The following is a 142,995-nucleotide window of genomic DNA, read 5'->3' as shown; positions in this document are numbered from 1 at the left end:
TTTTACTAGGAGGTGAGAATAAATGTTATGCATTAGTTTATGGTATTATAAATACTGAAAAAATGTTCAGTTGTGGAAGATTGTATGCAAAAATAGTACATGATAATTGAAACAATTCTTTTTGGAAAGATGTTGTTAAATGTTACATTAATTTTATAAACAATAACCAATTGATAGTATGGACAAATTCTGTAGTATGCCATTGTTTTTTTATTAATCAAAACTTTACAATAGATCATAAAACATGTGTTCTTTAAGGATTAGTATGTAAAGGGGATTATATTTGTCAGATATTGGACGCTAGCTGAACTTTAATAACAAAGCATGAATTTAATAAAAAAAACTGGCTTAATTACAAATTTCTTAAAATTAGAAGGGTTCATTAGAAGCAGAAAATACTTTGTAAAAGACAGAACAGAATTAATCAGTGACAATGCTATTCCCCACACCTTCCCTTGATACCATGTTATTTTAAACATATAGTACTATGTAAACAAGTTACTTCTATTATTTACAATATATTAACAACCAATGACAAAAAGCCTACCTCCCAAGCTGCATGGTGTAGTGGTGGTTTTTAGAGTGGATTCATCTATACAGTTGGATTTTTAAACTAACAAATGATTCTTATTTGAAATGTTTTCAAACGAGGCTTTTGCATAGAATTTTAGCTACAAATACTTCGTTGAAAAAAATGAATATTGTGACTGATGGAAAATGTTCTTTCTGAAACAAATGAATATTGTGACTGATGAAAAATGTTCTATCTGTAAAGGTGAGAGTGAAACACCGTTTCAATTGTTTTTGGAATATGATAAAAAAAATCATTTACAGCAGATATTACTGAACATGTCAAATCATTCAATGTAAACTTTGAGATAGATTGCAAAACTGATATATTGGGAAATCCCAATAAGATTTTTGAAAGTTATGACATATTTTGCCTAGAAATCCACGTAGGGCACAAAATGGGCGCAATTTAATTATGTAAAAGAAAACGTATTGTTCCAAATCTGAATGGGCTGAAAGAAAGCTTAAAATGAGACTTATAAATTGTTAAAAATACAAACATTTTGGAAAATAAACTGTCAAATTTTTGGTCCATGGTAAATTTACTATGTGAAATATAATTATAGTTATCAATTATTTGCTCATGATTAAATTTAAGATTGTTAAATATAAAAGTGGATTGGTCTACATTTGGCAACATATTTTCATTATATTATAAGCAGCTAAAATATTTTAAAACAATATAAAAAAACACCAAAAAACAATAAAACAAACAAACCCACTAGAAATATATCATTGGGATATTCTTTGCTAGAAGTAAATAAAATGCAAAGTAATTCAGAATGAACATTTAGATATTTAAATTTGTTGTTTTTAATTGTAAGCCAATTAACTTAAAAAGTACAAAATTATGTTGCAGTATTTGTATATTAAAATTGTTTTGTTAAATTGTATTGCAGTTACACAGGTAAATATGCACCACATGTTTGCTGTATGTTTGGTACCCCATATGTTTTCCATATGTAAAACATATGTGTTTCATGTGTTTTGTAAAATATGTGTTTAAGAACATGTGTTTTTCATATTTAAGATTAACATATGTAAACAGGACCATATGAAAAACATGTGTCAACAAACATATGTTAAACTCATGGTTATCACATGTTTTTCATATGAATAAGTTTTCATATGTTAAATATATGAGAACTTTCATGTGTTTTTCATAAGATAAATCTATGTATCATATATTCTGCAAGCTTTACACTTTTTACAGTCTCTATAAGTTTCTAAATGATTGTACATAAATTCTTAAAAGATCTTTGGTTCATGCATCATGTACAACTTATGGTTATGGAGAGAATTGTCTGCCATTCATTTGTATTCATGATTTTTTCTCCCTTTGTATAAGTTAGAGATTATTTAGTGAAATTTTAACAAGCAAGAACCCAAAATGAAGTGACCCGTAGGGAGTGATCATCATATCATAATAGCATAAAATCAGCTATTTTTCCTTATTTTGCCATGTTATAACGGGACAAAAACCATGTGTAAACATAGTCACGCGCTCTTGTTATACCCCGGTTTCACTTATGGGCAATACATACAGGGCCCAGTAAACAAACAAAAAAATGACGATTTGACCTGTTTGCCAAAGAGTCATGCGCTCTTGTTATATTGAAATTATTGATTCAAGGACCTCAATCGCATTAAATACGGCGAGCAGCACTCAAGTTACTTTGCCAGAAATACGGCGAATAGACATCGCTGCTAATCTTTGTTGTTGCCCTTTCTAAGAAACGGACAGTTGTCAATGTAAACAAATACCTGTCATTCAGTTTAACCCTCCGATTAACTTACAAAACAAGATAACACAACATGTTGTTTTATTGATGTTTATGTTGATTAATGCTCTTTATATTTCTTTAAAAGAATAATGTTTAGTGCCTGAGTTTTTTTTATAAACTTGTGTGCTTGAAAAAACCATAGGAACACTGGAACAGGACCGCATATTGCGGCGCATAAATCGGAATCGGTACCGGCTTTACATATTGTTTGTCCGACCTTTGAATATCTTTTCATATTATGCGAGCAGGTGGTCTTTAATTATCTAATCTCAATTTAATATAATCTGCTAATTTAAAAATCAGTCAAATTTACGGTATATCTTTTTTTATAATACGTAAAAAATTGACCAGTTTTAAAAGAGACAGATTGGGTTCAATTGATAATATATTTTTTGAGTCCATACACTCGGATAATACTAAAAGATATTTAGATGTAGCAGAGGCGTTTTTAAAAACCGTTACACGATCGAAAATATACGACGCAATCTGCGGTCCCGTTCTCGAGTTCCTATGGAAAAAACCCGATTCTGATGTCACTGATATTTTTTTGCTAGCGTCAATCTGAAATCATTCTAAAAATTTCTGAGGGTCATATTTTGTCTTGGGTAGAGGGTAGAGTAATGTAACATTGTTTTTAGTCTTGAGATAATATATCTCCAATGTCAAGCTTTATTAGATCAATTAAAATTCAAAATTCCGTTCGGTTCTGAGAATTTCCCAAGTTGTTGGCCCCGGAAAAATAAAACGCATACGTAAAATATGTAGAATTGGATAAATACTATCCAAGCACAAGGATTTAATGTAATTGTGTTTTGTATGAAATATACATCATGCATCTGAAAATTTTATGCTATAATAGCGTCAACGCACGTTTATTTCTTGATATAAAGTCTGCAGAGTCCCTCAGAACTATTGGAGCCCTTACCCTGCCGGGCTCGGGCACAAACCGTTCCTTGGGACTCTGCAGACGTTATAACACGGAAAAACGTGCGTTAGCCCTATATAAATATGATGCTCAAATTAAGATTTATCAATTTTGTAAGTTCCAAATGGTAACAACATTAAACAACATTTAGATCAATTCAGTTTTTATATTGAACCAGTGCACGGAAAAAATCAATCATAAACTGACATCAGTAGTATTTTTTAGTCAAACACTCTTTATGCATTTTCCATTATAAAACTCTGCTTGTGTTACAATGATGTTCTGTTAACAGGGTATAAAAGAAAAAAGGTATTAAAATGTTTTGAAGATAAACACCGTAGTGTAAGACTTATGGAAGGAATTTTCCGCCAGTTCTTTTTTTGCGTTGTCTGATTTAAATTGCGCGGTTGCTGTTGATTGCGTAATTATGAGTATGAAACAGATATTGATACGTGTATTGAAAATGTAAATACAGTTATTTATGATATATCCTTTCATTTTTAAGGTAAAACATTTACAGATAGACCTAAAAATGTGTTTCAATATCATCACCGTTGTTTGATGATAAATGTAAGAATGTAAAGAAGAGATACAGACAAAAAGGCATTTAAAATAATCGATCCGATATTAACCGAGTAGTTCTATTTGTTGTACAGTAGAAGTAGATTTAAGCGAATTAAAATAAATTAAAGGGATTTTATCATGTTGAAAAATATGATTATCCAAGGAAATCCAAGTAAATTTGAAAATATATTCAAATTTACAAAAAATAAAACCATGCCAGAGACAACATGTGTTGTCTCAGGGGAATTGGCCGACAATATCAACAATATGTCAAGCTTACATTAGTCGAGCTAACATTAAGCATGTTAAGATTATTTTGTGTTTCCTGGTGTTAAAACACGTGACGCAACCTTGTATATAGATGCATATAAAATGTTGTCATATTTATCATAACTCAAGAAAATAGTGTCATACCAATAAGCATGTCTGCGTACCAACTGTTTTAATATAATACGAAAGAGAATGTTAAAATACAAAAGAACATAAGAGACGATCTGGTGGATATGCTCTTTCATTATGACTATCGTAAACTATATTTGTAGTAGTATATACAAGCATTTTATGACACCATCGAAAGGTACGCATTTCAAGGCAATTTTACACTTGAAATCCGCCTTTCGTTTGCATTTTATCTTACTCCTAGCTCAGTTAATCTTCAACCTAATACAAATTAATAAAACTCATCTTTCCCATGACTTTAATGATATTGATAACAGTGATAATTTGTTAGGTCAACCAATTACTGTAAATGTTATTATAAATGCTGTAAAATTACTTAAAAGAGACAATGCTTTTGGTAACGATTTCTTTTTAAATGAATATTTCATTGAATCAATTGATATTATTTCATCCCATTTATGTGATATTTTTAATTGTATACTTGACAGTGGGCATTTTCCATATAGTTGGACAGAAGGGGTTATTATTCCTCTTAAAAAGGGGGATCAAAATAATGTAAATAACTACCGAGACATAACTTTAGTCAGTTGTTTAAAAAACTGCGCGTCTATTATCAATAAAGAATTACAAACTATTGTGAGGAAAACTTGCATACTGTCAGATGCACAGTTTGGGTTTAGGAAAGGAAAGCCACTTATTGATGCTTTATTTGTGTTATCTTCTATTTTTCAAAATTATGTCAACCATAACAAACGTTTATATTGCGTATTTGTTGATTTTAAAAAAGTTTTTGATGACGTGTATCGGAAAGCATTGTGTTTTGTATTTCATACTCTACGTATGAATGGTAAGTTATTGCGTATTGTTAGGGATATGTATCAAAAGGTTAAATCATATAAAAAGGTATGTAATAACTGTTCGGTTTTGTTTGAATATCCTGTAGGTTTGGTTTAAGACAAGTAAAGGTATTTTCTCCGGTTTTGTTTTCTCTTTGTATAGACGATTTTGAATTTTTTTACAACAATACGTCAATTGTGGATTAGAAAATAATGAAATGCTACTGATTTTAATGTTATTTGCAGATGATATGGCTATACTTGGAAATTCACCAGATGAAATATGTAAAACATGAAAAGTTTAAATTTATTATGTGAATATTGTGATAGATGTGGCCTTGAAGTTAACATTGATAAAACAAAAGTTATGGTTTTTAGAAAAAGAGGAGGGTTATTGCCTTTCGTGGAATTTTTTACAAAGGCCATAAGTTACATGTTGCAAATGAGTTTAACTTTTTAGGAACTGTTTTCAATTATACAGGTATCTAAATCTGTTAATGTAAACTTATTTATACCTATGTTTAAGCAGAGACTTATTGACACTTCTGTCCAGACCTTGCATGTTGATAAGGAAAACAATAATGTTTCAGATTTGTATACAAATATGATATGAAACACACTTTTACATATGAACTGTACTTAGACATTTTGCCAAGCAATTTTAGTTTTTTTAAATAGTTAAATCAGAAGGTATTCTCATCTTTTACTTAGGCAGGTTTGGAAATAATAGGTTACCTTTGAATGAACGTTATTAACATGAACGATTTGGAAGACGAATATCATTTTATTTATATTTGTTCATGTTATGATGAGCTTAGAACAACATATATTAAACCTAATACTACGTTAGAACTAACGTTCATAAGTGGTTAGATCTTTTAAATTCAACAAACAAGTTACTTTTGAAAAATCTAGCTTTGCATATTAAAATGCATTATCTCTTAGAACTACATTTCCTTACAATTAATTGTAGTTCATCCTCATTTGATAATTGATATGAAATGTAAATATGTAATTTCACCGTGACAATTATATATATTGGATATTGTAAATTGTATATATTGGTATATGTGATGGTGTACTTATTGTAAAAGTCGTGAATACAATTGTTGTTTTGTTCTGTTATTTTCTATTTGCATTCATTTTTTTTTGTATAAACTTAACGATGCCTCATCTATTACATAGCAGATAAAGGCAGATTTTCGGATGCACCTTAGAAGTTATTAATTTAGAAATAGCTCTCAATCAGGATACAGAATTCTGGATATAGAATTAATTTTTGCATCTCATTGCTCATTGAGGGCTAAATGAGGTTTTGCTTTTTGCAATTCTTTAGAGTCTACGACACGACAGAACGACAGATGTAAATGCAAAAAAAATGACTTAATTAATGTAATGTACCTTTACCTGTTTGTCTCGTCCTTTTTCTATTTAGTCCCGTGAATGCAAAAACCCAAAATCAGCTACCCATAACGAATCGAAAAAAAGTACAGAGGGCCTTTTGCTACATGACAACACATTTCACATGTTTATACTTATAGCATTGAATGATCAACAATATTATAATTATTACATAAAATTCTATGTTTACGCTGAATACGATTAATGATATAATAAAAAAGCCAGGCATTTAGTAAATATTTAGATATTGTGTCGAATGGCCCTATATAAAAAAAAACCTTCATTCAACAAAATAATCAGAAAATGAATGAAATAAAATAATAAGTAAACGCTTTTCTACAAGGGGCATATTTAAATAAGTGGCAACGGCAGCGCGTTTTTATAAATAAGTCAAAATAAGTCTGTTAAAATGATTAGTTGAGTCCTTCAAAACATTCACCATGGACCCCACACTTTTACAGCCTCAGAATCCTTTCCTTAAAGCATTTGTGAACTGTTCTTTGGGTATACTGTTTATACACTGGTAGAGAGCGCTTCCGGTGGCACTACTTCTTTAGAACTGGCGATTGCGAAAGCAAGATTTGGTGTATGATTTTAAAATGGAAAACACATTAACGTACTAAGGCCCGATATGTCACTTATCTCCTCCATGGTGTATATTGCATCTTCATCAACTACGTCTACGCTGATGTCTTTTTTGGAATAAGCGGAATTGGCCGCCCAGGCCGGTGATAATCATTATTATAAGTTCAACCTTCCTTAACCATGGACACCCGCCTGGTTTTTGTACGATATGGAAGGGCATTTTCACCATAAACCAAATCTTTATCCGTTTTTATTTCTGTCTCACATTTACCCAATAACCCATCAATGTTGCAATAAGCTCTTCTCAGCCATGTTTGCAACCAGTATACAAAAACATATGTATCTATAAACCTGCTAAAATTTAATTGCACTTTCTAACATTTTATTGCACTTGTAAAACAAGAGGGACATGATGACCCTGAGGTCGCTCACCTGTATATAGGCCTCCGAAGCGGGGCCAGTATAAACCCAGGGCTTTTATTTGAACAACTTGGAATTAAGACACCCATTAGAAGATGTTTCATGATGTTAAGTTTTTGCTATACACATATAAGGAAAAACAATGACCTTCTCCCCCACCCCCCCCCCCGGCAGAGTTAATTTTAACCCAAGGGCTTTTATTTGAACAAACTTGGTAGACACCCATAAGAAGATGTTTCATGCTAAACATCTAAGCTCTAGCTTCATTGGGTTTTTTAAAAGAAGATTTTTTAAGTTTTTACTTAACACATATAGTTAAACAAAATGACACCCCTGGGGTAGGGCCAGTTTTGACCCCAGGGCTTTTATTTGAACAAACTTTGTAGACACTTATTAGAAGATGTTTCATGCTTAATATCTAAACTCTAGCTATTTGGGATTTTTTCAAAGAAGGTTTATTAAGTTTTTGCTATACACGTATTAGGAAAATCAATGACCCCGGGGCGGGGCCAATTTCGACCCCACGGCTTTTATTTGAACAAACTTAGTAGACACCCATTAGAACATGTTTCATGCTAAATATCTTAGCTCTAGCTCTTTGAGTTCTTTAAGAGAAGATTTTTTTTAAGTTTTTACTATATGCATATAGGGAAAATCAATGACCCCCCTGGTGCGGGTCAATTTTGACCCCATGGCTTTTATTTGAATAAACTTGGTAGACACTCACTAGAAGATGTTTCATGCTTAATATCTTAGCTCTAGCTCTTTGCGTTCTTTTAAAGAAGATTTTTTTTAAGTTTTTACTATATGCATATAGGGAAAATAAATGACCCCCTGGGGCGGGGCCAATTTTGACCCGAGGGCTTTTATTTGAACAAACTTGGTAGACACTCATTAGAAGATGTTTCATGCCAAATATCTAAGCTCTAGCTGTTTGGGTTCTTTAAAACTTGGTAGACACTCACTAGAAGATGTTTCATGCTTAATATCTTAGCTCTAGCTCTTTGCGTTCTTTTAAAGAAGATTTTTTTTTTAAGTTTTTACTATATGCATATAGGGAAAATAAATGACCCCCTGGGGCGGGGCCAATTTTGACCCGAGGGCTTTTATTTGAATAAACTTGGTAGACACTCATTAGAAGATGTTTCATGCCAAATATCTAAGCTCTAGCTGTTTGGGTTCTTTAAAAGAAGATTTTTTAAGTTTTTACTATATGCATATAGGGAAAATAAATGACCCCCTGGGGCGGGGCCAATTTTGACCCCAGGGCTTTTATTTGAACAAACTTGGTAGACACTCATTAGAAAATGTTTTATGCCAAATATCTAAGCTCTAGCTCCTTGGGTTCTTTAAAAGAAGATGTTTAAAGTCTCTTTCTCTCGGTTGCCATGGCAACCATAGTTCTGCATGGAATTAAATTCTTTGAACAATTTTTAAAGATGACCACCAAAGGAACATTCCTGTGAAGTTTGGATGAAATTGGCTTAGTGGTTTATGAGGAGATGTCATTTGAAGCAAAAGTTTACGGACGGACGACGGACGGACGGACGGACGGACGGACGACGGACGGACGCTTGACGAAAAGCGATCACAAAAGCTCACCCTGTCACTTTGTGACAGGTGAGCTGAAAACGAATTATTATTTCGTAATTCCGAATTATTATTTCGTAAAAACGAATAAATAGTTCGTAAAAACGAATTAATAATTCGTAATTACGAATAAATATTTCGTAATTACGAAAAAATATTTCGTAAAAACGAATTAATATTTCATAATTACGAATTAATATTTCGTTATTACGAATTAATATTTCGTTATTACGAATAAATATTTCGTATAAACGCATTAATATTTCGTTAAAACTTATTAATATTTCGTAAAAATGATTTATTATTTCATAAAAAAGAATTAATATTTCGTCAATACGAATTAATATTTCGAAAAAAAAAACGAATTAACCTCCGGGAAAAAAATGCCGAAAATGTCACCTAATTAGGGGCTCCGTTTAATTTCTCTCAAGTTATCATATTTTATTGAACAGGTTTTTTGAATGAGAAGTCATTTTCAATCCAAAACATCCCTTTTTCCCCTTTTCCAAAAACATATACCAAACAGCTGGCAAAAGATCAAAATGTTTTAATTTCTGACACAATCAATCTTTTCTGGCATGTTTTTCTTTAAAATAAATAAATGACTAAAGTATTACTTTCTTTTATTATACGCATTAGTAAAACCCAAAGGAGCTGGCTTCCTGATTGTCACTTAAAATGTATTGTCTTTAAATTTATGTATTGGCACCATGCGATCATAAAAACGATAAATATAGAAAAACTTAATGTCATAGGTGTCAAGTCATTGAGCCGACACAAAAGAGGTCATTATGCATAATTTGATTCCGTTTAAGCACAGGATTTATTTAGTAAAAACGAATTAATATATCGTTTTTACGAATAAGAATTTCGCAATTACGAATTAAATATTTCGTAAAAACGAATAATTATTCGTAAAAAAGAAAAATTATTTCGTTTTTATTAAATATTATTTCGTAATTACGAAAAAGTATTTCGTAAAAACGAGTTATTATTTCGTTTTTTTACGTATTAATATTTCGTAATTACGAAATAATATTTCGTAAAAACGAACTAATATTTGATAATTACGAATAAATATTTTTGCAAATACGAATTAATATTTCGTCAAAACGAATAATAATGTCTCGGGAAAAAGTGTGGAAAGTATCACCTTAGGAGTTTCGTATAGACAAATATTTACCGCTTGAACTTTTTTTACTGCACATAAACAGAATGAAATGTTTCGGAACAAAATAATTTGATCTTAAGGGTTTTACCTTTTAAGAACGATTTTATGCATGCGCTCGATAGGAAATACACCAACATTTGTCATTTTTTTTCCCCAAATATAAAGCAAAATATGTGAACTGTGATCTTAAGTATCAAATATATGGCTTTATACCATTTAATTTTTCATTAAACATTTGCATTGACGCGTGTTACCTTTAAAAGTATTAATTGAGTACATTTATCGTAAAATATGAGCTCAAGAAATAAATAATACACCTCAAAGTATCTAGAATATTTTCAATAGTTAAAGTACTTTCTGTTTTAATTTTTGTTATTAATTTGAAAGTTCGAATATTCAGAGGAAAAACGTATTTGATTCATGGTATGTTAGAAATGCTGAATTAAAATCTGATCTTAATACGTTTAAATTTTACTATGTAAATAAAGGTAGGTCAATGGCAAATGTCAAATGGTGTTAGAAGTCAGAAAAGGTCTCCTCATTATAAGAAATAATTACAATTCAATAGTAAATCAAATTATTTACCTTGAAGAAAGATAGTAGTCCATATAAACAAAAAAGAAGCACACGTTTGAAGTGACATTTTAAACAAAGGCATTTCAGTTACTCGTCTTGTTATATTCACAAAGTAATGTGTGTAGCGTAAACAAGGAAGTTTTAATTTGTTCGTAAGTGAGAAAGTCGTTCTTCACCCGTCAGTAATCTATGAAAAGAACAATTCAACCCATTACCCGTTGTATGCATGTGTACGGTTAATAAATATTTATCGTATACGTTCTGTTGAGTATACCATGCATAAGTACTGTTCTCTACGAAAGACCGGTAGGGACATTTGAACTTCATGAATTCTGGCTTTCATCTTCATTAATATTATATTTCAACTTCGCAAGTTCGTGAAGTTGAAATCGTGAATTCATGAAGTTGAAATCGTTAATCTATTAAGTTTAAATTGTGTATTGACGGAGTTGAATCCTTAAAGTTTAAACTGTAAATTCATGACGTTGAAATCGCGAATAATTGAAGTTGAAATCGTAAATTACTGAAAATGAAATCGTGTATTCATTTAGTTGAAATGTTGTATTCGTTAAAATCGTGAAGTTGAATTTGTGAATTCCTGAATTCCGATTGTTGAATATTTGTGAATTCATTAAGATGAAATCGAAGATTCATGAAGTTGAAATAGCCCTACGGTTCTTCAGTAGTTCTCAAATAAAACAGTATTAGCAATGTTCACAAATATAATGAGTAAAAGAACTGTTCACAAATAATAACTTTATAGTACTGTTAAAAAATTCTGTAGATGTACTGTTCACAAATATATACTGTATACATACTGTTCTCAAACATTGCAGTCTATGTACGCGGTCATCAATCAATTACAATATATGTACTGTTCACAATTAGTTCTTGTACTAGGGAACATATAAGCAGAATCAAAATTATGAAATTAAGTAATACTATTGCCATTGGCGCGGACAGCTCTGATGATTTAATATGCAAAAAGCCCGCGACGCTCTTAGATAGCATGTTAGTTATCAAATGCAAAATTAATTGCAAAAAACTCCAAACTCCTTACAGTGATTTGATTGGCTACGCACTATGAAAGCTTAAAATCAGAGCATGAAGACTCCAATAGAGATTGTAAAGGTAATAAAACACACCAGAGAAAGATCTAAAACAATATGTCAAAACGTCGGTGCAGTAACTGAAAGATTACGATAAAGAAGCCTATAGGATTTTCTTTAGGAAAACTGTGCGTCACACGTTACGTCAATTCAATATGCTTCAGCATAGGATCAAAGCAATATTGTTTGTAGTCTGTCTTAGATTGCCAGTATTACCATCGGGTAAATGTATATTCCCAGTATTAAAACATTTTATTTTCAATTTCATAATCACTTTGTTTTTAAATTAAATTTTTTCCAAATTTTGAATCGGTTTGACTGAACTTGAGAGATAATGGACAGAGCTGCAATAATCATGCCAAAGCGAAACAACAGTTTGCGTCTTTTGAAATGCCAACGATTATAATTGTATTTGTTTGCATCTATTAATTTAAATAACTTCTTTTAGCGTCTAGGTGAATTGATAATTGCTTGCAGATACTTTTGTATATTTTACATATAAAATAACAATACAACAAACAATATATAAAAGCGTTATGTATACAAAAACAATAAAACAAACAATTTATAAGATTTAAGATGTAGAATAACAATAACACAACCAAATGTATGCAATATTGGAAAAAGGGAGAACTGACACAATTAGGACGTATACTATTGTCCATGTTAATCGATACTTATATCTCATTGTCACTGGATAGATAATATTAATAAAATAATTTTGACTTCATATGGAGTGGTCCATATAGAATAAAATAGCATTGTTATTAAAGATTTTACAGTAGTTGGTTTGAAAATTCATATATGAATTGTTTTAAAACTGACTTGAGTTAGAAGACTTTTACTAGGAGGTGAGAATAATTGTTATGCATAAGCTAATGTTATTATACATACTGAAAAAATGTTCAATCGTGGAAGATTGTATGCGGAAATAGTACATGATAACTGAAACAATCATTTTTGGAAAGATGTTGTTAAATGTAACATTGATTTTATAAACAATTTCCCAATTGATAGTATAGCCAAATTCTGTAGTATGCCATTGTTTTATAATCACAACTTATAGATCATAGACAAGTGTTCTTTAAGGATTGGTATGTAAAAGGGATTTGATTTGTCAGATATATATTGGACGCTAGCTGAAATTTTATAACAGATCATGAATTTGATAGAAAAACTGGCTTAAATACAAATTTCTTACAATTAAAAGGTTCATGAATTTGATAGAAAAACTGGCTTAAATACAAATTTCTTACAATTAAAAGGCTCATTAGAAGCATAAAATACTATGTAAAAGACAGAACAGAATTAATCAGTGACAAATCGATTCCCCACACCTTCCCTTGATACCATGTTAATTTAAACCTATATTACTATGTAAACACCCATTACAAAAAGCCTACATCCCAAGCTGCATGGTGTAGTGTTTTAAGAAAGGTCCTTTGGAGTGTCGACATCTATACAGTTAGATTTATAAGCTAACAAATGATACTTATTTGAAATGTTTTCAAACTCGGCTTTTGCATAGAATTTTAGCTACAAATACTTTGTTAAAAACAAAAGAATATTGTGACTGATGAAAAATGTTCTTTCTGTAAAGATGAGAGTGAAACACCATTTCACTTGTTTTTGGGAATATGATAAAATAAAATTATTTACTGTAACAGCAGATATTACTGAACATGTCAAATCATTCAATGTAAACTTTGAGATAGATTGGAAAACTGTTAGTTTTGGAAATCCCAAGAAAATTTTTGAAAGTTATAACATATTTTGCCAAAAGATATATTTATTCATGCAAAAGAAAATATATTGTTCCAAATCTCAATGGGCTGAAAGGAAGCTTAAAATAAGACTTATCAATTGTTAAAAATACAAACATTTTGGAAATAAACTGTCAAATTGGTTCATGGTAAAGTTACTATGTGAAAAATAATTATAATTATCAATTATTTGCATATGATTAAATTTACGATTGTTAAAAGCGGATTGGTCTATATTTGGCACATTTTTTTTATTATATTGTAAGCAGCTCAAATATTTAAAAACAATAAAAAAAAACAATAAAATAAAAACCAAAATCCCACTAGAAATGTATCATTTGGATATTCTTAGCTAGAAGTAAATAAAATGCAAAGTGATTCAGAATGAACATTTAAATATGTTGTTTTTAATTGTAAGCCAATTCACTTAAAAAGTACAAAATGATATTGCAGTATTTGTATATTAAAATTGTTTTGTTTAATTGTATTGCAGTTACTACTTGTATCTGAATTGTACATTATATTGATGTTACATGTATATGACATGTATTTGTAATAATACAAAATAATAATGAGATAAAAAGATATATAATGAAACAACCAATTTTAGAAAAAATTACAATAAAAGCAACACAATTTTAAAGATTTTAGATATAAAATATCAATAAAACAACGTTTAACAATATTAAAGATATTTAAGAGATTGAAAAATAACAATTTAACTTAAAACATCTATAAAAGATTCGAGGTAATAATTAATTGTTACTGTCGAATCGCTATTGTCCTTGCTACATTTGATTCAACTGTTACACTATTATTTTCTTTGTATCAAATATTTTCAATGCCAAATGATCCAACCTCATTTCGAAGGTATAAAATTATGTTTACGGTACACAAAATTTAATCCGAATATTGAACATTTATTGTTTGAATAAAAATTATTAACATTAAGAAATTCAAGCGCCTGCAGCAAAGCTTAACATACCAGAGTTTATTTATACGCAAAATGAATGCATAAAACGCAAACATACTTTTAGACATATTACATGCAATCGATTAATTTAATTGAATCCGAATCCATTTGATCATCAAAAATTATATCAAAACAAAATAGATACTCAATTATTGAATGATATTTCGACAACATTAAAGTTTGAATTTGTCATAGTATTACACAACAATCGTTTAATTTTTCTTCATGATATGACTGTACGTGTCTCTTCCATTGAACTGGCTCTTTATATTTCTTGTATCAACATTATTGTATTCACCTTCAACATTGTTAAGAACACCGTATACGTTGTCGGTTTTGCCTATCTTAACTGGTCTGCTACCCGTAAGATTATACGTGTTTTCCGTCGAATCTTCTACATGCGTATGGTGCTGAGCTTTCAATTTCGTGACGACTTTCTCAGTAGTATCGTACGTATTTCCAGATTCATTGCTCCCAGTTTTTTCATTAGAGATTAGCGTATTATAGACATTGCTTGTTTCTATTTTTGTCCTATTTTCAATATCATCATCGGTATCAGATTCCCATGTATGTTTTTCAAGGATAAAATATGTGTGTCCGCTAATGCCATTATCAGTTCCTTCATTATCAGAGCAAGGTTCTGATGGGAGTCCTAAATCATCAATTTGATCATAAGGAGAACCTAAAGACATTTCGTAGGCATTTTTATCATTTTTAGAGCTGGGATGTAATTCCGTGGAAATATATGCAGAACATTCAGATTCGGCTTGTCTGAAACATTTAGTTTGAATTTTTCCACTGTAAAAAAAAGAAGAAAGTCCTTTCAAATTACCAATTACAATTAAAATAAATATTGCTTATTTTGCTTGTTTTAACAAACATGTTAAATCGGTAATGTCAATTTGAAAAGAAATGCAGAAAAATTCATTCATAAGTTATAGTTAATATCAATACTTAAGATTTTTAGCCTGCAATTTCAACGACTGACAATACATTAAATTACAAATTGGAGTTCAGACACGTTTTCGTTAAGGGTAATAATAAATAAATCGGCCTGTCCACATGGAATAAAGAAATAAACATGATCTAAAAAGGACGTTTAAGAATATATTAGTTTATAAAAAAAGTATGCTCTGTATTAATGTCTATGTTAATAATTAATACATAATACCGTCTTTTCAAGGTCACAATTATAACAACGGCTGTGACGACAATAATGACAGCAGTAACCGACAGCCCCACAGACACTCCAACGTCGGAGTCTGAAAAAATGTACATTTGATAAAAATGAAAACAATTTTTCGTGGCAAGCTGTTATTTTAGGGTAATGGAAGAAACTTTGATAACACTACAATAACATAGTTGCAGCATCTCTATAACTTATATCAATTTCCGACAGTAAATTTCGTAATTGAATATTTTTCTCTATTTTTTTTCGATTGACCTCTCCATCTGTTCGATGCATTATCTCCATGAAAACTATAGCAGATGTGTTTTCAATGTCAACTATAAAGATATAAATTCGTTGCTTGTTTTCAGTCAGAAGACTTTTTGCGGCAAGAGTATTTTTAACAAGTAATAAAAACTTAATATATATTTGGCTTATGACTCTGTGTTACTGGAGTGCGTGCTTGCGTGGGCACTTATGTGTACGTGAGAGTGTGTATGTGTGGGTCAAGGGTAAATGGGCTTGTTCAATGATTACCAACACGTCTTGTTCTTTTTCGTTTTTGTTTTTGTTCTTATAGTTTAAATATTTATCTTTCTAAATACATTTTTGCGGTACATTTTAATTCTCAGTGCATGTCACTTGTAGAAGCTGCCGCTGACTTCAATGCCAAGTCTCACATTGTCGACTAATGGTTATTTTACGGAAAAGTAAGTGTTATTTATAACAATTTATCCACTTTCATAATTTTGGTAAGTTCTTTCCGATTATTTTCTCGTTAAAGGCATACTAATTTCCTTTTTCTGCTGCTAATCAGTCAAACTGGGCGTTATATTTACTATTTTTGCTGTGTTTAAGAAAACGACACATTCCCTATTTACTAATCTGAAACAAATAATGTAATCAATATTATTCAGAAATTAGAAATGTAATTGTCTATGGTGGTGAAAGAGTACGAACAAATATTATGTTGTAAGGTTGTGCTTGATATAAAACTAAAACTTACTTTGAATCGTGTGTTTCGATTGTTGTGGAATGCTCTCGTCAGTTGTAGACTCCGCTGATAATGAACTTCCGGTTAAAACAGACTCCTGGTTCGATGTCGTTGTTGGTGATGATATACCTGCCATGGATGTTGTTTTATCATTTGTTTGTCCTGGTACATCAGCTTATATACAATTATGTTGCAATTAGTTATTTCATAACAAAACAAAATAAGTACAACTCATGTAACGATTTTGCTTCGGACAAAAAATATGATTATATCTCTAAATGCAACTTAACAATAAAAAAAAACGCAGCTTTAATGAACATTAATATCATGATAATGATAAATAATAGTGTAAAATAAAGACACAAAGTAAGCATATGATAAAAGTGCATGTATAAAAGAAATCAGCGTTAGTGTTATAGCAGTTTGCTTCAGGACTCTTGCTAATTTTCAGGACTATTTTAAAAATGTATTTAAAGTAAAGCATTGAGAAGTGAACAAATAAAGTAATTTGTTAACGACAGTAACAATCCATGAAAGAATTAAAATATGCAAAAAGTAATCCTGACTGCGTTAGTCACGCAGTAGAAATACGTTGGATATTGCAAAATAAATATCCCTTACTGCGTTAGTCGCATTAGAAATACGGTGAATATTGCAAAATAAGTCTTTAATCGTAGTTACATAACTTGTCGTGACTCGTTTCCTCGTTAAATGTTGATTTTGATTTTTTGAAATATTTTGTCTCATCTGAAGGCATGTAACCTTAACAGTTAAGGTGTTTTTTTATTTCAATTTAAATGTTTATTGATTAAGAATTCATAATAATGTGAAATAAATCATACATTTTCTTGGCATAGAATTTTTCTTTTTCGGACAAAAACAGTGATTCGTCTTAATGCAGACAAACATTTTACATGTTTTTTCAATATGCACAATACAAATTCTTAATCTCTATCGCTAGCTCAATGTATATTAAAATATCAAGGGCTGAATGGAAAAGTTTGTTGACTTCAAACATTTCGCCCCTCACCGCTGTGGGTTCGAATCCCGACAGGGACTTCGGGTTATTTCATGTGAGGAAGCTATCCAGCTAGCTTACGGAACGTCGGTGGTTCTACTCAGGTGCCCGTTCGTGCCTGAAATTATGCACGAAAGGGCACGTGAAGTCTTCATCCAGCAATAAAGCTGGAACGTCGTCAAATGACCTATAATGTGTCGGTGTGACGTAAATCAAACGAACAAACAAGCATTAAAATATCAAATTTAAAATAAATAGAATAACATATTATTATTAAGTAGTTACAAAAAATGAAATATATATATATATATTTAACTCAGAAACAACACAGAAACTGAACTATGATATTTAAGCATTTCTGTTTTTTTTTTTTTTCAGATAAACTATTTTTTAAACAACCAATCATAGTCCTTGCATATATTTTTGTTTTCTAAAATATACCTACTTGTGGTGAAAAGGGCTTGTTTAGCCGCTTTTCCGTCTGGAGTAAAATACAGACTTATGTATCCATATTGTCTCTTTAAATAACCGTATGCCACGTTCCTTGAACTATTGAACTCTGTCAAGTAAAAAATACTACAGTTGATATTTTTCAGAAAAGTTACTTAACATAAAATTTAATATGATCAATAAAAATGAATGTTTTACAGTCTAAAGCAGAGTACATTTTCAACACTCATTTTATCGAAAAACCCATGCTTTAAAGTTGTTTTTATAAATAAATTGTGTTGTTGTTGTTGTTGTTTAAACTCACACCTAAGTTATGTTTTATCTAAGCCAATGAGTGATTATCAATAAATAATACTATTCGCGAATGAATGAATGTAAAACTGCACAGAACATGTAATGAAGTCCAAAGTTTACATAATAGTAATACAATAGATGCAGCTAATACATATTAATCATATTTTCTAAATCACTATTATTCATATAAGTCATTATAATTATGGTTTTGTAATGTTTCAGACATAAACCATAACTATAAAATGGTATTTAATTGATTGTGGTTTATTTTATATATACACTGAATAGTTTATCTAACTGCGACAAAGTATAAAAACGTTAATCTTACAATGTTTTAATGAAAATACAAACCAACCATTATACTCATAAATTACTATGCTTCGTATAAGATGTGTCCACGCTAAGCTTGTTGCAAGGCTATACAGTTGATATGATTCATTCATTACATCTTCGTATGTGATTGGATTACAATTCTTTGAAAAACATCGTTTTATGTACTCAGCCCATCGTCTTCTGCTAGCTTTTATGAATCTGCCATCTAAGCATCAATACAAATTTAAACGCATATGAAAAGTGTTAATATTAACTTGCGTTGATAATCTCAAAATATATTGTCAGGAAACTTTGTTTTGTTATTTTTTCATTGCTTTTAATCAGTCATATACGAATAGATGATTGTGTGTTTATTTTAAAACTATAACTTACCTTGAAGTGAATTATCATGAAATTGTCTTTACTTAAAATACTCGCCTTTTGTTTTGCAAACACTATTATAAGATCGACTACAATTTTGCCAAACACCAGCTCTGTTGTTATTATCAAACGCAAAACATTTCCCACCACTTTTAACATCAGATCCAAACATATCTGAAAACAAAAATAGTTTCAAGGATTGCCTCAAAGGATAGGGAATCAGAATTTCGGCCACTATCTATCCTTGTGTAATCGAGAAAGGCTAAACTGGGTTATAATAATTGCTGTCTATGCATATCTTAGCTCCAACAGGCTATGTGGTTTTCACCACTGGTGAAACTCAAGTTTGTAACAGCAAAGGTTACCCAAAATAATCTTTCCTGTTTTGGTGCAATAAATCCTAAATTTTGTTGGCGCATCATAAAACCAAGTAAACAAACTCTTAGTCGATAAAGAGTTATGGAAGACAGGTTCAATGATATTTTCATTAAAAATGACTTACTGGTTGGATATTCTGTCTTATACGTGGTCAACGGAATATATGTCACTGGAATTTCTCAGATTTAAAAACATAAGGAAGAACCTGCCTTGACAATTCGTAACAATTTTAAGCATCAACTTGATATATACTTTTTTCATATGTGACAAACTGCTAACTGAAACAATGTATTATCAAAGTAAATTCTCATTGAGATTCATCAAAATTGATTTAGCTTTAAATATTTAAACTGAATTTCTCAAATTGATACTAGTGTGATACCTTTTATCTTGAATTAATGGTTTGTAGTCTGACAAAATTAAGTCAAGAATTAAGGTCACTTTATTTGAAATATTTCCTATAATTATAACGATATACCTTGTATTCATCTCCAGTATTAACACACTGAAATTCCTCATGCTTTTCTTAGATTAAGCATTTTTTCAAACTGTTAATAGAAATTGCAATCAAACCTTACTAAATTAAAATTCAATTGCTATTGTAAAAATCAACATTTGTGATATTATATTTTTGAAGTCGTTTATATAGACTGGACTAAATTTGTTGTGCAAAAGAAATTGTCTTAGGTTAACATTGAACACAGGGACGAACGCAGCGATTATCTGTGTGTCTGAAAAAAATCATAGACCTTAATTTCTTGATATTGTCATATTTAGCAGAAGGTCAAAGCGACTATTCATTACAATCCATTTGTTAAAGACATCATAACTAGTCAGCCATAATTTAAAACAATATAACGACAGAATGTTCTATTTTCATGTAATGATATTATTCATGTCAATATATCGTCCCTGATTGATTAATTTGCTGGGAAACATATGGCGACGTTCCAATTTATGATGTCCTTTTTTTTGTTTATGTGTATTTAAATTCGCGGAAGCAAATTTTCGCGGAAAGGTCCATTTTGGGGGTATTCGCGCTATTTTGAATTCGCGGAGGTGACTGCCGAAAATCATAAATTCGCGTACACCCATCATGATAAAAAATGAGGGATATTACTCTTACATGATTAGGCAATGGTTTTCGTAAGCAGCCCTCTTTCATTTTACATACTTTTTACTGTAATCATTGTAGAACTTCACAGTTATTTTCAACACCTGGTGTCAAACAATACGCTATTGTACAGAACAAAAACATTCAATTTGTCTAGCGGACAGATTATGGCAAACAAAAGAATATCCGTAAACGTGCGTGATTTTTTCACAGTTTTAAACAGCACTGAATGAGACCATAATCTTTTCACCGATTTTGTTAAAATGTTTACTGAGTAATTGTGTTTTGTTTTCCATGTTATAATCAGTTAAAATCGTTAATCGTTTGTGTTGTTTGTATTGTTTGTTAAGAAAACCAAAATATAATCTGATCAGATGTCAAGACGTTTATGGCTCAGACTATGAAATAAATAGCGTGATGCAATGGTAATGTTTAAACATGTATATACTCATACACGAATCCGATAATCGTATCAGTCAAACAATAACACACTAACAAACTGATTTATATACAGATACAGAGCTAGCTGAATGTTACATGTACAGTTTATACAACAGTAAAATCACTCTTTGAAAGCGCCACGGATACCATACTTATGGCAGCCGTGAACACATTGATATACATTGTTCTATAGATGCGCGAAAATATGTCTTTTAAGAAATTATTGGTGTAAAATATTCGCACTGAACATGAATTCGCGGTCGAATGTCACCGCGAAGTCATACTTTATATATGTTTTCACATCTTTTTAAAAACAAATTACAGTCTGCTTTCTAGAGAACGCTCATCAATCATGCTTTTATAACCTTAGGCCCAACCTTTTGCATATTTACATTAATAATTGCAATTGTAATGTTTAATGTATAATTGTGTGTTACTGTAACATTTTATGTATGTATATATAAACAATAAAACTTAAATTAAATTAAACTGTACACCGTAGCTGATAGAGGATGATCTCGGGTGCTCCACTTAGAATAAATTTAGCAACCGAGCAGAAACACCGACGTTCCGTAAGCTAGCAAGAAAGCTTGTAATTATTCAAAGTTCATGGCGGAATTTGAAACAACAGCGATTTGAAGCAAGTGGATTAAAATAAATATCTAAACCACTTGACTACAGACGCCATTATCATCCATAAAGTACCAATACAATGTCCCAAAAGATACAATTAACAAACATGCCTTTCATCTCGTATATAGACATCACTTTAGAACCATCCCCAGCTATCCAGTCCGAGATTTGTATGTTACAACCAGTCTGGAGAATGTTAGTTCTAGGTAAAATACCCAGGCAATAGCACTGTTAAAATAAATATTAAATTCTAACAATAGAGAAATATAGATAATAAATAATTGTAATAATACGAGGTTTATTTACATTCAAAAATTGAAGTTAACGCATTTTTTGTGTTAACTTGCTTGTTGTTACACATGAAGTTAGTAAATTGAGCTCTATGTAAAATAAAAGAAATACACATTTTAAGAATGAGTCTGTTATGTGGAGCTTTGCAATTTCTCTTACACGTTGTTTTTCAAAAATAATTTTAAACTACCGTTTTATTCCATGTGCTTGTTTCTTAAAAAAATTACTTAACATTGAGGTTGGAATAAAAATTACAAATTATGGATATTATATATGTATTTTACATGGAATTTTAGTAAAATGACGTGGTTTCTATTTCGTCTAGTATACTATAAATTACATAATTTCCAAAAGGATAACCTTTTGATTTACCTTGCTTTGGCCTAATCCAATATAATTATGTCCCTTTCTCATTAATTTGCACAGTGTAAAACATACTCCCGGGGAATTTCTCTGTATTGAAGACAGCGTTATAGGATCATGGTCGGCTACAGGCGCACAACCTTGAAATAGATTCATATATACAATTTTATGTACTTGTACTACTCCACGTTCGAACTGTCCTTAAAATAGCTCTCACATACCTGGTTTACTTTGAATCATTTTTCAAACAAAAAGGCGACAAGGACTAGTACTATTTCTACTGAAAGACAAAATAAACTTTTCATTTCACGTGCAACTTTAATCAGTTATCCATAACACTTCTCACAGAGGTCATAAATATGTTTAATGCAATAAAATTCAAAGTCGTTTCCAATCAGGAAAAAAATGAAAAAACTCGTATTTCTATTGTTTTGTTCGGTGGTAACTTTGGAAAGAGAAAACATTATTCTCTACTTTAATTTAAGAAAATTAATACTGACGCAAATGAAAATTAAGTACTTACCGACATATGCAAATGCAGTATTCATTTGAAAATATCCAACCCAAATTTCTTTTCTGTCTTCTAGTAGGGCATGATACTCATCTAAAGAAAATACGTCTGGGATGGCAAATGTATGCGTTTTAGCAGCTTCTAACCAAGAGATCTGTTTATCTGATAGAACATATCCTGAGGTACCTGCTACCGCATAATTAATTATCAAGAACATGAAAGTGTGAATATGATTTTAAAAAAAATCAAGGCAATGGCGATAAAACATTTCTTTAACTTCTAATCGGGAGATAAGAATGCTTATTTGCTAATTCTAAAATAGGGCTAGGAATAGCACTTAAAATTGATATTCATTTTGATTCTAAGCATATTTATGTATTGTCGTTTTCACATTTTTCAGCTTTTAAGTGACCGAGTTGATGTATGTAAAAATGTTATCTTTTTAGGCATTTGGACCTCAGTGGAATGCTTCTAAGGGTTTTGGATCTGACGGGACTTAAATTAATGTATTGAAATATTTGTGCCATTTGATGTAGATCTTTAACAATAACTAGTATACACAATTTCAGATCATTAGCTCACTCCATTTATCCTGAATAATTATTCTTATGGTGAAAAATGACCCAAAATTGAATAGCGTTGCAACGCTTTTCACTGAACTTTTCAATTAATTTCTTTGGATATTTCTTTATTATCTTTTATCAAAAAATGTAATTAAATCATACTTTTATATTCGGCATAAAAGGACAAGTCAATTGCAAAAACATTTACCAGCTCAATATCATATGTACATTTGACAAAGAAATATTAAAATACATGAAATGCTATTCAAAATTAAAATATATTGAAAAGTATAGGATGGTGACACATTGTTCCGAGAGATTAACAAAATTTTATGACTACCATCCAGTTGCTATGTATATTTTTTTTTTAAATGAATGCATATTACACAACGTATCTTGAATATTGGTCAAATTCAAACTATATCAATTTATTTAAAAATTGGCTAGCCTATTTCCACAGAAATGCAATGCAGATTCAAAAGTTTAAAATGGCTACAGATATCTGACAAAAAATCCGCCACTTCCTTACGATCTTGTTCACGCATTTAATCCATTTGTAGTGCGATTCAACTAAATTATAAAAGAAAATGGTTATAATTTCTGTGCAAAATACTTATTGTTGCATAAAATACTCAATTACTTTCAAGTCTACAATAACAACTAAATATTATCAAATAACAATTGCAGTATTTTTTTTAATTCTTGTGAAATTAAAATAGACAACCCGTGATAGCTTTTAAACATATATGATTAAATAGCGATACATATCTTAAAAATCGTTAAATCTTGATTTTCAATATAAGAATAGATTTCAACATCTGAAAACAAAGATCAAATAGACAGGTATACGGAATGAAGCCCTTTATATCTCCATTCATACAATATCACCAAACAAAAACCACTGGAATGTCACTACACTTCTAATGCATAAATCCCTGACCTGCCTTGTAACAATTAGCGTACTTATAAGTTCAATATGGAATATAGAAAATAAACCTTTTAAAGCAATTTTCCTCATAGGATTTTAAATGATTTACTATAAAAGAAATAATTATACTTTATTTAAGTCAAACATATGAAATGTAAACTTGATTAAGAGTATAGCTCAATTTATTTAAATACATGAACTTAAAACTCACTTTTTTATCTGTATTTACAATTGAATTGAATTTGATTGAACTTTATTACCTTGTTGCAACATATTCCATATGATAAAAATGTAAGGAATTAATTTTAACGACATTTTTAAATACTAATCACTTTGAAGTTAAGATTTCTTCCTTGTTACATGGTTAAACAAAGATTATCTGCATAAATAATATTAACACGGAAGTTTTGAATACATATCGATACACCGACGAAATGAAATACATTCAGAATTTTATCTTACTTATGTCAAGTGTTTTCAGTGTTATTGATTTAAAGAAGTTGAGTTTATGAAACACACCATGTTATAGTTTTACTTACCTACAAAATTGTTTTATTTAAGTAACAACCATTTAGTATCCTTGAGGTTTGTTGCAGGACCTTATTTTCTTTCCCTTTCTCCAACGTATCTGGGTTTTCGATTATGTTATTATTGAAATATATCCAACGTTTCTGGGTTTTCGATTATGTTATTATTGAAATATAATAACTGTTTAAATTGAGACAAAATCATGCCAAGACCAACAAGTAGAAATGCATAGTTTCGATAAATGATTCCCTCTTTTCATTCTGCTTTATTAGGGCTTAACACGAACGAATTTGCCACACAGTTTTTATTTATAAAGTAAAGTACGTTATCAACTGTCCTTTACATATATTTTATAAGATAATTTCTCATACAAATAGACACTGGACTGACATTCTACTACATGTTCTTCTGCTGTTTACTTAATCTTATGATGACAATGACATCTTATCGGACAGAGCAAAAAGCCTAATGACCTTAATCTAAACCCGTGTGTTTAATGCACTTGCAAAACCTAATTTTGCGAAAAATATGCAAATTTTGCATGCTTAGTAGCGGGTGTGGGTATTACCGAACGTGCGTGTATTTCCGAACACATTTTTTTTTCACCATAACCTTCTAAATGTTCTTCTTATAAGGCAGTGACATCAGAAACATGATGTCACTTCCTTTCCCGACATATCTGTAATATTGCCAACGTGATACTTGACAAAGCAAAGATTTCCAAGACTAAAATACTACTACGCTTGACAATTATGTACTCCGTTACAAATATTCTAATTTTAGATACTTGACGTCATAAGGTTATCTGGTCACGTGATTTTGATAAGTTACATGTTTCTTGTTATTTGTGAAACTAATACTTGTACTGTGATATGGAAAATAACTCAATATGTCACTTAGATATTTATTTACTGAGTTATTTGCATGTTCGGAATTACAAGCAGTTAAATTTTGTCATGTGTGTATTACCGAACGCAATGCTTACACTGATTAAAACAACACAGTTATTATTATTATAGCGTTATAAATTTATCTAAATACAAAATAAATAATTTCATACATCTAAATAAATAAAATAAATTAATTAAGCAATTATCAATCAATTGATTAAAATAAATAAATAAATAAATTAATTAATTAATTAATTAATTAATTAATTAATTAATTAATTAATTAATTAATTAATGCTTTCATTCAACCAATCAAAAAGATATATAGAAAGATAAATAAATGAATAAGTAAATATAAAAATAGAATAACAAATGAATAGATAAACAAATAAATAGCTCTAGAGAAAGAAAAAAATGATCAGACAGACATAGACAATTTCTTTTTATGAATGAGCAGGGAGAAAAACGCAAAACGAGAACGTAATTGAGCAGAATTAAAATGCTTGACCATGTAGCTGAATTAGATCGTTTAAACTCTGTTAGTTGAAACCAAGCATCAAAAAAGGATGGGATTCCATAGTCCACCCCTCACAATACTGTCCCGGTCATAAGTTGGCCAGTTCTAACTAAAGTCTGAGGATAGACGTATTGTAGAATTGGTCATGCACGTCATGTCTCAATTATCGGCTCTGGAGGCACAAGACTAGAGCTTGCACACACTTGAACTTGAAAATACTTAATGGTGAAAGTCCCTGAACAGCTTTCGTGAAAATAAATCTAGCAGATCTTGGCTGGAGGGTTACTTTCGCCGCAACCCTGAACTGACTCTTCGTACAACCATTCAGCTTGGAAAAGAGAAAGGGGGAGAGAGAGAGAGAGATCGATCGATTGTTTCCCAGAAAAGGTTAAAAGATTAAAAGGTTGTTTTCTGAGTTCAAACACTACCTTAGGGAGGAGTTAAAAGATACAGATTTACGTAGATTTCACATTACCTGAGTATCTGACAAGTACCTCTTTTGAGTACAAATATTGTTAAGATCACATGGTCAGCTGTTATTGAATGAAATTAATTTGTCTTCAAATTATTTAATATTTACACATTTGAACACGTAATATAACATGTTATCTATGTCTCTGGTAATACATTGTTCAATAGTGAATACTTGCGAATCATTAATGCTTACATCAATAGTGAAATGATTTGTTTTTAATTTATCTATATTTCAGGTGAAGATTAACGTTTTTTTTTAAAAGTTGGCAGTGTTCGGAAAATACACGCATGTGTGTTCGGTATTACACGCATATGGTCGCTAATTAGAAGTAAGTCAGGTCTAATATATGAAATGTCATAACTCTTTAGATAATGTGCGTAGATAGTGTTTCTTGCATGTAATGTAAAGAAAACTCATATTTTTCGTCCCAAATGTCAATTTGAAAATCGTGATTACTGCGTGTATTACCGAATACTACTTATTTCACCTTAAGTGTTCGGTAATACCCACACCCGCTCGTACACGTTGAACAATGAGTATAATTACTTATAAACCATATTTACTATTCATGCGGTTCTTAATGCCTCTAGTAGGGTAAAACACTTAATATATATATGGTGTTAAGAACATCAAAGGATAACCCTTCGTAACAACGTCCGCATTTTACAAAATCATTTATCCTGTAAACAAATGAAATATATCTGCAACACAAATACGCCAAATACAAATGTAGACTTACTTTTAAATTACCTGTATTTTTAAATGCCGGTGTTTCTACACACATAGACGGATACTTATTCGTTCACATTCCTAAGTTATTGCCCTTGCCCTCAACTTTATCAATAAAAATGATTTCTTTTTACTTGAAAGTGACGCATCATTTTTATCTCCACCTACTTTGTTTATCGTTGTTATCTGTTCGGCTTTTAACCAATCCTTCATATAGATAGTGTATTTTTGTTTTTGATTAATGTAAAGCCCGTTTTTCTTCCGCATATTCACGTTTTCATGTTTTCTTTATCTATATACACAGTACCTTATTTGTAAGATGTATTAATACTTTTATTAGTCAACAAATCGTTACATTAATAACTTCAAAGAGAAATTTAATGTATTTACATTAATTTTTCTTTTCCATGTAAATCCTATCTTGTGAATGAAATATGTTTGCTTTATGTTATTTTTGTCTCTCATATTATCTTAATATTTTGGGAAGATATCTAAATCTGTTTTTGTCAAGGAAATGGATAATATGAATTAATGTGTAACATTTTGGTAATATTACTTTCAAGTCATGTTGTGGATTTGTTGTAGTCCATGCTACGAATTACTTGTTTCATGATAGAACGTTCATTTTGACCGAAAGACACATGCACAAAACTATTGATTAATTGTAAAAATTTACTTCAAATATTTTGTTCAAGAACATTTTTATCTAGTACGGCGCAGTTCTCATGTGTTAAATAACAAAAATGCTTTATTACATTTTTATCGAGAATCAATCATTTGATTTTTGAAAAACAAGACTTTTACCGGTTTTTTAACATTCGATAAGGATATTTCATTTTAAGATTTCATAAGATTTCATAAGATTTCATATGATATCTACATCTACTTGATATTCCCGAGCAATCAAAATATCTTTTTTAAGACGTTTAGTCGAAAATTGCAACGTTTTACTTCTATTTCGAATTCCTCTATTTTTCATATGTATTTTTATTGAATGACTTCAAACTTAAATAAGCATTTGCATTTGATTTCATTCTTACAATCATCAAACTTGTGATAATTCATGACAAAAGTTTCATGATGGTGGATATTCATAGCGAATATCTTGGTCATTTTAGTGTTACTCAACAAGTTTTTAAATACCTAGTAATGTAACAATTTTGAAAAGCTGCGTGTAGATAAAAAATCTATTTGTTATACGTGAATCCCCTTGACTCACTGTATCTGGAGTATAAATCACTTTAATTTTTATTTTGTTTAATCAAACGGAAAAGACCAAGGTCTTATGTGTTTCAAATGTCTTGCAATGTCGGTTTATGTTGGATCTTTCTTATGATAGTTTCGACTGATAACGGTATAATTTTTTCATGATTTAATTATTTTAATCATTCAAACCTTAATTTTGTGATAATATCGTTTTTGTTGTTGTTTTTTTCTTACCCTGTGTGTATGTGTGTTGTTTTTGTTGTAGTTGTTGTTGTTGTTTTTGTTGTTGTTGTTTTTTGTAATAAAAAAAAAAAAAAAAAAAACGTAAACAAGAACTCCAGCGTACTAAGCTGTAAAAGGAAAATCAGTTTATTAGCCTAGTTACAGTTTAATATGTAGGAAATAAATAATGCTTTAATATGTATAGGAGATGGAAATGCATTTGACATATTTCCTATGTTGCAAAAGTATTTGTTAAACGGTAAACGTTTTATTGATATCGGGTCCTTTATTTGAATTATCATTTTTAAGGAAACAGACATGAGGGAATCATAAAACTCAAAAAAGTATTTAGATTGAAATGTATATCAAATGTATTTCAAAGCGCAGAGATTGTTATAAACATAAATTATTTTTTTTTTGTAATAGCGTTTTAAGTTAAATGTGAATTATTTTTATTTTACAGTCTTAGGTAATTATGTCCTTTCAAGACAAGAGGTTACATGGAATGGTGCAAAGAGTAAAGGCAACTTTGCTACTCCCAACATCAATATTATTAATTCATCGTATACTGTAGACATATCAAATAACTTCAAAAATAAAGAAGCGTATGTTGGTTATTATTCGAAGGAAACAGCGTTTGCGTACATTGGTAAGAAATTATAATAATTCGAAATTAATTATAATTTGAAAGGATTTATTGCAAAATGTAAACTTATTTTATGTCATTAATCTACTGATGTAGGTAGACCTCATTTGTCCATCAGGGGCACGAACAGGCACCAGAGTAGAACAGCCCACGTTTTTATCCGGTAAAGTTGTTTTGATTTTTTATGAAATAACTACGGCCATCCAAACTTAAACAATTAATAAAAACCTATAACATTTAATTAGTAAAAGGCATAAAAGGGCAACTGGTGAAAGTCCTGCATTACATGTTATATACTGATATTTCAGGATGTTGGTCGATCAAGAATGTGAATTCAAAAGCTTTGTTTTCTCTGTCGAACAACAACCCGGGCATTTGCTTCTCAGTGTGCAAAAAATACAATCAAAATTATATTGGCTTACACGGAGGCAAGGTAAATGTTTCAATTAAAGACAAAATACAGAAATACATCTATATGTAAATAGTATATTAAAGATCCTGTAACATATTTTTTATGGTTTTATATAAAAAAATATGATGCTCAAATTAAGGTTTATCAATATTGTAAGTTCCAAAAGGCATTATTTTTAAAGATAATACCGAATTTAGTATTTAATATGTAAATAAAGGGAGAGAATTCGAAATTTGTTTTCTATAAATTTTAAGTCAAATTTTCCAATAAGAAATGAATGCATATAATTCAATGATTACATTCAATATGTACAAATATTTGTAGTACGTATTTTACATATTCTTCGATGTTTGATAATTGTTGTATTAGCATATTTATATACAAATATAATTTCTTGTAAGAGTGTTGAACAACCTCAGTTACAAAACATACAATGAGTAAAAAAAGATATGTTTTATGAAATTTTGGTTACCCTTAACCATTAAAATTCATTATGCCCCCCCCCCCATAAAATGGCCAGGGCATATAGTGTTACCCTGTTCTGTCATCATCAGTTTTTGGTTGTTTGCATGGTTTTATTTTAGAAATATTTTGTTCCATTTATTAACAGATATTTGTATGATCATTAGAATAAAATGCAGTTAAATTACACTGATTTTCGTGTTATACACTACAATCCATTAGCATATCTTGAAATGTTTCCATGGAATATATATATATTATAATATATATATATATATATATATATATATATATGGTCTCAACCATAACTTGGTGGTTTTGTTAACGTAATATTAACTAAACAAAAGTTTGAAGGAGTTATATTTCAAAAGGTATGCAAACAAGAGATGTTGGTAGGACAGCATGCACAACTATATGCTTAATGCTTGACAATAAAAGAGCCTTGGTAATTTAGAATATTCTAAGTTCACGAAAGGGCCAATTTTTTTTAAACCAATTCTACAGATATAAGCATTGGAGAGAGTCCTAGTATGCTCGCAAAGAAATGTATAAAATTTCAACTTATTTCAAAGCCAGATGTAAATGGAATACGAAATGATCTTGAATTCATAGGCAAACTTCAACATATGCTTGCATGATCGGGAACAAGTGTGCAAAGTTTCAATGCCATATGTCAAAGGACTTTGAATATATTTGAGGTTGTACACGCCGACGCTCTGGTGACTAGGATAATTCTACTTATTCTTATCGGATAGTCGAGTAAAAATGAGACTTCTGCTGTGAAAGTACGAATGGCATCCGCTTGTAACAATGGACTGCTCTACAATCAAGAACTGTATTATACATAATGCGCCCCAAGCAGTGCTTTCAGCGCTTTGATTCTTATCGGAAAGAAAATGTTTGTTACAGACAAACCTATATCAACTTGTGTCATGGACCTTTAAAGGCTGGCGACACATATTGGCAATTCTATGAGAATAAGAATGGGATCAGATACCGGATTGAGTGCTACCGGAATGTTATCAGATGAGTAATCTCATTATGACATGACTCGCTTTTTATTCCCTTTTGAAGGTATCATTATCGGATAATGATCTGTGATGTTAGCTGTATGCTTTACTAATCTATTTTACCTTGATTGTAAAATAGCAATGAATGTACCAAAACACAATTAAATTTGTATTAAATATATAGCTTTGAATTTAAAGACAGCAGTAAAAAAAGAAAATGTATGCAAAATACATTTTTATTCAATGTTGCAATTTAACATTCAAGCATAAAGTAATTCAAACAGCCATTTAAAATAGTTTACTGTCACGTCTTTGAATTGCAACTTAAGATAGCCAAACTAGCAACACTAACAAATAATAGCGAACTCTCACACAAAATGCATAGGTCATTGCACAAACCAAGATGTGCATTACGTATGTTTAATTACTGGTATCATTTAAACACGCATGATTCATATAAGATCGTAAGCATATAATGAAAATTAGTGTAGGACAAAGCCCCCCCCCCTCGGACGAAAGCCCCCCCCCCCTTCTGAAAATGACAAGGTTGACAAAGCCCCCCCATGAAATTTACACATAGGACAAAAGCCCCCCCCCCCATCAAAAATACAGGTAGGACAAAAGAACCCCCCACCCAGTCCAGCAAACAATAGCCTCCCTAAGGTTTATAGATCAGACTGAAAACTATCTTTTTTCACACGCCCAGTGTTATAGGAAACTTGGGTTATACTTAAAATTAATCTAGACAAGAATGCATCTTCCACTTTTATTTTCTTGATAAGCGTCGATAAATGATTCTCTGAAAATATTCATTTACATTTGTACTGTACAATATATAATAAACATAAAAACATTCATATCATAAATGAATTATATAAGAATTACACAACAAAACAAATTAGAACTTTAGTACCTTTATATTTAAATCTTAATGTAAATTATCTTTTAAAACAATTGCATTTGACTTATCTCAATACATCAAGTTCCGGAATTAAACTGATGAGATTGTCAATAACAATGTTTTATGGACAGGGGGGGGGGGGGGTGGCTTTTTTCTTACCTGTATTTTTGATGGGGGGCTTTTGTCCTATGTGTAAATTTCATGGGGGGGGGGGCTCTTGTCCACCTTGTCATTTTCAGATGGGTGGGGCTTTCGTCCGGGGTGGGGCTTTTGTCCGTATCCTAATGAAAATATTAACACACACAAAATATAGGTAGTTGCAAATGTGCCATAAGGCATTTTCAATCAATGTTATAATTAAAACACGCATCCAGGAGAGAGCATCGTTGGACATTTGTGAACAATGGATACCGAGCCTATCGATACCGGGATTTTTGAAGAGAGTAGCTAAGCTGACGAAGATGATGATTTACTTTGTTTTGATTTGTCATTTCTCAATGTGTGTAATAAAGTTTGACGTTTATGCAGTAAACTCGACTGCAATATCAGAAATACCTTAATTAAAGGTGTTATGAAGCCCCTTTATGACACGTGTCGCACGTGTTGCCAATTCATGGACGTACATGTGTCAGTGTTGGAATGGTCCCTTCATTCAATTCTTTGATTGCATTAAAGAGTACAATGTGTATAGCAACATTTATTTTACATAATTACAAGTTTTTATAGAATCTTCTTTGTAATGAAAGTATTATGTGTTTAGCAATATAGCTGTTACCTAATTTTACGATGAATTTTATATGATTAAAGTGTCTTTTTTATTATTGACAAAATATGTTTTTTTTTTAAGTTATTGCCTAGTCCTATGTTTTGGACATACTTAAAAATAAAGATATTATGTTGCAAACAAATATAACATTGCATGATTTACACCATTATTCATTTCTGATGTATTTGTATTCCTTCCTGTTTAGGTAATGCTTTGTGTATCGACGAGGACAAGGAATGTTGTAAAGTAATTTTTCATAACTTTCCATTTTTTAATGGACAGGTGCCACAGGGTTGTTGGTTATAATAAGAAACATCAATAAACCCTTTGATTAGTTTATGTTTTATAACATGCTTATTCATGGGTCAGTACAAATGATTACTTTAAGGCCCGATTACGTTTCATTTAGGTATATATATTGTTTATATAAGAATTGGATATGTATTAAACAGGCAATGAAATTGTCACAACTGAAAGTGTTAACTTTCAAATGCACTGGACAAATAAACAGATACACAGGAAATTGACCCCATGCTGTGAGACAAGTGCAATAAGCAAGGAAATATCTTGCCGCTCATGTCTGAAGTAAGCATATAACAACGACAATGACAATAGATTTTTTATTTTATTCAGCATTAAACATTGTACAAGTGTTTGTAGCAAGAAATGATGAAAGAAAATTCAAATACACATCCCATATATACAAATGGTGAGCATTAGTGCAAAGGCAATAGTAAGTCCTCTTTCTTCCTTAACATTATAAATGAAATGCATGTTTTCAGTAAGCATTCAAATATTTCTGGTATACAAAAAAGCGATGAATACAGCAACAGATTGTATGAGGCTAATGAACTGTTTTTCTCTTTTAATTTGCTAAGTATGTATTTTGCCAAATTCAATGAAGTGCATATTGAGTATGCATTGAAGTATTTTTTGGTACAAGTAAACAAATGAAATAAGTAAATAAACTGTATTTATGTAAGACAATTGAACAATGCCAAAGTCAATGAAATGCTTCTTCAATAAGCATTAATTTTTGGTAAAATAGCAAACTTTATAAGATTTAGCCTAGGAAGAAATTATAATGTTTATGATGTTTCTCTTTAAGTTAGCCAAGTATTTATTCTGCCAAACTCAATAAAACACTTCATCAAGCTTGATGAAATAAATCTTCTGTAAGCATTGCATTATTTTTGGTTCAATAGTTAACTGTATAGATTATAAATGAAAAGTGTTCTAAAACTCAATACATAATATACTTTTTCAATAGGCATTGAGATACTACTGATAAAAGAATTGTTAAATACAATGGCAAACTGTGTAAGACTATTGAACAGATTTTCTCTTTAAAATAGCGAAATATAAATGCTCTGCCAAATTTTAATGAACAGTGTTTCTCTTTAAGTAGGCAAAGTACCCATACTCTGCCAAATTATATCTTTAAGTTAGCAAAGTACACTTATTCTGAAAATGCTATCTTTAAGTTAGCCAAGTACACATATTCTGACAAACTCTATCTTTAAGTTAGCAAAGTACACATATTGTGACAAATTCAGTTCAGTACATCTTCAGTAATCATTAATATATTTCTGTTACAAAAATGGTAAATACAAAAACAAACCGTGTACGACTAATGAACAGTATTACTCTTTAAGTCAGCGAAATATATATATATATATATATATATATATATATATATATATATATATATATATATATATATATATATATATATATATATATATATATATATATATATATATATATATATGTATATATATATAAAAATTTAATTGTACAGACTTTATACTTGTTTGACATTAACTTTTCAAACTTATTAAGTGTTGGCCAGTTTAGAATATTTTTCCCTTAATTCTCTATATGCTTCATATATATGTTTCTACAACGTTCATCAGGCAACAACGGCATTTGCGTTCAGACTGTGGTATATTATAATATCTCCCCGTTTCGACCGGATGTTAATTCAAATAAATTATTTTTATTCAAATATCACATTAAAAATCAAAAGTCAGTTATTATCAAATAATAATGTACTGTTTTCAAGATTAACAATCTGTTAAAATTGTAAATATTAAGGGGACTGTCAACATATTAATACATGTTAAACATACTATTCGTCGTTCAATTAAACTATTGTATTTGTGTAACATTGTCAAAGATTCAAAATTCAAACACATTCATTGCATATAAAGCATATACTATTAGGTGAAAGAGAACATTTATAAACATATGCATGCATAAATACTAATATCCAAAGCGATGGTTGATTGTTGGGGACATTGATACCGGGCCTATCGATACCAGAATTTCTTAAAGGAAAATAATAATGTTAGTTTCGGCATAACTAACCCTTTATCAGATTTTGCTCAAAATATTATTTTCGCGAAAATTATCTTATTTTAGCCAGAAACACCCTTAAATTATCTACCTTAAAACTTACCATATTTTCAGATTTGTATCAAAATTTTATTTTCATCAAAAATAACCTTATTTCCGTATCTTAGTCAAAATGCTATTTTCGCAAATATAACCCTATTTTTGTATTTTAGTCATACCCCGCGCATATGCGGAAGAAGGATTATGGTACAGTACGGGTATTCCAAATATTATGCAATATCTATTCATAGAAAAGTGATAACGGGTTAACTAGTTACGTAATTAGTTAACCTCTTAATTTACTAGTTAGTTAAGAGGTTAACTAGTTGTGAAAATACGTAACTAGCTAACCTCTTAACCCATTACGCGATATACACACATTTTAACGCCTTTTCATCCCCCCCCCCTTTTGTTGTCTCTAATGGTGAAAAAATGCCTTATTTAGGTCCCCAACACTTGTTTTTGTTTGAGAAATGTTGTTTAAAAAAGTGACCAATTTTTTTCGGCGCGGCCCCCAAGCAAAAGATACATCAGGGGGTTGCCAGAAGAGGAATGTGTCCCCTTCTGTTTGGGGGTTTGAAAGGGGGCGGAGTCCCCCTCATCGCCAAGAAAATTTTGGACTTGTGAGAGGCTATAAATGACCCCAGATTGATCATAAGGTAACGTGTAACCAACGCTGAAAAGCATTTGACTCTATCTCAATCCATTGAGAAGTTGCAGCACTTTGAAATCAATTTTGATAGAAAAAAGCAATGCAAAATAGTAATTTTTGGCAATTTTGAGATGTCTCCTCGTTGCCATGGTAAAAGAAAATTTAAGCCTGAGCATGTTGTTTCAAGGACAATGATCCATTCAACATTTGTGCCAAGTTTGATTAGTGTTAAAGCAGTTTTTATAGTATTATAACAGTTATAACTTGTAACGGGAGACTTTTCAATGAAAACAGCCATTTTTCACAAAAGGCTCATGAAGTAATGGGTTAAATAACTAGTTAATTAATAGGTTAACTAGTTAGGTATGAACGTAACTAGTTAACCTCTTAACAAACTAGTTAATTAAGAGGTTAACTAGTTAGGAATTTACGTAACTGGTTCATCTATTAATTAACTAGTAAATTAAGAGGTTTACTAGTTACGTAACTAGTTAACCTCTTCATATTTAGCTGAAAATATAATAAATTAATGGCAGTTGCAGACACTAACATGCATTTATTTCCCGTTATGATATTTTATTTATTGAAAAAATTAAAATTAACTAGTTACGTAACTAGTTAACCTGATAACTAACTAGTTAATTAAGAGGTTAACTAGTTACATATTTGCTCATTTTCTTAAACTAAGTGTTGAGGTTTTGTGCTAACAACACTGATAATGAATAATATAACTTTCCACTATCGTGCATTTCAAACAAAAGCAAGACCAATGCCAATAGAAATGCATCATGTAATATTCTGTCACGAAACTCAATGAAAATGCAGCCACATCTAAGATAAAGAGAAATAAACATGCAAGAAGCGTTCATTCTAGGTTTGGCAGATTAAAGTATTCTATGTTATACATCTTTTTAAACATTTTGAAGACTGTCTGGTGAGACATCAAAATACACGTGATGACTTTTGGGCAACGTTAACATTGAAAAAGATACCAGAGTTTAAAAATGAAAACATATTGGGTTAAAATAGATTCTTTACGATTTCAAAAACTTAAAGAATAAATTTTGTGAAAAATAAAAATGTGACTTTGTAAAAACATTTTGTTAACAGACTTTGTCTTAAAGCTAACAAAAACATGCATAAGGGAAATACGGACTGGGAGGTCGACATGATCCTTAACAAGTTTATCTCATGTAGATTTTATATCCCTGTTCACTACGTCCACAACGTACATAACCTATGATATAATACTTAATTGAAAGCTTTCATATACAAAGTGCCATAAGTATGTTGTTTTGCTCTTTTACATAGCTAGTAATTGTAATAATGACTTTCAATGTTAGCATCGGTGTTGGATGCCTCTGCATGTGTTTCTAATTCAGAATACGTATGCTCGTTATTTCCATGAATGGCATTATAATCAGTGTAGGTCGTTGATGGAAGTTCTATCCCACTAACTTGACCCTGATTTAATCCTAAAGAAGCGTAGTCATGTTGATCAACTTGGTGAATTTCTGGTATGGCATAATCTGAAGAATCAGATTGAACATTTCTGAAACATGTGGTTGGAATTTTGCCACTGAAAAGGAAAAAATCCTTCCATTATGTCTTTAGATTGAGTATGTATCACAAGTTTGTCAGCTTTTAATTTTGTTTTTAATTTTAAACTTAACTGGTTAGTTCATGTTTACATTCATTAAAATAGTGTTTTTCATTAATAACCGTTTCGGTATAATAGTAAAAACAAGTCTTCATATGTCATCACATAGACACATACAATTTACAAAGGTATTATCAACATTTTCACTTTAGAATAAATGACAATTGTCTTTAATATATTTGCTAAACATGTAAAATAGGCATGTATACATAGAAATACAATACCGTCTCTTTAATACGACGAATACCACAACTAGCACAACGACAGTGACAGCAATAGACGAAACACCTACAGGAACGATTATAGAGGAGCCTGAAAACACAATTTACTACGGATGAACTAGACTTATATTCAGTTTAGTCGATAAAATGAAGTTGTATCTTGGATCAGTTTACACTTTACATTTTATTCAAGTTTCTTAACTTAAACACAAATCAGTGTTTGTTTTTTCAAATGATGTCAGCCTTTAATAAACAACCTTTTTGCTGATATAAATTAAAGTAAAAAGTACAATGACATTTTTGAAAACTTCTGATGGCCATAATTTGAGAATTTCTCAATAGCATTTTTCATTCTTTGAATGTTTTGCTTATCTTCAAAATTATATTATGTTTTAAGTCTTATATTTATATCATATATCATACATATTGTCCATAATAACACTATCTTTACCTATTTCATGTTTTTTATCTATTTTTTGTTTGTTTAAATTATTTTCTTGATTTCTTTGTCAAACAACCGTAATATTTGCTATAATTATATGTTAATAATCATTGCACATGATATACAATTCATAATAAAATCTGTATTGGAACCGAATGTTAATACGCGGACTAATACTCTCACTTTCAAATGTAACTTTACTTTGGCTCATCTGTGATTCCTTAACATGAATGCTCGTAGTCTCTGATGAAAATAAACCTATAGTTGAACTTAATTCCACCTGAGCTGTAGTTTCCGATGCTGATGATATACGAGATATGGATGTTGATAATTCTTTGACATCACCTAAATTCCAATTATATCACAATATTGACTTCATATCATTTCAAACAAAATAAGAAATTCTAAAACAATGATGTCGTTTTATAAAAGTGTTTTATTTGAAAATAGCTTAATGTTCCAAAAATGGGTGTGTAGATTTTAGCAGCATGCCTTCAGATTCATGCTAATTTTCATGAAAATTTTGAAAAGGTATTTAAAAGTAAAATATTGATAAGTGAACAAAGAAAGTAATTAACACAGTGCAAACTGCACTTACAATCCACGTAAATTACTGCCTTTCACAGTCACAAGAATTTATTTATGCTTTTCCAATGCAATCAATGCCGTTACGTAGAACTCGTACTCCGATTTGTGTTGTTTATTAGTAGCCTAAGAAATAAAAGACGCGAATACTTATCTCCCAATCACATTACGTTATATATCGTCACCGTTTGTTTCCATTTAAATTTCTAACAACTGCATACCAGTACTACAGCCATTTTGATAGCTGTTATTTTTGGTAACATTGAAAGTGTATTTTGTATTATTTAATTTGATGTCGTTTCAAATTATGTCTGACGATAAATTTATTAATCGGCGGGTGGTGAATAGATGCGATATATGGTATGTTTATAAGGTTTCAATATTTCCGTAAACGAATTGTTTCTTTGAATTTAACAATGTTTACAGAAAGAAACAAAAATAAAGAAAAAAAGTAAATGAAACATTTACCTATGGGCGGACTGGAATCAATAACCAGCAAGATAAACGCCTTTGCATACTGCTATTAGAAACTAGCAATAATTTCAGTTTGAAGAATATGATGATTACCTAGAGGATCGAGGGTGTAAATTTGCGATATAATATAAAAGTAATAAGCATAATACTTGACAGTTGACAGTTTTAAACGACACGACAAAATGTCCACATCGACATGCAATACAGAGAAAAATAAGACAAGGCATGGCAAACAGAAAGTCCATAGTACAATATTGGCAGCACGAAGTACGATGGGAGAGGACGACCGTACAATGGTGACAATTACAGAGTACAATGATGACAGAATGACAGTAGGATGGTGATGCGAGTCAATACGATTATGGCAATACGATTATGACAGTGCGACAGTTCAAAGGTTACAATACGACAGTAAGGTGGACTATCACCATCGTACTTTCATGTTTCGCCTTCGTACTCTCGCATTGTCTTATCTTACTTTCGCGCTTCGCCATCGTGCTAGTGTACTGTCAACATTGTTCTGTCATGCTTCGCGCTTTTCGATTTCAGAGAAAACGCAGCGTCCCTAGCGAACGGCATTTCAAAGACAATCAGTGAGTCATATATATACTTTTAGATTGTTTGAACATTAGTTCCCTTAAAAATGATGCTCTCTTTCAGACACAAACTAATGTTTAAATTTGGTTATCTTTTATCTATTTTATCAATTAAAACCAAAAATCTGTCAGAAAATCTACGGTGATTTAAAGAGAAATAAATGTAACAAAGCCCCATTGTCTTTATTGTTCCCTATACCATGTAGTATTGGACGACACATTAACATTCAATGCACTGTTATTATACATTGTTGTAGTAGATGATTGTATAAATGTATCAGTGAACGTGCTTCAACCTTTAATAATGAATAAAAATGAACATTTCTTAAAACGGCCATGTGGTATATACTTTGTAACTCATTTATCTGAACAGTGTATACTTTTTTCTCAAAAGTTATCTACCATTTATTTTATTCAAATAAAAGTGTACTTTGTCTTGTTGATACAGAGTTGGATGAAGTAATAGTTGATCTTGTACTTGTTGTCTCTCTCTGACCTAAAATAATATTAATGTATATGTAAAGGTCCTTCGATATACGCTTTAACAGGTTCATTAAAAAGCTGTTTACGATATAACTTCTTCCTATAGAAAATGTAGATTACAAATAAAAATATTGAATTGTCGTTACAGTTAATCCAATTATTTCCCATATTTTCTCCAGACAATATGTTCTTTATGTACTTAGTGTTGTGTACCTTCTAAATAATTTTGTTTACATTTAAGTCATGGTAAAATATAAGTTACCTATACATGTATATATATAACTGGAGTTAGAACAGCATTTGACAGATGATTTGTCAAACGTTTTATAGAGGCATTTTAACAAGTGTTGTGCACAAAGAAATACCATTGCCGTGCGGTTAAATCCATCCAATTGCAATGTTTTTTAATTCCTTTTTTTCTGATAGGACGGAATACATCGGCGATGTACAAGTGCAAATCATTCGGAGAGAGGAAGATGTACACTGTTAATAAACCTGCAATTAAGAGTTATCCAAAAAAAAAAGAGAACGTTTTCGAAAACTGCAAAATTAACAATGTTGCAAGGTTTAATCGATTATATTTTTCGATAGCAGCGGTAAATACAGACACCCATGAAAGTTCTTGAACAACAAAAACTCTCAAAAGACTTTAGAAATACTAACCATCTATACATAAAGCTTTGTATTGAGTGTCGTCAGATGTGAATTTCAGAACTACACCAGATTTTGTTCCACTCACATAACAAAATCGACAATTTGGCAGACGGTAATCATATTCTGTTGAAATACATTATTCTGTCTTATACAAAGACATTTTGGTTGCCACTGTTCTATTAATAAGTGGATTAAGATTATATCTGATGAAAGTTAATAAATAAATAAAAATGTAAACACAAACAATTTAATCCATTTATAATTCAGATACAAGATATGTCGATGTTAAATGTATACTGCCCAACACTGATAATGGAACGCAATATTGTAAGATAAAACTTAAGTGTAAAACAACTTAGTTGTGACAAAACTGTTTAGTATATATACACATATAAAGATAAAATTGGTATTTTGAAATATAACCAAAATTGACCGTACTTTGAAAAAACTGTATTCAGCTTTAATTGATAAAAGCTGACTTTACATTCAACATGTTTGTAAAATTTCAATTCTCCAAATACCTTTGTATTCATGAATGACGTCACTGCAAATGATGCTTGTCCATACCGGACTAGTAAATTCCAAGTTTGTTGCCCGAAGCTCATTGTATGTAAGTGAATGGCTTGATCTGTTAAAACAAATTGCTGCGCTTTCCTTCCATGCGTGAATTTTTTCATTGTGTCGCCCAATATTTTCTAAAATTATAAGTATCTTATTTGAATACTATTTTATGAGATATTGGGTTTTATTTTATGCTTATAAACGAAATATTGAGAATATGGATTAAATAAAATGTATATTTCCATCTTCCTATTTTCAGTGCATTTAAAATTGTTTCCGTATTTTTACTGGTGTTTTCGCGGAATACTTTCAGTTAATAAAATTAAAAGAGAAGTCTTTGGAAGTGAAATGTCTATAAATACAGCCCAGCAGGCACACCAACGTTGAAACAACATTGAATTATGGTCAGATTTTAACGTTGAAATAACGTTGGATTTATATTCGGATTTGAAAGTTTAAACAACGTTGATATTTCAATGTCATTTCAACGTTAAAAACCCATCATATTTTATTTCTAAGATATAAAGCAGAGTAACAGAGTTTGAAAAAAAAATCAAGACAATATTAAATACTTAAGATATTTTATTTCAAAAATACAGTTCAAGCGCATCTTAAATTCAAACGATGTAACAATTAAGCTACAATCTGTTCAAATCTACTTCTTTATCTAGATCTTTCTGGGTATGTATTACGTGTTTCATGGTGGCATTTGAATACTTGTTTGGCTGTCTGTTACTGTTTCTGCAAATATAAAATAAGAAATTAGTAGTGATTTGTTTTTATCTTTAAGTGCTTATCTCTAAGATTTACATCATAAAACAGCATAGAAAATGAGATATAGCTAAAGTTTCATATTGACAGCAAATTATGTCCATAAATCAACAAAGTATTTATAAAAAAAGAAGCTATTTAAAAGTCTCACCTATGATTGGTAAGCAAATCTGCTCCCAATCAGTTACGGGCAGCATTAGCTGCATTTTTCCAATAAATATTTTAGGCTCCAGCTAAGACCATTTTATGCAGCATCCTGAAAACAACAAATATGTTTTTTTTATATTAATGATATAACTGTTTCAAAAGCATACTGAAATAATATATTATAAAGACAAGATTAACATCCAGTAGTTGAAATATTTATACTTATAGATCTTTATTAAATTTAAGAATTTAATTAAACAAACCTAGCTGACAGCTCTTTCCGTGTTGAATGCATGGTAAACAGGCTACAGCTCCAAAATTCTCAATTCCAGCCAGGATCAGGATCTGGAATGTAAAATAGATTTATTACTACCTATAAATTCACGAATTGTAACTTCGGCATCAATAACTTTGCGTAAGCGTAAGGCCTACCAATTAGGTCGCGAAAACGTGTCAAATCAAATCAATCATGTGTTTACATCGCTCATTTCTTTCATAGTGTAAATCAAAGTAGACTTTTAAGAATAAGTAACTACATATTGAAAAAGAATCTGCAAACTAAAGTAAAACACTACGGTAATACCTTAGAAATCAAAATTAATCATCGACTTCTGTATCTGTTCAAATTTCAAAACAGCGCCACCATTTGCAAGAACGATAATCATTGACACCAAAGTATCCGCATCAAAAACTTCCCCTGATCAGCGTTATTTTATAAACGGGGTTTTAATCAATATAATAAATAGAGAACAAGTAAATAATTATATAAAAAGAAATTTATATTTAAAGCATTAACGGAAAGCGCAATATTATTTCCAAATCTAGAGTTTAAGCTCACCTGACCACGAAGTGGTCAAGGTGAGGTATAGTGATGGGGCTGTGTCCGGAGTCCGTCGTCGTGCGTCGTCAACAATTGGGTTGTTAACAGTCTAGCAGTCACAGTTTTGATTGAATCATCATCAAACTTTGTCAGAATGTTTGTCTCAATGAAATACAGATCGAGTTCGAAGATGGGTTACCTCGGGTCAAAAACTAGGTCAAAGGAGCTAAAAAGAGAAAAAGCTTGTTAACACTCTAGAGGCGGCAGTTATCATCCAAATATTTTGGAAATTAGTCAGGAAGATTGTTTTAATGATATCTAAGTCAAGTCCCGAAGTTGGGTCATCTCCGGTCAAAAACTAGGTCACAGGAGCTAAAAAAATAGAAAAAGCTTGTTAACACTCTTAACAATTGGGTTTTGTTAACAGTCTAGCAGTCACAGTTTTGATTGGATCATCATTCAAACTTTGTCAGAATGTTTGTCTTCAATGAAATACAGATCGAGTTCGAAGAAGGGTTATCTCGGGTCAAAAACTTTGGTCAAGGAGCTAAAAATAGAAAAAAGCTTGTTAACACTCTAGAGGCTGCAGTTTTCATCCAAATATTCTGGAAATTTTGTTCAGGAAAGGTTTTAATGATACTAGGTCATGTTTCAAAGATGGGCCATCTCCGGTCAAAAACTAAGGTCACAGGAGTAAAAATTAGAAAAGCTTGTAACACTCTAGTGGCTGCAGTTTTCATCCAAATATTCGGAAGGTTGTTCCTGATATATCTAAGTCAAGTTCAAGATGGTGTCATCTCCGGTCAAAAACTAGGTCACAAGAGCTAAAAATGAAAAAGCTTGTTAACACTCTAGTGGCCACAGTTTTCATCAAATATTCTGGAAATTTTGTCAGGAAAGTTGTTTGATGATTTCTAGGTCAAGTTTCAAGGATAGGTCATTCTTCCGGTCAAAGACTACGGTCACAAGAGCTAAAAATAGGAAAACTTTGTAAACACTCTAGTGGCTGCAGTTTTCATCTAAATATTCTGGAAATTTGTCAAGAATGGTTGTTTTGATGATATCTAAGTCAAGTTTGAAAGATGGGTCATGTCCGGTCAAAAACTAAACTAGGTCACAGGAGCTAAAAATAGAAAAAGCTTGTTAAACACTCTAGGGGCTGCAGTTTCATCCAAATATTTGGAAATTTGTCAGGAAGGTTGTTTTTGATGATTTCTAGGTCAAGTTCGAAGATGGGATATCTCCGGTCCGAAAACTAGTCACAGGAGCTAAAAAATAGAAAAAGGTTGTTAACACTCTAGTGGCTGCAGTTTTGATTTAAAGATATTCTGGAAATTTTTGTCAGGAAGGGTTGTTTTGATGATTTCTAGGTCAAGTTTGAAGATGGGTCATGTCTGGTCAAAAAACTAGGTCACAGGAGCTAAAAATAGAAAAAGCTTGTTAACACTCTAATGGTTGCAGTTTTCATTCCCAACATTCTGGAAATTTTTTCAGGAAGTTGTTTTTGATGATTTCTAGTCAAGTTCAAAGATGGGTCATCTCAGGTCAAAAACTAGGTCACAGGAGCTAAAAAATAAGAAGCTTGTTAACACTCTAGAGGCTGCAGTTTTCATCTAAATATTCTGGAAATTTGTCAAGAATGTTGTTTTGATGATATCTAAGTAAAGTTTGAAGATTGGTCATCTTCGGTCAAAAACTAGGTCACAGGGGCTAAAAATAGAAAAAGCTTGTTAACACTCTAGTGGCTGCAGTATTGATTCAAATATTCTGGAAATTTGTCAGGAAGGTTGTTTTGATGATTTCTGGGTAAAGTTCGAAGATGGGTCATCTCATGTCAAAAACTAGGTCACAGGAACTAAAAATAGAAAAAGCTTGTTTACACTATAGTGGCTGCAGTTTTGATCCAAATTTCTTGGAAATTGGTCAGGAAGGTTGTTTTGATGATTTCTAGGTCAAGTTTTAATATGGGTCGTGTCCGGTAAAAAATAAGGTCACATTGCCCAAATATGAAAAAATCTTTATAACACACTAGATGTTTGACTCAGTTGTCATCAAACTTGGCCATGATGCTTGTTTAAGACATTGCTTGGATGCGGTTGTGTCAGGTGAGCGATCAAGGGCCATCATGGCCCTCTTGTTTTGTAAGTGCTAATTCAAAACATATTTTAATATCCGCAAAATAATGGTTACGTAATTTTCCTGACAAAAATCATTTGCAGACCAATTAAATAATAAAATAATTACACAGAATAAGTGGTATAAAAGTTTGAATAATGATTAAACTAAAAGTGAACCTTCAACCATAAACAACGTTTAATCAACGTTGAATATACATTGGCAATATATCAGCATGGTCGTTCATAGTTGAATTTTGGTTGAACAACGTCACCACCATATTTCAACGTTGTTTCAACGTTGAAACAACGTTGAGTGCCTGCTGGGCAGAATATATTTTCATCTTTTGGTATGAAAAATTTCATATTTGTACAATTTGTTGAACAAAAATCCGGTATTTATAAGAAAAAACCTTCTAATATCTACTTATCCGTGTGATAAAATCCATATTTACCACTTTATATCACCCAGAGGTCTGCCGTACGTATATTTAAGAAATAATATATCCCAAAACAGTGATTTTATCGCTCAATAAAATCACTGTTTGGAGTTAGGATGCGAGGAATTATATCACGAGGGCGTATCCCGACACATCAAAACGACAAACAGTAATAAAAGCAAAACAATCACCGATTTTGATATATTATTTCGATTCTAACACGACATCAACAAATAAATGCTGCCGTACCTGATATTAATCTAAATTGCGCCTGATTCTGTACTTATTTTCAGCGCGTCACATTTTTAGTAATTAAGTAACGTGTATAATGATTACGTCACATGTCTAAATATAGAATGTCAAACTGTGATTTTATTGCATTATAACACACACTTTCGGTTCTACTATGTTCAATGGGGAAATTCGGGTCGTATTGGAATAATAAATACATTATTGAGTGTTGTTCTAAATGACATATTTCTAGACTTATTTATTATTTTTCTCTAAACTGTTAATAATAAGTCCGCTATGATAACTACAATCTTGAAACACTTTAGGTTGCACAGCGTTCACAAAACCAGTAAACGTCTTTTTCGCGTGCTAGAACGAAAACACTCGACGATTGCTCTTAATAAACAATAAAGCATAAAATAAAACTGATTTTTTTTTCGAAAATATGCACACATCGAAGAGAGTTAATATCCACATTTTCACTCGCACTTAGAACTCGTGTAAATTTTGCAATTTTCTCAAATTCCAGTGTACAATAATACTTTTTTAGGGGAAATAAACAAAAACCCTTTCAATATTACAACACTAGTCCAGCTTTTAAATCAAAGATTTACTATAATAATTATTATATATTATGAACACTTTTAATATTCACCATATTATTCTTAATTTATCTGGAGATATTCATCCGAATCCTGGTCCATCATCAACAAATTCATCAACTGCATCATTGTCCACTACGTCGTCTATGTCTTTGGATCTAGTAAATCTAATGTCGTCAACTTCATGTTTATCTGTACTACAATATAATGTCCAAAGCCTGCTTGGCAAAATAGAAATTCTAACCACTGAATTTAGTATGTTCGATGTTCTTGCGTTTTCAGAAACGTGGCTAAATCCCAGCGTTTCAAATTCTGATATATCTATATTTTCATTCTCCAGAAAGAAATGACAGGATAGGTGACAGTCATGGTGGGGTTTCTGTATACATTAAGAATTCACTATTTTACAAACGGCGGTGGGATCTCGAACCTAGAAATATAGAATGTGTATGGGTTGAAATTTTTATTATTCTCAATCTAAACGTATTCTGTTTGGTACTTTTTATCGACCTCCCAATGCAGATGCACATTATACAACTCTTATCGAACACTCTCTTAACTTGGCAGAAGAAAACAAATATAACAGATATAATTGTAACTGGAGACTTTAACTTTAATCCATCTAATCCGACATTATCACGCAAACTTCTTTCAATTTGTCAACAATTTCACCTTGAACAACTCATTAACGAACCTACACATTTTACCGAGTCGTCAGCATCTGTTTTTAGATCTCTTTCTTGTTTCTTGCAGTCACCGAGTAATAACATCAGGTGTTGGGGAATCAGTTTTGGACCAAAACATTCGCTTCCACTGCCCTATTTTTGCTCTTTTTTCCTTTTCTAAACCTAAATCAGGATCTTTCAAGCGTTTTATATGGTTATATGATCGCGGCAACTACCACACTCTGAAAACAAAGTATTATGCAAACTGACTGGGATCAATATACAAACACCGACATAGATGAACACGCAACTTTAGTAAGCAACAAAAATTCTCGAAATTTCAAAGCAGTACATTCCTACAAGAACAATAATAGTAAAACCGACTGATGCAGTATGGATAACGACACAAATCAAAACAGCTTATTCGTAAACGCAAAAAACTTTATCACAGAGCCAAACAAACCCAAAATCCTTTGCACTGGCACTCATTCAAAAAATTACGTAATAAAGTCATCTCACTTATTCACACGGCCAAACGTAACCACATCCAGAAACTAGCAGACTCTCTTACATCAGACAACACATCGCAGAGAGAGACTGGTGGAGACTCATTAAATCATTCATATCACCGACTGAAAAGCAAACAATTCCGGCACTCTCTCACCCCAGTTACTCAAACACTTTCATATGATAACAAATCAAAATCCGACTTCTTAAACAACTATTTTAGCAACCAGTCCTCTCTTGAAAACTGTAATAAAGAAAGTTCCTGGCGATTTTTTCGAACAGTCTGTGAACACTCTCACTTCAATTAGTATTACAACTCAAGATGTTGAAGATGCTATCAAAACTTTAAATACCAATAAAGCTTCTGGGCCCGATGAAATAAGTAATCGTATCTTTGTTCGAAACCTCGTCCGTAATCAAATATCCACTCTGCTCTCTTTTTAATCATTCACTCCTAACTTGTAAGATTCCCAAACTTGGAAAGATGCCAACATTTGCCCAATTTTTAAGAAAGGAGATCCATCGTTACCCAGCAATTATCGTCCTATATCACTATTGTGTTGTATGGAAAAAGTTTTTGAACGCATTTTGTTTAAGTATATCTTTAACTTTCTTCATGATAATGATTTTATATCGCCCCTTCAATCTGGTTTCAAACCTGGCGACTCAACTGTGAATCAACTAACCTTTCTTTACAACTCTTTCTGTAAGGCTCTTGATGAAGGTCTTGAGATCCGGATTGTCTTTTTCGACATCAGCAAAGGCCTTTGATAAAGTGTGCACAAGGGTCTCCTGCTTAAACTAAAATGTGCCGGTATTCAGGGACCCCTCCTAGACTGGTTTTCGTATTATCTTTTCAAATAGACGCCAATCTTGTTTGTCCTTCCTGGAGTCAAATCTGATTGGTCTGTAATAAACGCAGGAGTTCCTCAAGGCTCGATTCTGGGTCCGCTTCTTTTTTTAGTTTTATATCAATAGATATTGTTGTTGACTTAAGGTCCTCTGTAAATCTTTTTTGCCGACGATACCAGTTTGTATTTGATCGTTGATCATCCAGTTACTACGGCTGACATTCTTCAATCTGACATAAACAAGATTTTTTCATGGGCTGACAAATGGCTAGTCAAGTTTAATCCTTTCCAAATCTGAAACCATGTTAATCACACGTAAAACATCACAACAGTTCCATCCACCCCTCCTAATGCAAAACCAGACCATATCTTCAGTGACATCTCACAAACATTTAGGCTTACACTTTTCTGACGATGGTTCCTGGCATATTCACATTAATCATGTTAAGGAGATGGCGTGGAAACGTATACATATAATGCGCAAATTAAAATTTCAACTTGATCGAAAATCTTTAGAAATAATCTACTTATCCTACATCAGGCCAATTCTAGAATATGCCGATGTTGTTTACATCAATTTGTACTCAATATGAAAAAGCTGAACTAGATAAAATCCAACATGAAGCTTCTAGAATTGTATCTGGTGCTACTAAACTTGTGTTCTCTTCATGAGCTTCAACGAGAGGTCCCGTGGGAACCTCTGGACAGCAGAAGAAGGAAACATAAATTGATTCTTCTTTATAAGATTGAAAAATGGACTCTCACCTGTCTACCTATCAACTATTGTCCTCCGTCTGTAGGGTGAAACCACACGTTATAATTTAAGAAATTCGAACGATATACAAGGCATTCACACAAGAACATCTTTATACTATAACGCTTTTCTTCCTTCAGCTCTCAGAGAATGAATGAACTTACAATTGATGTACAAAATGCACCCACATTATCTGCTTTTAAGTGTCTTTTGAATAGAAACATAACAAAATGTCCAAAATTTTTCTATACAGGTGTTCGAAAATGGCAAATATATCATGCACGTCTCGAACAGAGTGCAGTTCTTTAAACTACCATCTATACAGAAAAATTGTTAACTCACCTTTATGTCAATGTGGATTGTAGAAACTAACCATCATTTTTTCTTTGAATGCAAACAATACAGTAATATCAGACACAGCCTTTTCCAAACTCTTTCAGCCTACTGTAATGTCACTCTTCACACACTACTTAACGGCGATATAAACTTAAGTGACGATATCAATATCAGCATATTTCAGGCAGTTCAAATGTTTATCCGAGACAGCAAACGATTTTTCATAGTCTATGATACATTGCTCCTCAAATTTACTCACCGAATAGATCCTCCTCTTTTCTTCTACTTATGAAATTAAGTTTCTTTGTGTATCTTAAATTATGAAATTCTAAACTTTATACAGTTATAAACAGACAATTATTGCGTCTAATCTATTAAGTCCCTATTCATATATCTTTCAGATAGAAACTTCTACTCAACTCGCCCCTTTTTGTTTCTAGGTCGCTAATTTGACTTAGTGACGACAGTAACGTATCTTCTACATTTTTTGTAATCAATTACTTTTTACCTAAACTTCAATATTTCAAACATTTTCAAAACCCGTCATATTTATAGTAACTAATCTTATGTCAGGAAAAGGCCTTTATAAGCATTTTATGCTTTCGGATCTGATCCTTTTTCAGCATTGTATTGTATTATTTCACCATTGTATGTAAATCTTGTATGTGTAAAATGTTCGAAATAAAATATGTTTAAACTAACACTTTTAAAATCAAAATGAAAGTCAAATTTATGTATTCTCGGTGATTTATAATTTGGCCAGCGTACTTGACTATATATAAATGTATATATGTCAACATCAAATATTAAGCATAAATGTATGCGAAAAAAACTTTTTTGATATATGCATTAACATGTTTTTTTTACTTTTTTGTATACATTATGGTTTACCATTTTCACAATAGCGATAGTAGTATTGTCCGCAGGAGGTCCATTTGTACAACTTAGATAACTGATTTCTATTTACTCGCTGAGTTTGGAATGTCATACACTTTGATTCGTCGGCGCCTTCAGGGTGATTTTTAACCACTGTTTATGTATACGAAACATAGATTTTGTTATTTTAAACATTCATGTAAACGGTTCATATAATTGACATTCAAACCGACATAATATCTAAACCTTTATCAGACAGGCTTCAACGCAAACGCAACAAATAATATATCAACTTGTGCTTTTTTTATAGGGCTTTATATGTTTTACTAATGTTTAAATAATTTTGTTGAAAAAGTCGTTTTAGAACATAATTTGATACAACGTACTTATATGCGTACACTAAAATACAATGGTTTTAAAAAGACGAAGTCAAAATCGTGAATTTGTGAAGTTGAAATCGAAAATTTATGAAGCTGAAAACAGGAATTCATGAAGTTGAAATGTCCCCACCGGTCTTTCGTATCTTTGATATTTGATTCTTAGTTACATGTTAAACTGTATAGTCTGTTTCAAAATATATCAACACAGTTAAAATATCTATAAAAGTCTTCAAGTAAGAAAGGTGAAATAAGATAGACACACAAACGAATTCTAATCATTGACACATTTTATATTTTATGAAACAGTTGTTTGATTGTTATTCAGGATAAAAGAATGAAATAATAATGACAGAAATAAATATGGACTACGACTGTAAATCATTTCAACTCTAGGACACAATTTTCAAGCAATGAAATTTGCAAAATCTGCCTAATGGATATACTAAATATTGAAACTATCGAATTCAGTTTTTTTTTTGTAAATAAAAATGTATGCAGCCACACTTATGATTTTATAAAATAAACAATTTGTAAATACGTACCATCTTTATTTACTTTGTAGATTGACACGCAATCAACGACAAAAGAGTATGGTAAACTTTTGTCGTAACCTATCTCATCCTCGCAATAACACTTAAAAACAAAATATCATCAGAAAATTTGTTAACTCATTTGGTATAAAGACAGCGTGAGGCTAGGTTTGTTTATGCCCCTTTCATTGACGGTAGTTGTGAATACATGCTACCTATCACCGGAAACGAATCTAAGTATCTTAATTTAGTATTGTTTATATAAATGTCAATGTCTTGGCTGTTTTGGTTTATAAGCAGGTGAATTTATTTATCAAATTCTATGCGTCAAGTCTATTCACTTTTAACCCATTGTTTCAGGAACTTTTGCTATAAATCTTGATGTGTATACTGTTAAAAAAATCGAAGGAACATCTAAATTTCTATATGATTGCATCATAATGTTTTTAGGAATTATATTTCCAATGATTTATTGCCTATTTTTCAACACATACATAAAAAATAGGGGTGATCAGTCAAACGATCTTCTTTAGGTATACCCAAAGGTGTCAGATCTTTTGTTGGGAATTAAAATTTCGATATAATATTTATAATTATAAATAATTTTCTTTACAAAGGACAAATCAGTTTGTTTTATTAATTTGGAGTCTTCTTGAAATGGACGTATCAGAATCGCATATTTGTAGCATATAAAGAATAATATTACTAAATGGTTTTAGTCTATGGTATGATATGACCTACTGTTTGTGATCTGATGCCAAATATTGGCTTCTTCCCACAGGCTGAATAACATATTCCCTGGTCCATTGATGGTAACGTTTTCTTCGCCCTTAACTCTACGAATGGTATGCAAGCTGAAATATTTTAATACACTTTGTTGGAAATCAAATGGAATTTTAAAAAAGATGAAATAACTGTACTTAAATATACTATTTAATGTTATGAAAAGCCAAGATGAAAATTATTTTCTGTTAATTAAGTGTATAATCATTTATTACAATCATTGATCTAATAAGCTATCAGAACACGTAGCCTATAATGATGAATTTAAATTCGTTGCTGCTTAAATGTGAATCTATTACCTCCTGCAGCATTGAACGGAGTTAACAAAGATTACATTATACATTATTGTAATCATATCATTTTTGCAAAACCAGTTTTCATTACCTATGTATTCGAATCCTATGAAAGCTTTGAAGTATCCAATCCAATGCTCCTGTGATATATCAACTGTGAGAGTTACTTTCAGCTCACCCAAATAATTTTCGTAAGGCGGTGTGGCTAGATCACAGGTCTTCGTTGATTTCAACCATGATGACGAGTTATTGGTGCTGTACATCTTTTCAGCTGAAATTATTATTCAGTTATAAAACGATTCAAAACGCTTATTGATTTTATGACATACGTCTGTTAATTAAGTAAGTTATAACTAAAAAAACGAGATAGGCAGAAAAATACTAAGCATATGTAGACCTAACTTAGTGATCTTCCGGTGATCCCCCCTGTAACTACCAGTGACCCGACCCCCGTGCCATACAAAGGAATTTGAAAATCACAATGGTAAAGGAAATTCGCCTCCAATAAATAAATGATAATAATAATGCAAGTTTCTATTATTATTATTTTTTATCTTTCTGCTGGATACATTCTTTTTACTTCGCCTTTTGCATAAAACGGAATGTCTTTTACTTTAAATAAAACAAATAAATGTCATTGTACCTTTAACTATATTTGGCCCCAGATTAAATTTCTTTTAATTATAAAATAACGTAAGATTTTGTTTTAAATAAACAATTTTGTTTATAAAAACATGTTGTGTAAGGATAAACCGACCTATTTAAAGTCTTACACTTAAAGTAACAATGTGAAACTATGATAAGTGGTGATCGTCTGGAATGATGACTGCAGATTCGCTTTAATCGATAAGAGGCGCAGTATAAATTACACCCCACTGACTGTAATAGAAAATACTGGTTAATAATCCAATGACCCCAGCGAGAAAGCATGTGATATTACCATCAGACTTAGCAATTATTATAGCGTTTTCCAAATTTAGATGCATGAACCACAAAATGCCTGTTGAAATAAGTAGATTTTTTAATTTGGATAAAGGTCTTAAGGCCCAGTTACACAGACGGTCGGTCCCCAATCGGTCATTTAATTTTAAATTTACTCGCTGTTATGATCGGTTGTCATGCGTGATTTTATTTCGGGTTTTCTGTGTAAACGGCCATCGGTGACAGAAAGCAAACTCAAACGGGAATGGGTCGATGAATAAATGCTGAAATACTTTTGGTTTTCATCGTTTGTAAATCGGAGCTTAATCGGGCGTAACGCTGATTAATCGGTGTTTGATAGCTAGTCATCAGTGGTTAAACACTTTCCGTCAGATATGGCCGGTGATTCATATTTGATTATCTTTGTCCAATCGGCGATATCGGTGATTAAGAGCTTGCACATCTCGTGATATAGGTTGCCGTCGGTAATTTTTAAAATATTTTCACCGATCGAGAATTTTAAACGTGTTTAAAAATCCCAATCGGTAATTTTTCACCGACGAAACTTATCTTTCCCCAATAACAGTTCATAGGTGGAAAACAGGTGACCAATAGGTGATGTCGGTGATAAATACGTTGTCATCGGTTCACTCCATAATTTGGCTAAAATAAACTACCGATCAATCACCGATGGCTCTGTGTAACTGGGGTGTTAGAGTTTGTTTTTAATGTTCTGATAATCTGTCCGATGATGAAATTTCATTATTTATTAAGTGGTTCCGATTTTCAATGCATGAGGAAGGCATACTAAGACAACTCGTATTTTCATAGACCTAACATTGTAAATTTAAAAAAAAAATGAATAGTGAAAGTCAAAATGTTTTACTCAATCTAGAAGTCTTCTGTCAGAAAATTATTCTTGTTCCTAATAACACATTATGACCTCATTCTTCGATTCTAAATTGTTCAAGCTTGTATTATTTTTTATTATTTTTATCTTTTGTATGTACATATGTTTATAGCAGTGCCATGGTTTCATTTCACTAGATGTCAATTTACTTTGTTTTGTAATATTTTGTTATATGTTATACTGTTGTTTTTTATCATGCCCAATTTGGCCTTCAGTACTCAATAAAAACTTAAATCTTGATATTTAACAACACTCTGAAATAATTTGCCCAATAAAACGGAAGTGCCTTGTTAAGATAAAAGTTCTTCGTTTGCTAATAATATGCCGATATGTGTTCCGACAAGAAGATTTTGTTTGAATACTGAAATAACAAATGTTGTGTAAATAGATAATTGATATACTCCTATTTTAATCGTTATTCGTTATTCGCAATTTAATACAATTATTCATATAAAAGTTGAAACACACAAGGTCAGATGTAAATGTTGCATCTTTTTTGTTTAAATAACGCTGGTGTTATTTCGACGAAAAATAATGCTACGTCATAAGTTTGACTTATCATATATGATGAAATTTACCGTTGTGTACTGCAACAGAATTCACTTATCTCTCTTGAGGAAGAATAGTTTTATTTTGCGCAAGTGCAATAAAGTAAGAAGAGATGGTCTGGGTTCAGCTAAAAACATAATTTAATCAATTAACATTTGAAGTACATTATATGTGAATGTTATATATGAGATATCCTATTTTCTCAGCACTTAAGTGAAGTAGTCATTAGAACGACCTTCCTCTCAAATTATAATCATTTAAACATCTCAAGTGTATGGGAATTTTAGCAATAAACAAACGTAATGTTTTGCATTAAGACCACTTAAAAGTATGATTTCAACCCACACAATGATTACCATTATTTATAATGTAGAAAAATAACATTTTACTTTCGTTAAGTTTGATGTCGCACCAACGCTATTAAGGTTATATCTTTACTGGTGGAGGAAGACATCAGGTGTCGCTCTGTGCATCTTTTTCAGGCACAAACGGACACCTGGGTAGAACCACCAGCATTATGTTAGCTGCTGGATATTTTCCTAACATAACAGTATCCAAACACTCGTGTGATTCGAACCCGCAGTAGCGAGGGGCATGTTATTTGAAGTCAGCGGCATTAATCTCTCGACCTGCTCCACTCTTCTTTACCTTTCCTCATATAACAAAATGAATAGAATAGGTAAAAGAACAAACAAATCATGCGCCTCCCTACAACAAACAAAAGAACACCCAAACTACAACAACCGCATTATCATATCAATAAAGAACATGGAAGCTTTTTTATTATAAAATTTCTTGTTTCCTTACTCAGTCGTTTTAAATCACGTAATTTTGATTGATTTACTGCCTATATAAATTCGAACAGTACAATATAAACTATAATGCACTCAGGTTTAGTACTTAACAATTGCTGAATAGGTATCATCTATCGAAAAGTCTTATTCTTTATCTTAAATATCCTTATTAATGCTTTAGTTTTCGTGTTTCTATAACTAACTAAATTCAGATTAATTATTGATAAAGTAAAAAAACTATTAATTACCTTGTACAAAAGATATCCCTATAAATATTAAATAAACACAAACAAGTGGAGACATTTTCAACAAACACATCCTATTACAATGTAAACAAGAAGATAAATAGAATCACAGCAAAGATAAAGGGGGAAGTTAGAGAAGAAACATTTCCTTAGTAACATCTCTACTTATTTGGTATGTTTAATTTTATATTATCAATAAATGTGTATCTGGTTTAAACTTTGACCAATGACCTGGGAATGTTAAAGATCCTGTATGTTATACTTGAGGTTGTAAACCACACTTAAATGAAAGTTTATATATGTATATAATTATGCTTATAAAACAATTTTCAAACATCGAAGAATATGTAAAATATGTACTGCAAATATTTGTGCACATTATATGTAATCATTAAATATATGCATTCATTTCTTATTGAAAAATTTGACTTAACCTTGATAGAAAAAAAAATCTAATTAACTCCCTTTGTTTACATGACGTGTTTATTTCGGTAATATCTTTATAAATAATGCTTTTTTGGACTTACCATATTATAAATCTAAATTTGAGCATCATATTTATTATATAAAACCATAAAAAATTGTGTTACAGGATCTATACGTTATCAACGCGATGCTTAAAAGCACATTATCTCCAGAAAGGATTTTAATTATTTTTCAAAAGATTCGTGTCTCAAGTTCTGTTATTCTTTCAAAAATTTATTTTCTGGCCTATTACCTTAATCCCCTTTCACTTCTGTTGCTTTTGGCTTTAGTACAATTATAGTAGTTTAGTGTTTTTATGGAAGTCAAAATATTATCTTGTTAATATTTAGCTACTTAAAATAATCTCACCTTTTCCAACTCTCTTACGCTCTAGAACCATTATTTAAACGTCATAATACATGTAATACTCAAATAATACTCAAATAAGCCATTTTTGAAGAATCTGTAAGTTTCTGAGGCATAATCTGCCTTTAAGATCTTGTTTAAGTTTAGAAAATATGGACGTCTGTAACAGGATGAAAACTTTAATATGTCACATGTTTCTCACTTTAAATAAGGCGAACTCCATACATATATACTTAAACTCCATACATATCTCCTAATGTATCTTTATCTTAAACCATATCTCTATCATAAAACCTACATTAACCACATTTTATTAGTATGCGAAAAATACACCAAAATAGAAACTTATTGCTGTTTATTTAAGTATGTTTAACTTGAAAAGAAATTACAAAATTTCCCTTTATTTTGAGGTATACATCAAAATGATTCAAATAATCGTAAATCTTTCAAACGTCAAAAAATGTTTAAAAACCTTACAGATTTATATACTTTATTTAGTATAAATCATAAGTGTAATATTTGAATGAAATTCAACTCAGTGAATTAATAATCATTATAATAAAGATAATACTGGTTCGGTCAACTTGCTTAAAATCAATCTCTAGGAAAACATCTTAATTCATTTTCAGCCCATTCTTCTTTTCTTACACTTTGTTTTAGGCACTGAAATCTATAGGAATAACTCATTGAAACGTATGAGTAGACTACGTGATTTTTTTAGAAAAGGTTATTACTATGTGAAATTTCTTTTCCCTTATGTTAATTGAATGCGATTTTTCTTAGAAATTAGCTAAATCTTGATTATGTGCTTTGATTGTACTCACATTTTGTTTGTTACTCACATTAGATGGATATAGACCGACATCTTCATAAAATAATCATTTTGTCACATTGCCCTAAAAGAATGCTACATTTTGCACTGGCGAATAAGCCTGTATATAATAATCGGACGGAACAACACGGTTTTAATTGCTTTTAGGGGATGTGCTTATTCCACGTGTTTCTAGCATTTGTATCCCCTTTTAAAATGTTAATTATTCGAAACATTTTATTTATTTTGTAAGAAAGAACAATGTCAGATGTCACTTTAATTTAGAAAAAATGTTTATTTCATGATACATAATATTTTATTGACTAGCTAGATCCCTATGTTCCGTTGGTTTCTAGTAAGAGACGATTAGTTTAAGCGACATGCTCGCTGATGTCGTTTTTCAGTGTCGAGATTAATTTCACTTTTCTCGAATAGGAAATGTAAAAAATAGACAAAAGTTTGACCATTTCCTCTGTCTGTAAATATTTGGGTATATATTAACTGATAATGTGGTTTTGGGGTCTTGCCAAAGATAACATTTCGCTAAAAATACAATTTTCTCCGTAATTATATTGTTTGTTTTGTACTTGTTTTGAAAATTCTAATTCAATAATAAAAGAAAGGCAAACATTTTTAAAGAAGAAATGGTTTTTAAAAATATATTACATTTTACATTTAGATATGGTCATACATTCATTTACACAGTATAACGATAAAATAAGAGTTAAACAGAACTAAAGAGCACGTTCAAATGAAACCGAAAACAACTTTACAACATTCATTTTTTTACCTGAAAGCCTATGTTAAAATATCTAAAATTTTAAACTGAAAATTAAAAAAGTTATAGAAATATTTCTTTGGTATATTTTGTAATCTCCTTCATGTTATATTTAACATGTACATATATAACATGCTTGTAATGCCATCATGGGCATATTGCCTAATGGAATAAAAGTACTAAAAAAAAGAAATAAAAACTATAATAAGAAAAAGAAGAACTGAAATGCGAATATTAAAGGAACTCCACTTAGGTTTATAAGCCTAAATAGTGGCTAAAACATAATATTTTAGTAGTTAAACATGAGCATTTTAAACAGAAATATAAATAAAATATAACTGAAAAAAACACAAGAAATACATTAAAAATCATATGTTTGTGCTATTCTCAGTCCGATTTGAGTGAAAAGCGTTTAAACGCTTTTCAATTTTGGGTCATTTTTCACTATTATAATAATTATTCTGGGAAAACGGAGCGAGCTAATGGTCTGAAATTTTGCACATACGTTGTTAGTATAGATCTACATCAACTGGAGTAATAATCTCAAAAAATTATTTCGAGTCCCGTCATGTCAAAAAATCTCAGTGAAGTCCCTTTAAGATACATACTTTTGACATAATATACAAAAAGGAAAAATCAGAATGAAAAATCAAACTATACCGTCTCTTTAGAAGTAGAACAGCTATTACGGCAATAACGACAATCAGAAAGATTGCAATCGAAATGCCAACTGGAACTCCGATATCAGAAGCTGTAAAAATGAAATCAATCATTATATTCAAACAAGTTTAATACTTTTAAACAGTATTAAGCATATAAATTTGTCTAGCACGAAATGGAATCAGAATATATCATACAACGACAGTTCTTAAACTAAATATTTTTAACTGCTTTTGGAAAGGCAAACGTGAATTTTAATGTCTAGATAATTGTTTACAGAATGTAGGATGCTTGTAACTATAAAAAGATGGGATAAATGTGAAACAAAGTGTTATAAAAGTAATGTAAACAAAGCAGTATCTTGACGTGCATACAAAATATTAAGTAAGTACAACTGTACTACTCGTAGTTGCCAAAACGCCAGAGATGAAAAGATGGTAAAAGGCAACTGGATAAAGAGCAAATTGTTTTGAAACTATAATGTCCATAGTTTGTATTTTTTTCAAACTTGGACAACCATCTAGGTTGAAACATGAACAAATTGTAAGCTAATATGATGGTTTTCTCATTTGAGTGCAATCCTATTCGTGGGATTCGAAGACATTCTTGTGAGAAAAAAATGTATAATTATATGAATTGCATTTAACTTTATGTTGAATGTATTTGTCCAAAGACAATGTACATAGTCGATTTGCCAACACATTTGAAATTTGTTCTTTGACAGATAAAGAATATCAATATGTTATCAATTTCTATTATACAAACAACCCATACATCTCCTTGGCATGCTTATAATTGAATTTGTGGGCTTAAAACTTGGTGATGAGATTAATTTACTATTGCCTGAAATCATTTTTGTAGCAATAAAGGTGTATTTACCTGACTCCGTTGTGTTTCCACTTGTTGTTCCACTAGTGGTTGGTTTTCTTTCTTAAATTTAAAAAAAATGAAATTACCATTGTGTATTTTTCTTTTTCATTGTCATTTATTATTGATGCAATAATGAAAGTATTTAAAACATCAACATTCACATTTAACAATCTTTTCTGTAAGCTATATCTTATGAAATATTTTAATAAATTTTATCCATAATTTATGGTTGATTGTGAGTTGTAACATAGAATTTCTCAATTATTAAACACACATGAATATTGTACGTAAACAGCATAAAATGGTCAGCAACAAAATATTATTCTGCTATTGCAAGTAGGATTTAATCCGTACAATTTTCAATTGTTGTTATTTACCACCTTTCATTAAGAAGAAAACTCTAGTAGTTTACACCAGACACCTTTTACATAATATCTATTTTTTATGAATCATACATAAAGCTTTCTGTCTTCAATTGTAATTATATTCTGATTATAATTTGTGTATTATATATGTATACACACTTTGTAAGAAGGGTTAAAAGTTTAGTCTTTGACAAAGAAAAGTGTACAATTCACCTGTCTAGATTATACCTGAAGTATTAAAAGTAAAGTAACGATATGAGATAGACAGTGAAGTAAGGCACTATACATGTGATCAGTAACAATTTAGTGTTATTCACACCTAAAGTTGATATATTTCACAATGCCACGTTATCAGGAGCAGAGAGAAATCAAGCAATAGGAATGCTGCTGGGTGGGGCATCTGTTGTTGGCATCGGTTGCGCGCACAACAGCCCCCTATTAGAGCGCGACGCCCATATACAGGCGGCATTCTCACTTTACGCCATCGTCAGGCCCGTATTAGTTGGGCACTTGCGCACCGCCACTGGCGGCGACGTGACTGGAATACTGTCATGTTTTCAGTTTTCAGTCTCGTTACAATCTCAGTCATGCCGACAGCCGTTTAAGAATTTACCGTCGAAAGGGCGAAAGGTTTGCACCTGTCTATGTTAGACAGCATGGTCGTTTCGATGGTGGAAGCGTCATAGTATTGGGCGGGATAATGGATGGACAAAAGACCCGGCTTATTGTTATACACGGCAACTTAAACGCACAGAAATACATCAACGAATTTGTGAATACCGAGGCATTGATAGCGGAATGGAACAATCTTCAAAATAACCTTGTTCAACATTTCGTCAATTCTATGCGTCGACGCATTGAGGCACTACTTAGAGCCAGAGGTGGACACTAGCTAAAATGTTCAGACCTGTTATTCGTACAATATACGTTATATTATTATTCACAAGCGTGCTTCCCTATTTCCAAACAATATTTCGCTAAAAGATATACTATGCTCATCCTTGTGTAAAATATTTTAATAACAAAAAAATATTGTTATCTATGAAATTCTTACTTGATATATCTTATTTAAATAAAAGAGAGAATAACGTTTGTATTGGAAGCCGCGTTCCATATAACAGGTCAAGTAAAGTTCGTCTATTGTTAATAAAACTGCCAGTAATTTTCATGTCACTATAAATTAATTTTGTGAAGTGAACACCTTAAGTGTGTAAAGTTTAAAACATAACATATCCACTTTATGTGGAGTAAAAACAGGTTTATTTCATATTTTAAAAAAGCCTGTGCAGCAATTATCAGTATCTTCTTTTACCAAATTTGAGCATATCTAATATGATAAGAATCCATTAAAATCAATTTATTGAATTTTTTTATGACTTCATTACATTTATAATGTTCAATGAATTACCAGTTTCACAAAGTATATGTTTCTGCTCAGTGTCATCGTCAATGTCTAATTTCAAAACTGTACGGTGATGTTTCTCTTCAAGATAACCAAACTTTTTTGATGAGTGTGTTATTGGTGCATCTGATATAAAAACATTTGAATACCTCTTATTGTGTTTTACATCATAAAGGCATATATTGACATACATTCGTTATTCTATAATGATCCAATCTTTATATTTTTATGATATTATTCAAAGCAATATGTTAATTGTCAAGACAACGAAGAAGTGAATCTCAAGCATTTCAAATGACACGATTAGATGCGATAGTGAATTTCTTTTTCTGCGACCGTAGGAGGCTTGATCAAATATCAAAGGGCGGATATCACACTTATTCAAACTGATTATAAGACAGCAGGAATGCTTTTCTTCATAAAATGCTGCTTACATTTTCAATATTAGATGCAAATTTCTACATCAATCTTGATACAAAAATATTAAAATATTATATGAATATTTATATAGATTATAATAGACTGAAAATAGTGAATTTGTATCCAAAAGGTTATTGAAGTTTTTTATGGATGTATGTAGTTTCTTAATGGTTCTTCTACCATAGTCCTACAGAGTATATATTGCGTTCGTTACAGTAACATTTGTTGGTATGTAATTACGCAACATGTTCCTGTGTTATGAACGACTTTAAACTAAGTCTTTGTAAACATTTTAGATTCTAGCTTATGACTTAAGATAATGATGCACAGTGTGTGCGATTTCACCGATGTTATACAACTATCTTAGAACTGAAAGTGAAAACAATAATTTTACCTTCAATACTGTAGATCACGTCGCTTTTAATAACTCCGGCCCATGATGACGTTGACAAATTATATTTTTTCAACTGCTCTATAGATGGTGGTAACATATGAAGTTCGAAACATATGTTCATAGATTCCCTCCAGCCCTTTTCTTGAATTTCATCTTCATCGTTAAGTGCGTTTTGAACAGTGTCATCTAACATAAAATAAAATAAATATATAATTAAGACGTCAAAGATGTTACATACATATACATATACAGGTGAAACACAAGTCATTTTGTAACAAGGCAAATATTGCATACATTTGCATGCGTTTTGTTATTATATACTGACCAAATTTAAATATTACTTTATCTCATTAACACCGAAATGATTGCAGAAAGAGTATAACGAAAAACAAAATGCCCGTTCAAAGTTCTATAATCTCATTTGTCTAATCAATCTTAAAGAAGCTAACACTAACTGAATGTTTTATTTTCTTTATAACTTATGAAAATTTGCAAACCCTTTGAATTAAAACAAGAGGGCCATGATGGCCCCGAAGTCGCTCACCTGTATATAGGCCCCTGGAGCGGGGCCAGTTTAAACCCCAAGGCTTTTATTTGAACACATTTGGTAGACACCAATTAGAAAATATTTCATGCTTAACATCTAAGGTCTAGCTAGTCAAGTTTTTTTCTTTACACATATAGTTAAAAACATTGACACACCTAGGGCAGGGCCAGTTTTGACCCAAGGGCTTTTATTTGAACAATCTTTGTAGACACTTACTAGAAAATGTTTCATGCTTAAAATCTAAACTCTAGCTTTTCGGGTTTTTTTAAAGAAGACTTTTAAGTTATTGCTATACACATATAAGGAAAATCAATGTAAGCCCGGGCGGGGCCAATTTTGACCCCAGGGATTTTATTTGAACAAACTTGGTAGACATCCATTAGAACATGTTTCATGCCAAATATCTAAGCTCTGGCTCTTTGGGTTTTTTTAGAAGAAGATTTTTTAAGTTTTTACTATATGCATAATGGGAAAATCAATGACCCTCTGTGGCCGGGCCAATTTTGAGCCCAGGGCTTTTATTTGAACAAACTTGGTTGACATCAATTAGAACATGTTTCATGCCAAATATCTAAGCTCTAGCTCTTTGGTTTTTTTAGAAGAAGATTTTTTAAGTTTTTACTATATGCATATAGGGAAAATCAATGACCCCCTGGGGTGGGGCCAATTTTGACCCCGGGGCTTTTATTTGAACAAACTTGGTAGACATCCATTAGAACATGTTTCATGCCAAATATCTAAGCTCTAGCTCTTTGGGTTTTTTAGTAGACGATTTTTTAAGTTTTTACTATATGCATATAGGGAAAATCAATGACCCCCTGGGACGGGGGCCAATTTTGACCCCAGGGCTTTTATTTGAACAAACTTGATTGACACCGATTAGAAAATGTTTCATGCTAAATATCTTAGCTCTAGCTTTTTGGGTTCTTTGAAAGATTTTTTTTTTAAAGTTTTTACTATATGCATATAGGGAAAATCAATGACCCCCTGGGGCGGGGGCCAATATTGACCCCAGGGCTTTTATTTGAACAAACTTGGTAGACACCGATTAGAAGATGTTTCATGCTTAATATCTTAGCTCTAGCTTTTTGGGTTCTTTAAAAGATTTTTTTTTAAAGTTTTTACTATATGCATATAGGGAAAATCAATGACCCCCTGGGGCGGGGCCAATTTTGACCCTAGGGCTTTTATTTGAACAAACTTGGTAGACATCCATTAGAAAATGTTTCATGCCAAATATCTAAGCTCTAGCTCTTTGGGTTTTTTAAAAGAAGATTTTTTAAGTTTTTACTATATGCATATAGGGAAAATCAATGACCCCCCTGGGGCGGGGCCAATTTTGACCCCAGGGCTTTTATTTGAACAATCTTGGTAGACACCCATTAGAAGATTTTTCATGCTTAATATCTTAGCTCTAGCTCTTTGGGTTCTTTAAAAGAAGATTTTTTAAGTTTTTTCTATATGCATATAAGGAAAATCAATGAACCCCTGGGGCGGGGACAATTTTGAACCCAGGGATTTTATTTGAACAATCTTGGTAGACACTCACTAGAAGATGTTTCATGCCAAATATCTAAGCTCTAGCTCTTTGGTTTTTTAGCTAACCTGAGCACGAAGTGCTCAAAGGTGAGCTTTTGTCATCACTCTGCGTGCGTCGTGCGTCGTGCGTCCTTCAAAAAATGGCGTCAAACTTTTCAAACAACATCTCCTCCTAAACCACATGGCCAATTGCAACCAAACTTTACAGAAATGATTCTTAGGTGGACCCCTTTCAAAGTTGTTCAAAAATTTAAATTCCATTTAAAACTCTGGTTGCCATGGCAACCAATAAGAAAAACTTAAAAAATCTTCTTCTAAAAAACCCTAAGAGCTAGAGCTTAGATATTTGGCATTTAAAATCTTCTAATGAGTGTCTACCAAGTTTGTTCAAATCAAAGCCCTGGGGTCAAAATTGGCCCCGCCCCAGGGGGGTCATTGCTTTTCCCTATATGCATATAGTAAAAACTTAAAAATCTTCTTTTAAAGAACCCAAAGAGCTAGAGCTAAGATATTTAGCATGAAACATGTTCTAATGGGTGTCTACCAAGTTTGTTCAAATAAAAGCCCTGGGGGTCAAAATTGGCCCCGCCCCAGGGGGTCATTGATTTTCCTTATATGTGTATAGCAAAAACTTAAAAATCTTCTTAAAAAAACCCAAATAGCTAGAGTTTAGATATTAAGCATGAAACATCTTCTAGTGAGTGTCTACCAAGTTTGTTCAAATAAAAGACATGGGGTCAAAATTGGCTCCGCCCAGGGGGTCTTTGATTTTCCCTATATGCATATAGTAAAAACTTAAAAATCTTCTTTTAAAGAACGCAAAGAGCTAAAGCTAAGATATATAGCATGAAACATCTTCTAATGAGTGTCTACCAAGTTTGTTCAAATAAAAACCCTAGGGTCAAAATTGGCCCCGCCCAAGGGGGTCATTGATTTTCCTAATATGCATATAGTAAAAACTTAAAAAATCTTCTTTTAAAAAACTCAAAGAGCTAGAGCTAAGATATTTAGCATGAAACATGTTCTGATGGGTGTCTACCAAGTTTGTTCAAATAAAAGCCCTGGGGTCAAAATTGGCCCCGCCCCAGGGGGTCATTGATTTTCCTTATATGTGTATAGCAAAAACTTAAAAAATCTTTTTTGAAAAAACCCATATAGCTGGAATTTAGATATTGAGCATGAAACATCTTCTAGTGAGTGTCTACAAAGTGTGTTCAAATAAAAGCCCTGGGGTCAAAATTGGCCCCGCCCCAGGGGTCATTGATTTTCCTTATATGACTGTGTATAGCAAAAACTTAAAAATCTTCTTTGAAAAAACCCAGATAGCTAGAGTTTAGATATAAAGCATGAAACATCTTCTAGTAAATGTCTACCAAGCTTGTTCAAATAAAAGCCCTAGGGTCAAAATTGGCCCCGCCCCAGGGTGTCTTTGATTTTCCCTATATGCATATAGTTAAAACTTAAAAATCTTCTTTTAAAGAACCAAAAGAACTAGAGCTAAGATATTGAGCATGAAACATCTTCTAATGAGTGTCTACAAAGTTTGTTCAAATAAAAGCCCTAGGGTCAAAATTGGCCCAACCCCAGGGGGTCATTTTTTTCCCTATGTGCATATAGTAAAAACTTAAAAAATCTTCTTTTAAAGAACTTAAAGAGCTAGAGCTTAGATATTTAGCATGAAACATGTTCTCATGGGGTGTCTACCAAGTTTTTTCAAATAAAAGCCCTGGGGTCAAAATTGGCCCGCCCCGGGGGTCAATCATTAGCTCGACTTTTTTTTAGATATATACATATTATATAATTATATACATATATATTTAATATTTATATACATACATATACAACCAAGTTTGCTCAAATAAAAGCCCTGGGGTTTAAACTGGCCCTGCTCCGGGGGCCTATTTACATGTGAGCGACTTTGGGCCAACATGGCCCTCTTGTTTAGAAGAAGATGTTTAACGTTTTTTTTCTTTTGGTTGCCATGGCAACCAGAGTTCTGCATGGTATGGAATTCTTTGAACAACTTTGTTAAGGCTGCACACAAGGAACATCCCTGTGAAGTTTCATTATGATCTGCCTTATGGTTTCAGAGGAGATGTCGTTTGAAAAGTGTGAACGGACAACGGACGACGTACGACTGACGACGGACGACAGACGACGGATGAAGAGTGATCGTAATAGCTCACCCTGAGCATATGGTCAGGTGAGCTAAAAAGCTCTCAATTTGTGTTAGCCTGCAACATTTTCCATTTTACCGTTTTGTGCGTTTTAATGCGTTTTTGTTTATTCTATTATAATAATAATATAATAATAAATACCACATTTATATAGCGCCCTTTTCATTAAAATGTTCAAAGGCGCTTTACATCAATCATATATGTCTAAAACAATATAAATGAACAGGATTATGAACATTAAAAATATTTTGCATTAACTAATTAAAAGTATCAATTATGGAATTATTTTTACATATTAATACAATATAACTTAAAGATCCTTAAAACTCACTTTACAATATTATTGTCATACATTAAAATTGTCTTCAATATATAAATGTGTAAGAAATAATGTGCCTTTTAACATAAACTCATAAATAAATATTAAAAGCTACTTTAAATGCATATATTGATGATTTTCATTGTTTTGTTGTCATACTTTACAACAGAAAATATATGAACGATTGATAAAAGAATGAATACAGCGACATCAGACTAAAAGAATATTGAACCTAACGAACCTGGATAGCATGAGTACTGCTACACCAAGGTCCAGTACCGAGGGAGTCAGATACCTCCCCACAGCGCATGCAGACCCCCAGGATGACATCACTACTATCACCACAGGAGGAAAGGGCCACGCCCCACACCTTAACACTAAATATTCTTGAAATCTGACCCCTCTGCATTCACGAGCCATATATTATATAACACATGTAAATTATTATGATAAATCAATGTTAGTTTTTTTTTTTTTTTTTTTTTTTTTAAAAAAAAAAAATATTCTGTGCTTAAAAATGCTAGCAATGGATTTATAATAATAGATAAGATCTTGCTAAATCATCGTTATAAAACAATAGAAATACTAAATTGATTTAAAAATTGTTTGTTTTTAAAAAAAAAAAATTTTAATAAAACTAATATTCAAATAACAGATACTTCGTATTCACTGTTTATAAAATTCATTCATAACAGTCACTGATTATTTTCCATAAGCTAAATTGAAGTAGTGTGTTTTAAGATGTTTTTTGAAACTTTCTACTGTGTTACAGTTTTTTAGATGACTTGGTAGTGAATTCCATAGCTTAGGAGCTGATGCCGAAAAACTCCTTTCACCAAATTTCAGTTTAGTTTTTGGTTGCACTAATCGTACAGGTGCATTTGAAGAGCGCAGATTTCGGGAAGTGGAATAAACTTGAATCATTTCCTGCATATATGATGGAGATTGTTGTTTCAGTGACTTGAAAGTATGTAATAAGATCTTGTAATTCACTCTATATTCGATTGGCAGCCAATGAAGATCTTTCATCACTGGTGTAATATGATCTTTCCTAGATGTACGTTTAATCACACGGGCTGAAGTATTTTGAACAAGTTGAAGTTTTTTCATGGTTTGTTGAGGTATACCATATAGAAGAGCATTGCAATAATCCAGTCTTGATGTCACGAGAGAGTTAACGAGTGTTTTTGTAGCTTCTTCGTTGATATATTTTCGAATACGTCCTATCTTACTTATTTGGGCATACGAAGATCTGCACAGGAGCTAACATGATGTTCCATATTAACCCTTGAATCAAGGAATGCACCCAAATTCCTTACACTTGATGACTGTTTGATTTCAGCTTGGTCCACATTGACAGTTATATTTTTCACTGAGTCTGTATTGCTACCCGACGAAAAGACTATAAGTTCTGTTTTGTCTGAATTCAGTTTGAGAATGTTGCTGTTCATCCAGAATGTTATTTCTTTTAAGCAGTTTGAGACAGAATCAAGTACAAGTTCAGTTTTGGTGTTGTCCAACGGTTTGAAAGAAATGTATATTTGAGAATCGTCAGCATAGAAGTGACATTGCAGACCATGTTTTCGACAAATTTCGCCGACAGGTTTTGTGAAAAGTATGTAAAATTTTGGTCCTAATACAGAGCCCTGAGGGACACTGTATGTCATATGCACAGGGTCAGATAGTTCTCCATCAATACAAACAGTCTGATAGCGACCACTGAGATAAGATCTACACCAAGCGAGCACTTTTCCAGTAAAACCAAAGTCACATTCGAGTCGATTAAGAAGAGTGTTGTGGTCAATCGTGTCAAAGGCAGCAGATAAATCGAGCATTACTAATATTGTAACTTCGCCTTTGTCAAGAGATTGGAGAATGTCATTTTGCACTTTGATAAGTGCAGTTTCTGTGGAATGAAATTTCCTGTATGCAGATTGATTTGGTTCATGTAGATTGTTAGTGTTGAGAAACATATCAAACTGACAGTCAGCCGCAGATTCTAGAAGTTTTGAGTCATATGTTTCATTAGCAACTGGTCTAAAGTTTTTCATAATTTCTTGATCCAAATTGTCTTTCTTTAATAGTGGTCTGATTATCGAAGTCTTATTGCGTGGAGGTACGTCGGCGGTGTAAAATGATAAGTTGAACATGTGCGTTAGATATGGTGATACTTCAAGTTTGCATTCTTTTAGGAGCCAAGTCGGTATCGGATCTAGTTCACATGATTTAGTAGATGACTTTGATATGAGCTTAAGAACTTGCTCTTCTGTAATAACTTCAAATTCACTGAATGTTTCTTTAGGCTTTTGTATTTGAGTTGAATTAGATTCATTTGTTATATTACATTCATTTTTAGATGCTATGTCAGATCTGATTTTTTCAATTTTGTTTTCAAAGAAATCGCTAAAATCTTGAGCTAGTTCTTTAGCAGAAGTGTGTGATGGGAGCTTAAATTCAGGTTTGTTTCCGAGGAGATGATTTGTTACTTTGAAAATTTGTTTTTGATCATTACCACACGATTTTATTTTGTCTTTGTAATATGTTTCGCGAGATCTTTCAATTACATCATTTACAACTAAGCACTGACTTCTGTATATTTCATGATCTACAGTTAATTTTGATTCCTGCCATTTTCTTTCAAGTTTACGTTTAATGTGTTTCTCATCATGTATTTCTTGATTGAACCACGGGCATTGGGGTCTGAGAACAATTGTTTTTGTTTTCTCAGGTGCATGTTTGTCTAACAAAGATGAAAGGACAGTGTGATATTTCTCTGATGCTTCTGCCATGCTGTCTGGTTTAGGACCAAAAAGTTCAGATGATCTAATATCTGCTTTGAAATCTTCAATGTTTATATCACGAGATTTTCTGTATGTGACTGTTTTACGAATAGGTGGTGGTTTCGAAACATTAACTTTCATTAGGATAGCAAAATGGTCACGTGTTACTTTTCCGTTTGAAGTTTTAAATCCAGGATCAGTTATTTTAATATCAGATACTACATTTTCATTTTCTCTTGTTATGACTACATCTAAAATGTGTCCAGCTACATGTGTCGGTTCATTGACTAACTGTTTTAATCCAAATGTGTTCAGGATGGATAAGAAATTCTGCGCATCACGATTATCAAGTTTATCAATGTGAAAGTTTGTATCTCCTAGAAACACTGTGGTTTTGTCAGTTTCAGCATATTTCGACAGAAAATCAGGAAACTCATTGTTCAAGAATTTTGAAGTACTTAGGCCATTCGTTTTGGATGGAGGAGGTCTATATATTACAACAAGGCGGGTTGAAAAGTCACGAACACTAATGATACAGTCCATGAATTCGAATTGTTCAAAGTCTCCATCTTTACTTGACGAGTCAATTTTGATTTTTATTGAGGTCTTGTGAAGAATGGCAACACCACCACCTTCTCTCTTTAATCTAGGAACATGAGAGATTTTATAACCGTCAGGCACAAGTTCACTAAGACACACTTTGTCTACTTTACTCCCAAGCCAGGTCTCTGTTATAACCAACATGTCAAGGTCATTGGAAATAATAAAGTCATAGATGGCTAACGTTTTGTTTTTAACTGATCTGCAGTTTATCAAACATATTGACATATATTTTGAACCACTGACTGTAGTGTTAGAAATTGGTTTAACTTGAATCAAATTTTCCTTAATCAACTTTCTCCTGGTTTTATGTTCGACCCCCTGTAATTTACTGTTTGATTCAACTGTAGGTATAATTTGATTAAGTGTTTTCAGATTATTCAGGTGAATGCCTTGATTTGTATCCCATTCTCTTCTTTTATTATTTTGTCCACCTTTAGAATTTCTATATTGAAAAAGATTATAATCCTTTAAAGTTTGAATGGTATCATTACTTAATCCATGTTGCCTTCGGGGTGGTTTTGCTAGTTTTAACAATTGATCTCTATTGTATCGTATAAAGCACATTGTTGTCTATTTTATATCCAGGTTTAAAATTTATATCACCATACATGTATATTTACAAAATATTGTCTTCTAACTATATATATATCCAATTGTTTGATATCAGAATCCAATTAGGAAATGAAATATCCAAGGATTATTCACACACAATATTTCTAATATACTAATAAGACACTATGCAATTTTCCAGCAAAATCTACTTATTCGTTAAAGCACAATAAATTAAATTTAAGGAGCACAAATTTTCGCAGCCTTACACTTAGGCGCATACAAACATATATATTAACTGAAAACCGATTGCATTTCTGTTCTGTTTAATAACATTGTATACGTACTAAAATAGTAAAAAGAAGAAAGAGACTCAATCGAAATGTTAGGGGTGTGACAGATGTTTCATTTACCATTGTTTCTTATTATGTTTATCAGACTGACACAAACATCCAAGCCTGCAATTTACATTTTTTACCATCATTGCTTTCGATTGATCTCCCATATAAAGATTTCTAATCAGGTATTGACATATGATGAAGATAAAATTGGCTTTCATTCTGACTTTCCCGCGCCAATAAGCTAGACTCAATAAATATCTGACACTTTCTGAGCTACGTCAATGAATTAAAAAATCATTTGTTATCAGGTTTATAATATTGTTTAAACTAGCTTTCAAAGTATATTGAAAACAGAATTGCATGCCTAATTTAGGCCAGGGACCATAAAAAGAGTAAAATGCAGATAAGTCATATGAACAGCATACATGTTATTGTTTTATCATTATATGTTTTATCTTTATAAAGAGCATAAAGGACGAAACAAAATAAAACGTTTGCGTTGACATCTAATCATTATCATATTGTCAGACGGATCACTTTAAAAAGTTAATGTAATATGAATTTATTTTTATTTATACCCATGAATTGTCATTTGCTGATAAGTAGCACAAAAACGTTATAAGTTTCATAAGGCTTTTTTTCTGGTCCTTCTGCATAATTGATTCAAGCATAGAAAGTGTCAAAAAAAAGAGACGGCGCTAGGTGGCGGAAGGGATGCTTTACTTTTACTTTTCATTATCCCCTTACCGGGCTCGGGCACTAACCGTTCCTCGGGACTCTGCAGACGATGTAGCACGGAAAAACGTGTGTAAACCCTGGGGTTAGGAAATGCGCACTTATTTTAAATAAAGGTAGGAAGTTTAATTTTTTTAATACATAATTACATGTATATAGCGTATGATTTTGTCTTTAAATGTGTGGTCTTAGTATAAAGCTTATAGATGAAAATATAAAATGCTTTCGTACGTACTTGATGCACAAATGACAGTTTGATCCTTATCGCACTCCGACCAACTTTGTTTCGGGCCATCATCATTTACTTCAGAGCGAAGACACTCTCCGCTTCCAGTTGAGATAAGTCCTTAAGGGATTTTAATAAAATTACTATATAAGAAACGTTGAAAGAATCTATATTAACGATGAACACGTCTGATAATGCTAAGCATGTTTCAGCTGCAGGTCGTTTGAAGTTGAAATTAGTTACAATCATAATGGAAAGTATTTTGTTGTGACTGATACACCCATTTGTGAATAAAGGTGGGAAATAAAATTTGTTTACCACATAAGCTTGTACATATCAATAAAAATGTAAAATGAATTACTATACTATTTTTTATTTACTGTCACTAATATTACATACCAATGTCTTCATTTATTTCAATATTTGCCAATCTGATCACACCAAAGGACTTCAGTAATCTGAGATGAACTCAACACTAAATTAAACTCATGATATATTTATAAATTACTTTATCCTTGGAATCTCACCAGATGATTCGATACTGTAAATTGACATATATCCTTTTCCCCCACAAGCAATATGATCGTGATCTTTACATCCTTTGTCACATTTTGTGTTGTAAATCTTTGATTGATCATAATCATTCAAACAGTAGCACTAAAAATGCACAAAGCATAAACATATTGTAAAACAGCAAGTAAAACCCATTGAATGTAAACTTCATTTACGAATTTTAACTCGTTTGCGACATTAAAATAGTGTACTTGATTTGATTGTTTTGCAAGCGCTGTTTGGCGCTACATTGTGACGTCACGTAAACAACACTTTAAACGTCTGTAGAGCGTTAACGACTGAATTAAAGATATTGGTGTTCGGATTAATTTTCTTAGTTAGACAATTTTCCTTCATTCTAGATAGTTTTCACAACAAAATTCGACAAAAAATTGTTTGTATTTATCAGATTGTTCAAACAAAATGGCGCCCCCAATGTGAAAATACACAGGGAGATAATAAGAATGGCGAGTGCATTGTTGTAGAATAATGCACGCTTCGGGCCTTCTTTGCTTATATAGAAAAGTTTCCGATAGTGTTAGAATATACAATAACATTACAATTGAATTGCCTTAATAAACATGCAGTTCCATAAACATGTTACATGTATTTTTCATGTTTATACTAGTATTCAGTTATTTTCATACCTTCTTCTGGCTAATGCCTGTGAAGCCTTTCTCCATGCAAGCTGAATAACACAAGCCTGGAGTGTTGTGGTCAAATTCTGCTGTTACAGTCATATGTTCCACTTTCAAACACCCTGAGATTTAAAACATATCTGTCCGATAATCAATTATAATAAATAAATGAAAATTGATGATAAACGTGCGAAAGTTTCATCATGCAAAATTTAAGATCATAAATATCTGGATGACCGAATTAAAATAACTTGTATCAGTATAGTACTAAAATGTCATGTTAAACTGACAAAGTGCGTTTTGAAGAGTGACTCATATGTTTAAATTGTTGAGAACTTGATGAAATAAGTATGGAATAATCAGGCGAATGAAAGTTCCTTACTTATAATTGTTTGTTTAGTTTTATAATTGTTTATACTTTAGCGACAGAAGGGTGCAAAATAGGCCAGCTTGTTGAATATTGACAGCGGATGTTTTCTCCTTTTGTAATAATATTGTTAGTGATCTCCCTGATTTTGTCTTGTTGGAATCGAAATAATATCGGTTTCAGTGGTATGTATCGGCTTTTGTTTTCTGATGCGAAAATATTAACAACTCAGACCTACGGCCTTCGTGGCCAATTCTTATGCATCAAAACAAACTCCAACCCGGTGTTAAAAACCCCACTGGAACCGATATTATTTCTTAAATAAATCGGAACTTATACTGACCAATATAATGGAAATATGCAGCCGCTAGATAATATCCAACCCACACATCGTTGTTCAATAAATTATAATCAACAGTTACTAGTAATTCCTCGTTTCTTCCTTTGAATTTGATTTTAGGCGTTTCCATCGTACAATTGTTTATGGCTGTAGTCCATGTTGTCTTATAGTCACTTACAAATGTTGCACCTGTGATAGTTTATGAACATTATTTACTGAAACTTTTCATATAGAGTACTTCTTTTATATACCATAATGCTTTCCAAATATGACATAATTAATTTCCACATATATAACTTTATAACTTCCAATTGCACCATTAATAAGTCCCCTTACCTAAATTAGTTCTAAATACATCTCAATGATTTCCGAATATATCATATGAGTTTCCAAATTTACGTAACAAGTTCCAAATATACCTTAAAGATCATTCGGCACGACATTATTGTTGTGCTTGTGGTAATTTAGTTCTTTCTATTCGGCTATTTTCTTGTTGGGTGGTTCCAGTATTCCTCACTTGAATACTGTTGAATCAACCTTAAGATATGTGGCATTCTTTTTAAATTTGTCTTTTGACGTCTTATCTGTGATATGCAGGCTTCATAACCTCTGACCCCCTTTCTAAATTCCATTTTTTTAGTTTTGCCCATTGTTTTCTCGTTTAGGGCACACGCATTTTTTTACTTGGGGACCATATACCGCTTTTCGTGGAATGGCACTTGCGTGTCACATTGAAGGTTCCATGATAACCGTCATATGAACACATCTGCGGATGTTTCAAAATTCAAATTGTACCAGTTCATGTTGAATGTTGAATTCTGCTTAAGCCGGTGCAAGGGGGCGTGGACGGTAGTTTGTATTTGACAGTACTGTCCATCAAATGTTGCAGGCTCAATCAAACCGAGCCTGCAACATTTTCAATATTGCTGTGTTAGGCTTTCTTTATGGATTGTTATTTTCTCTATTTTATCGCCACATCAGCGTTGTTTGTGCCGTGTGGAGGCTGTAAAAAGTCGCCCCGTACATTCAAATAGAGATGTTATATTTCCGATCTTTAAAGATCGTTCGGCACGACATTATTGTTGTGCTTGTGGTAATTTAGTTCTTTCTATTCGGCTATTTTCTTGTTGGGTGGTTCCAGTATTCCTCACTTGAATACTGTTGAATCAACCTTAGGATATGAGGCCTGCTTTTTAAATTTGTCTTTTGACGTCTTATCTCTGATATGCAGGCTTCATAACCTCTGATCCCCTTTTTAAATTATATTTTATTTAGTTTCGCCCATTGTTTTCTCGTTTAGGGTACACGCATTTTTTTTACTTGGGGACCATATGCCGCTTTTCATGGAATGGCACTTGTGTGTTACATTGAAGGTTCCATGATAACCGTCATATGAACACATCTGCGGATGTTTCAAAATTCAAAATTGTACCAGTTCATGTTAAATATTGAATACTGCTTAAGCCGGTGCTAGGGGCGTGGACGGTAGTTCTTGACAGTTCCGTCCATGAACAGGCTCAATCATACGGAGCCTGCAACATTTTCAATATTGTCGTGTTGGGCATTCTTTAGGGATTCTTATTTTTTCTATTTTAATGATTACCATATATACCATACATGTTCATATATAGCACAATAACATTACTTTACTGGTGCCGGTCGTCAAAACAGCATCTTATTTAAAGAAAATGATGTATGAAAAAAAAACACAAGATATTTGTTCATTATAGTTCGTTTTTTTTAATAAAGTGAATTGTGATTATCATATTGCAGAATAAAATATTAAAAGACTTTTCAATTGACATGACGCCGCCTGTCAATCAAACTGGCAGGGGTCACAGTGATAAGCCAATCAGCAATCGTTATCAGTTCCACGCTAAGATGCCTGCGAAGTCCAGCATTTTCCTTAGACAAGCTACTTGTCTTAGACTATGGTGCAGAAGTAATTAAGATTGAAGTTATTTAAATTTTCTGTCAATTTAAGGCTTCTTTATCGATATATTAATTAAATTACCAAATATACTGACGTATTGAAAGATCGAGTACATGTATACAAAACGTGAATAAGTTCCTACGTATGGAAATATTAAGTCCGAAACATTTATCCTGGCTATAATACAATGCATTGAAAATGAATACGTTTAAACAAATCCACTTTTTTATTTCTATTCTATCTATTAATAATCACATTACATATTCCAGGTCCTAGAATATCCAGAAGATATGATATTGTTTTCGTTTATGACGTATAGCGTCAGTAAAATTGCAGCCGTAAAAAATCAAATTTAATGAGTATTACAACCAAAAAGTGGGTGAAATAATCTTACATGAATGTTTCTATTCAAAATCAATAAATTAACATTAAATATTCAAATAGATCTGCCTAATACAAACTTATACCAATAACATCATGCCTGATGTATGTGAAGCTTATTTTAAAGAGAATAATGTTGTATTTTGTCGTGAATCATATCAAGTATATGTTTACGATACAAAATCACATATCATAAAAAGTAAGCCAGGGTATGCAATTTTCTGAATCAATTTTAACAATTCATGAACAAATTTATGCATTATCTAAACTGAATTTCACACATAAAACCCTGAAAAAGTATTTTAAATTTATTTTTGTCACTTACATAACTTTACTGTTTTTGTTTCGCTACTTCAATTTAAAAATAAATTGATTATAACATAATCATATACTTTTCTACATATAATCTCTCTTTGAATTTTAAGATATAATGATAATTTGTCAGTTTTAAATTCTCATTGAAATCAACAGGAAATAACACGATCTTTGGTCATTAATACATGAATGCATATATTTTCCCCCTTTTTTAAAATACCATAATACATTTATACATTGAATAATAGATCTACTATTCAATAAAATATTAAAAGCATCAAAATTATATATATTCAAACTTTATATAAGGTAAATTCATTTGTAACATTAGTGGCATAACAGTTTTGCGAATACAATGCGTATTTTGTTTATGGTCCTGGCGTAATCTCAATTGGTTTTGTACTAATATGTAAATCCGGACTTCCTTTATAATATTATTTTCCTAATAAATAAGATATTCAAAGAGTTGACAACGAGTAAAAAACAAAGAGATAAGCAAACATAACATACTATTTTTTCATTTTTTTTTTGGTTATTCGGAACCGTTTTTGTAATATTTTATAGAGTTAACTTTACATCCGCTATAGCGATAAAACTAAATGCACAAACTGAACATAGTTATATTAAAATAAATAAATGAAGACATAAACAGCTTGAAACATTGAAATCAACTTTATATTAAAATATTTATGTTCTTCGGTTGTTATCTTTATTGCCACGAGTTTTTGATATGTTCTTGTAATTTATAGCCTGATAATGTTTATCCACAATTATGTTTTGACATTTTTATATCATGTTAAGAAATGGAGGTATTTTTTAAAAAATATCAAAGCAGTGCAAATATTTTATAAATGGTATCACAAACAGAACTCATAACATATTGAGAAAGTTTTTTTTAACTAAATATATTTTTTAAATAATATTGCACTCTAAAATAAACATTCCCTTTTCAATTGTTAAATAAGGAAAGGAAATGATTGTACAAAATATAAAAAGGACTCCTCTGAGATTTATTTTGACATACACATGTAACAGGACCGGATTTTTTCCCGAGATTATTATACAGTTTGATGTAGGTTTATACCATTAACTTTTGCGCAAATTTTAAGAGTATTCAAAGGACAAGTAATCCCACATAATATCTACTTTAATTTGATCTTTAATTTCCTGTTCATTGCATCCGCGTTCGAGTATGATCTTTAAATAACACTAATTGTATCTTATTTGAAAACATTGATTTGCAGTGTTATAGTTAACTTGACGTCATATGATGGTAGTCTTTTACCTCATTTCATGAATAATATCATTCTTACAAAGGCTCCACTGCGGTTGAAAAGCCTGAAACATTTAATTATCTTGATTGTTATGACGCGGTAGCACCGATTGTGATTTGTTATATCAAATTGTATGTGAGCAAGATATTAAATATTTCTAGTCATTACTATATCTCTATGTATTTTAATTATATCCAATTGAAAGGTCATGTTATTACGTAAGCAATTCCATCCTAGTTTTTACTCGTGAACAATACGGATTTTCCTTGATGTAATGCTATAATGATATATGGTATTGCAATGCAAATATTTATTTACAACTTAGTTTTCAATCGGAAAATATCGTGTATTCATATTAACCTCGAACTTATTACGGATTGAAAGTAGTTTTACCAATTGGTTTTAAAAATAAACAAAAACAGGGAGTGTAATCTCTGGTAATGTATAACGAACATATATTTTTGACATTCAAAGGAAAATAAAGTCTGTGACAGTAAAACATATGAAAAAGTCATGTACAATTTAAACAAGTCCGTATAAATTTTAATATGTAGCTATTTAACACTTTCATTTTTTACAACCATAATAATAAGTTTATAAATTATGTACTGTTTACTTTAATGTCTATAACTTTACTTATTACTTATCTACTTATTTTGTGGACCTTTACTCACTTTAATGGAATAAACTTAATCAACAACTACCAGCATTGAATTACTATTTGTTTACATGTTGACTTTCATAGCGAAAGTTAGACAGAAATACCGTGTCCGTTTTGTGAATTCTTATCCGAAAATCGACGGAAAGGGCCGAGAAGCTGCGATTGCTTATTTCCCTTCTTACTTGAGTTAATATGATTTCTTAATTTTAAAGAAGTCTATATCAACGTTTTAAACAATATATTATAAAAATTATAAAAGATACAAAAAATATGCTCTACCTGCAGAAATTAAAATCCATAGAAGAATAAAACTTATTCCTATCATATACGCCATATTGATACTATTCGTTAATGTCAGTCTTTTACTTCCTGTTTACTATAATAATAAAATGACTTACGTCTCCGGAAGTAATAAATAACAGGATACGCTTTTACTGTTACATGCATAACATGATGTGTAAACAATGTTAAACTGTAAACAATGATTTATTATAGGGTATCTATGATAAATTTGAGCATATTTTATAGGTTTAAGATACAAATAAATTTTATTTATAAAACAAATCGAGAGTTTTTAATAGAAAACAATTCTAGACAAAACGTCAAAAAATCTTTAAATTTTTTTACATTTTTTCTCATTGCTGCTCTGAGGAAGAAAAAAACCGTAATGTGTCGCAACATTAAAGATCGTGTAACACAACTTTTTTATGCTTTTATATCATAAATATGATGCGCAAATTAAGATTTATCAATTTTGTAAGTTCCAAAAAGCATTATTTATAAAGATATTACGGAATTTAACATTTCCTGTAAATTAAGGGAGTAAAATATTTACGATAAAGTCTAAGTCGAATTGTTCAATAAGAAATGAATACATATATATTTTATTTTTTTATCATTACATATAATATGTTAAAATATTTGCAGTACATATTTTACATATTCTTCTATGTTTTAAAATTGTTTTATAAGCATAATTATATACATATATATATATATATAATTTCACTTAAGTGTGGTATACAACCTCAATTACAACATACAAGATCTTTAAATGTCTTTGTATTTACTTCATTTAGGTAGGAAACTTAAATATTATTCAGCAGTGTTTGAGTAATAATAGTGATAAGAGTTAAAAGGCACATTATGTCCCAGAAATCCATATTTATTAAATTCATTAGAGATATCAAATATATGTTTGATATTGTTTACATAATGGATTTAAAGCATGTTAGTTGTTTAACGAAAGAAGAAAGTAGCGCTGGATATGCAGTTATGTGTTTTCAAGGTAGCAAAATGTAAACAAAGAAGTAGTTTGACGTTCATAAAAAATAATTATTCACAATTATTATACAAATTTCTAAACAAAGTAAAAGGAGCAAAGATAATTTATCTATATGGCAAATGAATGTTTTTTCGAGACTTTAAAAAGAAGCCAACAATATTTTATTCTGAAAAATAAAAATGATGGCATTTTTGAACCATAATGGGCCTTTAACTATAAAGATATAAATCAAAGAAGATGTTGTCTTGCGGTTAAGATGCCTGCCTTGTGTAGTTGTAGGTTAATTGCAACAATGTGTCATTATATTAAATTAGAACTGTAAGAAGTACCAGGAAAGAAATCTTACAGTGGTTTAAAAAAAACTCCAAGGCTTTGTTAATTCGAGCTGTAACAATGTTTGAAACAAAATGTAACAAAATCTAAGAAATGATAGTATTTGCCACATCAACCTCATTTGCCAAATTGTGCTGAAATAATGTTTAAATCAAACAATAGCCAAGACATGATATCATTTTTATATATGTAGAGTTCGAACGAAGAAAAGACCAAAGCTAAATGGATTTATTGCCTTTTAACATGTAGAGAACAATAAATGTATTTCACCGAACAATGTCTTTATTTGTACAAATGTAACATTAATAAAACATAAAATGTACAGCAAATACGTTTACATGTAAAAGGAAGCTAAATAATATTATTATAGTATTATTATAGCTTAATACATAATATATTCTGTAATGAAAAATCTGTATTTTCCTAAGAAATACTAATTTTAAAGTTTAAAATTGCTTAAATCATAATCATCTGTTGCATGTTTAAATTGATAACCAAATAACCAGATACGTCAAATAAAAAATATTTAAAAGGGTATATTCTGCCATATGTAAATAAAAACACATTAATTTGATCTTATTTGTCTATTCATTTTCATAATTATATAAATAAGTGTGTTCAACACCATGAAAATAATTGTTATATATTATTAAATGTGTATAAACATACCACTGTCAGTTTTTTTCTATTTCATGTGTCTTCAACAAATTGAAATGTGTTCATGTGACTTCACTTGTCATGAAGCACCCTAAATTATGAATTCCAGTGTCTTTAATATCCCAGACTGCGTGTGTATGAATACAAGTGTCTTCATAATCCTGAAGTACGTTTGTATGATTGTACATTACATCAAATATCCTTTGGTGTGATTGTATGATTGAACGTGTCTTCAACATTTTGAAGTGTTTTTGTATCATTGTGCATGTCCTCAACTTCCAGAAGGGTTTCTTCATGATTGTACGTTGCTTCAACATCCTGAAGTGAGTTTGTATTATTGTACGTGTTTCCAACATCTTGAAGTGCCTTTGTATGATTGTACGTGTCTTTATCATCCTGAAGCATGCATGTATGAGTTTGCTTATCTTTAGCATCTGGAAGTGTGTCTTTATGATTGTACGTAGATGCAACATCCTGAAGTATGCTTGATTGATTGAACGTGTCATTATCAACCTGTAGTCTGCTTGTTTGATTTTTCATGTCTTCATCATCCTTGAGACACTTTTCATGTCCTTTTCTAGAATATTCATTATATTCATTTTTAATATCTTGTGTTACACCATAGGCATTATCTGTTTTGCAGTCTTTCAGTAGTTTTTCGTTCAAATGATTGTATGGATTTTCATCTGTTTCTTTAATTGTTAAATTTTCATCTGATTTGTTCACTGTACCATGTTGGGTTTTCAGCTTCATAGCTGCTTTCTCTACTGTATCGTATGTAGCGTCAAAGCTATCCCCTAATTTTACACGCAACTTCAATGTGTTATACATCCCTTTATCCTCCTCACCTCCTTTTTCGACCATGTCACCAGTTGTCTTAGTTGCATTTTGTTTAAGATTAAAGCTAACCTGTGCATAATTTACGTTGTCTTCCTGCACATCATTTACTGCGACCTTGCTTGTTCGTGGTACTACCTTATCAATCTGTTCATACGGGGAATCAGAATGGCCTTCATATACATTGTTGACGATTAAGGATTTATCCATTGTACATTTTGGCGTTATACCAGATGAAAAGATGTTACAAAACACGATCGAAATTTTCCCTCTAAAACAGATTAATAACAATTTTACCAGTAACCAGTTGTTCCATACAAATTAATGTGATCAAATAGATAAGTACTGACAAAATGCTGGAAATGTTTTTAAAATCTTATCATTCAAAATAGACATTTTACACAATTTACACTATAATTGTTGAACGGGAATATGATATTTTGAAATTTTATTTAATAATATGTCGCGGCATATGTTCTTTTCTGAGAAATTTAAACATAGGAACTGTTTAAATAATACGAAATGGTCCACAGTAGTCTTTGGTAGTAAATATTATAATTAAACTGGAATTATTCTATGGTTTCATGACCTTGATACAAAATTCAGAAATACAATACCGTCTCTTTGTTAGAATAACTGCTATAACAGCACCAACAATTAATAGGAAGGTGGCAACCGAAACTCCAATAGGGATTCCATAATTAGAGGCTGAAAACATTCAAGTAAATAATTAATTCAAATTAAATGAGTAAAGATTGGCTAATAACTTTTGAATATAAAATGGGCAAAATTTATGTAATTTCTGTAACAATCGTTGTTTCCTAAGCGTGTAAATCTTAGCGTGTCCTTTAAATACATTTAGTGTTCATTGACCAATTGAACAATACACCCATTTCATGTATCAAAAACTCATTATATTATAAAACGTGGCAAAACAATTTAAACAAAAAAGATACTTGATTTTGTTTTGAAAAATGCTGATGCCTACAAATACAAGAATAAACTTACATTTTATGTATTTGTCTCGTTTCTTTGTGAAACTATTTGTTGAACTTGTAGTAGAACTTTGTGGAGATATTGATTTGCTATCGCCTGAATCTGGTGTTGTTGCCGATGTTGATTTCTCACTTGAACGTAATGTTGTTGTTTCTAATGTTTAAATTGAAATATTCAAAGCAAAATCTGTAAATTTATGTAATTATTGGAAAAAGTGTTACTTTTTAATTAATGATCATAGTTGATACGAAAATAATTTATGTCAAACTGATCAACAGATCAATATTTGTCCTTATATTTCCGTACTTAATTTCAATCTTTTCGCCAATATCTTAATGTGATTAAATACACGTTGTCGAAATATGTATCATAAATGGACATTTCATTATCTAGCACGCACGTTCTTCTTCAAACATTCTACTATGTCTCCAAAGAATTGTTACAATGTGAATTCGTACCGTTTTTACACAGAGCATGTTTCTTCATATTAGTTTTAGTGGCGAATTTCAACAAGGGCTTACTACTAGATGTCTTTCTGCTGAGAAAGCCAAACGTTCTTGGTTCTGTGACTGTAGCTAAATCTAATTAATAAAAAACATTTTTCATTTAAAGGATAATATGGAAAAATAAAATTATTAACTAATTTATATTTGTATTGGAAACCGGTATTTTATTGCTAAAAGGCAAAGGTAAACTTAAAGAAAAATAGAAACAATGTGTTTAAGAGAAAGACGCACACTTTTCATGTAATTGCATTTTCTGGCAACTGCTACAGAAACACGTTTCAAGTACTTAAACTGTTTAATCGATTTAATTTATTGACATTTAAAGAAAGGATAATTAGAAATAAACGACACGATCTGCTTGTCATAGAAACTCGCTTTCCACCATTTCTGTATTTTTCCGATGCTGCTAATTTTTATTGTTTGTTCTGACTATAAAAAGTAAATATTTTGATTTGCAATGTACACATGGAATCTCAAATGGTTTTAAAGAATTTGAACTTAACTTCAAAGCTGTAAATCACATCACTCTTTATAACACCTGCCCATGAAGATTCTACGAAAGATCTTTCGTTTAGAAGATCAAGGTCGTTTACGGATGTTGGCAATCTTTTGACATTGAAACAAACTTTCATGGCATTTATCCAAGATGATCTTTGACTATCATTATAAGTACCAATTACATGAACTCTGCTATAATCTGAGGGAATTAAAAAGACGATGAATATTTATGGTAAGTATCATAACGGTGGTTATCTCCGTTTTTACTGCGATATTACTGGTTGTTTATATGCTTGTAATATCTGAAATTCTTTACATAGATCATATAACTGCTGTACCCTTTTACATACATTTAAATCATACAATTATTGTATATCTTGAAGAAAGCATTTAACTAGATACTAAAACTTTGCATGCGAAAAGAGTAATTATCTTATAATGGTAAATATTAATCCTTACTGTAAGTGCATATGATCTGATGTGTTTGATTGCAATCAGACCAAGACCGTGTTGGGTCCGATGCATTATCTTTCTTATATAATAAACAATCTCCTGTTCCATTGTATGATATTTCTGAAATACAAAGAAGATTAAGTACAATTAAAACACAGTATTGGTTGCTTGAACATGGAATATATGTTTTAAAATTCGTTGAAAACATGATGTATTAATAACATAGAAAATGACTTTGGTTTGACGATGAGATGTTTAAATGAGAATGAAGAATGAATAAAAGGTCTCTTAGGGGATATTTCTTTATCACCAGTTTCTTTCATATTTGTTTAGATCGAACTTTATATGAAAATCTACACTGAAATAGTTGAGAGGCGCAGTGAGCAAATTTATATATTTATCAACATTAAATTCAAAATACAAACATAAAAAAACTCACCAGGCGAGTCAATGGTGTACACTGATATAGAATCATTACCACCACAAGCAATGTACTCCTGATCTCTGCAACCTTTGGTACAGCTTTTGCCTAATTTATTTTGTGGAATTGTGTCGTTGAAGCAAAAACACTGAATTATATATCAATATCATAGTTTCAAAAATTTAGAAAGCACCTTTAAATGAGATAACATTAGTTAATAAACAAAAATTCACTAAAACAGTGATATATTGCATTCATTTCAGGATTCGTTAATTGGTAACCGAGTAGTGTTATAAATGGAAAAATGAGGTCATATAGTATTGAAAGCAAACTGTTTATCACAAACCCGTCGTAGTTTTAATTTTGTTACCGTCTTTCTAATAATGACACGATGCAAGTCTTTCTAATAATCTACTGAGATGTTGCAAAGAAGTGTTGCTCAATCTCCAATTCTATTAATTGAGAACTTTCTGTGTTTGATAAAATATAAATTATCATCAAGGACCTTTTTTATTAGTTTGAAATGTGTAAAACTATTGTTTACTTTTAAAAATTTCAATAAAATAAAAACAAATTGTAAAAATACTGTCTCTTACTTTTTTCTTGCTGACACCTATGAATTTTGTCTTGTTACATGCAGAATAACAGAAACCGGGGGTGTTGTGATCAAATTCTGCTGAAGGAGTTATGTTTTCTACTTTGAAACAACCTAAGAATACAATGTTTCAATCACAACAAGACTAAAATATTATAAAGGTAATGTATGTGCTACACAAATGTATATCAATAAAAACAATTCTGTACTACGATAGTTCACTACTTTTTCATTTTATATTAAAATGACATTAGGTTAACTTTTGCATTGTCAAGTTAAGCTGAATTGAGTATTTATTTTAAAAGATTGACTGTTATAAAAGTGATTGACCAACATTGATAATGAAAAACGTTTGGAATAAAATATAAATCTGCATACAATATAAAGACTGCCTCACTCCTTGTACAAATTGAACGTCAGAGGCAAATTCCCATATATTATTAACAGAAAGTTCACTGAGCCACGTGAGTTATTTATCGTTAATTCCAAGTTAAATATAACAGTGAAAGGAATTACGGCAGCATGTAAACTTATTTTGACTTTCACCTGTTTAATCACTGTATACCCTAGAACGGACATAATGATATATATTATCAGTGTGTCGTTGCAGAATAATCCCCATCGCCGACAGGCCTTATTGATTAAATTTTAATAATTAGAACGTACTCAAAATATCTTTTAATACCTTATACCTTATACCTTCATACTTTATAAACATGTCCATTCTTATAATACAATTATGAAAGTGATAACGGGCCTTAGATAATATGATTTATGACAAGAAAGGATATTGACCGCCTGAGCGGCTACTACTTTTTTATTACCGGTCTGCTAAAACAGAAATATTTTACAAAAATAGCCAGCTGCCAAAAGAGTTCAGTACACTTTACCAAAAAATGGTTTTCTTGAACAAAATGATTAATTTCCTTCTTGAACTTTTTCCATAATGTTCTATAAAAAAGGTATATTGAACTCCCAGTCAGCCCTAAACATTGACCGGAACTTAGCCTCTGGTGGCAGTTCGTTAAATGGGGCTGATTTATCAATCACTATAATGCTAAAGGGCTTTGTACTAACTATCTAATACACTCAAGAGTTCGGTCTGTTTAATAAGGAAATAGTGTAAAGAGTATTAGAATAATAAACAATTATAACTTGCTCGTTATCTAATAATTAGATCAGTAAGCTTTGTTATATTGAAATGATTTTAATCTTCCGGGAGGTTTAAAGTGGTTGGTCTACAATGGGCATATTTTTCATAAATATTTCAAATATGCATAGATCCCTGACATGTCTAATTTTAATTATCAGATACGTGGATACAATAAAAATATCACGACAACATATTTGTTAACAAAAGAACACATGTCAATTTTTATGGTGAAATATAATCATTAATATACAAATAAAAGGTCAAAGTAGAGATCTATCAACTGACAAAAACATTAGAAATAAATCAATTGGATGTTCTTATAAGATATTTCTTAAAAAAAAAGAAGATAAAGTTCTGAATGATTCAATATGACGATTTGTATGATGAATTATAATACTTTGTTCTGGAACAGTTTATATTATTTACTATATATTGATATTTAATATCGTATCATGTATTATACACTTACCAGCAAAATTGATATATAATGCTTTCGTGATTCATTAAAATGTATTATACTAAAATAATATCAACGTAGTTATTACGGTATTACATACCTTTCATTATAGACCAATTTACTTTCAAAGTGCAAACATTTTTTTAATTATAATAATTGTTTATGGATTTTTAATATACGTAAATAATAACGTGCCAATGTAATGGAAGGCTGTAGCAACCAAATAGTATCCTACCCACACGTCGTCGTTTCCAGTCAAATTGTAGTTTACGGTTAAATTCTTCCAAGATCCAACGAATAAAATGGTAGGTGTTTCAATTGTGCAGTTGCTAGTTGCATTATCCCACGTCATTTCATATGATGTAATGAATGATACACCTACTCGTATATGTTACAAAATATCAGATCTTTAGAGGTAGAATGTAATGTACAGACTACTTTTTTCTTACCGCGTAATTAGTGTTGAATACAAATATATTTTTAAAGATTGTAAATGCAAAAAATAAGTCATTGTCAAGAAGCATAACATGTTTAAACAAGAAGAAGGAAATCTTGTATTACTCTTTTTCATCTTTATCAAAATAATTTTGTTTGCAATAAGTTAGTCAGGACTGTTTGAATTCGACGTTCATCTCCGGTATCTTCATTCTGTCCTTCTACGTTTGATGCAGTAAAAATAACCTTCAGTTTTTTTTTTCATACTGTTGCCTTGTTACCATAGGCTTACTCAGGTAGGAATTTTTATTTAAGGTCCCGATTTCTGTTTGGATATCAGTACTACTTAGCGAATAACTTCTCTTTGTTTAGAACAAAAGTCAACTTTGGAGGACGCATTTTATTTAACATAATTATTGTCTTTTGTCAAATAAACTGTGATTGGATCCGATACGCTCTTATCGTGAACCTGACCGGGCTGACACATATGTTGGAATCAATACACATGTAAGTTTTATTGTAATTTCATAAGTGTTTGTTTTCCATATCATTAAATGTAAATACACATTTCTAAAACATGTTTGACATCCAATACGTGTATTAAGGATAAGGTTACACTAATTTAATATCTACGTGCATATACTCTTTTCCATTGTTAATATATATAATCGTTAATTAACATGTACACAAACCATCGTGAATTATTACCAGTCTTATAAAGAAAGATCATAAATTAAATCATTTTTTAAATATTTTTAATCAATAAATATAGCTTTTATGGTCTCAAAAGTGCTGCTTTTAAGCAGATGTATCAATGTATTCTAAAAATAAATATAATATTGATATAAAGTACAAATTAAAGAGATATTTATAGAAATATTTCCATTTTTAGTTTTTATATTACATGTGTACAAAGTGAAGTTTTTTATTCTGATTACAGGTAAGAACAAAATAATTAACACATAAATATCTGACTTTTCTTTTATTCCGGACCATTATATGACTTACAACCATTCACGGCTTGCCTCAATACTCATGATAAGTGTGTACAGGAAAATTATCAGGGAAAACTCCTAATTTGTTTCGAGGTATAAAATGATCAGCAATCATTCACAAGTGGTTAGCAGGAGCAGGATAAAACAGGAAATTTGACCAAGACTTGTAGGTTGCAGATCTTTCAAAATACATTTATTTCCTATGCTTTTGCCGCATATCAAGGACCAATAGAACACAAACACGAAAACACCATAACGTATACTTCTATTTTGTGCAACAAGCAAAACATGCCTTCGATATGCACAATAAAGGGATGGTACGGATCACACCTGTGAAGTTTCATTGACATCCAACTAGGAGGTTGATCTGTGGAAGACGGACAAGCTGAATGCGAACGGACGGACAGACGACCGGACTGCGATTGCAAAAACAATATGACCATTTTATGCAACCAAGCGGAACGTGCCGGCGATATGCACAACTACGGATGATATTGATCACTCCTATTAAGTTTTATTGAAATCCCGCCAGCAGTTTGACCTGTGAAAACTGGACAAGAATTTTCTATGTTTTAGATCTGGTGGCCATTTTGGGCGCACAATAGGGACGATACTGATCACCTCTATGTAGTATAATTGAAATCCCAAATGCAGTTCAACCTGTGAAAGTCGGACAACATTTTTCAATATTTATAGGTCTTGCATGCCTTATTTTGTGCAGGAGAGCGAAATGTGCCGGCGATATGTACATCTAGGGATGGTACTGATCACCTCTGTGAAGGTATATTGACTTCCAACCAGCAGTTTGACATGTTAAAGCCGGACAAGAATTTTCTATTTATAGCTCTTACTGTCAGTTTGTGCATCCAAGCGAAACATGTGGGCGATATGCGCAACTAGGGGATGGTACTTATCACTCCTGTGAAGTTTTATTCAAATCACGCTAGCAGTTTGACTTTTGAAAGCAAGACAAGATTTTTTATTTAAAGCTCTGGCGACATTTTGTGCAGACAAGCTGAACTTACCGGCGATATGCACAACTAGGGATGGTACTAACGACTCCTGTACAGTTCTATTGAAATCCTGGCAGCAGTTTAACCTGACGAGTATGAAAATCGGACAAGGTGAATGCTTACAGCCGGACAGACAGTGGAGACAAAAACAATATATCTCCAAAAAATTTTGGGAGACATTATAATATAAAGGTATCTCACCTTCAGAACTGGATATCCAAAATATAACAATTAAAATTGAGCCCGCTATTTTCGCCATTTTTAAGCTACTTATTTTATTTAGATGTTTTACTACCTGATAGATGTGTGTATTGTTAACCAACCTAACAAGGAAAATAAAACATTCTTTACAAAATACAACAAAAAGTATGAAACATGTTAAACATCATCAAAACAAAACGCATCATTGAACAAAATGTTTGTCTGCACAATCTTCCGTATGCTATAAAAATAGAATAAGGCATTTCATAAGACGCAATAAAGATTAATTACATAACGTAATTGGAAACATAATTCTATTTGAGATGAATGTTAGAATAACCTGACATAAGCCAAGACTTTCATTTGAATCTCATTTTAAGTGTTTTAATCGGAAGATTGTTTGAGATCTTATTATTCATTATCATATTTTCTCAATTTTTATTCAACTCTATTGAATAACTTACTATTCAAGCTTATTTCTCATATTAATTTAATTATCTCTTTACTGTAAAAGAAAATCCATGTACAAGATATACATTAACGCCTGCAGGTCTTTTTATCCTTTTTATACCATGCATAGGATTCGAGTAATACTAGTAATAGAAAAGAAGTTGCGAAAATCACGACAGCACATATCTCGAAAATGCCTGTCCTAGTTTGCTTAATTTTTATCCAGGTTAACATTATTTAACAATACTTTAAAATATTTGTGAATATGCAAGCAATAAAGCTGTGTCAAAGATAAAGAAAACTCGGAACATTTCCTTACAAATGTCACGAAAACATACCTTATGAGTTCCAACATAAATGCTTCAAATTTCAAAGTTCATGAGAAATCTAACTAGAAGGAGTTAATTATTTTTGAGAGCGATTTTTGTCTAACAAATGTTCGGCGCGCCGTACGCCATCTTTTGAGACTTGTGAAAATTTGTAAAATTGGAAAAGAAAGTTTTAAGCAAATACAAAAATGCATGAAATTATATGAAACTGTAAAAAAATGTAATAACCGGACGTGAAAAAAACACAACGTAAAATTTTATAAACATTTCTTTAAAAATGACAAAATTTGCTATATATATGCTTGATTTAGAGTTATTCCCCTATGCCTGCTGCGGTATACGTGGTTATGTAGGCAATTTAATGAGCTGTAAATTATAAGGTGAAAGAATTATAAAAAGAAATCAGTGTTGTGATTTTTTTAAGTAAGATATTCTTCATTATGTTTGCATAGAGCCTTGGTGTACGCCGAGCTATGCACTTTAATTTTTCAGCTGGAATCCAGTAGAGCTTGCTAGAACGTGTTAAATGGTCATGCCCATTTATTCATCTTCAAAACTGTTTGGTTGAACACTTATGCCACAGTTTAAAATAACCAATTGGTATATAACTCCACATAAATGATAGATAAACTAGATTTTGGTTCTTATCCTTTTCTTTGAGTAATTGATTTGACTTGACTGTATTATAATTGCATGTATATGTTCGGGAAATAAATAGATCTTTGATTAAACTACAGTTACATTGCACAACTTATACAAGTCTAACTTCATGGTTTTCCATTGTAAATTTAATGCAAAAAGAGAAGAGAATTAAGACAAGTTTCTTAAATTATCTTGAAGGTGTCTAAGTCGGACAAAATGAACCTATTTATCAATTGCCTTATCAATTTTACATAGTTACGTTTCGCTCAATACACAATTTCATATGCATGCATAGAATGATGCAAGTTTTTTTGAGTCCTCTTAGTACAATAGTGCCTCAGAACATTAATATGTCACAAAGTCTACACAATAAACGGTGGCTAACAAAAGTACTTTTAAAATTTAATCATAATTGAAAAATATTTGGAAACTATACCATTGTAATTTATCCATTCATTTAAAGTATGCTTTTGCTCAAGATATCAAATTCTGTTTCTTTTCAAATGAAGTTTCAAGCTAATGTCTCACTTTCTTATGGTGTAATGCCCCATATGAAACATTGCAAGGGGCAATAACTTCGGTATAGTAAAAGAGAGAAATGTAACGCAATTCACTGTTTCTTAATGACATGTAACCAAATATGAAGTTTTATTTTCTAGACTGTAGTCAATTAGTGACAGACCAACGCTTAATGCAAGACAGGCGTTTAAATGAGAGGATTACTTATCTGGCCACTCTTTTGTTATCTCTATTGTTTCAAGCCAGATAGAAGAAAATAGCTACAGCAGAAAAAAACGTCAGGACGGACCACGTCAAATCTATATCCATCCTATAAAACACAGCAAGAGTCTCAAAAATGATACTGGCCAGTTCATTACCTCTTCCGTTTTCGCAGGCTTCGGCAGTTTGAGTCGATTTAATTCAATACTACTGGACAAAACTGATTCGTGTGCTTATATGCAGACTTTATCCTTTTAATCAGCCGATCACAGTTTTGTCATCATATTCCATCAGTGCAAAAGCATAATCTTTATCAAGCGCAAAAATTGTTTTCTTCAACGAATTCGATATCATTTCTTCTACGTGTCATGAGAATGATAAAGACACATTTCTCCTGATTAAAGTTTTTTTTGTATGTAATTAAAACAACCTGTAGGCTTGAATGGTCTCATCTTTTTTTATTTAGCAAAAGAATTTTATAATGTCACTTATTTATGGACCGGATTTACTTGACTTAATTTAATCACAGATAAGAGATTAATATGTATACCATTTTGCTTTAGGAATTTCGTTACCATCTGATTGAAACCAATCAATCAATGATGCAAAAATTTGACATGTCTTCATAACTTATCCATGATGACTTGTTCAAGTTTAGTTACAAGACATAGGTTATTCAATACACTTTATTTCTTTCTTAAAATGAACATATGGTATTCTAAATGGCATTTCATTATAGAAATTGAACAGTAATATAGATTTTGCAAAGCTATTTCAAAACTAAAACCGTTTGAATGGTAACATTTTTCATATACTACAAGCGTATACAATGATTGTACCAGACTTGAAAATTAAAAAAAAAGAAAAGGTTTTGAATACATTAATTAACTCATAAAATTCCATTAAAATGCGAATATTAAGCTTGTATATGATTATAGGTGTCCATTTCTCCCAGAAGATCATTTTCATTATTTGTACTGACACCTCCATACTCATTTTCACCACCAGTTTGTATGCCGTAGACATGATCTGTTCTTTTGTTCTTCAGTGCTTCACCACTTGTGTGGTTGTAATCATCTTCCTCCACGTCGTCAAACATGTTACATCTTATATCATCAATGCTTTTATCATGTTGATCTTTCAGTCTTTTAACTGCTTTCTCTGTCGTGTCATATGTATGTTTAGTGTTATTTCCGTGCTTTAAATTAGAACACAAGGTGTTGTACTCGTTGCCAGACTCTCCAGGTCTGGACATTGCAATGCCATTTTCTTTTTGACGATCCCATTCCTGGCCTTCCAAAACGAAATAAGTGTGCGCATAATTTCCGTTGTCTTTATCGAAATCATCTGGTGTATCCGTGCTCCTTTGCAAAGCTGTGTCATCGATTTCATTGTAAGGAGAATCAGAAGGAGCTTCGTAGGCCGTGTCTGGAACCACAGATACATTTTGCGTTTGAACTGTTGTTTTGGGCGTTGAAATGCTATAACAAATACCTTGAAGTTTTCCTCTGAAATTGACATAAATGATAGGAGTAAAACAGTTATCCGTCAAATGATAGTTGTTTGCAACTCATATATTAAATGCTTAATATAAAGCTCGAGAAAAAATATTCTTTTTCAAATATGTGGGACAATTTAATGTCTTTATAATGAACTGTTTAAACTGACCTAATGATAGTTGAGGCATATGGTTTGCGTATCAATCAGAACTGTTAGCAAATGAAAGATCATATGATATGTTTTATATACCTGAAGTTAACAAACTACGAATTGTCAATATTTCCGAGTCAAATTAAATGTTCTTATTCACAGACCTGTGGTAACTAATTCGTCCATTTTGAATAATATTATGCCAGATTAATCATAAGAACGTGTAAATTATTTCAATAATAAAATGTTAACTTGATTTTACCTTTTGTTTAAAACAAAAATTCCTATGACGATCGCTACTATAACTAAAACCACTAACAATGACATTCCCACAACTAGTCCGACATCTGAGCCTATTATAGACATAACATATTTTAAAAGCTGTTATTTTTATAAGCCACGCAATTTGAATGATTTGGTATAAAACAACAGTAAGGTACAAAAATACAGATTTTAAAAAGTTTGGCATATATGATTTTAGAAATTATCCGTTACTCTTTCATTTGCCTTTCACACTTATCATTTTTCAAATACTTTTATAACTTTTATACTGGACATAATCTATAATTGCAAAAGTAATTGAAATGAATAATAACATTTGCTAAAACCTTTTTATTAAAAACCTTATTCTTGTTTCTTACTAATACTTAAAATCATTGAATAAATACTTATTTTCCTTTTTTATTAACATATTTAAGTTCTCACCACTGCTATCTGCTATAGTTTTGTTGATATCTTTTCCTATAATGTCAAAATAAAAGAAGAAATGACAATGACGGCTGAAATATAGTAACCTGTCAATGGACACAGAAGTTCAGTGAACCAAAAGGGTATGTGAACTTTCAGTTTATTTTTTAACATTTAACGATCGAAGTAATGCCATGTTTTTGCCGAAAAAGCAATTATGTTGATATCAATTTGACTTTTAGTTAAAAATTACTTTAACAAGAAACTTAGTGCAAAGCTTGATTCTAAAAATGTCAACTTGTCTTCTTGGTCAGGACCCAATGTGTAAATTTCGTTTCCATAAAGAATCAAATTTTATTTCTTTGACGCTGTCAACTTAATGATAAAGTGGTCTCAGTTGTCCATTAAAATATAGTGAAACATATAAACACGTAAACTTTTTCGTATGCATATATTTCTTCCTAATAAAATAGGTTGCTACTACTCGCACGTTATCTATTCTTGTAGTGATTTTGAGATATGTTAAAAAGTTACCTTTTTTACAAAGAATCCTTTTTTCTTTGTCATTGTCTTCAAATTTTAAGACGGTTTCACCCTTTTTCTTGTCAAGGTATCCACACTTTTTATATACGCTTGAAGTTACTGCTTCATCTAATTTGCGAAAGAACACATTGATTCAAATATCGAGTTTTGAATAAGAATATGGTGATAAAATTTATGAGAGAAGAACTTGCTTCATTTGTTCAAATTCAATGTAATAGTCCCTAAAGACCAGCCAGTAAAAAGCTAGATACATAACAAAAAACTGGGAAAATGTCTGAAGTGCACATGTTTAAATTTGCAAAACGTAGACCTGTAATTCGACTTCGAAGTTTATGCTTTATCCATGAATAATGCAGCTTTTTTGAAACACAGACCGGAAACTTGTTTTCTAGTTTTCCAACCGCTTTATTCGCCGGTCATTTGGCGCTGCGATTTTTTCTTGTTTTCATTATTAATGTAAAATAAAAATTGACCTCAATATGACTAACAGTGTATCGGGTAGTGTCATTTTCGATTATTTGCAGCGAAATAATTAAATAATTCATTGATTGCACCGTTTATTTTATTCACACACTTATGCGAGGAAAATATATGCACATAAGCACTGTCAACTTAAAAACTTATGAAGAATAAGTAATTTATACGACAAGAGCAGCAAAAGTAATGATACTTACACGAGAGTGGCGATTATCGAGCAACGTCAAAATGCACAATTCATATAATTTCATTACAAATTGATTCTTTAGAAAAATTATTGATTAAAATACCAGTTGCCCTTATCCAAATGAATCTTATTATTTTGTATCTAATTTAATTGACATAACAGCATGTTAAAATAAATGTTTCTTGATGGTATACATAATTGTATGGTATTTCTATTTTGAGTATTAGATGTCTAACAGTATTTCATTATTCAACTTCTGTTTATCTACGTGGTTCAAATCTCGCCAGAGTATTGTTTTTCATTATTTCAATAGAGGGAGGTAATAAACGTACAGAACGTCATTGTTTTTTCAAGTCTTCGCTGGAACGTTGCAAGTATCGTTGTGATTTATCCCCACTCTCACCCACCCTTAAAAAAGAACAAAAAGAATTTACCGTAGCTATATATTACATCACTTTTTATCAATCCTGTCCACGATGGTGTAATTATGTTTAATCCTCTCAGGCCTTCTAGAGATGCAGGAGCCCTTTGAAGATCGAAACAAATCTGCATTGATTCTTTCCAACTGTTGTATTGAATGTCACCGTTATTATCAAGCGCGTTTTGAACTGTGCCATTGTCTAACGAGAAAATTATAAAGAATTTGATGGCAATAAAGGAAAGTGTACAATACATGATTCTATTTAAGACGACAGCAACAAAACAACGCAGACATTTTACAACAAATATTGACGGTAAGCTTCCGTTTTTGTGAAAAAAGACTTTCTTATAAAAACAATATTGTGCTAAAATCATATTGTACAACATTTATAGCATAATTAACTTAAAAGAAAATGCGCTCAAGTAGACTATGGAGTTATTAAACACGACATTGCATCTGTAATAGTCTTTATATACTTTCATATTATATGAATATGCATATAATATACAAATAATGCATTTTCGACATTCTCGTGTTTAGTTTCCCAAAATTGCTTCAACTTCTTTACACTTTTAACACTTTTTGGATTTTTAACACCGTAAAGTTTCAAAACAAAAGAATCAATAGACTTACATAATGAAGGATGAAATGTTTGTCAAAGCCTTAAAATAAACATTAAGTGAGGAGTTATATTTTAAAAAGACTATGAACTTACTTTTGCATTGCAGGTTGTATTATTTTGCATTTTGATTAAATATTCTTATACCAATAGTGATCACGATTTTATCCAAATTCCTGATAATTTCATAGTCTATTAATATTTACTTTGTTCAAATATATACGGTTTTTTTTTATTTTATAAATCATTTCTGATGTGTTTACTTTGAACCCAAAAGCATGCTGTAAAATAATAATGACTTACTTAATGTACACATGATTCTTTGAGGTTTCGTGCAGTCCGCCCACTGTGGATTCGGTCCGCCACTGTTTGTTTCAAAGAGTAAACAATCCTTTTCTCCATTGTAGACCTGTGCTGTATGTTTGAAAATAAATGTTTCTGTAACGTTTCATTTAAATTATATAATGTAAGGAAATACATAAGCTATGGTAACAAAAGAAATAAACTCAAAAAGACATTTTATAATTATGTTGTCCTCGGTTTGTAAAGATAAATTCTCACCGGCTGATTCGATTCTGTAAATTGACATATAGTTATCACCACCACAAGCAATATGTTTTTGATCCTTACATCCTTTGTCACATTCTTTGTTGAGAATCTCTGATTGATCAGCATCATTCAAACAGAAGCACTGGAAGATTTTAAAAAAGAATTACCAGACAAAAATAGAAACTTCCATAAAATGAACTAGTAGAAAAGGAATACGTAAATACACGCAAATTTACAAAAACGAACATCAGATTCTTAAATCATAGCAACCATGATCAATAAATTAATTTAAAGACACCAAAGCAAACAATATAAAAGATTTTTTTTTTCTAAAAATAAATGATACCGCTTTAAGTAACGAAATAAATTCAGAATATAAAACAAAACAACATTGCTGTATTTAAATTCCTTTTTATTTTAGATAAAATTAAATGTTCTTCTTACTTTTGTTTGGCTAATGCCTACCAAGCCTTTCTTCTTGCAAGCGGAATAACACAGGCCTGGAGTGTTGTGATCAAATTCTGCTTTTACACTCATACCTTCCACATGCAAACAACCTTAGATGTATAACATACCTATTAATTAATCAACATATTTTAAAAATCATCATCTTTAAAGTTTGAATTTTATGAATTAATCACGTGTTCTTGGGTCGTAAGGATGGTAAAAAACAAACAGGGTTAATGCAACACGTGAATATATAACCTAAGTTTTACAGCATAAATCATGCAGAAGCTATGTATTCACTTTTTATAAATGGCACAAAGTAAAAAATGAGGACACAGATCTTCATTTATGATAAGACATTTTAGTAATTAACGCTCTCATTTAAAAATGAAAATGATAAGATCGAGAAAAAATGCTTGAATTAGGTAATGCTTTTGATGATTAAAGACAATTTTTAAACAAGTCATTTTATATGTTCTTATTATTTGTTTCGTTTATTAAAAAGCATCACATTTCAAGAAAAATAATTAATTTAAGCAAAGGAATATTATTTGTTTATTTGAATAATAATTTGACCAATGATGTACTGACCAATGTAAAGGAATGGTGCTGTTCCTAAATAGTATCCTACCCAAACATCATCTTTTCCCGCCAAATCATACTTAACGGGTAAATCAGCCTCTTTGCCCTCAAACATAATTGTAGGAGTTTCCATTGTACAGTTGTCTATAGCTGTATTCCATGTTGTCTTATATTCCGTTATAAATGTAGCATCTACGATAATTTGTGAATTTGTGTATTAATATTATACATTCAAATCGATGTTTCTAACATCAAAGCAATATTTTTGTGCTAAATAAGCAACGGCAAACTTACAAAAAGAATAAAAGAAAAACGATTAGCATAGCAAACCCGTTTTGTTTTAAATATTTTGCTGTGTACATGTACCACTATACGACTAACGATTTCCTCATCATTTAGGGAAAAACATTTGGCAAATGTCTCTACAAGATATTTCGGCATGATGCTTTTGATATTTGATTTGATGATATGTTACATATACTTATAATGCATTTATATGTTACTGTTACATACAAGTTAACTTTACTATATCAAAATATATAAAAGTAAATAGATTAAATATGAGAGATATTGATCGAGTGTGATCAAATCTGTAATATTATATCTTTTTATAAGCGTATGTCATAAAATTTCTTTACATAAGATCTAATAATTTACAACCCGATATTTATACAGCGTATTTTTATGTATAAAAATGGATTTATCTTTTTTAAAGACGATTTAAGTGTTTCGTTATATTCAACATAACAAAATTTTACAAAACAGTTTATTGAATGATTACTTAAACGGTCTTATATTCTAAACATTTTCGTGCAAGCTGAAATTTAAATTATTTAAAGTTCAGCATATGATATCTTGCTTTGTTTTTCAATTCAATGAATGAATGAATGAATGAATGAATGAATCCATTAATCAATTTAAAAAAACAAAGCAAGAGAACATATGCTGAACGTTCATTATTTAAGAAGGAATAAGCTTCCTTTTAAGTTTCTTGACAAGAAGTAAAGACTGTTATTACTATACAATGCAAATATTTATTTACAATCGTTTTTTTTTCTATTTTACTTAACAAAAACTTTACAAATGTGACCGTTAAATATATTAATTTAATTGAATATGAATCTTTTACCTGCATCAATTAAAATCCATAGAAGAAGATAATATGTTTCTAACATAAACCCCATGGCGAAACTATTTATTTTACACAGTTTGTACCTTACTGTTTACTAAAATGTAACTAAATCGTCCAAGGAAGTTTAAACAGGATACACTTCAGTGTAACATGTATAATAGTAGTCCTAATTATAAGACCTATACGTAACCTATTTCATATTTATCATTCATTAATCTGATATTTTACATTTTTCATTTTCCATGTTACGTTAGGTCTTAACAGATCTTTGCAAAATCGTGTAGCAAAAAAATTGACATTAGACATCGATTTAGATCTAATGAATTTAAACAATTAAAACAGCGTGTATTTACATTAATTTTGACCTATTTATGAACAAAACTAAAAAATAAATACCTTTAAACAAAATAATTGAACTGTCACAACCGAAAAGTCATGATTAAATCCTCTCATTTAATTAAATTCTTTGTACAGCTGATATACAAATGGCCGCCATACAGTGCGCGAAATCTGATTGGCTAATTCAAATGCAAGCGTTTAAATGAGTCCAAAAGTTTCTAACGGAATATTTTTTCAACGAAATAATTGCCCATGCACCGTCAGTGTGTTCAAATATATTTTTCCGTTCAAAAAATTGGAATCAATCTGTAAAACGATATACTTAACCAGTATGGCCGATGAGCGAAATAGACTGATATTTATATTTTACTTTTAATTGATAAGTACATTGTTTTAAAGTTTTTGTTAATGATAGACCATGCAATTGAAAGAACAGAAGATAAGCTTTTGAATAAAGCTTGAAAGGCAAGTCAACAGACATTTTTTTAATTTTTCAAAATGCTACGCGTTTTTGAGCAATAACTATTAGACGTAAAGGCTTGACCAACATAAAACTATAACAAGCCTGTAACGTCTAATCTATTGGACTAGTATAATAGTATCGTTTAAACAATATTAAACCGTAAACATTTAGGTATGAATGTGTACTCGTTGTCCAATTTTGCTTCATGTTTTACACTTTCAACCATTTTTGTATACACGAGTCGAGTTATTTTTGAAATTTTGCTTACCTTTCCAATGACTGCTCTGGGACAACGTGACAATTTTCGTATCTTTTTCTTACTTATTTGAAACTCTTTTGAATAAAAAAATATCATATTGACTTTATTTCAGTACAAAAAAGGCTGAAACAATACTTGTTTTTATTTGATTTAGTTATAAAACCGAGAAGTGATTGCCTAGGATTTAAGTTTATTGCCCTTGTGGAATGGGAGCTCTATACGCTTGGACAAACAATTAAATTTTATAAAGCATGTTAAATGTTAGTGCTGTTTAATTTAATGAAAAATATCATTGAACATTTAAAATTAAGCTTTAACATTATGCCCAAATAACTTGAAATACATTTTCTATTTTGCGAGGGGTCAGTCTTTTTCGAGATTTTAGCAGATAATTATTATATCGTATCCTTAAAGAGCTAGCCTCCGGAAGATAACAGAATAACTTCCGTCGTACAACTATCTTAAAATCCTTCTTCTAAAACATTATAGAGGTGAAGGAAATCGAAATAACACTTCAAAATATTCCTATTTAAACATTATTGCTCTGAGAACAAACAGTTCGTTTTTTCTGTCAAGGAAATACCTTCTTCTATTTTCCTACAGAATTATTTCATCAAGGATTTTTCTAGTCGATCTGTGGTCCGGAACGCCCGAAATCCGGGATCGTATCAAACTGAGAAGGAAACAAAAAATTGCTTCTGTTTTTAATAGTTATAGTAGTTTTTGGCACTTAAATTAAAATTGATTAATTATATCATATATTTGATGACCAATGTACGCATTTAAACTTAAGCGAAAGTTGATATACGATCCCAGGCGTACCGTATACCGGCTTTTTTCCGTTTCCGGATCACTGTTGTTTATTGTGTCAAAAAATTATCTTCTCCTATTTATGTTTGCTATCGCATTAGTAACGTCGTAGCTTATGCTAAGGACAAACACGATATGGTAACTTTTCTCTTGAAATTATATTTCATGTTTCATTTTACCATCTTGAGGTTAGTGGTTAGTGATCGTCCAGCAAAACATTATTATTGTGTTAAAGGTACTTTTGGTATTTGCTATTTGGCTTTTTTAAAAATTGGTGGATAAATAAATTCTTGCTTGAATACAGTATAATCACCCTGAGATAATGATGCCTGTGTTTTAAATGTGTTTGACAGCGTTCCGTAATATAAAGGCGTCATTACCTAAGATTCCCCTTTCAACTTTCCATAATATTTAGTTTAGCCTTTGGTGTTTCGTTTTGGGCACACACATTATTTTATACGGGGACCATCCGCAGCTTTTTTTCACTGGCACAAACAAGTATCATTGAACGTCCTATGATAACTGTTGTATGAACATATCTGCAGATGTTCCCAAATTTAAAACTTAATCTTTTCATGTAAAAAATAAAATTTTCCGAGGCCTGTGCTACGTGGAGCTTGCACTTTCCAGTACCATTCAGAAACTGGTACACTTAATCCGGGGCTGTAACAATTTCAATTTTGCCGTTTTGACATTCTTAAGATTTTCTCTATTTAACCAAGAAACTGTGACTTTTAAATGTTACCATTAGATTATCCCTCAGACATTCCTAAAACATATATTCAATTTAAATGTAGTTCAATTTAAGAAAACATCAACATGACTACATTTTTGGTAAATGATACGAAAAAAATCAAACAGTCATTAACCTACGAAATATCATAGCGTGTATACATGTCAAATATAAAAATCTATATGTATGAGGAAAATAATAACACCGTGGTATTATACATTAAATATGTCACACTCATTGCCATTCAAGGTAGAGGGGTTAAAATATTGCCTCTGTTCGTCAGTCTACTTTTTGGTCTGGATAATAACATAAATCCTGTCTTAGATTGACTGTTTACTTGAAACCTTTAATATGAAAATGCGGAAACTAAAATAAGTGCAGTGACAACGAATCATTATTCTTTTAAGTCAAGATTTGTAAATGCCACCTTTTATAATTATCTTTAAAACAATTCATTGCACGGACCATAAGTAGAAAACTAAACATTTTTGGAATATAGGTAAATGTTATTGTTAAAGAATCGTATCTCTATCTGATGCTATACTTATTTTTCCACCTTCATTTTCTTTACAGCTAAATGGCAATACTAGTTATTGACTTTAAAATAGTAGACGACATACAGAAGTGCAGTTACCAACCACAGTAATTTTGTTTGGTTCTTTTTCAAATTACCTCTTTTTAAATTCAATGTATTATAAAACACGATAATTTATATTCCCATGGATAGGGCATCAGTTGCAATAAAACACATGCGAGTAAATAATTAAGCAGGTTTTAAAAGTGTTTCATTATAATGAAACGCCTTTCGTATTTTCTTAATTTTTCTCTATTTATCCAGAGCATAACCCAAAACAAAACAGGGAGTGGTACTTAATATAATAGATAGATATTAAAATATTACAGAACCATCATTCTATACTGCCATCTGGTTTTCTTTTTATGCTTTTATTAATTTTAAAATACTTTTGAAATGCAGAAATGCAGAGGCAAAAAAGTGATAATGCCTGGTGTTTTGTTTGTTGTTGTTATTGCTAAATATCCTTGTACTTACTTAAATAAAAAAAAACATACTTGTAATAAATTCTAACTTTTTTATTATCAAAGAATTGCATTATTTCATAGGAAGAACTATCTAGCAATTGCTTTCTTTTTATGTGATATGTTGACAATTGTTAATGACTCTAAATACAAATCATTCTATACTGTTAAAATCCATGAATTGATTTATTACAGAAATAGGACACAACATTCAAATACATATATACATATATTACATTTTTATTATCTCTTATTAAAGAAGGCATATATTTTTTTTAATAAATGTCTTTTAAGTCCTTGACAATTGTGCGTGTCTTCAAAATCATGAAACTGGACTTGTATGATTGTAAGTGTCGTCTTCAACATCCTTAGATATATTTGTATGATTGTACGTGTCTTCAACTGCCTCAGCATCCTGCAATATATTTGTATGATTGTACGTGTCTTCAACATCCTGAAGATATTTTCCGTGAGTTTTTCTACAGTTTGCATATTCATCATCTTGTGTTACACCATAAACATTATCTGTTCTGACAGTTTTCAGTTGTCTTTCGCCTTCATTTAAATGATTGTAAGGATCTTCATCCTCAAGCGTTTCATTCGCATCGGAATCATCCTTTACTCTGTGTTTGGTCTTCAGTTTCATAGCTGCTTTCTCTGCTGTATCGTATGTATTGTCAAAGTTAGCCTCTTGTTTTACATTGGACGCTAATGTGTTATACACATTTACCTCATCTTGAACTACTGTTGTATTTCTATCAGCTTCAGTCTTTTCAAGAATAAAGTAATCATGTGGAAGATGTCCGTTATTTTCCTGGACATCATCTTCTGATACAATGTTTGTTTGTGGAACAACTTCGCCAACCTTTCTATTTGGACAATCTAGAGGTATTGTGTTGGAGTTGTTAACTAGGGATGTGTTCATTGTGCATTTTGACGATTTGTCATGCAATGATATTCTGCAACACATACATGGAACCTTCCCTCTGTAGACAAAACATGTTTTTATTTTTAAATATCATGGATTCATATTGCTTTGAATAGTTAAAATACTAAAATTAATTGCTAAACTATAGTATCGTGTAAACAATGTGTTTGGGTTCTTAGAACAGTTTTGACTTTCTCCGTTTCTCTAGAATCACAAAATAAGGGGTTGAATTTGATGCTTGTAGCTATACAATATCATGTCATAAATGAGGCTAGAAAGTGTTGGAGCACCACACTCAATACCTTATTCCGGTATATACCGCACAATGCTTTAGAATAGATTAATTGCTAACATCTCCACTTTGTTTTCACTCGCAAAAAATGCACATTAAGATGTATAATCCATCTCTTCACACACATTTAAATACGATCATGAATGAAAAAGTGTTAGAATTTGAGATTTTCTACTTTGTGAACATGAACATGAACACGACAAGAGGTACTGTTCAGTGAAATCCACATGAGATAATGTGACTGTGTTAATATATGTAATTACTTTAGTGAAACAAGTTTTCCTTTATTATATACACTATTTCTCTGAATTGACCTCCTGCACGCTACAGCGGAATAAACATAGATCTCTAAACATATGATATAATCACTGTATCATGAAATTATGACAATAGTCTATTAAGGTTTTTCGTTCGTTCGCTCGTTTAGATTACAATTGACAAAACACACATTTTATAGCGCAAAATTTTCATAAAAAGATATTAAATGATCTTTCAAAATACAAAAGCTTACATTTAAATCTTAACTGAAAGACGCAAAATAAAAGCCGTTATTTAATAAGTGAACTGTATTAAAAATCGAGAAATGTTTATGTCATCGCTAAACGTATTAATATTATGATACAATGCTATGTTTGCCATTAAATTTATCCTTAGGAATGAAATCCAAGTTGCAGATACAACTTGATGCATACTATCAAAGATAAAATAAAGACTTATCAGAATTTTTACCTTCTTATAAGAATAACTCCTACAACGACAGTAGCAACAGTTATGAAAGTGGCAATCAAAACACCAACAGCGATGCCAATATCTGAGTCTGAAATAAATCATAGATTCGATGACTTTATACTAAACTGTATTTGTTTTTGCAACGGCTGATTGAATATATGTATCAAAATCAGTTTAATTATAATCCAGAATAGAAGCCACAATAGAAACGATGAATAAATAATTATTTATTTCACAAAGTGTATCTATCTCCAACGTTACCATAATAGAAATGGCCTCCTAAAACATCATTTTTACCTTTTGTTGCACTAGCTTGGTCTGTTTTTGATTGGGTAATTCTACCTGGTGCCGTTGTTTCTATAGTAGTTTTTTGCGAATAAGCACTGGTAATCGGACTAGATTCATCATCACCTGGACTTTTTGTTGATTCTACAGTATAATTATCACGTGTCATTGTTGTTAGTTTTTGACTTGTAGTTTTAAAACATTTTGTGGTTTTATATAAAAGAGGTTTCATATGATGGCATTGAAACGATTTGTATTATTAAGATTTATTAAGAAAATAAAATAAAAAAAATAACAATTTAATTATCAGTAAATGTCATGATTGGTAGCAACAATTTACTGTGGAAACACAGAAACAATTAAAAAAATGCGTAAATTACAAGATACATGATTGACAGGTTTTAAAACTGATTACACATAATTCATTTTTGTTGTAATTACCTTTTTCCATATAACAAAATCATCCAGGTATTCATTTATAAATAAAATAATCATGTTTTCCTACCATTTTGACAAAGGCTGTATCTTTGGCTTGTGCTATTTTTATCAAATTTTAATACTGTGCCATTTGCCTCGTTTGTTTGAAGGTAGCCAAACCTTTTCGGGGTTATGTTTGGAGGTTTATGATCTATTCACAAGAAAATAATGTGTATTATCATTTGTTATATGAGATATGTTTCTAAAATGGATATTACACATTTAACAAATATCTTAGATATTCACGCCTATGAACAACCTTTTAAATCTGAAGTGACATTTAGGAATTGAAATTGTTATGAAATAATTTGTCCTTTGCTACAATTACTACATCACAGCGGTACTTCTTATCATTTGAAGAAGTGTATTTCTTTAATATTTACGGAGGCACAGTATGAAACTAGTTTATAGTTAATTCTTAACTTCTTTTCAACGTGTGTTTTTACTTCCTTTAAAATGATTCACAATAATTTCCATAGCATACTTATTTGCCTTAAAAATAAATATAAATTAACCCCCGTTGTAAAAAGTACTTGAAATGACCCAGCCCCATATTCCCAAGGTTATTTTTTCTTTAAATTTTGTTCGGTTTTGTGATGTTGGAAAATTTTGACAATTTAAAAATTTCGTTCTTTGATGGTTCCCCATTTTTTTTTTATTTTTTCCATTTTCCTTTATATTTCATGAAATACGTATCTTGGAAAAAATAGAGATTTTTATTTTAAAAACTTTTGAAAATGGTTGCAAATACAAATGAATACTTTTCCGTACCATTTTTTTAGTCTAAAATTTTGACTAATAAAGAAAAACAAATAGTATAATCAATTTAAATTCTTTTAATTATTTACCTTTTTTTTACATTAAAAATATTTTCATTTGTATGTATTTAGATTATTTAAACTATCCTTTATAAGTAATAAATATGCTTTCATTTTTGTTTCTCAACTAAATCTACATATTGATCTATTTCTGATCCCAGTTTTTCCCACATCCATGTGGACGTATAATTTTTGAATCATATTGAAGACACCTCCACTTCCACTGAAAAAGATTTGCTGAAAAAAAGTTTTAAGAAAGAAACAATGCAATTTTCTATGAAAACTACATTAGGAACATCTGTGTATTATACCTATGCGTATAATGTTACATGATTTTTCGTAATGTGTTAAGATTTTATAGACACGAAACTTTATGCACATCATTAAGGCAGAAGGTGTTTTTAAATCGTTCTACTTGATTGACCATTGTCTAACGTCCAACGATAAATGTATAGTATAAAGTCATTTTTTTATTCTTACTTTTGAATAATGTTTATATATGTGTTATATGCAATTGTTCAAGTTAAGTTGTAAATTTCTCACCGTACGAGTAAGTAGTGTACATTGAAATGTAATTGTTGCTGCCGCAAGCAATATTCATTTGCGTTTTACAACCCTGAGTACATAAGTGATATGCCCTGTTTGATGGAATAGTGTTGTTAAAGCAGTAGCACTGAATGACAAAAAATAATTTTGTAAAATCACATTTTTTTTTTGCTTTGTACTATTTTAACATCTCGAAAGGGTTACAATTTATAAAGGAAAATATGCATTAGGGATTTATGGCCCGTACATTTTATTTGTATATGAAGTTACATCCACTCGCTATATTGATTGATGTACACTTTTTTCTAAAATATGCCGTGAAAAGGTGTTTCTCTCATCGTTACTTACTTTAGTTATTACAAAGCTTTAGAAAAAGGACTGCTCAGAACCATTTTTTTTGTTTCTAGAAATATACTATTTTATTGTAAATGCGATCACATCTGTTTAAATGGTTCTACACAAAAGTTCTTTTTACGTCAAATGCAATCATACATTTATAACTTAACCTTTTATTATCATAAGTAATAAATATGAGTGTTTGTGTTTTAAATAATAAATAAACTTTCTTGATCCACGATATAAAGTAAGGCTTACTTTTGACATGCTGACACCTATCAAATATGTCTTGTTGCATGCAGAGTAACATAAGCCCGGAGTGTTGTACTCAAACTCAGTTGTTGCAGCCATATTTTCCTTTTTTATACAGCCTAGAATTTTAAGAAAAAATTTAACGGTTTAAGGTATTTCCCAAAATAATTATGTACACGTAATAATCCTGTTAAAACCTGGTTTTCAGTAACTTGGAAAATGTTGTACTTGATAAAAATAAAGAGACTGTACTATTATATTTATTTACAGATTCTATCAACCTTGAAACTAATCGAGGACTGTTCAAGTCAACATGCATAGACCCTTACATCTCCCTTATCTGTCTCCTTTGTTAATAAATTACTTTCATTTTCAATTTTCTTTGTTTTACATAATTCAATCGAAAACATAGATTTTAACATGTTTAATGTATTAATTGTTTTTTTGTTTTTTTTTAATATTTACCAACATAATGGAAGGCTGTAGCTGCTAGATAATATCCTACCCACACAGCTTCGTTTCCAATAATACTAGCATTCATGGCTACGGGTAAATCTTTCTTTGTTCCTTGGAACATGATTGTAGGCGTTTCCATTGTGCAATTGTTAATTGCATTTTCCCAAGTTGTGTTATATTGTGTAATAAATGCAGCTCCTTTCAAAGCAAGACAAAATATTATACCAATGATGATGCAATTTCTTTTATTATAATACAATTAGGTCTTACGTGTTGTGTTTAGTTGTAAAATCTATTATCATATTTTCTGCTTCTTTTGGGATCAAAAACTTATAGTTTTGACACTGAATACCGCTTACGTCGGTGCCTAGGTGTCTAGGAATTTTTGCACTAATAATTATCGTGCATCAAAGATAATAAATAAAGTCGCGTCAGAGAATTTAAATAATTTATATTTCCTTTATTTGTTTTCACGGGACCTTGCTTTTTCAGATATCTTTTTATTGTTAAGTATAATTAACTGTTCTATTTTGTGGAGATAATGATCTTAAAATACTGAATAAATGATGTATTTTTACTTCTTTATCAATATTATCAAATGAAAGATGACAAATAGAAGTTTGTCACGTGGTTTTTGTTTTTGTTCATTGGGTCACTAGCCACAATTCAGGCTTTTAAAATTTTTTGTTTGATAATGTATTGTTGTTGTTTTGTTTATTATTTCTTCGACAACGAAGACAACTATTGACACATTTAATGAAAAATGGTTCTTTTTTTTACTTCTAACGGTCTGTGATAAATAGAATATTTAATTTGTGTAAGTTCATTACTGAATTTATTGAACTTGTTTGTTGAATAAATTAATATTATGCTCGCCAGAGGCGCGCATAATATCATATAATTCAAGTCGTTCAATAAATACAGTATAAAATTTACACTTATTCAATATCATCTATTATCACACACCCGTGCCGATTTTGCGACTCCGTAAAAATGGTATTGCACGGCCGTGCATATATTTTGACGTGACGTCATTAGCGTTACACAAACATAGTGTAAAGACGCGCTAAATGTTAGCGTTATACTATAAGCGCGTCAATGAAAAATGACTTTTATTTCACTTTAAATGGTCTTTATTTTGGGTATGTGATAAATAGAATATTAAATTCGTGTAAGTTCATTACTGAATTTAGTGCACTCGCTGAATAAAATAATATTATGCTCGCCAGAGGCTCGCATAATATAATTTTATTCAACTCGTGCAATAAATTCAGTATTGAACTTACACTCATTCAATATCCTCTATTTTATCAAATACCCGTGCTGTTTTTGCGACTACCTAAAAATTCGACGTGACGTCATTTCCATGATACAACCATAGCGTTAAGACGCGTTTAATTTTAGCGTAATACTACAGGCGGTCTTTATTTTTTAGTATTTGATAAATAGAATATTAAATTCGTGTAAGTTAATTACTGAATTTATTGAACTCGTTGAATAAAATAATATTATGCAAGAGGCTGGCATAATATTATTTTATTTAACTCGTTCAATAAATTCAGTATTAAACTTGCACTCATTCAATAACCATTTTGTTTTGCTTTTAACGCCGATTATAACACATTTTAGTCATATATCGGCGTTTGGATCACCATTGCATCTTTACCAGATAACCAACCAGAAATATTAATTTTACTGTAATTGACTGACTTTTTATCCTAAATGATTTCTGAATCAGGGCAAAAGACAAATGACAATATGACTCATGGTCTGAGTTTAATTGTTATGGAGAAATTTCGCCTCGCCCGAGGATCGAACCAGCGCCTCAAAATAAATAAATAAAAAATGAAATAAATTAATAAATAAATAAATAAAATAAACCGATGATCTCAATATTGAGCGAAACGGGCGAACCAATGATGTAATTTCTTTTTGTTTTGTTTAAAGTTCCACAGCATATTTTCGCACTATCAAATACTTTCAAATATTTTAATTAATTTACATTTACAATCCATCACTTTTTGCAATCATTAAAAGCAACGAGAAGTTAATAATATATGTTGTAAATTATACTTCATAAATATTGGTTTTATTGGGCAATAATTATGTCAGGTAGTATTTTAGCGACTGGTTATTTTATATTTACAGTACGATTTCATACATGTATCTTAGATATACTTGTGATGGTAAACCCTTACATTATAATAATAAAATAAAACATAAATTTTATTGCGATTTACACGCTTTCTGTCATCTTCTATAAATTCTCACCAGACACACAATAGTAGAAAGTCATGAAATGAAAGAATTCATACAAAAATGGAAATTGCGCATCCGATTAAATCGCCATTGTTTATGTATGTAAAGGATACACATACTTATGAGCCAGAATGTTTGATACACTATTTAAAAATTGTTTGAGGCTAACATATGAAGAACAACATGTAATTGTCAATTAACAAAAACAACCGATTAAACATTTCACATCAAGTGATTATTTTCAAATCCATTAGTGTCATACAGTCATTAGCTTAATCATGTAAAATCTGTAATAATGTGTACTAAACTCCATGTTGAATAAATAAATCACCAACATACGCCAGCCTTAAAGAAGTTTTCACATTTTGTACTTAACTCTACAAATTACTATTTTAATTATTATACTTATGTTACAGAAGGTTATACGTGTACTTAAATCTATGAATTACAAAATACTATAATCTAAAAGATAAAATAAGTTAATACATTACCTTTATATATGTATATCCAAAATACAATGATTAAAACTATGTCAGCCATTTTTGCCATTTTCAAACTATTTTCATATTTTCTTTATTTTCACTTCCTGGTCAGTTTGTGTGTATGGTAAATCAACCGGACGAGGAAAATAAACATTTTATCTTTGTAAAGTGTTAAATTAATTAGTGATGGAAATCGGATGATCTTTGTCCCAATCGATCATCGGTTCAATCGGATGGGAAATAATCGATAACTTTTCGAATAAAGTCGCGTTAAAAAGAAATAGGGAAGAAACAATTCTTCCCGAGGCACTTTATTATATTCAGTTACGTGAAGTTCATATAGCACTTTTCAACACAGTTTTAACCTTATATAGTCATAATTTTACGAAAAAGCTTTTATTTTCCAATGGATGTTAAATAATAACATTCACATCACAGTATAGAACTATTGTTTACATCCCGTATTGATCCTGTTCAAAATTGTCTCTGAGATATTTTCTTTGCGATCGGTGAGATGTGCCTAAAAGGAAATTACCGTAAGAATTAATTCCCTTTGATACTTTAAACATTTTTGACGACGTCGCGGAACAAATTTTTGTGAATCGATTATTGTCGCTTTACAAAACAGTAACTGATTATCGAAGCCTTGCGACAATCGGAAGATCAGTAGTGTTAATAACGTCGAATAATTGATTTTGTGTTTAACCTTTTTCTTATATATTATCAAGAAAAGAATTAAATAAAACTTGCAGTAGTTGTTTTTTACTAAGAATAAAAGTAAAAGGATTCAAGATTAATGTACAAATTTATATGTTATATGCGATTAATAACCGATTTTGCAGTATAATTCACCATAATTCTACTGCGTGACTAACGCAATAAGATATGTCTTTTTGCATATTTTGACCTCTATTCGACAGTTTACGCGGATTGTTAGTAACGTTTACAATGTATTAAATTACTTTCTATGTTCCCTTTACACTATTATACTTAGCGCGAAGCTAGAGGCATGCTGCTTTAATGTAAGATAAGATAAGATAAGATAGATAAGATAGTTTATTAAAGTCTCATCATCGTGTACAATATTAAAACAATACACAATAAAACCTACGACATTGTACATGTACATAAATGCCACTCATAGATGAGTTATAAGAGACTATACATAAGTTTACAACAAAATCTAACATACAGGACATATCTACAAAATTACTTAAAAATAAAACCAAGTATATTTTCTTTTTTAAATTTATGTGAAGTGTTGAGACAACCAGACTGTATTTATTTTAGTTGAAATTCTGTGTAGTTTGTGTTGATATTCCTGGTTGTAAGATTTGAATGGTTATAGCAGTGTACAAGTTTACAGTGTTCCGATAAACGCCCAGATATATGCAGATCCTACACACATCCGAACGTTTAATGTATATAGCATACTATCAACATGAAGGTTGGGCGCTACGTTATTCTCTCTATTCTATGTAACATTTTCTCAATATTATGCTTTAATATTTATAAAAATTTAGAAACTGCTCTTAAGAGTAAATAGGTTGTCAAGTGTACGAACTGTAAGTGCCAGGCCTAAGGCACAATATTTTTAACCACAAAACATTTATAATTTGTCAACGTACGCAGAATTGTTCCTTAATCTACTAGTAACTTTAATAGATATTTTACTCAATACATTCTAAGTTTTACATCGGTTGTAAATATTATTAATATAATTTGCAAATAATAATTATTTAAACTTTAGTCTGATGTTTTGTATTTTACTCATCTAGAGGCGTGTCACTTTAAATACCAATCCTAAAAACAATATAACAGTCATAAAAAACATATGACATCCTTACATATAACACTCCTAATCCTAAAAGCCAACCACATTATATCATGTATCTCCAGCCAGTAAAAGTAAAGAAATTGTTAAATAACTCGTTCTTTTTAAGGAATAGCACTAGAGCGTGATGGCAAGCAATAACAGAGTGTCAATGTATACACTTTTTTTACAGCTTCGTAGCTTATTTATAGGTCAAAAGTGGGCCTTTTCATTTTATAAGATCTGATATGTTATTATCCTGATTATAATTGTACGACATATTTATTCAAATTTGTTTGCTTTCAAGTTTACTAAACTCATCTTTATTTACTGTTCAGAAGGTTTTAGATTTATGTCTGATCAGGGTCCGAGGCTAAATTTCTCAGCTAAGGTATTTTGTTGGTCTGAAACTAATATAAAATGGTCACTGAACTGACCAATTGAAGCAAATCCATAAATGAGTCATAAAAGTCCTGAGATTCGAGACAAAGCTCAGAAGAAAACGTTTATAAAAGGCAATTACCGATTGGTTTCATTTTATTTGAATGGGTTAATCACAATTGGCTATTTTGCATGTAAGCAACACACTATGGTGCAGAACCTTCGACATGTTTTGACAACAAACCAATTATACCAATTTCAGTTTTAGTTTCAAGCAATTATTATTTCAGTATCTAGCGAAGCGAAACATGTAACTTGCCTCTTTTCTTTCTTTATATTATTTGTTTTTCAAAGTGATAAAAATTGAAAATACAGATTGTTGATCAATACTATACCATGTCATTGGAAACAACTCAGTATTTTATCTTTTATTAAAGATGACATTGAATATCAGTCAACTAAGAAATATCTGAAAACATAAATATTTGTTATTAAACACGTAGATACCCAACACATTCATTAGATAATAACGTTTCTTTATTACGTAAATATTAAACGTGAATATGATTATATGGATCTCCGTCACCTTGTTGAGCATTTCCATTACTTTTTCTGACATCACCATACTCGTTTTCAGCACAACTCGATGGTACACCGTAATAATTATCTGTTCTTTTGTTCTTCAGAGCTGCATCACTAATATGAGTGTAAGCATCTTCCTCAATGTCGTCAGAATTGTTACCCTTCATATCATCAATGCCTTTATCATGTTGATCTTTCAGTCTTTTCATTGCGTTCTCTGTCGTGTCATATGCATTGTTAGTATTGTTTCCACGCTTTATATTTGAACTCAATGTGTTGTACTCGCTGTTACTATCTTCATGTCTAGAATTAGCAATGCCATTTTCTACTTTAGGATCTGATTCCTGGCCTTCCAAAACAAAATAAGTGTGAGCATAATGTCCGTTACTTTCAAAGGTATCATTTTTTGTATCGCTGTTCTTTTGTAAAGTAGCATCATCAATCTCGTTATAAGGAGAATCAGTAGGCGTTTCGTAAGTGTTTTTGTGAACTATTGATAAATGTTGTGTTCGCTGTACTGGTTTAGTATTTGTAGGCATTTTAAAACATATGCCTTCAAGTTTTCCTCTGTAAATAAAACACATGCAAATGGATTAAATATCTTATTACTGTCTTTATATATTAGCTCTCGTGACTTATCTATCATAATATCGCAAAAGACACTGAGGTTCTTAGTTAAAAGTCTTTACACTCGTACCAAACATTGAGTTTCTAAACAACAAATGTTTTCAGCACTAACAATGTTACACGAATAGCATTGGTTCAAACTATCAACTTATATTTATTTTTTCGGTAGATATGTTAACCATATCCATACCTAACTAATATGTTTTATATTCCGAATCATATGTTTTTTTGAAATAAATAAAAGTTGAATAACAAATATCACAATCACTTTTAAAAAATGTAGTTTTTCTAAATCATCAATTTATGTATATGAATTTCATTGAAAAAGGAAACAGATTTTGAAATCAAACATTACCTTCTTTTTAAAATAAAAACTGCTACGACCACCGCTACTATAACTAAAACCATCACAACTGAAATGCCAACAGCTACTCCGACATTTGAGCCTATCGAGGACAAAACATAATGTTCAAATGCTTATCTTGATAACAACTGCATGAACTTATTTCTGAAATAATGTACTTGTATATTATCTCGGCTAGTAAAGTATATCTTGTTCACTAACTGCACATTATTTCTTTCAAAAAATCTTAATAGTTACGTATCAACTGAAACATTAACATAAAGAGAATTTTCAACTTGTTACTTTTACAAAAGTGTATTATATATCCTTCAAAATTGTTTTTATATTTCATTTGCGTTTAACACATCATTATTAAAAATATCTGAATCTTGCTAAAAAGCAAATTTTTCTTATGTTTGCTTTCACACATCCATTTAACGTAATTTACTTTTCGAGAAAAAATATGGAAAGAATATACTTATTTCCGTTCTTAAACTCTTACCATTGGATTCTTTTTTAGTTTTTCCTGAAACATCAAAATATGAAAACAACAGTGTGACCAGCGTCTTACATGAATTACAATGTGACCTTCAACTAATTCTCTCAATTTCCAACCCTTGCCATATCCAACAAGCTTTTCGTTTACAGCATTTACTTAAAGGAATTTGATATATCAGACATGATTATCTACGGTTTACAGTGGTGCTAAAATCCCTGCCTTACTCCCCTCGTGTGAGTGAAGTTCCGTGATTTAAAAGACGCCATTCTCTCGCGCCTTTTATGGATAAATAGCGTTAAAATGATGTCATTTTGCCACTATGAATGAAGTTGGAAATTCATGCGCCTCTATAAGAAATATGCTAAGCTCAAATATTACATCAAGAATTTCTTTTAAAAATATGATTTATATGTAATATGCAAGAAAAAGAATCAAACACCGGTTGTTGTCACGGACGCGTTTATCTAGTTCTCGGTTAACAATTACTTTCGAGTAATATATTCGGGTCTGTAAGATTCTTATAGTATTCAACCATACATATTATAACAATAAATCGCGGTGTGGCTAAAAGTAGTATTCTAAGGATTGCTGGCGGAGTGGGTTCAAACCCTGTCATGGTCAAGCTGTTGTTTCCATGAGCAAGAAACTTTTACATAGCTTATTACTGGTTATGGCTTTTAGGATAAATAATAAATTCATATAAACTGAAACTAGTCTATCCTAACCAAACAAAGTTTTAAAGAGACTCCACTGAGGTTTTTTGACATGATGGGACTGAAAATATTTTTCCTGATAAATGTACCATTTGATGTAGGTTTAGACCACTAATCTTTGTGCAAAGTTTCAGATCATTCGTTCACTTCGTTTTTTTTTTTTCAGAATAATTATTCAAAATGTAAAAAAATGACCCAAAATGAAAAGCGTTTTAACGTTTTTCACTCAAATCGGGTTCAGAAGAGCATAAAACTACGATTTTCAATTAATTTCAAAGTATATTTCTTAAGTTTCTCTTCAAATATTTCTATTTAAAGTGCCCCGGCTCATTTACGAAAGAAATTCAAATGATATGTTTTAGGCTTTTTGACCTCAGTGGAGTCCCTTTACTTATCAGGAGTGTTGTCAATAATTCGAAAGAGTGCAATTGTCGTCAATTACAAGACGAATTAAGAAAAATCATGATTTCATTTCATGTAGAAGAGGTTATGGCAGTCTTTGCCCGTAAATACGCTTTGTTGTTAGAGCTTCAAAGGATTATGTATATACATTTTTTAATTATTTTAATGTAACAGTGACATTAAAGGAGAAAAACTATTTTACCGCTTTTACATAGAATTTTTCTTGATGAAGAGACTTTGTCATCAAATTGTAGCAGGATAGTATCTCCTTTCTGCGTAAGATAACCGAACTGTTTTCTGGAATTATTATGTGTAGCAGCAGCATCTGTTGAAAAAGAACATCAATAAAATAATTATTTTTGTTTTAGGGTGTGAGAGGGTTTGGGCTTTACTTATATAATATAAACAATTTTTCTCTAGCATTAAACAAAACAAAAATGTTTCAAATATAGAGAAAATGATTTACAAAAATACAATATAATGTACGTTTGAAACGCATGCTAAAAACATCACATTCAATATATCTTAAATTTGAAGTGTTATAGCCATAAATCCTTTAAACTGGTAAAGTGTTTTATATTTCGTTGACTTGTTTAATCCCACAAACTGGACTGATTATTGTTGTTTGAATAGATGTACTTTTCATGATTCTTGATAATGGATATTCAAATGTTATAAGATGAAAAAAAGTGTGAAAATCTTTAATCTTTTGTTGCTCACGTCACTTTGTTAATTTTATAAGTCAAATTGGAAAATAAAATGATTTCTTCAAAACAATATTTTGTGCAAAAAAATCCTTTACTTTGCCACGTCTATTAGAAATTTGGCAAACATGAAAAGGCGAATTGTCATCTATAATAGTAAGATCCTAGCATTTTCTAATATTTGAAAAAGTCCTATACATTCAAATAGAGTATAAATGTAATGAACAGCTGACTCCTATAAGTTTGTTATCCTGAACCTATCTTGAGCAAACAAATTGAAGGTAACGTCAATCTGAATAATTCGGCTGCAAAGCAGCTGAGTCCTTTAGAACTTTAAAAAATTCGCATGATTTATTGCGGAATGACACGATTAACTTTACGAGTCGTATATTAAAACATTCACATTCATCAGCTTTACACTTCAGGACCAATTTAAAATTTCTTGCTTTGTTGCAAAGCATTTTTATTTACATTTTCCTCAAATGGATAAACGATGATCAATTATCTCCGTAAACAAATAATGGACTGTTCAACCGTCTGCAGTTTACCGAGATTGAATATCGTTGATCTAGGCTAAAATTAATCATGCGTAAACACTTTTCATGCATAAATAGCGAAGGTAAATCTAAAAAACCATAACAAGAAAATTATACTTAATATTAACATTAACAAACATTTTTCATTTTAATATGATCCCGACAGGTTTTTATATCGTCAGGGCAAACAAACAAAATAACATGGTATATATAAACTAAAGGAACCACGCACCGTGTATTGAATAAATAACATCACTTGAAATAATCCCTGTCCATGATGGTGTAAGTCTGTAACGTCCTTTAAATTGTTCTAGTTGCGTAATTGTCGTTGGGGTCATTGAATTTTGCAAGCATAAGTTCATAGCCAAATTCCATTTTGTTGATGTAGTCTTAGTAGTACTAGAAAGTTCTTGAACGGATCCGTTATCTTAATATAAATGAAAAAAAAATATAGTAAATATTACATCACAATTGAAATGTTTAATTTATGAACGTTTTTGAAGGCTATTGACTTTTTGTTTCATAATACTGTTTATATGCACTTATCCTTTTTCTTGTTATCAGTTTTTTACTTTTTTTTCGAGGAAGATGAGTTGAAAAGTATTTAATATATAAAGATAGAATATACTGTCCTGTTAGAAAAGTATTGCTGAATCTTACTCGATGCACATATTGTCTGAATTGTTATTGCGCAACTATTCCAATAGAAACTCTGTACGTTACTGTTTATCTGATACGACAGACACACTCCAACATCGTCTTCATATTTTGCTTCAAACTCTACAAATATGATTTCTTTTTAAAACTCAACATTTTGCCTAATTAAAGCTAGTTGAATTTAGTAAATGTTAAATGTAAATGTAATAATTGTTTAATGTTATAAATGTTTATTACGTGTATATACAACTAACAGGAAAGCGTTTGCTTGATCTTGCTATGTTGGTGAGGTAATTCAAAACACACGTGCCATTAATATTCTTGGTAATGCATCTGCCGGCAAATGCGATATCTAGGCTAAATATAGACAAGGAACGACAACACAGAAAAAGTCAATGTTAGTTAAATGAATATAAATATAAAAAACAAATATAGTAGAATCAGAATGTCTTGATTTGTAACCCCAAAACTACCTGTCATCCTCAAACATTTGTTTTTCTCCAAAATTTCCTTTGTATTTAGTTATTACGATTTCATATTGCTAATGTTTCTTTTGAGAGGGTGTAAAGACTCACCAGTAATACTGAGTTTGTATAGCGACATATGCTCTTCTCCACCACATTCAATATTGGACTGATCTTTACATTCTGTATTACATTTTGTAGCAAAAATGTCTAATCCGCTGATACTGTTCAAACAAAAGCACTGAAATGTTAACAAAATTGATCCAAGTGATACATGAATTTGCCGTACAAAAAGTACTTCTTTGGTAAATATATACATTTCATCGTCCAATTTGTTAATAACACAACTAATGCTTATTATGAAATCACTGTTTGAAAACAAATTCCTACCTTTTTATCATTAATACCTATCACCCCTTTCTTCTGACAAGCCGAAAAGCACAGTCCTGGTGTATTTCGATCGAACTGAGCTAATGCTGTCCCCTTTTCAAGAATAGAACAGCCTGCAATTGATATAATAAATCAGTTAAATTTGGAATAAAAACATTGAAAGAATACTTCCGTGAAATCAACATAAAATGTAGTTTAGTATTCAGTACTAATTGTTGCATATAGAAATGTATTCCGTGTTTGGTTGGGTTTAACGTCGCTCAATACTGTAAATACCATACGGCAATTTTCCAGCTTTACACGTGGAAGTAGACCTCAGATGCTACTCCATCCATTTTTTTCAGGCACAGACGGGCAACTGAGTAGAACGACCAATGTTCCGTTAGCTAGCTTGGTAGCTTGTATGAACAAATCAAAAGTCCCTATAATCTTTTAAACTTCATTTTCATCACGCCATCGATCATTTTCATTACAGACAGTCCGGTTTGTTCAATAATAGATCGTTGTATCGTTAATCGGTCGATAATGAAGGCTTTTTCACGGTCACCCGCACTGTAACTCTGCTCTGTAATATACAGAATTTCGGTCGCTTGCGAAAGTGAAGGCAACTAGTACTGGAAAACTGCTTGACAGCCTGCCCAGGAGCGATTTGTTGGTTCTGGAAAATGTAAATGTAGGTTTATGTCGTGAGTGAAAACTTCCAACATCACAACTACTCATTTACATTACTTAAAAACGACAGCATAAATAACATTGATTTTCTTTTTATCTCCAAGATGTGTCTTTATTTCTATAACGTAAAACCGACAGTTTAATTAAATCAAAAGAGTATATTTTATATTTGGTACACAGATAATTTGAAACGAAACATTCTTACATTATACCCATTGAATAGATTTTGACGACCTCAATCTACTACAACTTAAGCAGTGAAATTAAGTAGCATTCATATTTACCAATATACTCAAACGGCGCAGCAGATAGATAGTAGCCCACCCATACACCATTTTGCTCTTCAATTTTTCCAGAATAGTCTACAAGAAATTCCTTCCCGTTCATGAATGCCTTGTAATTTATCTCGGGCAATGCAACCTGGCAAATTGTAGTTATATCTTTCCATGTTGTCTCATTTTGAGATATAAATTCAGTACCTACAACGTGAAGTTAATTTTCATACTTCTGTGTTTTTTGTCATCATGATTAAAAGGCATCTAGACAGTCAGGTTATGGAATTTGAAATTTGTTTGCAAAGCAAGCTCCTAACGCCGAAGCGTTCAGACAGTGATAAGGTCTATCATTATTCATTTTATCACCCTATCTTCATCATTTTATCATACACGATTTTACAAACGATGACAGAACGACTGATGTTGCTAAATCAGTTCATGTTCATGTCAATAATGCAAAGTTAGAAACGTCCATATTACACTATAACTATCTCATGAAATTATTTTTCCTTACATAAAACGGTTCACTTTTTTATATAAAACTTTCAAAAAAAAAGAAAAAAGAAACATTTACCATATACCATTTGTAAGGTTTCATGTCGTTAAATGTAAACTTAATGTAGCTATTTAACACGATATTCTTTTTGTGTTGAAGAGTATCATTCGTTAAACGGTAACATAAAATCAAAATATCATATAACACAACACAACAAAACGATAGTTAGTAGTCTTTATAATGAACATCTGAAGTTACAACGTTTTTAAACCTCTGGGTGATACTTAATAATTTATGTTAATTTATGTAAATTAATGTAAATTGATGTAATATATTCTTTTCGATTTTGTACATTCCTATCGTAATCTTAGTATTTATTTCAGACGTTTATATTCCACATATTCATTACAATACGCTATCGAATTATTTGTTACCATTATCTAACAAAATGCGGCACATGATACAAGCCAAATATTATTGGTAATGAAACATCCCATACATTTTTATTTAACTTGCCACGATACAAATCTTAAATGGACTCATCTTCCATCAATCTGAGCGAAACTTTTAATCAATTTTGAAGAAAATCCAAGATATTTAGAGACTGAATAGCAAACAGCTCAGACCATGATATGTACTGGTCGCATGGGTAAAAGCAATTGCCACCCGCAAGCTAAAGGCTTAAGTAGTCATAAGTTTCAAGTCTAATACAGGTATATAGAATATATTAATCATTTTGTACGGTCAATTTTGCAATACAACAATGAGTAACACATACATTTCTTCTGAAAGACGCTTGCTGAATTTCTGTAAAATATACAGTGCACTTTCACAACTTAAACCTGAATCAGTGTCTTATTTAAGTCGACAGTGATTCATCTTATACATTTTGGGAAAAAAAAGAAACACTAAAAAAGACCGGTAAGATTAATTATAAGATTTATTTACCTTTAGATAATGAAATCCATAAAATAATCAAATACATGTATACACCAGAAGTGTGCACCATTTTGAACATTTAACTTTACTTTTATGTAACTTCCTTTACGTTTATATTTTATTGAGCTGAAGAAGAAAGTTATAAATTACGTTAAGAAGCTTCAGATAAAAAAAATCAGTAAACAGCCGTTGACTTTATTGGCGGTTGAATGGTTCTTTGTAAAAAATGTAATAAATCTATACACTAATTTATGTATCGTATGAATTTGAAATAAACCGTTCACAAACTAGGTCATGAATTGAAACAAAATTTAATGGGCATCTATTTAATTGCTTTAAATTCTGAAAAATATTAAATGATTTCACCATGCTTTTATACAGTAAAAAATGTTTGGCTTGGGAAAATGAAAGATTAGAGTTTTCCTTGTGAGAAACTTTTTACACGTTATGAAGAACAAAGTTTATGATTAGAGTAGTAATGATTGCAAGAGAAGAAGGAAACAGAAAATATGCACATATTTCAACAAACATTTTAAACTTTGGTTGTTTCCCTTTTGTATGTTGCAGTAGGCTTACTTTGACTAAATTAATTATCAGTTAAAAAATCGGTTCAATTCTCTTGGCCTTATTAGATGATTAAAGACCGAATATTAGAAATGCTGCATTGTACAAAGTTTCAGTCGATCGTGAAATGGTTTAGTAACTAGGGCGATTATTAAATCAAATATATTTTACACAAGTCTTATCTAATTTCTGTTGGAAATTGGGTTAAGTACTTTTGGAATTTGGGATAAAAAGTCAGTTTTCCCACAAAGCCATCTCAACTAACCTTTGAGTCTTAAAAACGTAATTAACTGCAGTTGAGAATCTGTTACTCTTTATAAATCGTTATTTAATACATAATTACGGTCCAAAGAATAGATAATAATTACGCAGACTGATAATTTGTTAATGTTTTGTACTGCGAAAATTTCGTGGTGGTAAAATTAAACTACTGTAACAGTTTACCATTATACACGTATGACTTTGCATTATTTTGTATTTAAAGTCTGATCTTATTGCTTCTAGTAAGATTCCTTCGAGTTTTGCTCCGATCCTCTTTAGAATTCATTCTATCTTACGTTCTACGCTAAATGTAGTTACGTATATGAGGATTCTCAATTCAAAGTATAGCAATTGTCATATCTGAATGTCGGTTTCTGTTAAGTGAAAGTAGATAATATCATGCATGCATTTATTACTACTGTCACACAGCGTGCAACATTTATAATTTGTCATTTTCATTTTTTTGTCTTGAAATGGTCAATTGTTCGACCATTTTGATTTCAATTATGATGATCTTAGGGATGGTAAATGTGAAAGTGACAGATGCTGCTCATTGTGTGATTTACTACTTATATGAAGCATAACACGTCCCTTGAATTCTATAACAAAAAATGGCAAAATTCACCAACAAACAGGAATCTTGTAAATCCTCTTTTTTTGGTAATCGTCTATCATAGTTATGAATATTAAATAGTTATTTCTTTCAAGTTAACAACTGGAAATATACATGTGTTAAGGGTTGAACTTTATATATGAACTATAACAACTTTAATAAATTATTGTTTTCTTATTGTGTGAGCATGTCAATTACAAATAAATTTTAGGATAGCTAGATATAGATGACTTTAGAAATGTAACCAAGGACACACGCAACTTTGTTTACGTTAAACATTTTTTTAAAACTTTAAATTCCTTATCACAACACAATAGTCTATACTTAAAAGTAATCGATGCTTATGCGTATTTGTAAATAGTAAACATTATAACATTTACTAGGACTTGAAGAAGCGGAAACATAAAAAAATAGTTTTGATAAATAATTGTTTGCAGACAGAATGCAGTAATTATTTGTGAAGCATTTGTTAAAACATTGCACTAGAACAGCATTATAAACATGAAACAAAACTATATTAGCTTTTCATGCTGCAACACGTCTATAAAAATGAACATTTCATACACAAGGAAACAATGATAATCATAAAGATCACATATATATTTTACCAACCTTTATCATAAGTAATTAAAATATATTGAAAGAAAAATGAGTCCTTCAAATACACAATTATCTACATCATAAGTTATTTAATTGAAAACAAAATGAGTCTTTTAAATACACTACTATTTTATAGGTCTTCAGCATACGTTATTACAAACATACTGAATAAACGTGCCTTTTAAATACAATATTATAATAAAGATCTATTTCATAAGTTATCAAAAATTACTGAATAAATGAGTATTTTAAATACACAATAACTATATAGATCTACAGCATGAGCCAATCGTAAAGCATCACTTCTCTCATCCCGTGACGAATTCTATTTTGTACTACTTTGGAGAGATTTTTTTTGCACAATATTAGGACCAAAGCCTTAACCTTAGTAATATGTCCGGGAGACTTCCGCGTGGAATGGTCGTTTGTTTGTACATTTGTTCTTTCTGTATATAAAGTGTGTAATAATTTGTATAAAAACAGCATAATTTTAGGCTAACCGTTAAAGCATCATTTGTCTGATACCGTTGCGTTCGTTTTAGTACTAATTTGAGGGTCTTCTTTACACCTTATAAGGCCTAAAGTCCTAACGAATGTCAAATGTCAGAGAGATTTTCTCATTGCTATAATTTGTATAAATATTCGTAAAAAAACACCATATTTTCGAGCTTACCTTAAAACACAATTTGTCTGATTCAGTTGCGGTTTCGTATTTTTGTATTAATTTTGGTGGTCTTCTTAGTGGCCGATTAACCGGACTGTTATAGTAGTCGATATAAATAGAAAAGATAATTTACTCAACATGTCACACGTCACAACAGTGGTTAGGTTTGAACGAAGGTATATTACGATAACAGTAAAAAGGCAGGGAATGTATTAATACACTATTTGTTGAAACGTGGGGGTGATCTTTACATTTTTACTTGTAATGGATAGATATGGATATATTCCTTTTTTTTGCTTATGTTTTAAGAGATAGAATAATAACATTTATGCACGCATATGTTGGCGGCATCTGGGAGGGCTTAATGTTATGTTGCTAGAACTTGTTGCCCAACCCATTTGCTTTTCGTTGCAATATTATAATTATACTCATCAGTTGTGTAATATTTGACATGTATCTGATGCAATAAAATATGTTTAAACTAAACATGTTGGTCATTATTTTGCGTTTTTTGTAATATTAACCAGCGTACAGTTAGCCTTTACCTTAGTTTTTATAGACTTGCACAATCTCATGTGTTATACAGCGGTATAAATTATAATTAAATTGAATAATAAGAAGACGTTGATATTAAAACCACAAGTTCAACAAATGATGTTGCTAGCTTAGAGTTCTATCCACGAGCGAAACGTAATAAAACGCCGTAAATATTACACTGCATAAGCAGTCAAGTTAGTAAAGTGAATGCGCAGTAGTTCTGTACTGTAAAAGTAGTTTCGCAAATTCTGACACGGATGATTGTGTGTCTTGGTAACAAAAACAGAGAAAAGTGCACAGTTGTGACATACGGTGATAGATATCGTCTAAACGCGAATTTTCTAATGTTTTTCTTGTAATGATAATTAATTTTTTAAATTTTAATGATAATTAATTGTTTAAATTAAATTTATTTTACTTAGTAACATACTTTGCGAACATATGCGACGTGAATAATTAAGCCTTTTAAACTTATTTTTGTCTTTGTTAAACCTATATCTAAGTTATTTAAGTTATGTGGAGTCTAATACATATTTACATGTGCAACCAGATAAATAACAAATATATTTTACGGTTCCTACTGCCTTGGAAGAAAACATTAAAATACAGGCCCTGCTTATAAAGATGATATAACGTCTTATCTTATTTACAGATGAAATAAAAAAATAATTTACCTGTAGTGTAAGATATCCACAAGAAGATATAAAATACACCTGTAAAATCCGACATTTTCTGTAGGTTTGTAGTTTACCAACTAACTACCTTTACCATGTCTAATTTACAAGGAATTTATAAAGTTTAAAACTAAAATAAAATCTGAACAAATAATCCTTTATGTGGAGTGATTGTCAAATACAATACGTATTTACTAACATGAAATTACTTTACTATGCATCATAAACCTCTTTCTTATTATTTAGAAAACTGATAGGGAAAATAAATTCCGTATTTCTGATATAATCTTGGTGTCGACCTCATCCTAGACAAGGAAAAATAAATAAAATAAATTGTTGGTAAAATAACATTCTGTAATTTGATATAGACGCAATTCTCTTATTAGTGCGTTTACTTTATTAAAAATATGTTTTATTTCTGTATATAAGATATACTATGCTCAAATTTGATATAAGAAAATCCTGTTAATTGATAAAAAAATATTTTTGTTAATATGAAATAAACTTTTTTGATTTCACACATAGAAATTATTTTACGTTTTAAAATCTACACACAATACTTAGGTCTTCACAATATGTATATATATAGTGTCATTAAAAAAGAGTGGCAGTTTCAACTTAACTTAACCTGTAATAGGTAACGCAACATCAATATCATACATTCTTTTCTTAAATTCAAATTAGACATCTTTAGTACGAATTTAATAGACTTCAATAAATGTCTGTTATTAAAATATTTCATTTTTTCATTTTAGGATGAGCATAATATATCTTTAAAACTTATTAACATATAAAAGGACTAAACAATTTGAATGAACAATAATGTACACAGATAAACTGTCTTCTATCTAAACATCTCTTACATTTTCAAAAGAATTGCAGGAAGGAAAATCAGCTTGCCTCACACAACAATATAAAATGACGGCATTTCCGACTATAACCACGCTTTTTTAATTGTCATATTTACCGAATTAGGTTGGGTCATTGTCGTTGTGTGGCTCCGATCTGTTCCTTTGGAAGTATGACGGCGGAATTAATTATTTTTCATAAACCAAATTCTTGTCCTTGTTGAAAGTGTTAAGTTACAACAACTAAAAAAAGGTAAAAGAGGGTTCATTTCCCTCACTTTGTAATCTTACATTTTCTTGTCACACACACATTTACTAGGACGACAATAAGTTGAGTTTTTGTTTTTGTTATTTTTCTGTATATTGCCTGTTGTCTTGTTGTAATACCGCAATTATTATTATTATTAACATTTTCATTGGTTGTCTGTCAACTCATTTTTGTTTGAGGTGGCGCTTGCTCGCGCAGTCGTCCTTCTTCTTTTAAGGTAGTTAAATACAGCGACTATAGATAAACAAACTTATTTCGTGTTTAATATTAACATCTATATCACTCTTATAATACCATTGTGATATTAATATAACATTGTCATCTTGCTGCCCAGTAATTACAATGTAAATGTATTTGGTACTTTAATTGCAAAATTCTTATAACCACATTATCTCTTTGAAGTGTATGATATTTTAAAAATGCATGATTAAATATAGGCGACAAGTTCTTCCTTTCACCCGCATAATGTACAACCTTTTTATAGCCACTCATAACCTTTTCAAATACACTACAGTATTTTAAATCAATACAGTTTTGTGTAACTTTGGCTATGCACATATTTCTTTTAAACTTCAGTTTATAACGTACTTGATTCATTCCAATCAGGAAGAAATCAACTAACGATGTAAGTTTAAGCATTGTTATAAAGATTTGAAATGTCACGCAAATCATGTTTATGTTGGATTATTCTATGGAGTGCTGCTTGGGCTGGTAATGTATCTTCTTTTGATATTACATTTTTAATTTACGACAACATTAAACAACATCAATCATCGTGAGCGTTGACACCTTTTAATGCGTTTATCTAAACGTGCATAATACGTTATTACAATATATTGTCGAGGAAATGAATAAAACACTAAAATTAGAAATTGATACTGAAACATAAAATTTATATTAAGAAATAATAAATCCCAAACAGTGATTTTACTACTCAATATAATCACTGTTTGGAGTTCGGATGCGATGAATCATATCACGAGGGCGTAGCCCGGGTGATATAATGATGCGGATCAGAACGACAGTGATTTTATCAAGCGATGAAATCATCGATTTGGATAAGTTATTTCGATTCTAACACGACACCAACAAATAAATGCTGCCGTACCTGATATAAAACTAAACAGCGCCTGATTTGTTTCCGTACTTATTTTCAGCGCGTCAAATTTTAGTGGTTACGTCACACGTATAATAATTACGTCACATGTCTAAATATAGAACGACAAACACTGATTTTATTGCAAAATACTACACACTTTTGGTTAATAGGGATAAATGCGGGTCGTGTTAGAATAAGAAATAATGTAATTTAATACAAACTCATATGGACATTGCGAAAAATGTTATGCACATACTGTCAAAATTATAGGATATAATACATGTGCATTTTTATATCTTACCGGAGAGATAGGTCAAGCTAGCTTTTAGCATAGCTCCGTCGGTTACGCTGCCTGTCCATCATATCTTTGGAACGCATAATAAAGACACTGAAACAAAAGTCATGCGGCAACATATTTTAGTACAGAGGATGTTAAGATTTAATCTTTAAATTTGTTTATTATAGTCTCAGCTGACATTCTCTCAAATGAAAGCATGACATGGTTTGATGCAAAGGGAAGAGGTAACTTTGCAACACCCAACATACTAGTGAATAGTTCAACATTTATCGTAAATATATCAACAGACCTAAATGATAACGAGGAAGTGTGGGTTGGATATTTTAAAAAGGGGACGGCATTTGCGTACATTGGTGAGTACAAATTATGTTTTGCAAAAATTCCGCACTAAAGCAATCTGATTTAGAATTATTTAAATCAACTGAATTGACACAATTGAACTACAATAACATTTTGTATAAATATATGACAAGATAAACTTGATATAAATTTTGTTTGTATAAATGAATGATGATCAACTTTTAAGGTAATTAGCTTTTATTTTTTCAGAAGGAAGGGGAAAACGTGACAAACTACTGTCATACTACTATTTTGATGCAGAATGTATTTTCATAATTAGGTGTTTAAAGGGGGTATTGGTTTACGCCAGTTATACTCGATATATAATTCTAACGAAACATACTTTATTGCGTTTAAACTTTTATGTTAATGAATTAAATGTTTTCCGTTAAAGTGACATTATGCCCATCCAAGGGTATAAAGTGAGTGAACTGGTGAAGGTCAAAGTAAGTTTTCATTTTGCAATAATTCCTTTTAATTTAATAATCAAGCTCAAATAAATAATAAATAATGCACAGATCCAAACGAAATTTCTCCTAAATATCCATTATAATTTACCTATAACGCTAAGTTTATAAAAAGAGTGGGGCAGTCTTTTTATATTTAAGCCAGATTTATAATTTTATCCTTAACATTTTCCAATATCAACTGCTGGTCAAACACCATTTTGACAGTCAATCTTTTGAAATATAAAGTCTATTCAGCTCAGCTTGACTTTGAAAATATAAGCATAATGTCACTTTAAATTAACATTTTCACCAAAAAATGTTTATACATTTGGGTGAACATTTAATACAAGACTTTGTAATGTATATATAGGAGCAAGTGAAAAAGTTGACATATGTATCAACATTGAAAACACGATTTTTAAAAATATCAAAAGGAGCGAGTAATGAAGCTGAAGCTGAAGCATATGTAAGGATAAAATATAAAAATATTAAAAATATTAGTAGGAGTACGTTAAGAATTGACATGTGTGTAATAATCTTATATACAATTTTTAAGTATCATTAGGAGCAAATTATTGAGTTGTCTTTTTTAATCACATATACGGAATGATAAATCTGTGACGGTAATTAATACAGTAATGAAGTATAACAACTTGTTGATACAAATTTCAGGATGTGGCTTTATAAACAATGCAAAACCCACAATATTGTTACCGGAATCTAGAAATTCACCTGGTCTTTGCTATTCGATGTGCAATAAGTATTACCATCAATATATTGGATTGAACAAGGATAAGGTAAGCTTTCAAAATTACAGAAGCAAATACCGTATTTTCAATACTCCCAATCGCTTTGTTTTGATATTCTATTGTTATGGCAATGTGCATTATGTTTTGCGAACATTAAGTTGATTTTCATTATAATAAACATTAAGGAATGTTTTGTCATGGTCAATTCATCGTCGTATATATATACAACAATAGTATAGATATGTATAATAGTATTTTGCAATGCCTGCGGGTAAAAATGAAACTTCTTTCTACACTTTTCTTGTTATAGTGCTTTTGTATGAAAGAAAAACCAATTGAGAACATAAGTTTGCCCGAATGTGATATTTCACCAAATGGAACTTGGGTAGCTGGCGGAGGCAGTGAATATATGTCAATTTACGAAAGGCTGAAGACAGGTAAGCTAAATATTCATTTAAGTTAAGCATCAAAACTTTGTTTTTGTTTTTTTTCCCGGGAGATGTTGTGTTAATTTAGCGCGGAATAAGGTAGTCTAGTACTGGTGTAACTCTCCAGGAACGATGGTTGGGAAACTACCCGCTATATGACTGATATACTGTTGGAAAAAGGGCGTGAAATGAAACAAACTAACAAACATCAAAAGTTTTTATGTTCTGCATTACATGTATGTATATTATGTGACTGCTTATTTGTTAGGAATGTGCTCTTTGGTATAACATTTCACCTTAGTATTTCTTTTTATTTTGAGTGTTGTAACGTATAGTCATAATATGACTATAAGTTGTATTAATGATTATGAACATTCAAAAGTAAGCAGGATATTCTGTTAAATAGAGAAAATAAAAATCCCTAAAGGAAGTCCAAAACAACAAAAGGCTCGTTTTGATTGAGCCTGTTGATCGTCGGTACTGTCAGTGCAAACAATCATCCACTTCTGCCGAATGTCCTACTAGCAGATCATTCGGTAAAATATTAATGTCCTGCAAAATGACTTGCCAGCAGGAAATTGGGTAAATTCCACTGTCCTGCTGAATGTCTTATGTCGATCTTTGTAATTTTTTGAATAATATTTGGATATTATTATATCAAACGTCTACTACATTTTTTCTGAGGTTTGTTTGAATTTCAGAAATGAATGTAGGAAGAAATAAGGACAATGAAGAGTGCTTAATTTTTGAAAGTAATTATAGACTCTGGTGGAGCGACTGCCATCATAGTTATCTATCGTTATGTTTAAAAGGTAACAGTTTTACGTATTTCGTTAAATAGACATTTTATAATTCTAAATTTAATGAGTATTAGGTATCACAATTTATGTTGAGTAACATACATGTTTACTTAAAACTTTCCGAATATGATGTACGGCCAGTGGTAGTCTGAGTAGCCAAGAAAAAAATCAGTCACCAGTAATAAAATTTATTATCAGACCTAGATCTTTTTAATTATGTATAAATAACGTTCATCGACAAACTATGCATTTTTTAGAACGATAGTAAAACAACGGGATAAAGTCAATAACATGATGGTTCTTTTACGAGAAATCAGAACTCAAAAATTGCAAGGCAGTCTGAAACAAAACAATATTAGTGTGTTTTTACATGTACCGTAACGTAAAATTTGGTTAACTCAAATCTTTATTTGGTAGTTATTCCTGAAAATGCAGTCATCGAGCAACAACATAACAATGTCAACATCCATGATTTGTATAAGTGTAAAAGAGGTTAAATGATATGTTTAGTGACACTGTGGAATATTTCCTAGAGACAAGCATTTTGCTTAAGTACATTCCTTATTTTGTGCAAATTGTATAAGCTGTAAATTTACAGTCTGGAATTTCTTGCACTATAGATCCGTAATCTTATGTTTGCTCGTATTTCGCAATTATTTAGAATTATTTAATTTAATTGTATTCTTCAGTTATGTATTTGAAAAAAAAAAAACAAATATATAACAACAGAACTTTTGTTTGTTTGTGGTATAATTTGCGAGATTACTGTTTGCAGGGCCAACTCGTTGAAATTTAATTCCAAAATTCACAAAAAATACAAAAATAAAAATAAGTTAAATAATTAAATAAACAAAAAAAGATTAACAAGTTCAGTTTGTACGTATTTTAGGCTTATGCAAATAAGTTTCAGTCAAAATTGATAAGTCTAAATAGTTTACATGAAATGGCGTTGATAGCCTAAAGTTTTAACATAGTTTGCTCTAGAATTTTAAATAAGCAATTCTTAATTGAAAATGTTGCTCATTACTGTTAAATTATGACGTTTTACTATGTGCTTTATTAAACACAATACATCGGCTTTGATAGTTTTGCAACTCTTCAAAATAAGAAATGTTTTTTAATAGATTGATCGAGTTTGTTTTTCGTAGAATTTCACTTATCTACTATTGATGTCAAAAAACACAATATGAATGTATATAAATATTCTCGTTATCATGTACAATAAACCAAAGTACTTTGTCTGCTTCTACTGGGATACTTATTAAAGGTTGTCAACTCTGTCATTTTACTGTATGATTTATCGTCACCATGCTTAGATTATTGTTTATCATTTAAAATATGCAGTTATACTACTCAACTTTTGCTAAGCACCATATGTTTGAGTGAGAATATTTTTGGGATAATTTTATTAACGCCGTGCAAGATGTTTTAAATGTTGATTTACTGTTTTATCAATTCACTTGCAGGACGAATTTAACCATATAAATGAGTTTTACAGAAAAAAGGATTGACCCTCTCTTTGAAGATTTCAGAACATGCAGCGTGTTTTCAAAATTTTGTTTAATTGGATTTTTGTTGACGCTCATTCCACATGAGTTCTATTGGATTTTAGTCAGGTATGCGAGCTGGCCAATCAATGCGCTCAATAGACTCCTTTTCTAGGTAGTCATGGATCACCCTGGTCATATTGGGGCGAGCATTACCGTCCATTAAAATGAACTAATTGCCGAATGATCCAGCATACAACAGAGCCTGGTTGTCTAAGATGTCGTCTATGTATCGCTGATCTGTCTTATACGCTACACTTGTGGTGATATAAAATTTTTATTTTATGCTTTTCAGTGGATTACTGATTTATCCGTGAAAATTATATTTGATAATTTCACAGTGAAAATTATCAAAATATAATTTCACTTTTTTCAATGACTAAACTACTTTTTAAGATTTTCCCCATGTGGTACCTCAATTTTATTTTTACCGACAATTCTGACAATGTCAGGCTGTTAAAAGAAATAGCAAAGCTGAAATAGATAAATAACTTAAATGTCAAAAGTAACACAGAGAGAAAACTTACTTCTATTCCTTCAAATTCCAATCACCAAATTTTGTCTCTAAATTTTTTTTGTTTCGTTTTTACAGTCTGAAAAATACATTCCTTCCCCATGCAAAACGGGCTCTTGATGACATTTGGGCATATTAAAGTATCCTACGAGCAATAACTGCCGTATGCTTTATGAAAAATTGAAAAGCATTGACAGCCATCACTCGTAAAATAAGTTAAAACAACCCAGCGTTCCTTCAGCAAGCTTCCAATTTTTCCATTTTTCTAGCTCCTTTTCTGAATGTTTTCACTTCTGTCAACACTTATTTTTTGTCTGTTACAATCCTCAAATAAGTTTTCTTTCTTTTAAAAAGGTGTATGACTAACAAATCCAAATTATATCCTTCTGAATCTTACACAATTATTTTCCTCCCATGAAATACACAACTTTAAAAAATGGCTGCCGTTTACATTTTAGAAAGCCAGGTCTAATATAAATTCGCAGTAAGTAACAGAAATATGGATGGATGGTTGGAATTTTCTCCTGCAAGAATTGTTTGTTTTTATGATTAAAACAAGCGATCATTCATATTTTTTTAATAAAATGAATAAATATCACCGTCATTTAACCTTGATTGGCGGACTTATTTTTCAGCTCAAGACTTCTTGTTTTAAATGAGAAATTCCGTCTAAATGGGGCTCTCAATGGGGGAAACAGATTTTAATATTAACGTTAAAATTATGGAAATTTCGTTTTAACTTGTTTTTAAGCATAAAATAAAAAGAAAATTTGTCTGTTTGTTGTGTAAGATGTAATTTTATTTCATCTCGTGAACTTTAAAAACAGTATTCTCACTCGTGGCTACGCCACTCGTGAGAATACTGTTTTTAAAGCTCACTCGATGAAATAAAATTTCATCTTACACACAAACAAACAAATATCCTCTATATCTTATTGTGTTTAGCAAAAGTTGAGGTATATATTTATAACATATCTGCGTATATTTTTGGCCTTTGCTATATGTGTATGTACTTATATCGGTGAAGTAGCTTGATTTGAATGTATTGATTCTTGATTTATTAAACTTTGTATATAAAAAGACATATTATTTTAATCGATATCAATAACATTTACATAGCTCGGGGGACTGAATAATATTCAGTGAACATGTCTAAAATTTGGTATTTTGCAAGGTAAATCTGTTGAATATTATGATACAAAAATCACTGCAGGGAGAAGCCCAGAATTAAAACATTTATCATACGTAATAATTATCAATTTACAATTACCTGGGTACTGTTTTGACCGGCTTAGATAATATCGACGGTCCGGACCTTTAGTTGGGAAGACGTTCGAATTGTTTCAAATATAGTCCAGTCAGTCTGTAAATCGACCTCAAACAAATTGCAACAGAAAATATTTTACCTGGTATAGAAAGTATATGGAATAACATGAATCATATCAAAAGTCTAGCAAAATCTAAGTTGCGCAACATAGAAAAAAAACGGGTTTTTAGCGCGTTATTTTTTGTGATTTTTTTCTGACGACAACGGTCTTCCATAGGCGAACAAAGCGTCTCCGATACTCAGAATAGCGACTGCATAATGGCGACAACAACAACAAAATCAGTGTAAACAAAATAAATGTCAGTAAAGTACATTGTAAAGTGGGTTGGTATATTTTCCTTAAAATATGACAGATCATAATAGCAATTATTAATCTGGGGTCGTAAGTTTATTATGAGTATTTGTTGAAAATTATTACTTGCTTTACCAGTTCGTTATCCGTTGAAGGTCAACAGGTGTTTCAAGCGATCTGTATTATACTTTTCATGGAAAACAGTTTAATTTATATAAATTACAACTCTGATTAACTCCTGTCTTAGTAAACATTCAAAAACGGCCTAAAAATGTGTATTTAAAACAAGTTAATTTCGACAGTATTTTTAAACTATGGAACGCCATTATCACTTTAATTATGACGAATTACCTTAAATAATTTCTGAATACTTTTATCATGTTTTATTGTTAAATGTGTATTCAAGGTTGTTTTTTGGTTGTATTTTTTAATAGTTTTTTTAAAATTGCTTTACATATATAAAGTATGTAATGTTATTATTATTTCAGGGGTACCGCTTTGAGGTAGTCTTCATTGATTTTGAAAATAAAAAAAATCCAGTAAACTATATGTACACTGAATGAGTAAGTTTGCTTTCCTGTGCTTACATTTGTAATATTTTTACATATGTAACACAAATATCAAACATTATCTTTTACTAGTTTAAGTGAATATTAAACATGGATGAAATAGAGCGTCGTATGCATAATTCAATATATCTGAAATTATTTTCAGTTTTTAATAGACATAGAAGAAATTTATACATGAAAAGGTGACATGAAAAATTTATCAATAAACAAACGTAATTTCTAGTTATGGTTCATGATTGGCGATGTGTATAAGTTCAAGGTGAACATGCACAGTTGAACCATAATTTAAAAGAAAATCTTTTATGCATACAATAGCACCTGCGCGAATTTGAAAAAGTGCATTACGTGTATAAGATTAATTCACAGCGATATATTAGTATTTCTTTCGGAATGCACACCTAAGTTTAATATAGTATAATTTTATCACTTTTAAAATCAAATTTAAGCAAATACATGTAACAATAAAAACATCTGTGTATTCTATAGAACCTTGTTTCACGTAAATATGAAAGTAAGATTCTAATCCTTTCTAACTTGAAGTAATTTCTATGTTACAGATTTTATCAACACACCAGAGCCAATGGGTATGCCCGATCTTGAAAGTGTTCTGATGACACTGTGATGTATACAAGTTAAAGGTAAAGATGCATAGTTGAGACATTTGTTTCACAAATCACTTTAATGATATTTTTCATATAAGCAAACTTTTAAAGTGTGTCATAAGTTCCATGTAGTACTATATCAGTACACATATTTTTGAATGCATGCACAGATGGGCATTAGAAATGCTTAAAATTGAAATGTCACATTTTTAAACTCAATATGTGACTTTATCTTTACGTTACTTCCAAACACTTTTACCAGTAGGTATTTTATATTGATAATTTTAGATTAAAACCTTAGAAAATAATAATAATATCTGTCATATATGCAGTTCGGATCGGAATATCCGTCCCAAGGTGACCCGCCCATTGGGCGGTAACGAGGCTGTCGAGTTACCGCACATGGGCGGGTTACCGAGGGACGGATATTCCGATCCGAACCGCAAACATATGTCAGATATTTTTTCTTGCATATTTTACTATTTAACATTATATTTTGAATTCTTTATCTTAATTTTCAATGGGAATTTATGGCATTACAACCGAAACTATTTTCGTACAACAGCGTATGAAATTACAACTTCATTCATAACGGTAAAATTACGTCATCCTAAAAGCGTGACATTGTACAGCACGCGACTCATCTGTCATCCCCTATGCCAGATGAAATTTCCGGCATGGGTAATACTAACGGAAACGCCAGTCTAATATGCAAGAAAAGTGTGTCATATCAGCAACTTTGATCAAATAAATACACCTAAAACATTTTAAGGAAAGCCTTTTAGGAAAAATGCATCTTATAATAACACGTACTGTTCTTGGATAACTAAAACAATACTTTCCATACTTGATAAAAGGATACTTTTAAAATTAAAATTAATGACAAAAATATTAAAATAATCTTATGTACTCAAGTCCAATAATACATGTCTGTATAAATTCTATATATGTTTGGTTGGAAGCGTATATATATTTATATATGTTGAACGAGATCCAGGCGCCGACAGAATCACTGAGTAAATTTAAAACAAGTTATGTGAATTGAACAAATCCTTAAATTTACAAATAACAACACATGGATATTGCACGATTGAAACAAGTCTAAGCCATTCATTTTACATGTTATATAACGTTTCCAGAGTTCACCGTGACAACTATTGTTAAATATTAACGCTCTAACCTGACCAACGCGGGTCAAGTTAGGAAACCACTATTTTATTCTTAATAAGATAAGGAGGAAAGTTGTGTGTTCGACTGCCTAGTGTATTCATTTGCAGCACATTAATAGGATAATAAATGAAAAATTCAAAACGAAGAAACAAACAGTGTGTCTGTGTCTCCCTACATAGAATGAGGAACCTCAGTCAATATCAACAACTGCTATTATAAAATACGTTACTGATGGAAAACAATCCGAAAACAGGGATCCTATAAAAATAATGAATACAACAATATAAAATGAAAATTGCAGAAATTGTTTGATTGAGTATGTTCATCTGGAATAGTTCATAAGTGCAACTGTCTTTTCATGGCGCGGCCATACTTGTCTTTAATGTTTTGTGTTATTATAAAATAAGTCAGAAACAGTCACATAAAGTTCAATTTGAGTTGTTTTTCTATATAACATAATACAATTGATGCATTGCATTTAACAAAGCATTAGATTGTGATCCAATTGCATTCAAATGAAGTAACTAAGACAAGGTTGTTACATGTCCTTGTACATATCGTTTAAGTCAGCATATTAGCAATTTCGGTATGAACTTATAAACGAACTATTTTTGTTTATTTAATATTATGTATTATAATCGTCACTTGATATTTACTTAGATTCAAAGGAATAGATTATATATAAAAAAGCCCATTCATTTATATATATATATATTTTTTTTTTGTAAATTGATTACATGAAGTGAAAAGCTTTATTTTGCTTTGATAACATACCTTTAAGTAACCACAGCATTGATCTGCAAGTTGCATTAGAAGCATGAAAATGAAATTTTTATCTAAATTTAGATATGTCATGAAATTGCTTGGGAACTGTACATTTAGACAATAAAATTTCTAAATATCGTGATCACCTTTGTATTAAATCCAATATTGGATGGAATTGTTCACATTTTTCATATGTCTTATTGGTTTTCAGATACCTTTTAGATTTAGATATACATGTACAATAACAATAAAATAAACAATTCATAAGATTTTTTATGTATACAATAACAATAAAACAATTTTTAAAATTTTAGATATAAAATAACAATAAAACAAACAATTTTAAAGATTTATACAATTATACAATAACAGCAACACAAACAATCTTAAAGATTTTAGATATAAACAACAATAAAGGTTAGCCAACAATTTTAAATATTTTAGGCATAAAATAACAATCAAACAAAGTTTAATAGTTTTTAAGATATTTTATATAAAATAACAATATAACAAAAAAACCATCTTTAAAATTTAAAGATTCGAATTAATAAACAATTGTTACAGCAGAATCGTTATGGTCGTTGCTACATTTGAAACATTTGTTACATTATTAGTTTCCTTGTATTAGATATTGTCAATGTCATATGGATCCACCTCATTTCAAAGGTATATCTATTAATTATATCTACGATACACAAGATTTAATCCGAATATTGAATTTATTTTGATAAATATCATTTATATTAAGAAAATTAGGTGCCTGTAGAAATACTTCAAAAGTACCAGTTGATGTATACGCAAAACAAATGCATAAAACGTAACAATCTTATTACACATCAAATATGCAATCGATTAAATATTATTGAATCAAAAACCATTTGATCATTAAAAGTATATCAAAAGAAAATAGATACACAATTATTACATGTTATTTTGTCAGACTTTAAGTTTGAATTAGTCGTAGTCGTAGTATTTCACTACAATCGTTCAATATTTCTTCATGGTATGACTGTACGTGTCTCCTCCATTAAACTGGCACTTTTTATTTCTTGTATCAACATCATCGTTTTCACCTTCAACATTGTTAAGAACACCGTATACGTTGTCACTTTTGACTTTCTTAACTAGTCTACTACCCGTATGAATATATGTGTTTTCTGTCGCATCGTCACCTATATTCTTATCGTGCTGAGCTTTCGTTTTCATGGCTACTTTCTCAGTTGTATCGTACGTTTTTCCAGATTCATTACTCCCATTGTTGTTTCCATTTGAGTTCAGTGTGTTATAAACATTGCTTGTTTCTGTTTTCGTATTTTTTTCAATGTTATCATCGGTCTTTGATTCCCATGTATGTTTTTCAAAGATAAGGTAGGTGTGTCCGCTTATGACATTATCAGTTCGTTCATGATCAGAGCAACGTTCTGATGGGAGTCCTAAATCATCAATTTGATCATAAGGAGAACATAAAGACATTTCGTAGGCATGCTTATCATTTTTAAAGTTGGGATGTAATTCCTTGGAAATATATGCAGAACATTTAGATTCGGGTTTTCTGAAACACTTCATTTGAATTTTCCTCCTGAAAAAAGCAACAAAGTATTTTTTACAAAAAGCATGTTTTCTATTTTATAACTATTTTGGTTTTGCTTATGTGAAATGTTCTCCATATTTAAAACTACACACACTTATTTAAGAGCTTGTGTTAAGAGATTTTAAAAATAGACAAACATCGCATTTCAAATTGGATTTGATGACATGTTTGCGTTGAAAGAAATTAAAATTATAATGGTTTTAACCAAAACGAAAAAAAGAGATGTAAACTTAAATGAAACTTTTGAGAATATAACAGTTTATAGAAATATAAGTACTTCCAACATCAATGTAATTATAAAAGTATACTACCGTCTCTTTAATATCACAATGATAATAACGCTTGCGACGACACTAATAACAGTAACCGAAATTCCCACAGACACTCCAACATATGAAAAAGTGCAAATGACATACAGTTAATCTGTTCTGATTTAAATAAGATAAGACTTTTAATTAAGTAAGACTGACGTACTTAGATAACTTACTTGTATAATTGTATACTTGTTCAATCGCATATTGGCATCTCTGTTATTTATTTAAATTCGAACCCCTATGTTCCATTACTTAAATTGTGTTTATATTTTCATAATGAAAATATAATTGTGTACATGCAGACCTATATTGAAAATTGTCTTGTTGTTTATGAACTCTCAACATGTACTCCTTACACTATTTAATATTTTAATTTCTGTCTGTAAGTTCTTTTCTATAGGGAAATACCTCAAAATCATTTTTAAATGGCAAAGGGTAAAACCACCAACGTTCTCTCAGTTTTCTTGGACAGCTTTCTCATATATAACACAAACCAAAGTTCCTGGCAAACAGCAGCGAGTTGCAAATGATTTTAATACAATAACAGTAGCAACTCGGTCATTGACGCCCCCTAAACGTTTTTACATTTGATGATGACGTATGCTTTAACAAAGAAACCATAGAAGTTGAGCTATTTTTGTCTGAAAGCGTATTATGCGTTTTTATTGTTGTTTGACTATAATTATTTTGAACAACACTGCTTTAATTAATATCGATAGAAATATGTTGTTGATCACTCGTTTTGGGAAACCATTTTCTTCTTTCTCAACATATTGTAAACTTCAAATACAGTTCTTGGCACAAAATCAACAAGTCATAATGAATTGGTGTCATCCACTAGTCAAATACCACATAAAAATACTACGCGAAGCAGTGTCAAACCTAACAACGACGCCATGAGTAATAAAGTCACATTGCAAGGTAAGTAAACTACGATAAAACTAACTTTTTATAATGTACATAATAAGGTTATTTAGTTTCGATATCAAATGGACTGCATTGATGTGTTTTGTTGCATTTTAAGTACAACCGTAAAAGAAGTTTAATATTCTACATTAAAAAAACAAAACCGTTAACCTAAAATTAATCTATTGCAGAAATATTGATCAAAACCTATGATTCCCCAAACCCTTCCACAGGGAAATTTGAACATTTAACATTTTCCCTTTTAAAAGAACAAAATGACTTTGTATCAAAAGAAGGACAACTCCCATACCGTAAATCTGTTTTTTAAAACAGTTTTTAATAGTTTTTTAAAGGGCTTTTATTTTATTAAGAACGTCAATTCATTTGTTGAAACATTCAGATTTTAAAATGTTTAGAGCCTTTTTGGTACAATATGTTTCTCGTTATAGTTCTATGTATGTAACTATATAAAATAAACTGTTGTCACTATTGTATGCTAACAATAACGACATATTACATATAAATGCTTTCATCATGTATACTTTTCAAGAGTCATCGGAAAACACTCCCATGCAAAAAGCTGGCACTCTTTTTGAAGGCTTTGATTGATTGTTTGTTTGATGACGAATAATTGTTTTATTTGAATTAAACTAATTCAAAAACACTTAACATTTTCTTTTTTTCAGTTGTCGATGTTTATTCGATGCTTTGTTTTACTTCATGAATTTGGATAAGGAACTGAAAAATAAATTTTGTTTTAGCGTTAGATGTTGCACCTGTCATTTTCTCTATTTAATATTCTTTCTTATAACCAGTGATCCTTTGCGATCATTGATTCCAACATTTTCTAAAGTTTAACACTGAGTACCGCTAAAATCGGTGCTTTGCTAGGAAACATGATCGATGTTGCACTTTTTTATTATCCCTCATGTGTGTGCTCAATGAAACCGAGTCTGCAATTTTCATGTTATTTCATTTTGTTGTTTTTGAATTAAATGCTTTTTTACCAGTTTCTTATATTTTAAGACTATTCATAAACAGCAAAAGCAAATAACCATATAGCAAATGATACTCAGTTATTTCTATATAGCTTGTTCATCAATATTCAGAAATGTTTTTCTTTGCCATAATTTAGATATCTTTTATATAAAAGATAGAGAAATATAGTTACATAAATTTGCTAATATGTTGACAGCTATAATTGTGTATTAATATTACAAAAGATCAAATGTTTGATAAATAGTTTGTTTTGCTGTATATTTTGCTTTTGTAAAAAATGTGTATGATGTTTTTAATAGCATTATAAATGTTTTATGTTTTTTGACGTAATTTAGTATTTTTATGTAAATAGTGCTTTTAACAAAGGAAATTTTGCAATTTCGTTTACGATAAGTGGTTCGATGAATTGAATATGCTATTTGTGAACAGTAAACATTGATTTTCATTATAATATATTTTGCTGTTCTATGTGAGAATATTGATTTTCTCAATAAATTTTATGCTTATATCATATATTTAAACAATATTTGCCGCATTAACCATGACACAGGATTGTTATAAACCCTTTTAATAAAAACAATCACACTTTCGTATGAAAAAACATTAAATAAAATGCTATATACAAATATAGCGCGATAGGCGCGCCACTGAAAAATGACTACGTTAGATGTAAACCGTTCTTATGTTGGATATGTAAATAAAATACTATATTTGTGTAGATTCAATACTAATTCAATATGCATGGGACTTGCCTAATATGATTTTGATAATTTCTATGTAAAAGACCTGTTCAATGTCATTATTTTAGTAAGCAGAGGGATTTTATCTTACCTTTAAACTTTTTTTTATTAAATTAGAGATATATTTTACTTAAGACAAAAAGCGTGGAAAGATCTGATATGCTCAATTTGTCACGAAAATTGAATTCTACACGAAAATGTTTTATTTACAATAGTTTATTGAATAGTGTAGTTATTTGTATCGTTTATTATTTTAGACATAGCAAATATAACGAATGCTAGAAAAAAAGTTTGATATTTGCTCAATTTCTTAACCTTAATGTTGAGGTTTTGTGCTGATAATGAATAGTCACAATATAACTTTCCACTATCGTGCATTTCAAATAAAAAACAATAGAAATGCATCATGTAATATATTGTCACGAAACTCACTGAATTACCTCGATGAATATGCAGCTACAACGAAGATAAAGAGAAATTAAAATGCAGGAAGCGTTCATTCTAGGTTTGGCAGATTAAAGCATTCTTTTTTATAAATCTTTTTAATCATTTTGAAGACTGTCTGGTGAGACATTAAGATATACGTGATGACTTTTGCGAAACGTTAACACTGAAAAAGACACCAAAGTATGAAAATGAAAACATTTATTGGGTTAAAAAAGATTCTTTACGATTTAAAAAAACTTAAAGAATAAATTTTGTAAAATATAAAAAATGTGACATTGTAAAAACATTTTGTTAACAGACTTTGTCTTAAAGCTAATATAAATATGCATAACGGAAATACAGACTTGGAGGTCGACATCCGTAACTAAATTTATCTCATGTAGATTATATATCCCTGTTCACTACGTCTACAACGTACATAACTTATGATTATAC

General features: G+C 30.9%; 10 protein-coding genes and 1 long non-coding RNA gene across 17 annotated transcripts in view; 1 reads left to right on the top strand and 10 right to left on the bottom strand.

The window, feature by feature from the left end:
* Positions 1–10,263: 10,263 nt before the first annotated feature.
* LOC132737473 (uncharacterized) lies at positions 10,264–19,885 on the bottom strand. The gene is made up of 5 exons (XM_060724766.1): positions 18,946–19,885; positions 18,292–18,405; positions 16,841–17,002; positions 15,838–15,928; positions 10,264–15,464 (listed from the first exon to the last, which is right to left on the bottom strand). The coding sequence occupies exons 1-5, from the start codon at positions 19,031–19,033 to the stop codon at positions 14,879–14,881; spliced, it is 1,041 nt and encodes a 346-aa protein (XP_060580749.1). The 5' UTR covers positions 19,034–19,885; the 3' UTR covers positions 10,264–14,878.
* A 1,422-nt stretch (positions 19,886–21,307) lies between these two features.
* On the bottom strand, positions 21,308–25,321 carry LOC132737466 (uncharacterized). The gene is made up of 3 exons (XM_060724757.1): positions 23,027–25,321; positions 22,513–22,643; positions 21,308–22,077 (listed from the first exon to the last, which is right to left on the bottom strand). Exons 1-3 carry the CDS (start codon positions 23,229–23,231, stop codon positions 21,907–21,909), a joined length of 507 nt encoding a protein of 168 aa, XP_060580740.1. The 5' UTR covers positions 23,232–25,321; the 3' UTR covers positions 21,308–21,906.
* Positions 25,322–35,047: 9,726 nt separating this feature from the next.
* On the bottom strand, positions 35,048–79,693 carry LOC132737469 (uncharacterized). Of its 5 annotated transcripts, XM_060724764.1 has the most exons (12): positions 60,473–60,521; positions 59,594–59,684; positions 53,186–53,365; positions 52,760–52,872; positions 52,031–52,121; positions 51,124–51,261; positions 41,955–42,128; positions 41,443–41,556; positions 40,727–40,792; positions 38,825–38,986; positions 38,203–38,290; positions 35,048–37,897 (listed from the first exon to the last, which is right to left on the bottom strand). In XM_060724764.1, exons 3-12 carry the CDS (start codon positions 53,355–53,357, stop codon positions 37,630–37,632), a joined length of 1,386 nt encoding a protein of 461 aa, XP_060580747.1. In that variant the 5' UTR covers positions 53,358–53,365; positions 59,594–59,684; positions 60,473–60,521; the 3' UTR covers positions 35,048–37,629. The 5 variants fall into 5 exon arrangements, with proteins under 5 accessions (XP_060580747.1, XP_060580744.1, XP_060580745.1 ...); XM_060724761.1 differs by lacking the exons at positions 59,594–59,684; positions 60,473–60,521 and adding an exon at positions 56,517–56,673; XM_060724762.1 differs by lacking the exons at positions 59,594–59,684; positions 60,473–60,521 and adding an exon at positions 56,517–56,673 and having other exon boundaries at positions 38,843–38,986.
* LOC132737472 (uncharacterized) lies at positions 42,143–44,055 on the bottom strand. The gene is made up of 3 exons (XR_009626737.1): positions 43,176–44,055; positions 42,917–43,021; positions 42,143–42,735 (listed from the first exon to the last, which is right to left on the bottom strand). It is a non-coding gene; the product is annotated as an uncharacterized LOC132737472 (long non-coding RNA).
* A 1,869-nt stretch (positions 79,694–81,562) lies between the features above and the next one.
* On the bottom strand, positions 81,563–84,106 carry LOC132737465 (uncharacterized). The gene is made up of 4 exons (XM_060724756.1): positions 83,888–84,106; positions 83,442–83,582; positions 83,051–83,141; positions 81,563–82,704 (listed from the first exon to the last, which is right to left on the bottom strand). The coding sequence occupies exons 1-4, from the start codon at positions 83,913–83,915 to the stop codon at positions 81,789–81,791; spliced, it is 1,176 nt and encodes a 391-aa protein (XP_060580739.1). The 5' UTR covers positions 83,916–84,106; the 3' UTR covers positions 81,563–81,788.
* Positions 84,107–92,967: 8,861 nt separating this feature from the next.
* On the bottom strand, positions 92,968–100,223 carry LOC132737468 (uncharacterized). Of its 2 annotated transcripts, XM_060724759.1 has the most exons (10): positions 99,589–100,223; positions 98,469–98,651; positions 97,875–97,987; positions 97,443–97,572; positions 97,185–97,295; positions 96,276–96,461; positions 95,169–95,285; positions 94,653–94,688; positions 94,210–94,300; positions 92,968–93,805 (listed from the first exon to the last, which is right to left on the bottom strand). In XM_060724759.1, exons 1-10 carry the CDS (start codon positions 99,641–99,643, stop codon positions 93,214–93,216), a joined length of 1,614 nt encoding a protein of 537 aa, XP_060580742.1. In that variant the 5' UTR covers positions 99,644–100,223; the 3' UTR covers positions 92,968–93,213. The 2 variants fall into 2 exon arrangements, with proteins under 2 accessions (XP_060580742.1, XP_060580743.1); XM_060724760.1 differs by lacking the exon at positions 99,589–100,223 and having other exon boundaries at positions 97,875–98,005; positions 98,469–98,588.
* Positions 100,224–103,204: 2,981 nt separating this feature from the next.
* Positions 103,205–105,636, bottom strand: LOC132737474 (uncharacterized). The gene is made up of 3 exons (XM_060724768.1): positions 105,480–105,636; positions 105,183–105,270; positions 103,205–104,219 (listed from the first exon to the last, which is right to left on the bottom strand). Exons 1-3 carry the CDS (start codon positions 105,634–105,636, stop codon positions 103,556–103,558), a joined length of 909 nt encoding a protein of 302 aa, XP_060580751.1. The 3' UTR covers positions 103,205–103,555.
* Positions 105,637–107,276: 1,640 nt separating this feature from the next.
* Positions 107,277–111,976, bottom strand: LOC132737464 (uncharacterized). The gene is made up of 4 exons (XM_060724754.1): positions 111,103–111,976; positions 108,362–108,550; positions 107,903–108,015; positions 107,277–107,435 (listed from the first exon to the last, which is right to left on the bottom strand). The coding sequence occupies exons 1-4, from the start codon at positions 111,158–111,160 to the stop codon at positions 107,286–107,288; spliced, it is 510 nt and encodes a 169-aa protein (XP_060580737.1). The 5' UTR covers positions 111,161–111,976; the 3' UTR covers positions 107,277–107,285.
* A 160-nt stretch (positions 111,977–112,136) lies between these two features.
* On the bottom strand, positions 112,137–125,679 carry LOC132737467 (uncharacterized). Its single transcript, XM_060724758.1, has 10 exons — positions 125,500–125,679; positions 120,161–120,355; positions 119,205–119,317; positions 118,926–119,055; positions 118,354–118,473; positions 117,926–118,120; positions 116,656–116,778; positions 115,342–115,365; positions 114,852–114,942; positions 112,137–114,436 (listed from the first exon to the last, which is right to left on the bottom strand). Exons 1-10 carry the CDS (start codon positions 125,552–125,554, stop codon positions 113,839–113,841), a joined length of 1,644 nt encoding a protein of 547 aa, XP_060580741.1. The 5' UTR covers positions 125,555–125,679; the 3' UTR covers positions 112,137–113,838.
* Positions 125,680–127,146: 1,467 nt separating this feature from the next.
* LOC132737463 (uncharacterized) lies at positions 127,147–131,080 on the top strand. 2 transcript variants are annotated; one of them, XM_060724753.1, is made up of 5 exons: positions 127,147–127,240; positions 128,180–128,365; positions 129,473–129,597; positions 129,860–129,986; positions 130,679–131,080. In XM_060724753.1, exons 2-5 carry the CDS (start codon positions 128,209–128,211, stop codon positions 130,816–130,818), a joined length of 549 nt encoding a protein of 182 aa, XP_060580736.1. In that variant the 5' UTR covers positions 127,147–127,240; positions 128,180–128,208; the 3' UTR covers positions 130,819–131,080. The 2 variants fall into 2 exon arrangements, with proteins under 2 accessions (XP_060580736.1, XP_060580735.1); XM_060724752.1 differs by having other exon boundaries at positions 127,202–127,326.
* An 11,661-nt stretch (positions 131,081–142,741) lies between these two features.
* The window catches only part of LOC132737462 (uncharacterized), a gene marked incomplete at its 5' end in the record, with an annotated part of 5,843 nt that continues 5,589 nt past the window's right edge, over positions 142,742–142,995 (bottom strand). Inside the window, 1 exon segment of the mRNA XM_060724751.1 lies at positions 142,742–142,995. This exon segment is cut by the window's right edge and continues 328 nt beyond it.

The sequence above is a fragment of the Ruditapes philippinarum genome, unplaced genomic scaffold (genome assembly GCF_026571515.1).
Source record: "Ruditapes philippinarum isolate M1 unplaced genomic scaffold, ASM2657151v2 ctg7034_1_1_1_1, whole genome shotgun sequence".
Classification (NCBI taxonomy): domain Eukaryota; kingdom Metazoa; phylum Mollusca; class Bivalvia; order Venerida; family Veneridae; genus Ruditapes; species Ruditapes philippinarum.
The sequence above is the reverse complement of the archived record's forward strand: the minus strand, read 5'-3'. Positions and strand labels throughout refer to the sequence as shown.

Bases quoted from the DNA above. Each gene is read 5' to 3' on its own strand.
- LOC132737473 (XM_060724766.1), bottom strand. From the start codon at position 19,033: ATGAATGAATCATATCAACTGTATAGCCTTGCAACAAGCTTAGCGTGG. The intron at 17,003-18,291 runs GTAGGTATATTT...ATTGTATATAAG, and splicing joins ACAAGCCCTTTTCACCACAA to CTGATGTACCAGGACAAACA. The intron at 15,929-16,840 runs GTAAGTTTTAGT...ACATTTTTTCAG, and splicing joins ATCGAAACACACGATTCAAA to ACTCCGACGTTGGAGTGTCT.
- LOC132737466 (XM_060724757.1), bottom strand. From the start codon at position 23,231: ATGTTCTTGATAATTAATTATGCGGTAGCAGGTACCTCAGGATATGTT. The intron at 22,644-23,026 runs GTAAGTACTTAA...ATCTATTTCAAG, and splicing joins TACTGCATTTGCATATGTCG to GTTGTGCGCCTGTAGCCGAC. The intron at 22,078-22,512 runs GTAAATCAAAAG...TTATTTTAACAG, and splicing joins TTGGATTAGGCCAAAGCAAG to TGCTATTGCCTGGGTATTTT.
- LOC132737469 (XM_060724761.1), bottom strand. From the start codon at position 56,586: ATGTGTTTGTTGAAAATGTCTCCACTTGTTTGTGTTTATTTAATATTT. The intron at 52,122-52,759 runs GTAGGTCATATC...TTTGTTTTTAAG, and splicing joins TTGGCATCAGATCACAAACA to TGTTATTGCGAGGATGAGAT. The intron at 51,262-52,030 runs GTACGTATTTAC...ATACATAAACAG, and splicing joins CTACAAAGTAAATAAAGATG to TGGTTAAAAATCACCCTGAA.
- LOC132737465 (XM_060724756.1), bottom strand. From the start codon at position 83,915: ATGAAGAAACATGCTCTGTGTAAAAACG. The intron at 83,583-83,887 runs GTACGAATTCAC...TTTAAACATTAG, and splicing joins ACATGCTCTGTGTAAAAACG to AAACAACAACATTACGTTCA. The intron at 83,142-83,441 runs GTAAGTTTATTC...GAATGTTTTCAG, and splicing joins ACGAGACAAATACATAAAAT to CCTCTAATTATGGAATCCCT.
- LOC132737468 (XM_060724759.1), bottom strand. From the start codon at position 99,643: ATGGGGTTTATGTTAGAAACATATTATCTTCTTCTATGGATTTTAATT. The intron at 96,462-97,184 runs GTAAGTCATTAT...TTTTCTCGTTAG, and splicing joins AAGAATCATGTGTACATTAA to ACAATGGCACAGTTCAAAAC. The intron at 95,286-96,275 runs GTAAATTCTTTT...TTCGCAAATTAG, and splicing joins TGATGTAATATATAGCTACG to ATGAAGCAGTAACTTCAAGC.
- LOC132737474 (XM_060724768.1), bottom strand. From the start codon at position 105,636: ATGACACGTGATAATTATACTGTAGAATCAACAAAAAGTCCAGGTGAT. The intron at 105,271-105,479 runs GTAAAAATGATG...GATTTATTTCAG, and splicing joins CCAAGCTAGTGCAACAAAAG to ACTCAGATATTGGCATCGCT. The intron at 104,220-105,182 runs GTAAAAATTCTG...TTTTGTCTACAG, and splicing joins GGAGTTATTCTTATAAGAAG to AGGGAAGGTTCCATGTATGT.
- LOC132737464 (XM_060724754.1), bottom strand. From the start codon at position 111,160: ATGGCAAAAATGGCTGACATAGTTTTAATCATTGTATTTTGGATATAC. The intron at 108,551-111,102 runs GTAATGTATTAA...TTGCTTTGAAAG, and splicing joins TTGGATATACATATATAAAG to GAGCTGCATTTATTACACAA. The intron at 107,436-107,902 runs GTAAGCCTTACT...TTTGTCATTCAG, and splicing joins TAGGTGTCAGCATGTCAAAA to TGCTACTGCTTTAACAACAC.
- LOC132737467 (XM_060724758.1), bottom strand. From the start codon at position 125,554: ATGTCGGATTTTACAGGTGTATTTTATATCTTCTTGTGGATATCTTAC. The intron at 118,121-118,353 runs GTAAGATTCAGC...ATTTATATTAAG, and splicing joins TCAGACAATATGTGCATCGA to ATAACGGATCCGTTCAAGAA. The intron at 114,943-115,341 runs GTAAGAGTTTAA...TGTCCTCGATAG, and splicing joins AACTAAAAAAGAATCCAATG to GCTCAAATGTCGGAGTAGCT.
- LOC132737463 (XM_060724752.1), top strand. From the start codon at position 127,272: ATGTCACGCAAATCATGTTTATGTTGGATTATTCTATGGAGTGCTGCT. The intron at 127,327-128,179 runs GTAATGTATCTT...TGTTTATTATAG, and splicing joins ATGGAGTGCTGCTTGGGCTG to TCTCAGCTGACATTCTCTCA. The intron at 129,987-130,678 runs GTAAGCTAAATA...TTTGAATTTCAG, and splicing joins TTACGAAAGGCTGAAGACAG to AAATGAATGTAGGAAGAAAT.